The sequence below is a fragment of the Bos taurus genome, chromosome 17 (genome assembly GCF_002263795.3).
Source record: "Bos taurus isolate L1 Dominette 01449 registration number 42190680 breed Hereford chromosome 17, ARS-UCD2.0, whole genome shotgun sequence".
Taxonomy (NCBI): domain Eukaryota; kingdom Metazoa; phylum Chordata; class Mammalia; order Artiodactyla; family Bovidae; genus Bos; species Bos taurus.
This window is the reverse complement of record NC_037344.1, coordinates 71196823-71305617: the sequence shown is the minus strand read 5'-3', so window position 1 is coordinate 71305617 and position 108795 is coordinate 71196823. Positions and strand designations below refer to the sequence as shown.

The following is a 108795-nucleotide window of genomic DNA, read 5'->3' as shown; positions in this document are numbered from 1 at the left end:
GAAACGGAGAAGAGGGAAGAAACAGCGGGGCGGGCCTCCTGGCAAGGCAGGTTTCGTGGAGTCACATCACTGAGCAGACTGTAGGAGACCCGATTTCACTGCGTCAGCATGCCCCAGCCAGAGACGCCCTATCACCGAGCAAACCCGTACTCAGTGTTGGAAGAAGAGTGTATTTACGCACACGATAGAGGAGGGAAGAATGGTCAGGGAAAGGGGAGCGGGCAGGTCGGACACCCGAGCCTAGAGCCCGGTTGTGGAGCAGGGAGGGTCGTCATGGGTTGCTTGCACGTGTAGTTGGAAGTCTGACCACAGAGCCCTTTCTGGCGCCTAGAGATCTAACCACCTTGACTTCCTCTGCCTGTGGTAGACTCATCTTTGGGTTAAGGAGGGGAAAGAGGAAGGGACAAGATGCCCAGTAGGAATTACAAGGAAGGGATGCCGATGGGAGGAAAGGGGAGAGAGCACCATGAAATCCATTCTGGTGAGAACTAGGCACTGGTTTTAAGAGAAGTCCATGTCCTGACACCCAGTCCCATTTTGCGGCTTCTGAGTGAGGTGGACCAAGTTAAGACTAGGGGCTCCGGACGAGAAGACTTTAGGTAATTCTTGGCAACAGAGACTTCACATGGGACCCACCCGCCCACCGTCTTGTTGATGCTTTGTTCATTCTTTGCCCGGATACCTTGAGGTCCCAGCTCATTTCCCTCAGGGAGGACCTTGGTGGTCTTTTGATAGAACCTGCTGTGACCTGAGGTGAACGGCCCCTGTGGGCAAAGGGGGGAACACACGTTACCACTGATGACTCCAGGGAACATCACAGATTGAGTTCCCCAAAGTTTTCTGAGGCCGCCTTGTCATCTGTAAAACAATTACAGCTCTCCCCTCTCCAGAGGTGGTTATATATAGAGACCTAGTGAGACCCTGCAAGTGCTTTTAGAGGGTGTGGGCCCTCTAATGCAAGGATGAGTTACTTGAAAGGCCAGTCCCTGTGGCTTGTGGAGCCACTGCGGGAAGGAAGGGGATGGAGCCCGCTGCCACCACTGGCTAGCCGGGCCAGGTCAGCTTGATGTGTGGACCCTCATGTACCCCCATTCCCCCTGGCCCTGCTCTGGGCCCAGAGACCTGGATTTAAATCCTGGACCTGTCACTTACTAGCTGAGTGATCTTGGGCAAGACATTTTGGCTTTCCTGCTTAAGTAGGACAAAGCTGGCCTGTGAATGAAACCATAGAAACCAAGGCACTTCTGGTTCCAGAAGGAGGCTGCTGTGGTTGGGGAGGGGCCCTGGCCAGGAACCTGTTAGAGACAGTTATTTTGTCACCGACTGGAATGGCCTTGGGACAGAGCACCGCTGTCTACCTCCCCCTGCCTGTCACGCTGTCTTTCTCAACCCTGTCACCCCCGTCAGCCTTAACGTTGGCCTTCCCCTCAGTTTCCTGCTGTGTTGGCCTGGGGATGGGGATTCCTGCAGAAACCAGTAAGCGTACGATGAGGAAGCTCTCAGGTCACATTACAGTTCACGCGCATAGGCGAGGGTGTTCAGTCCTGAAGAGCAGCCGGTTCCCCAGCATGAGAACAGAGCCCTGAACAGCCCACGGGGAGCCAGTGAGAGTCCCACCTGTGAGCACCGGGGAAAGTTAAGTCTTGAGTGAAGAGTTGGTTGGAAAAGGAAGCTGAACAGAAAAACTGGGTCGTCAACACACTCAAGATGATAAACAACCTTTACATAAATAAATACATATATGTGTATAAAGCAATTATCTAGATTGAGAAGTTACAAATTTTAAAAATGAGGACCACAGACATCACAAACTCAAGCAAAATACCCTGACATTTTTCTTAACTGGCAGACATACCTTCTCCTTTCAAATACTCCTTCTTCCCCCTATATTTTTTGACTGAAGACTCTTTGATTCACCTTTCATTTTGACCATGATTTTATGTTTCCTGCAGGGAACAGGGGATTCCCCCACCTCTCCTTTGGCAGTAAGCGTGTCCCCAAAAACCATTTATGCACCAAAGCAGCAGACACAGGAGTGACTTCTAAGCTCGTGGACATATTCCACTCCACCCATACATTAGTGATCCACCGCCTTTACCTTCCCCGTAGCCACACCCCAAATGCCCATGACTCCCACGGGGGATGTGTGACAGAAGGGAACGGCTCTGAGCCATGGCAGCTGTTGGCAGGGGCAGAATTCAAGGGAAGATGGGCGGGCACCTTTGAGCACTGCCAAGCCACCAGTTCACTCTAATTTTGCCTCGTTCGTTTGGTGGGGTCGCACCAGGTCCTTCTCCTGCCCCCCGACTCCCGCCGCCGTCCTCCAGCACACACAGCAGGGAGGTTCCTGGGTTTGTGGGCGCCCCCCCACAAAGCCCTCCTCTGGACAAGGGGAGGGTCCTTGGCCCTGAGCAGAGTTCTCCTGGGGGCCCTCCCCGCCCTGTCCACACGTAGCCTTGGTCAAGCTGATCCTTGTGCCGCAGGCCGCTTCCTGAGGACAGAAGGGTGGGAGGACTCATTCAGGTCCCACCTCTCTGTCCACTGCGGGGGGCGGGTGGGGGGATGGGGGGGAGGGGGCTGGGGGAGGGATATGGGAGGGGAAGTGTAGAAGAAGAAAACTGGGAAGAAAAGCGAGTGGGCCTTGGCTGGGGCGGGGGTGGGGGGAGGGCCGGGGGGTGAGAAGAGGCACCGGTCCTCTCGCTGACTTGCTGTGTGACATGGGGGAGGCCGCCTACGTTACCTCTCTGGGCCTCAGTTTCCCCTTGAAAGTAAGGCCGCTAGTCCCTCCCTCACAGGGTTGTTGTGAGGATAACACGAGGTAGCGTCCGGGGGAAATTGCTTGGGAAATTGGGAAAGGCCACTCACGCTGCGGAGCCTCTGGCTAAGGGGGACAGGAGCCCGGAGGGCCTCAGACACAGGCCCCGGGGGCCTTGCCTGGGAGGGGAAGCCGCTCGGGCCTTTACTCAAAGCTGAGCCTGCCTTAGGCGGAGCAGCAGCTGTGCTGCCCACCAGAGCCCTGGCCCGAGCTCGGGGGCGGGGGGGCAGCACCCCAGGCTGCGGGAAAAGCCTGGAAAACAGAGGGGCTGCTGTAGTGGCATAGCTCCGGGGGCTGCAGAGGCTGGGGCCCGACAGTCGGCACAGCGGTGATCGGGCAGCTGTGGGGCCCGACCGGGCCGTGAGGAGCAGGGGCCACCTCCACAGGGGGCTGCGGGGCAGGGCTGGTGGACCCCAGTGGGGTGGGCACAGGGCCGGCTTGCTGCCCACCCCCATGGATGGTCTTCCTGCACCTGGTACCTGGCGCTAGCCCCTCTGATCCTGCCCTGCTCCCTGTCGCCTCTGCGATCTGAACACACTCGCCTCTGTCGGTGTGCACAGAGAGACCCCTTTAAGAAACCAAACAAGCTGACTTGAAGTGAGAGTTTAGGGTTCATCTCCAGCAGAGAAAACGGGTCACAACGGGTTGAGTGGGCAACAGTGGTCAGAGGGGCGGTACAGCATGGAGGAGGAGGAGGAAGCCAGGGGGTGGGGGGGCATGGCGAGGCGGCGGGAGGACCGGTCAGCAGCCGGCCTGGGGCCTGGGGCACTTGCCAGAGACCCTCACCTGCCGGGCAGTTTGCTCCGCTTCAGCCCCAACGGGAGCAAGGAGGGCCGCGGGCACCTGCGTGGCAGGGCGGGCCAGGTCCCCAGAGAGGCTGAGGGAGCCGGACGGATGGAAGCTGCCCACTCTGTCCTCCCAAGTTCATGGGTCAGCGATACAGCTGCTGCTCCCCGAGCAGAGTGGCGGGCGGATGTGATGCGAGGGCAGGGGCCACCGGGCGCCTCAGCCGTTTCCCAGGGGTGGGGGCAGGCCCCAAATCTACTCGTCCCCCTATGCGGGCCGCGGGCGGCTTATAGAGCCTCCCACATCAGCCACCTCACGATGGGCCGGAACCCACATCAGTGAACTCTCAGGACACCTTGGACCCCAGACCCGGAACTCTCTCCCTGCCCTTTCCCATCCTGAATTAGGTCCAACCTCAGAGTCCAAATTTGGCTCAGAGGTTCTGCAAGGAGACGAAACAACAGAGATGCTCCCATTAAAGGGTCAGCCTGGAAACAGACCTTCTGTCCTGAATTTCCTAGGGTGAAATGCAAATCAAAAAATTAAATTGCTTTGCCCTTTTAGGTTAAAGTTCAAAGAAAGAAAAATGGAAAATCGAAGGTCAGGGGGATTAAGGCCCAAAGCCTTTCCCAGGGAGCCTGGTGGCCGAGTGCTCCTCGTCCAGGGACTGTGCTGTGCAGCCACCTGCAGGGCTCCCGGGCTGTCTCCACTCCTCGGCACGGTCCCAGCCTGTCGCGTGTGCCCCGCCTGCCACCCGCCGGCCTGCGGGCTGCTCGTGGCCTCAGAATCCGCTGTGCTGAGCCCCGTGTGGACCCCTCTTCCTGCTGGCTCAAGGTCTGGCTGGAAATGGACAGAAAGTGGGCAGGAAGGAGCATGCCGGCCCAGCCCCACCCCTGGGGGTCCTGCCCCAGCAGAGGGTGAGCTCAGCCCCGCGGGCACGCACGGGGCCAGGCCCGGAGCCTCTTTGCCTTCAGCCTCCTCTGAGTCCATTCGAGCCACTCCTGCCTGCTCATAACCCTACCCTGTGGGTGGCCCAGCCTTTGGAGCTCATTTGTGATAACTTCCTCCTTCCAAGATTTTCGGAGCCTTGTACTTGCCGTTTCCCTCCAGCCACCCCTGACTGAGCTCCGCCCAGTGTCCATCGCCCACCCGGAGCGGATTCCTCTGCTGAGGGCAGGGCACATGGGGGCCGTCGTCCAGCGGGCACACCTGGCCGGCTCCTCACCGCACAGAGGCCGGCCGCTCTTATTGGATTCCAGGGACTTCCCTCCTCCTGGCCTTTCTTGTGGCTTCCTGGCCCAAACATTTAAGCACTTCTGACATATTCCTCTAGATGTTGTCCCCTGGGCTCTCCTAGGCAAGAGAAAGAAACACTGCTGAGGCCAGCGTGGTCACAGCATCCGCCGCTGAGACAGCCCCAGGGCTCCACCCCAGAACCGGGCCAGCCCCTCCCACTGGCCTCCAGCCGGGCCTGCCCGAGGCCTCACGCCTGTGTTGGGACCCCTCCCCTAGTCTTGCCAGCCCATCCCGTGCACCCAGAGCTTCTCAGTGCTGCTTGCCCATCTCCTGTCGAGGAGCTTGCCCAGCTTGCCCGGCTCCTCCCCAGCCTCTCTCACAGAGACCCTGCCCACCGGCGTACTGCGCCGCCCAGCTCCAGGGGGCCGGCCGCGTCCCCAGCCTCGGCCCTGGGTTCCCCCACCTCAGGGAGCACCGCTGACCCGGGTGCTCTGTGGGCCTGGCTGCTCGCTGCCTTGCGTCTCTGCCCAGCCTGTCTCTGACTGTCCCAGCCTGTCCTCATGGTCCTTTGAGGACACCCCTCTTTCTCCTTCTTCCGCTGCTCCTGTTTTGAGCGTGAGACCAGGGCGGGCTTTTCAAACCGCTCTGTCCCCCCGCCCGCTGGCTCCCGTGCGCCCCTCTGCTTGCTGTGCCAGCCTCTGGTGGGCAATGACCTCCTGAATTGTTTTTCTGTCTCAGCCCCTCTTCTCTGCCGGTGATGTTGCTGTGAGTTCACAACCCCATACCTCCCACTGGCGGGCCGGCTGGGCTCCCAGCTCCAGGGGCCAGACCTCACCTGGGAATGTTCTGGAAGGTGTAGGCGGGCCCTCCATGGTCCCTCTTCTGACGGCAAACTTGGGGGGCCAGCACCTCCTTGTAAACTGACCCTGGAGAACCCCACCCCCACCCAGAAGCTCTCTGGAGCCCCAGCGAGGCCTCTGACGGCTCACAAACCCACCCACCCATGAGGACCCTGCTGCGTGGCTGGTGGAGCGCCCCCCCATCAAAGACCTCACAGCCTGGGCATCAGCTAGGGCACTGCCAAGGTGTGGCTCGCACCCAGTCCCCGAGGCCCCTGGCATCCATTCCCACAGCCTCAGACCTCACCTGGGCTCCTGTGTGGGGTCCACTGGGGTCTGCTCAAAGCTTGACGCCAGTGTGCAAGACGGTGGGCTCGAGGAGCCTGCGTAGACCACTGCTTTCTTCCAATTCCATTTTGGGGGACTTCAGCCATATTGTGGGGGTCCCAGCACGTGCCACAAGGCGGGCTGAGCACATGGAGCCCAGAGGGTCACGCCGGCAGGTGGAGGGGGGTGGTGGGGGGGTGCTGTGGGATAGACGCACCCCACAGGGACCACGCCCCACCTCCGCAGGCCCGCAGCGGCTGGGCGCTCAGGGAGGCCAGAGCTAGGCTTGGGAGGAGGCAGCTGGGGGACAGACCTCGTCAGGCAAGGCCTCCGAGGGGTAGGGGCCGGGGGGCCCACACGCACGGCACGTGGCGGTCTTCCTGGCCTTCCCTGACTTCCTTTCTGTGTATGTGTGGGGGGTGGCCACACACACCACATACATACACACAGAAAAATGCGTAGAACTTGAACAAGTGCAACGCAGACACTCGTAACAAGAGTGAGAGACGAGGTCTCCACAGCCCCGCTCCACCGCGGTCACCGCCAGCCTCACCGTGGCGGGCTGTCCCGCTGTCCCCTGGGAGAGGAAGCCTGGCCCGGCCTTCCTCAGGGTCCGAGCGCCTCGGCAGGGCTCTGAACAAGCTGGTTGCGGCTCGCTGGCTGGGACCTGTAAGCGCCCGAAAGGGCCGGGCCCACGGTGGCGCGTGTCCCTGCGGCTTGCCCACGGCGCTGCCCGGCCGTACATGTTGGGTGCCAGGAATGTGTCACGCTTTATTTATCCATTCCCTTCTCGATGGCTGTTGGGTGGTCTCCAGGTTTCTATGGGGTCGGCACCTGGGCGGGGAGCTGCAGTGGCTTCATTACCGCCGACGGGACGGGTAGGAGTGGCAGCTTGTGGTGCCTTAACTGCCTTTCCCTCATCTTTAAGCCGAACATCTTTGCCACTGGCTATTCCATTTGTGAAGAGGCTTATTAAGTCCTTTGCTAATTTTTTGTTGGTTAGTCTGTCACAAATTTATAAAAGAGTTTTTTGTGTTGTTTTTGATATCTGAATGTGAGCCTCTCACCGCACGTCTTTTGACCCGTCGTGGTATCTGACTAATCAGATCAAACGTGTCCAGCTCTCCTTAGTCATCTGTGCTTTCTGCACCTCACTGAAGCAGTCGTGAAGGTGATACGCTCTTCTGTGACCTGTGTGTCTTTAATTCGCTGTTTTATTTTTTTTTTTTGGCGTGCGGAGGCCCTGGCGGCTCGCTGACCTGGGCTTCCCGCACACGGATTTTGTTCCCCTCTGCCTGATCCTGCATCGGGCCCACAGGTGTGTGCAGGTTTCTGCCCTGCGCTGATTCACTTCGCCTCACTTACGGCGCTTGATAAGAAATCTTGACATCGAAGCAGGTCCCCCGCCTTGAAAATGTTTTGGCTCCTCCTGACCCTTTGGATTCTCACAAACGTTAGAATTTGGTGATCAAATCCCACCCCAAGTGTGTGGGAATATCTCCTGGGGCTGTGTGGAATCGTGGGGCAGACTGGGGGAAGTGAAGACACTATGGGGCCCTTCAGTGGCCCCCCGGGTGGGTCTTCGTTTTCTCTGTGGAGTTCAGCGCATCTCTGCTTCCTTCCCGGATGCGAGCGGTGAGCTCAGCAATTGCTGCTTGTCTCCCTCGTCGCCACCTCTCGTCTCGCCTCTTCCACGTGTTTGAAGCCACGTTCGGCGTGGTGTCTGTGAAGTCACAGCCTGTTCTGGAAAGTGTCTGTTTCTGCGCCAACATTCACTATACCTCAGCGTTCTTTATTTTGCTTGTCTGGTAAACATGGGTTGTTGACGTAACAGGACAAGGGCTGTGACCGCCGTTCGTGTCCTTCTTTACCCCCCCACGATCACCAGGCCCCTCACCCTTGTCTACACGCGGGATGGCGGTAGAACCTGCACTTGCCTGTCGGCTTCGTCGCTGCGTTTTGTTCTGACTGGCAGCCAGCCACTCAGCGAGGAATCAGCCCTTTGCTACTGGACGGCCTGCTTCCTGGGGGGCAGGGCCGCCTGGGCAGCCCCACCCCAAACGCTGGTGCTGGCTGCAGGGTCACTTGTGTTCTTCTCTGAAGCCATGCGCCTCCCTGGAGGGCGTCGGTACCTGCCCCTTCCCCTCAGACCCACTTCTGGAGCAGAAGACTGGGGGCTCACTAGAACTTTATAGGCTTGAAACCCAAAGGGTCTTTCCACTTCTGCCTGAACAAAGACAATATGGGCTTATTTTAGAATCAAGAAAAGTATCCTCCAAATTATCAGAGAGCAAAGGAGGAGAGGCTCACTCCCTGAAGCTGGGCTTCTCCTGGGGAAGCACTGGCAGACCCCGGCAGAGTCCACGCGCTTTTCTCGTGGGTGGCAGTCCTGTTGCCTCATTGCCTACTAGGGATCGACCCTCGGCCCCCGCCCCCGTGTTGGAAGTGCAGAGTCTTAACCACTGACCACCAGGGAAGTCCCCGTCACAGTGCTTTTTGACCAGCCAGGTCTACTTTTCAGCAAAGCCACAGCGAACTTCATACCACCTTTGAAGGTCATGAGTTAAAGTAACAATTCAGGCAGGCATCGCCCTGCCATCCCCCACTGAGCTAGCAGTGGTGGGAAGAAGCTCTTTGGGGAGGATGGGGGCGGGGGCCTGGCTGCCACCAGACGCCCTAACTTACAAGCTAAGTTGATAGTTGTGGACTTTGGGGAGACACCTCTCCACTGCTGGCAGCATCACTGTGGCCCGAGAGGGCTTCATCCCCGTGGTGCTCTGGCCGGCCGAGGTCCGGGCCCAAGCTGGGGAAAACATTTGCAACTCCCAGCAAAGAGTTAGCTTCTCTGATACACAAAGAGCTTGAACACAACAAACCACTCAGTGGGGAAACGGGCTGGAGGAGTGGACTTGCTTTCCCGAAAAGGTACCAGGAATGGCACAGGTGGGGAGGCCCCGGGCTCCAGACGCCCCCTCTAGGGGGGACTTCTGGTCACTGCACCGATTTTGACCTACTCACCGTGCTAGGGACCTATCCTCCAGATACACCTCCACACGCGTGGCCACCAACAGCATGCGGCTGAGGGCTGAGGGATGGACCGAGCCCAAGCCGTCCTGACCGGGGCTGCTTAAGCAACTGATCTAGACTTAAAAAAAAAAAGCAAAGTCAAACTAGCGTTAGAAGAGGCTACCACTTGTGGGCGACAAAAGTTGGGGGAGGGGTGTTATGTGTGTGTAAAGATGCCTCTGGGGGTTTCTGTGGAGCGGGTGGCCGCAGGGAGCTTTCTCTTGGGGGATCTTTGGAATACTCTGAATTTGAGCCCCAGACATATGTCCCCTGCTAAAACGAGAGCAGAATTAGGCAAGAAATCCGGTCATGGGGTCGCACTCACGAGACTTCCCATTTGTAGCTTTGGGATTGGGAGCCCTGTCTGGGGGGTGGACCCGCGAGAGTACCCTGCTGTCCCTGGATGGCAGCCAAGGCTCCAGGAGCGAGGGGACACAGCCAGCTTATGAAAACTGGCCTCTTTTTTTTCCCTCTTACGTGGGCTTCAAACACAGAAAGGGAGACGCACTCACTCAACCAGGAGGGTGAGTCTGGCAGAAGCGGCTCATGGAGCCTTACTATGCACCCACCTTTCCAGCTCATTCTGTAATTCTTGCTGTGAGGCCTGCAGGGCTGGAAGCTGGCTTGGCTCAACTGGGAAGAAGGGCTGAGTGGCAGGAGAGCCTCACGAAGCCCCATCCTGGGGGCCAGCACCGGGTGTGGAGTGGGGAAAAGCATCAAGGAGGAGCTCACTGGCCCAGAAACGCTGGCATCGTCCTGAGCTCTGGGGTCCACGGAGCCCCCCAGATAATATTAAGACCCTAGTGCAGGCGCAGACCCTGCTGACACTTTCAGCATCCCCGGCAATCGCTGTGCCCATGCTGCTGAGGCTGACAGGGATGGGTCCGCGGTTAGGGAACATGGAGGAAAGACGTTTGGGGAACCCCTTCATTTCATCGATGGGGAAAACTGAGGCCCAGAAGGGGAGCCACAAGCACTTGCCTCCAGAGCCCCTTGGGTCAGGCTCCCAGGGGAAGCAGGCCTTCGGGCAGGGGTCTCAGGCTGGGGGAGAGGGCAGTGGGACAAGCCTGGAGGGGACGAGAGAGGCCTGGAGGGACCTAGGCTGCTAGGCTGTCCAGAGTGGACATGCCCCGAGTGGCCTCCAGGCTGCTGGCCCCAAAGAACACGGAGCTTGGTGCAGCTGCCCAGAAGCTGCTGGGGACACGGGACCAGGAGGAGCGGTGTTCAGGGCCTAGGCTGATGCAGAGGGGCCTTCCTTGGCGTCAGGGCCTCAGGGAGTGCGTCCTAGAAGGCGCTGTGTGGGGCTCCCGGGAGTGAGGAAGGGAGGGCATTCAGTGCACAAGCAACGGAGGCACCAGGCTGCAAACTGGGGCTGAGGGCGGCCGGTCCCCCTGGAGGCCGGGGGTCTTCACTGCAGACGACCGGTAGCACTGGAGTGATGGCGGAGAGCAGGTGGCAGCCGGCGCCCCCACCCCCGTCTGGCCCACCTCTGTGTGAAGTGTTCCTTGGAAATGAGTTTCTGCTGCTGGTTCCAAGGGTGCTGGCACCCCTGTGGGCAGGGCAGCTGCTGGCTCCGGGGGCAATAAGCCCGTGCTTTGGAGCTCACGGGGTGAGGCAGGGAGTGAGGTAAGGGAGACGGGATGGCCTGAGCGGGGCACAGCAGTAATAGTGGTTCGCTTTGGAGAACCCTGGGGTGCAGTAGGCGTGGCCACGAATGTGGGCCCTGACCCGCAGGTGCCCACAGTCTCCTCGGATTCCAAGGAGCCTTTGCCATGCAACACTGCAGCTGACCAGAGCCTCCGGCGGCAAGCCACGCTCCGCTCTCCCAAGCCCCTCCACCCTCCCTGAGACAGCAGGCGCTAAGCCTGGGCTCTCAGACGCCTGCAGCTGGAGAGCCCCCCATAGCTCCCATGGGGCCACAGTGAGAGTCCTAGCTGGGGCATTGGGGGGCGGAGACGTGAGGTGGGACCCTGGGAGGAGGCAGCCCGAGTCGACACCCCAGAGACCAGAACCAGGTCCTTAGCTGTGAAATGAGGAAGCTGGACGAGATGCTCCGAGACCCAGACCCCTACTCTCCCTATCACGGGTGCTGGGCCAGGCTGGCAGGAGTTCATACCCAAGAGGGGGACGCTAAGCCAGGCCACAACATGCCTGCCCCAGCCTGGAGACCCTGAGACTCCTGTTGCCTCACCGGTGACAGAACGAGACCGAGGGGAGCTTGAAGACATCTGTGGGGGGGAGAATGACCCCCCCAGACAGGCCACACCCTCCAGACTCCTCCTTTCTAAGGTCATGACTGTCCCCTGTCCTGGAAGCTAAACCCTCCATAGCCAGGAAGCAGACTTGGGGCTGGGGGATGGAGTGCTTCCCGCCTCCCCAGCTTCAGCCTGGACTTAAGGAGAGCAGCCCTCAGGCGTATCCAGGGGAGCAAGCTGGCCCTGGCAGGCTGCCCCAGTGGAAAGTGCCAGTGAACTGGGTTGTTCTGACCCGTCCTCAACTACTGGCCTGGACTAGGTACCTGGAGCTTCCTGCCCCTGCCTGCGGGAAGCCACATGGGCAGGGCCACTGGCAGCTGCCCAAGAAGGGCCTGGGGTGGCCACACGCATAAAGGGGCCCTTGTCACTGTGGCTCAAAGGCAGGCCTGCTCCTCACTCCCAGCACCAGAGGCCTGCCCAGGCAGTAGAACCCTTTCCCCCAGTGTCTCAGCTTCCAAAACCAAATTCACTTCAATTCCGTGGAATTTTAAGTCACCTCTCTCTGGGTGTTCTTGTCTGTCTTAGGGGCTGAGGTTCAGGGCTAGCACGAGTCCATAGGGGAGGCCCCAGAACCCGGGCTGATGAGGCAGGGGGAGGCCATCTCCGTGCCAACAACTGAGTGACTGCACTTTTTCTTATTTGGAAGGAGCTGCCGCCAGGTGGGGCCCAAAGGCAACTGGCCTGGCCACAAGGGAGCGAGCCCCTGCACTTGGAGAAGGGATCCTACCTAGGCCAGGAGACCCCAAGTACACTGGTGTTCCCGACTGTCCCCTCGGCACCGAGACCTTCCTATCCTACAGGGGCTAACAGCCACCTGGAGGATCTGACAGCTGCTGTACCCTGAGACTTGAATGGCACCCAAACCACGAGTTTGTTCTCGCAGGAAACTGCTGTGCCCCAGGGCCCGGGGTGGACAGGGCGGATCATCAGGAACTCCACCTTCCAGGCACCTCCCCCACCACCACACTGGAAAACGGTTTCCAAGCTCCAGAACAGGGGGATTTCCCAAATCACGACCCTGAGGCGGGCATCGGGGCAGTGACCCCGACCGAGTCCAGGTTTCTCTCTCCTCCCCGCCCCTCCTCGGCTCTACTGGGATTCTGACCCCTCCCCCAGTTCCTCAGCCAGCCCCGACCCACGTGGTGGCTGGGCCTCTGCAGGAGGTCGGAGTGGGGAGAGGGAACGGAGGGTTCCGGATCTGAGTTGGATGCCTGGATCTGGGTGCAGGCAGGATGCCAACCAAGTGTGGGCCCTCTACTGGGGGCTGAGGCGTGGAAAGGCTAGGCTGCAGACTCCGGGGATAACCCTTCCCGGCCTCGGTTCCACATTCACCGGCCCCGCCCTGCATCGATTCCTCCGCAAGCCAAGAAAAAACGAGGCAGCCCGCGTCTCCACACCGTTTATTGCTCCTTCCAGGGAGGTGGGGTCGGTGTTGGGGGGGGGGGGGGCGGGGCGGGCGGGAAATCTGTGCGCGCCAGGGCTGCGGGCCCTGGGAACCCGAGGCCCGGCCCTCAGGCGAAGGTGGAGCCGTTCCAGCCCACGTTGGCCGCGTTCATGTCGCAGAAGTTGATGTAGATCCTGCGAGGGAGGAAGCGAGGCTGAGCCGGCCGTGCGGGTGCCGCCGAGGCCGCGCGCCCCCCGCCCACCGGCGCCCACGCACCTGTCCGGGCTAATGCGCAGGCGCTCGGTCAGCAGGCCGCACAGCAGCTTGCTGTAGGAGCGGTTCTGCGCGCCGCCGATCTTGCCGATGCTGTGCAGGCTGCAGAGCGCGCAGGGCTCGCTGGAGCCCCCGAAGGTCATGAGCTGGTCTGGGACCACGTGCACCGCGATGTACTGCGGACGAGGGGCCGCGGTCAGCCGGCTTGCACGCCCCCGCCGCTCCCGGCCCGGAGCCCCATCCCGTAGCCGCCCACACTCCCGGCCCGGAGCCCCATCCCGGAGACGCGCTCCCCGCCCGGCCCTCCCCGCAGACCTGTGCCGGCTTGCCCGTGGCCTGCGCCAGCTGCTGCGTGAGCTCGGAGAGGAGCCCGTCCGGCACGGAGGCGCGGGGCACGTTGGTGTTCACCACGAACATCGGCATGATGGCGAGGGGCGGCGGGGACCGGCACGCACGACTCGACCGACGCGCGCGCTAAGGCAGCCCGGGAACCTGAGCTACGTGACCGCCGCCCGGCGCCCCGCCCCGACGTGGGCCCGCCTCCCGCGACGTCACCGCCGGTCCCGCCCCCGGGCGGTGGCGCGCTCCCGGCCGGTGACGTCACCGCCTCTGGCCCTGCGCGCCCTGTCCTGAGCCGTTCTCCGCTGGGCGGCCGGAAGTGTCAGTCCTTTCACTTGGTCCCAGCGATGTCTGTGTGCTGGGAACAGCGGTTAGCGGGACAGATGACCCCTGGCCCTCGAGGAGGGCGCAGGCGGAGTCCCAGTTCATTCTACGGAGTCCTTGTGTGTCCGCAGTCTCCCGGGCCGCAGTCGCGCTCACGCCTCTGTATGTGTGTGCGTGTGAGTGATGGAGAGCGGTGGTCATTGCTGCATGTGGGCAGCGCTTGCCGCAGCGCGTCGCCATCCAGGGACCTTCCTGCACCCAGCTCTTGGAGTGGGTGCGATTGCCCGGAGGTGCCCAGGGGAGGGGCTGGGGACACACGGAGCCCAGAGGCAGTCCGCAAAGCTTCAGTCCACCGGGCTACCTCTCTGCAGCGCTGAAAATGCCAGCTCCTCAGGGAAGCCCACCCCATCAGGTCCTCTGGGGGTGCCGTCTCTCAGAGCCCTGGGGGGGAAGTCTCTGTCTGCCACTGCTGGTCAGCTCGGGGCGCACATCGTAGGTGCCAGGCATATGAGAGACGTGGACTAAATACTGGCTGAATGAAGGAGTGAATGAACTTAGCCCTGACAGGGCAGGAAGAGGGCAGGGCCAGGGCTGAGCCTGTAGGCCCTGCCGTCCCTGAGCAGAAAGGCTGCCCAACTCCTGCTCTGAGGAGACCCTGGTCACGGGGCTGTGCTGGGGAGCGGAGCTCTGCTGGGCACTTGAGGCGGCATGCTGGTTGGGCCCAGTCTCAGATCTGTCCAGAGAGGTCCTGTCCTTGGTCTCTGGCAGGTATGGTTTGGTTAAGGGGGACCCTGCACATGCTGGCCTGGACATGGGCCCCCATGCCCATGGGACCAGGCGTACTCAGGCAGGAGGTCCCGTGGCCCAGCTGGGCAGATGCTCTGTAAAAGGCCCCTTCTGTCCCTGCTCTTACCCCAGCAGGCCACCTGTGCCGAGGTCTCTGTTAACCACGGATGCCCTCCACGCCCGTCTCCAGCTCGGGGGCTCCCCCAAGCCCCAGCAGGCAAGCCCGCACAGCCTGTTCTCTATGTCCAAATCCAGGTGCTTGCCTTTCGCCCGTCCCTGATCGCCTGCCAGTGAAATGGACCTCCCTCCACTGTGCTTGGGTCCTCACCCCTCCCGCCCACCCCGCCTAGTCTCTGTGAGCTGCCTGGGGCAGCAGATCCATATGATCATGTGACTTGCCCAGTGATACATGAAGAGAAGTGACCCAAATGACTCCAAGCAGAAGATTTAGTAGCCAGTGCCCGCTTGGCGGTTCTCTGATAGTGGAAGTGGGTGACACGGTGAAGCCCCCACCTCCGGCAGAGACACTTGCACCGATGATGCGTAGGTGAGCCCTGTGGCCCTCAGGCTGTTACTGTGGCACCGGGAGCCTTCCCTGGTCAGCACCGCCTCTGTTCACCCCTGACCTTCCCAGGAGTGTCAGTACTTTGTCTGTAGAAGGGCATCGGAGGAGGTGGCAGCCTCCCGGTCCCACTTCTTCCTAGCGTGGGCACCTGGCTCACCTCTCTGAGCCTGTTTCCCCATGCGTAATTCGGGCATGACGGTAGAGCCCCCTTTACAGAGGGCCGTGGTAGGGATCGAGTAGCCTAACTTCTGGCGATGGTCCGTCTGATCCTCGGGGCAGTGCTGTCACAGTGCCCCGGCTGGCCTGGTCCCCACCCTGCGGCTCACACCGCCCTCCTCGGCGGTGAATCTTGTGTGCTGCCCCGCGATGCTGTGCTCCCAGCCCCTGGCTTGGGCCTTGCTCTTGGAACGCTCATCCGCCTCGGGCTCCGTTCCTCGGGAAAGCCCTCTCCTTCAAGGCCGCCACCCTGTTTCCATCTGAGCTACCACACTGCTTCCTTGCTAGGCTCCATGCGGTGGGGCACTGTCTTTTTTGGGCTCATGACTTCTGGGCCACATGACTCGGTGGCAGGCAGAGGGCCTCCAAAGACGACCTCGCCCTGATCTCTGGAACCTGTGAAGATGTTAAATTTTGCGGCAAAAGGGACTTCGCAGATGTAATTAGGGTTACAGACTTTACAGTAGGGAGATGATCGTGGATTATCTGGGTGGGGCCGATGTAATCACATGAGCCCTTAAAAGTAGAGAATTCTCTCCAGCTCAAGTCGCAGATGAGACGGAAGGGGCATTCAGAAAGCCTCAAAGCAGAAGGACTCAGAAGTGCTGTAAATAAATGGCTTTGTAGATGAAGGGGCCTCAGTCATCCGGAGCTGAATTCTGCCAACACTGAATTCTGCCAGCATCCCGAATGACCTCAGAAGTGGGCTCCTCCCTAGTTGATCCTGAGATGCCTTGACTTGCCTGAAGCGGAAGGCCAGTCACTTTGTACTCAACGGATGACTTGCAGAAACTGTGAGATAATAAACGTGTGTTGTTTCAAGCTGCTCAATTTGTGGTAATTTGTTCTAGGAGCAATAGAACAGCATCACCCCTGCGTCCCCAGGGGCTCTGTAATTAGCTACCGAACAATAACCGGCCCTGCGCGCCAGGAGGCCTTGGACCCCCCTACCATCCTCTCCCTCCTCACCGGCAGCATCTGTTTGCTTAGAACCTTCACCACCAGAGCCACTGGCAACCGGGCACTGTCACCGCCCCCCACCCCCGGGCAGCTGTGTCCACGTGATGTGCAGACTCCGCAGGGAGCAGCTGCCTGCAGATGGGGCCGCCTCCCCGAGCCCTTCCTCCTGCCCTGCTTGGAACCTGGACCGGACTGCCCGATGGGCAGTCAGATGGGACCACCAGGAGCCGTGCCCCACAGGTGAGGGCTGCAGGCAGAGACCAGGAGGGGAGGAAACCTCAGGATGTGGAGGACAGCTCTGGGGGACCCAGCATGCCCAGAGGGCTGGCAGCTGGGCCCAGGTCTGAACATCTCCAAGAGCAGGGCCTGAGTCAGCCAGGCTGTGAGGGGTGCCCGGGGAGGGCGACTCTGTCCTCCAGTCCTCGTCCATGGGTGGCCCACTGCCCAGCGGCTCCCAGGGCGCCTTTGCCAGCCTCCTTCCCTGGTGTCCCTCCCCCAGCACTCACGGTTCATCTCTCGCGGAAGGATCCAGCTGGGCAGAGCCTTCAGCAAGCCCCTGTGCTCTTGTTTGCTGAGTGTGGTGAAAGGTGCGGCAAAGACCAGCCAAGTCAACCCCCTCCCCTCTAGTCATAGCAGAAGGAGAAGTGGGGGCCACCATCCCAGCTGAAGGGACAGGGTTTTAAGAGGGGTGTCCGCCAGGAGACCACCATGCTACCAAAGCAGGGCCGGGACACGGTTCAGAGGGGGCGAGCTGGGCTGAACCTTGTGAACGAACTCTCTGAGTCTCAGCCGGAAAAGTTCAAAATAGGGGAATTCCTCTCCCGCAGACGTGGGTGAAGATGGGAGAGATTAAAGTACCAGCACAAAGCACCTGCATGCAGGAGGTGCTCAGCAAACGCTCCCCGACCTTACTGCGTTGTCACCACGTGTCCTGGAGCAGCAAACGGACTAACGGGCCTGACCCTGATGGTGGCCTTGGGCTTTCCCTCCCCGGCGGCCTGGTCCCTTCCCCACCCCCGCCCCCATCCCATCAAAGCCAAGGCCAGGCCAGGTCCCGTCCACCTCCCCTGGCACAGCCTCTCCTATCTGCGGGGTCCCATCCCTGCCTCCTTACCCCGCTGGGGGCGTTCCCTGGGCAACAAGGACTCCCAACACCCAGCCCACACTTTTACAGCCAATTTAGCTGGGTGGGTGGCAAGCGGGACATGGCCCAAGGGCTGGGCCTGGGCTGGGCCTGGGCTGGGTGTATCTCTGCGGCCCATGCCGGGGAGCAGCGTGCTGAAGTGTGACCGATGCAGTCCCAGACCCGAGACACAGCCGGACGCCTGCGCTGCTCCTAGCCTGTACACCTCGGGATCGCAAGGTCAGTAGTGCCCCCTGGAGCCCAAGGAGGATCCGGGGAGGCCGGTCAGCAGAGGCAAAGTTGGGCCAGATGGATGGCAGAGAGAAGCTGGGAGACCCCACGGAGGGCTCCCGCAGTGCCGACTCCTGCCTTCCAGAAAACACTACAGTGACTGGACCCAGAGGCCCTCATTCCCATCCTCCAACACTCCTGCCTCCAAGGGAGCCCCAGCGGGGCCTGTCCGCAGGAAGCCAGCCCCAGGTGACCTCTCCACAAGACCTCCCCTGAGCCCGGCTCAGAGAGTTCTCACTCCCTGAAGAGCCCACTGCCCGCCGCTTCTGCTAACCTGGCGGTCACTGCTCCCTGTGGAAGCCAACAAGGTCTTCATGACACAACAGTGGCCGGCTGGCTTTTGTGCCTAGGTGCCAAGGTAATCCAACGGGGAAAGTGGTCTTTTCAGTGAACGATGCCGGCACCACTGCACCTCCATTACCAGTAAATGAATAATCGAGTTCCCTAGAGGCCCAGTGGTTGGGGCCTGGCCCTTTTCACTGCCAAGAGCCCGGGGTTCAACCCCTGGTTGGGGAGCTGAGATCCTCCAAGCTGTGGGGCGCAGCTGAAAACACTGGTGGACGCTAGGAGAAAATCTAGACGACTATGGATTTGGTGACGATTTTTAGATACCACACGACCCATGAAAGAATTGATGAGCTCAACTTTTTTAAAATTAAAAACGTCTGCTCTGCGGAAGGCACTGTCAAGAAGACGAAAGGGCAAGCCACAGACTGGGAGAAAATATTTGCAAAAGATGCATCTGATTGAAGGCTATTATCCAAAATATACAAAGAAGTCTTAAAGCTCAACAATAAGAAAGCAAACAACTTGATTTTTTAAAATTGACCAAACAGGGGCTTCCCTGGTGGCTCACTGGTTAAAAAAAAAAAAAAAAAAAATTACGTCAAAGCAGAAGACACAGGTTTGATCCCTGGTCCAGGAAGATCCCACATGCTGCTGAGCACCTAAACCCGTGAGCCAGAACTACTGAGCCTGTGCTCCAGGGCGGGGGGAGCACAACTACTGAGCCCACACACCCCAACTACTGAACGCTGCTCGCCCTGGAGCCCAAGCCCCACAACCAGAGAAGCCGCTGTGGTGAGGAGCCCACGCACCGCAACTCGAGAAAAGCCCATGCCGCAACAAAGACCCAGCACAGCCAAAAATAAATAATTTTTTTTAAAAAGAAAATACTTAAAAAATTGGTCACTTTAAAGGGATACTCACCAAAGAAGGTATATACAGATGGAAAATTAGCGTATGAAAAGACGCTCCAGGTGTGAACTCAGGGAAGTGCAAACCACAGCAGAATGCCACCCGCACCGTTATTAACAAACAGAACGGCCGGGATCCGGAACACTGACAACTCCGAATGTTGATGAGGGTGTGGCGCAACGCTCCCCTCGCTGCTGATGGGGATTAGAACGCATGGCCACTTCAGAAGAGCATTTAGCGGGTTCTTACGAAGCTCAAGAGACTCTTGCTCTATGACCCAGCAATCATGCTTCTTCGTATTGACCCAAAGGATCAAAATGTATGTCCACACAGAAACCTGCGCATGGATGCGTGTAGCTACTTCACTCATAATTTCCAAAAGCAACCAAAAATGAACTGTGGGACATCCGGACAGTGGAATTTTACTCAGTGCAAAAAGAAACGAACTTTTAAAAGCTATAAAAAGACAGGAAAGAAACTTAAATGCACATTACTAAGGGAAGGAACCCAATCTGCAAAGGCCGCATAACTGCAGGATTCCAACTATTTGACGTTCTGGAGACCACTGTAGACTGTAAAAAGATCAGTGATCGACGGGGTGCGCAGCGCAGGAAAGGGGTGACCACACAGAGCAGAGAGTGGATGCACGTCACCATACACCTGTGTAGACCCACAGCATGTACAGCAGAGGAAATCAGCATGGAAAATATTAGCATGGAAAAGTAGCTAAAAATTAGCATGCAAAATGCTGAGGAGAAAACCCCAGTGTAAACCGTGGACTTTGGATAATAATGAGGCGGCAACATAGGGTTGTGCGTTGCAACAGACATCCGCTCTGGTGGGGAACACTGATGAGAGGGGCTGTGCATGTGTGGGGGCCGGGGGCACACGGGAAATGCCTGTACTTTCCTCTCCATTTTGCTGTCAAATTAAAACTGCTCAAAAAAATATTTTTTTTGTTTTAAATAATGGACAAAAGATTTGAACAGATTCTTCACCAAAGGAGATCTGTGAATGGCGTGCGATTTGTATTAGTACATAAAAAGATGCTCACCACGAGGTGCCACTACAGTCAGTGGGATGGCTGGATTGAAGGGACTGAAGATGCCAAGTGCTGAGGAGGACTTGGAGACTCGAGAAGTCTCGTGGACGGCTGGTGGGAATGTAAAACGGTATCATCACCCTGGAAAAGTTTCTTCTACAGGTAAGCATGCATTCATTATTAAACTCAGCAATTCATTTACCCAAAAGAAATGAAGGCACATGTCTACACAACTTGTGCACGAATGTTCACAGCAGGTTTATTCATCGTGGCCAACAATGAAAAACAATCCAAAAGTCCACAAACAGGGAAATGGGTTACCAAATTATGGTACATCCATACAGCGAGATGCTACTCAGCCACACAAAGGGGTATGTGCGAATACACGCAACAACATGCGTGAACCTCAAAGCCTTTATCTGGAGCAAGACCAAACACAGACGCATACACACGGCGTGGAGTTTTATCAAACTGTCTGAAAAGGAACAGCCAGTGACAGAAGGCAGGTCCGAGGTTGGGGTGGGGGGTACTGATCACAAAGAGGCAGGAGGGATGGGTGAGCAGTCTCCCTTGGTCGTGGTCGTGGTTCGCAGGTATGCACACCTGTCAAAACTCACCGGATGTACACTTACTGTGGATTCACTTTATTGTATGTAAATTACACCTCAAAAAACTTGATTAAAAAAAAATCAACTCCTCAGAAAATCCTTTCGTGGCCACGCCCCTCTCAAAGGCTTCACAAGCTGTATTTTCTTCGCCTGCGTTTCTCTGAGTTTGTCATTGCTGGTTTCCTGCCGACAGCCTCCAGACACGGGGCGCCGAGAGGCCCCCGAAACCGTCTCTTTGAGGCTGAGCACCTGGCCTGCACACCGAGGGCTCCACAGGAGGGGGAGGGCCCGGGGCCGGCCCGCGGTGCTGGCCGAGCTACAGCTCCGTGGACCGGACGACCTCGGGGCCAGCCCACACCGGGCCTCGGCTCCTCCCGGGGAAGTTGAGTCTGTGCAGCTCCTCCGATATCTCCATGAAGCTCTTGCCTCTGGTCTCGGGGAGGAAGATGCCCGAGTACACAGCCGCGCAGACGCAGACACAGAGGAACGGCACGTAGATGAAGTGCGACAAGCCCTCCTGGGGGTTGCAAGAGACCCGAGGCCTGCTGTGGCCCACGGAGCCCCCGCCGCACCGGAGGCCCCAGCACAGGCCCTGTGAGGGCCTCCGCCCTCTTGGCTCAGGTGAGCCCCATCCCCATTCAGGGTCACACTCCCTGGAAGGATGGAGCCTCCCCGGGGCGGGGGGTTCTCACACTGACAGGGACAAAACAAAGGCAGGCCGCCCCCCGCTCCCGGGGGGGCAGGGGCAGGCAGGCCTACCATGATGAAGGGGAACACCAGCCCCACCAGGAAGAGCATGGTCCACATGAGCGCCCCACAGACCATGTAGGCAGCAGGCCGGGCCATCTGGTCAAACAGCTCCGTGGCCAGGATCCCCGTCACTCCGGCTGGAAGAGGGAGTATGGACGGGGGGCTGCCAGTCAGGGCTCCCTGGCCTGCCTACCCCCACCTTGGCCCCCCCCCACCCGCCCCCGACAAGAAAGTGGGCCCCCCCAGCCTTCCTCCAGCCACGCCCTCCCAGAAGCCTGTACCAGGCAGGGGTGAGGGAGTCAGGGTTAGGCACACCCACCCATCCTTCACCCAGACACCTCTGGTCCTTCAGCCAGGCCCAGAGGAGGGAGCCCCCGGGGCCCCAACTCACCAGGGCCGATGCCAAAGCTGAGGATGAAGGCGAAGATGCAGGCCATGGCCAGGTAGGCCATCCAGGAGAAGGAGCCCTGCGGGAGGGGCAGGGGGAGGGGTGAAGGGAAAGTGGGCGGGGCCCAGCCTCCCCCACCCCCACCCCCACGCCCTCACCCGCCATGCCAAAGGGCCCAGCTACCTGGAGGCAAAGGGCCACCGTGAAGACGCTCCCCCAGCAGGTCATCAGGCCGTAGCCCCCTGTCAGCAGCACCCGCCGGCCCGCCCTCTCAATCACCAGGCACTGCGAAGGGAAGGAGCCCTGGCTGACTCACCGCTGCAGCCCCGGTTAAGGTCCCCTAGGCCTCCGGCCCGCAGTGGGCAGGGGCATCATGCAGAAGCTGGGGAAGGTGGTGGGCGCGGCTTGCCACTTGGTGGATTAAGACATTATTAATTTCGCAGAGGGTCGCGATCACTCAATACCCATTGGGTTTCTCCATCTCAAAATGGCGGTGTGAGCAACTGGCAAACAGTAGGTGTTCAATAAATGCTCGCTTGCTCCCTGCATTTTAACACAGAAACCTGAAGTGGAAGTGCCTTAGCTTGGAGGCCTGTGGTGCCTGGAGCCTTAGCTCCCCGAGGGTCTCCACCCCGACAGGATGCACCCCCAAGGTGAGCACCCCGACGGTCGGCATCCCCAAGGTGAGCACCCCGAGAGTCTGCCGCAGGGCTAGGCGCTGGGGGTCAGCCCCAGCAGACTCACGCTGAGCAGCGTCGCCAGCAGCTCGCAGCCCCCGGTCCCGATGGCCGCGTACTGGATCTTGTCCTGCGGGATCCCTGCCTGGCTGAACACGGCCGACGCGTAGGCGTAAATCTGCGAGGAGAGGGGCCGCTGCGCGCCGGCTCCCATCACGCCCGGCCGCAGCTGCCCCGGCTCCCCGCCTTCCCCGCCCGCTCGCATTCCCCGGCCCCGCGCGGCCGTCTCACCGCGTCGTTCCCGCACAGCTCCATGGCTCCGCCCAGCACCACCAGGCTGGCCACCTGCCGCCGCAGCGCGCGCTCCCGGAACAGCTCCCACGGGCGCCGCGCGCGCCCGCCCCGGCAGACGGCACGCTCCTGCTCCAGCTCGGCCAGCTCCCCGGCCAGGTCCGCGGGGCCCCGCAGCCGCTGCAGCGCTGGGAGGGAGAGGGGAGGGGAGGGGAAGGATGGGGTAGGGGAGGGACCGGGGAGGAGGAGGGGCAGAGGGCACTGGGCTGAGTTCCCAGCGTCTAGATGGCCCCCATAGTGAGCTCCCCAAACCCCGCTCCGGGTCACTTCACAGCCCCACGGACTAGGAAGGCTTTAAGAACCCGGGTGGTCTGCGGGTGCCTCACACAGGACACAGTTGTGGCCGGTTGCCACTGCCGCCCCCGGCTCTCCAGGGGTCCCCGTGCCCACGCAGCCCCTGGGGTTGCGGGATTTGGCAGCTGCTCCCACCAAGTGGGCATGTGTGCGCCGCCCCTTGGCTCTACCCCCTGACTCGCTCAAGGCCGCAGGGTTAGCCCAGCTGGGACGGTCCGAGATCAGCCGATGCCCCGCTGACCTTCGACAGTGACCAAGATGAGCAAAACTGCCAGCAAAAGCAGGCTGGACTGGCTGGTCCCCCGCTGACCCTGAAATCAGCAGGGTCCTGCAGCCCAGCTCAACAAGTGAATGAGTAGAGGAGGCCGTCGTAAAGGATTGCTGTTTTAAGCTGGAGGTTTGGGGATTGTTCCTTGGGCATGCTTACTGTGGCCTTGGCTAGCAGGTGAGCCCACCAGTCTAGCTGGCATTAGGCCCTTGAGCCCTTGCTCGGGGTTTCATCATCTTGCCTGTGGGGGGGTGGCGGGCTCTTTCTTCACACCCCGCTGGGGTTTCCCAGATGGCAGGGGCTGGGTCTGTTCCCTCCCACTGCCCTGCCACTCAGGACAGGCCCCTGATAAAGAGCATCGAAGGGACGGATGGATCATGAAATTAAGGCGCAGAGAGAGCAACAGCTTTTCCTACGTGAGAAAGGAGGACCCACATGCTCTGGCCACATGTGCCCCATGGCCAAGCGTGGTCCGGGGGCCCAAGCCAGAGGCTCACCTGCCCGACAGGCTGCAGGGTCTCCACAGTCAATGAGCAGGTAGCGCGGGCTTTCGGGGAGCAGGGGCAGGGAGGCCAGCTGGAGCACCCCGGGCACCAGGCAGCTGGCCAGCAGCAGGGGCCAGGCCTGCGGGCCACCCAGGAGCTCCCTGGGGAGACAGGAGAGGCTGGGCCAGCGCCGCCTGGCCAGAGCCCTGTTGCCTCCCGCGCCCGAGGGCAGCGTCCCCGTTCCCCTGTGCCTCCTCCTAGCCAGCTCTGGGTCGGACACCCAGCTAGGGACTCATGGCAGGGAAGGGCCATGGCCTCCCTTTATCCCTGGCGACTCCTCTCTCCAGGGCCCTCCCCAGGGCACCAGGTTCTGCCCTTGCCTCTCTTTTCTGGGACAAACAGCACACGCTCCCTTTCAAAGCCCAAACTTGCCCCGTCCTCTGTCTAGACTTGTCCCTGCTGCCTGGTCCTTCGGGGCTGGAAGAGGCTGACAGGCAGCACGCTGGCCAGAAGCCCATGGACGGCTTTCAACGCCTTCGTTCAAGGAAGCCGTGTCTGAACCTACTTGGGGGTGGGGGGAGGTTTAGGCTGCCCCTTAACCACTCAGTGTGTGGGGGGGCGTGTACCTGAGTCCGACCACCTGACCCATCACGAGCCCCAGGGCGGTGAAGATGGCAGAGGTCATGGCCACGGCCCCTCGGAGCTCCTTGGGGGCGCTCTCCCCCAGGTACATGGGCTGGATGTTCATGCCTACACCTGGCCGTGCAGGGTGACAGTCAGTGGCGGGGCGGGCTCCCCCGCCCCCGTTGGCGCCCTGGCTTCCCATCCACGGCCCGAGTGCTGCTCCCTCAGCCTGAGCCCTGTGGGGCTTCCCCCCCCCGCCCCTCCCTGCTGTCGGGCAGGCAAGACTCCAGTCCTCCCACAGTACTCCTGGAAGAGAAGCCCTGGTCACCCTTGGGGAGTGGGAGGGGCAGGAGGGAGCCGGCACCCATCAGCTGTAGGCTGTCCCCCTCCCACCTGCCCCAGGGAGGCATCTGGTGCCCAAGCACCCTGTAGGGCACTGGGACGGGCAGGCGCTGCCCCCCCACCACCTGCCGCCCACCCCAGAGGGCGACAGCTGGCTGTGCCCAGGCACCATTCATCTGCCCAGGGAACACGGAACAGGGCTGGAGCGCTCCTGCAGGGTTCTTGCAGCCCCTCCCTGCCCTCAGGTCGGGGAAACAGGCCGTGACAAGGCCCTGCCTCTCTGAGCACTGGCTGGGGGAGCCGAGAGGAGCAGGGTTGCGCTGATGGCCAGAAATTCTCAGAGGTACCCTCGCTCTTCCTGCAGACACTGAGGGAGGGGTTCCTTCTGTGCTAGGAACTTGGGGCACAAAGGCACCGTCTGACCTGGCCCCTCTGTCCCTGAGGTCCCTGAGTGTGGGCTGTTGTTAGTGACTCGCTTTGTGGCAAAGCGGATGGTGTGTGACTCCTGAGATCAGGCCATAAGCCTCCCGGGACTCGCTCCTCACGGGCCCACACACAGGTGGGCGCGCGCGCACGCGCGCACACACACACACAGACATGCACACACACAGGCGTGTGCGCACACCACACACACACACACACACACACACACACACAGGCTCTCTGTCACCCATCACTTCCCCTGGAGGAAGCCAGCTGCCATGCTGTGCGGACACTCAGCAGCCCTGCTGGGAGACCCGCGCAGGCTGGGAGCGCAGCTCCCGGGAAACAGCACACAGGGGGACAGCATCTCAGCAGCAGGCCCAGCAGCCACGGCCAAACCTCAGCTCACCACAGCCCCGCCTGGCACGTCACAGCCTCCCGAGCAGCCCCAAGCCGGGACCCCCCAGCTAAGACACTCTGGGTTCCTCACCCCTAGAAACCGTGAGTGAATCAGTGTTGCTGGCTTTAAGCCATTGAATTGTGGAGCGCTTTGTGTCACAGGAACAGACGCCTAGTAAGGACATCGGCACCCGGCTGTATACACAGTAGGGTGTCAAGGGGACTGATGATGGCGCCCCTAAAAGCCCAGGTGGACACGCTCAAGATTCTGCTCCACCCCCCACCCCTGCAGGAGCCCCAGGTCCCTGGCAGGCTCCTCGGCTTCTGTAGGGATGACCAGAGGTCTCCTCTTACATGCCTCTCCACTTTGACCGCCAGGAAGCCCCCGGCTTAGCCTTCTGGGGATGTCTGTCCTCCCAGCCCTGCAGAGTGTTTCCATTTTTTCTAGATCCACTTCAGCTGTCTAGTTATATGAGCCTTTTAAGATAAATCATGACTAAGTGAAGCACGCCTGGAAAAGAGATCAATGAGTGAAAGGAATAAGGAGCAACGGGAAGGAAAGGGGACCCCCAGGCCCACTCCGTACCTGCACTGATGCCCACGAGCAGTCTTCCCAGCATGATCATCTCGAAGGAGCCTGCTCTGCGGCTGAAGCCAAACAGTGCTGCGGCGGCCAGCACGAAGACGTTGTTCACCAGCAGGGACTTCTTCCTTGGGGAAGCGGAACACAGGCGAGGCAGGCTCAGGTTCAGTGCCAAGGATGACCCCCCCCCGCCCAGGGACCCTTCCCCGCATCCACATCCAGCCCTGATCACGCCCGTGTGTGTGTGTGTATGTGTGTGTGTGTGTGTGTGTGTGTGTGGAGTGTGAGTTGCCTGCACAGAAGTGACGCCGGCCACTGCAGCTGGGGTCGCCCATGGGATGCCCCCAGGGGCCAACCCCCACCCCCCAGCCCCAGTGGTGCCTGCTAAGTTGCTTCAGTCGTGTCTGACTCTTTGCAACCCCGTGGATTGTGGCCCGCCAGGCCCCTCTGTCCATGGGATTCTTTAGGCAAGAGTACTGGAGTGGGTTGCCATGCCCTCCTCCAGGGCATTTTCCCAACCCAGGGATTGAACCCTAGTCTTCCGCGCTGCAGGCAGATTCTTCCATCTGAGCTACCAGGGAAGCCCCACGTCTCCAGTATACCCCTAGATTACTGTCCTTTCTGCCTCCACCACAGCTTGAATGGACAGAACTCATATTTTATGGGTTTATCCCTACAAACTGAGCACCGCTCTCCTCAAAGTCCTTTGTAAAGCCAAGTGCCTAATACCTGATTCCTCAGACCCAGTGAAACCCTGGCAAGGAAAGGAAGGGAAGCCAGGTAACCTCCCGTGTCCTCCATTCATTACAGTCACTGCCCAGAACAGGACATCTGGACGGCCCCTGCCCAGCTGGTTCGGCAGGACAGACTGCCAAACTGGGCAGGGGGCACTGGGCACGGCGGCGGCTCCTCTGACAGGAGGCCTCAGCTCTGGGCTCCTGACGCTGCGCTCGGAGGCGCCATCCTGAGGTCACCAGGAGAGCTGGCAGGAGATCCTGCAGCTCAGGTCCTGATTGGGGAAACGGCCAGAGGCGGCTTGTAATTCAAAAAAAAGAAAAGGATGGGAAAATCTCTTCTTTCCAGTTTGGAGGCAGCCTGTTCCACGGTGAGTGTTGTGATCTGACACCTACCCCGGGTGATCTGCAAACCTGGGTGATCTGCAAACCTGGGTCCTGTGAGGGGAGTGTTTTCTACTGGGTCCAGACCAACTGCCAGATGCTCTGCCCTTTGACCCTTTAGACTGGGAAGACTGTAGTGCTGAGAGTGCCTCCAGAGAATCAGAATGCAAGACCTTGGACTTTGGAGCAAAGCCACAACTTCAGTGAATTATCTTCTGCTGCTGCTAAGTCGCTTCAGTCGTGTCCGACTCTGTGCGACCCCATAGACGGCAGCCCACCAGGCTCCCCCGTCCCTGGGATTCTCCAGGCAAGAACACTGGAGTGGGTTGCCATTTCCTTCTCCAATGCGTGAAAGTGAAAAGTGAAAGGGAAGTCGCTCAGTCGTGTCCGACTCTTCGAGACCCCATGGACTGCAGCCCACCAGGCTCCTCCGTCCATGGGACTTTCCAGGCAAGAGCATTATCTTCTTAACCTGAAATAACTCCTGACTGGTCGCCTTGCCCTGGTAGCGGAGAAACATCAGACTGGGGGTGTGGCTGTTGTTTTAGCCAGCTGAGTCCTGGTTTTCTGTTGCTTGCAGTTGATGCTTCTGTTAAATACACGCCGTCCTGTGCACTTCTGCTTCTGACAGTGGAGGCTACCTCAGTAACGGCGGATGAGAGCCCACGGCACCCGGCGTCATCTCAGGAGCCTTGTGGTGCAGAAGCTGGTGTCCTCAGAGGGTAGAGCCTGCTAAAGGACCCAGGCCTGCAGGACTGTGGCATCCACTCAGCGCAAAGACTGGGGTCACCCTGGTGGGCAAAGAGCTGCAGCCCCTGGAAGCACTGACCCGATACCGGACTGGGAGACCGAAGCATGGACGTCAGCGAGGCGGGCGACAGCGTGAGCGGCTCCAAAACCCCGGAGCAGAGCCCTCCCTTGTTTCCAAGGCTCGGGGTCCTGTGCTCTAAACTAAGTTCACCCGTTAGCTTCCTTTCCCTCGATTAGTCTGTCTGTTCTCTTTCTTGGTCTCTCTTGCCGTGAGAGGTCTTGAGGGCAGTTAAGTTTACCGTCAGCGTGTAGATGGCAGGATATTGAGAGGGCTGCAGGGCTGGCACGCTGGCTGCCTCGTGGAAACCCCGCATGCGGGCAGCTCCGCTCGGTTGTGTCGGCGCTGGTGGCTGTGGCGAGGCAGTGCCCTGGGCGGGCTCAGGAAGGGCGGGACTGGGTACCGTGAGGCGGCACACGTGGGGAGCCGAAGATACAGGAGACTGGTGCTGACGGGTGCTGGGCGGCCAGCCAAGGAGGGGATGGTGGGAGCCTGGCCTGCCTTCTCTCCCGCCGTCTCGGCCAGTAACAAGCTGTCTCCCAGGACTCTGAGCCCGAGTGCAGACGCTGCAGTCGGAGTGTGGCTGGAGCTGATGCGCTCAAGGTGACCCCCGCCCCAACCCCTCCAGGAGAGCCCAGGCTGCAGGCCCGCCCTCCCCAGGCCAGGCTTCTGAGCACCTCCTTCCGTCCGGTGAGCTGCCTCAGGGCCCTCTGTGCTCTCACAGTGTTCCATTCCTCAGTCAGTCTCCTGCTTTCGACCCAAGAACTGCCTCAGGTGGCTACAAAGGGGGCCTCGGGGAGAAAGCACCTGTTCATGGTCACGTCTAGTCAAACCCGTGGTCTTTCCACGAGTCATGTGTGGACATGAGAGTTGGACCATGAGGAAGGCTGGGCGCCGAGGAATCGATGCTTTTGAACTGTGGTGTTGGAGAAGACTCAGTCTTCAGAGTCCCTTGGACTGCAAGGAGATCCAACCAGTCCATCCTAAAGGAGATCAGTCCTGGGTGTTCTTTGGAAGGACTGATGCTGAAGCTGAAACTCCAATACTTTGGCCACCTGATGCGAAGAGTTGACTCATTGGGAAAGACCCTGATGCTGGGAAAAGTTGAAGGCGAGAGGAGAAGGGGGCGACAGAGGATGAGATGGTTGGACGGCATCACTGACTCGATGGACATGAGTTTGCACAGATGCCGGGAGTTGGTGATGGGCAGAGAGGCCTGGACCCTGCTGAGCGTTGCGCTGCGCTGCGCTGCGTTCCGCTGTCAGACGTGGGTCCTCTCTCCCTCCCAGCACGGACTCTTCCCTCTACCACGTCCCCGGGAAATGTGGGCTTCTCGGTGACACGGCAGGCAGAGCCGGGGGCCGGTGCAGAGCTGACCCGGGCCTGGGCCTGCTGGGTGACCTGCCCCCACCCCTCAGCCCATGGACTGGGCTGCCCCTTGTTGAGAGGCACTTGGGGGTCCGTGGGAAGCACTCACCTTCCCAGCGTGACGGCCAGGGGCCCGGCGAGCAGCGCTCCCAGGAGGCCCCCGAGGGGATACAGGGACACGATGAGGGACCACACAAGCAGGACCAGGTGGTCAGGCATCGGCTGGCCGGTTCGCGTCCGCCACGTCTCATTGGTGAATTCCTGAACGTACTGTGGATGCAGATGCTGGTCAGCACCCCCACCACAGGCCTTCTTTCCCAGGCCCTGCCTCCGCAGGGCAGGAAGCCTCCCCAGCCACCCTGCCCGTTGTTGGGGGACGGAACTCCCCTGAGTGCGGGGCGCTGTGCCGTCTTTGCTGCAGTGTGCCATCCTGGAGCTCAGAGCCGGCCAGTGTCGATGTGGCCCCTCCGAGCCCAGGATCAGCCCCGTCTCTCCCCCAATCCCACCTGGCCCACATCAGCGGGCTCCCCCATGGGCCAGCTTTCTGATCGACTTGGCCGTCGGCGAGCATCATCAGCAGGGTATCAGAGGAGGCCGGAGGGGCGTTTGTCCCCCGGGCTCCATTCCTGGATGGGAAGTGAGTCCGCTGACAGCTGCTCTCTTGCACCCTAACCCTAACCTCAAAGGGATGGGAGGGCACCAGTTCCGTCCTGGGACCTTTTTTCCTACAGCCCCAGCTGTGTGACAGGACACATGACCTTCTCAGTCAGGTGGGTTAGAGGCGGCTTCTATCACTGGGGCTGAGAGATGCTGCCTTTCCACAGGCACTCGCTGAGCATGGGCACAGGTCTGGCGAGCTTGCTGGGGACTCAGAGACAATGGGACCCTGAGAGGGGACCAGCAGAAGGCTTAGTCCAGCTGGGAGCTTGCTGAAGGAAGGCTTCAGGCAGGTGATGGCATCTGGGTGGCTCTTGAGGGGCTTCTGCAGGAGGGGCAGGGAGGGCTTGGCCCACGGGGGTGGGGGGTGGGGTCTGTGTTTAACTGCTCTGGGCACAGAGTTGGGGGAATCAAGGCGGGAGACAGGTGGACAAGTTCGGACCCCAGGGGCCCTTGGACTTCAGGTAGATGTGTGTGTGTGTGTGTGTGTGTGTATTAGTTTCTCAGTCATGTCTGACTCTTTGAGACCACATGGACTGTAGCCCGCCAGGCTCCTCTGTCCATGGAATTCTCCAGCTAAGAAGACTGGAGCGTGTTGGCATTCCCCTCTCCGGGAGATCTTCCTGACTCAGGGATTGAACCTGGGTCTCCCGTAGTGCAGACAGATTCTTTATCATCTGAACCCCCAGGGAAGCCCTCAGGTAGATGAGTCTGTCCTTACTCCTATGGGCACTGGGAGTCCCAGAAGGTTTCTGAGCAGGGCAGTGCTTTGATCAGACTTGAGAGGACCTACAAGGGGAGAGGCTGAAGGCAGGGAGGCCAGTGGGGAGGCGGGGCTAGTGATCCCGGCAGGAAAGATGGGTCTGAACTAGGATCATGGCAGACACCCAAGGAAAAATGGCTGGAAGCCAGAGATAGTCAGGAAGGACTTTGTGTTTTTCCAGGAGGGAGGGCAGAGTCAGGGTGGACCTCCTCCCTGGGGGCACAGGGGGAATTGTCTGCTGACATCAGAGACACGGGAGCACATGTGAGTTTCAGGGGAGAGTGCAGAGCTGGATTTGAACTCGCAGGGCCTGGGGAACAGCCCAGTGGAGGTGGAGGCGTGGGAGGAAGCTCCACCAAGCGGATGGCGGCCTGAAGATGTGACGTGGGCCGCTGTTGACGCTGGGGTGGTGACAGTGGGCACTCAGGGTACGTACCAAGGTCGGGGCATTGATAATGGAGAGGTTGTAGCCGAACTGGAAAGTTCCACCAATACCAGCCGCACAGATGGTCAGGAGCAGGACCCTGCCCTGAGCCTGAGGAGCAAGAAGAGGACCCAGTGGCCGACGGCAGCCCCCACCTCCCTCCGCGGGGCTGCAGCCCACCAGTCCCAACATGGCGATCTGTCTGAAGCTGGCGGTGGTGACGTCCCCACTTTGCAGATGAAGAAACGGAGGCAGAGAAAAGTTGCCTCCGTCACACAGCGTGGAGCAGGTAGCAGAGGTGTCCCCCGCCTTCTGTTCTGAGCCCGGGATCCCACTGCCCCTCAGCCCTGATGGCATTTTCCTGAGACGGACAGCCATTCCCAGTTCCCTACCCCTACCCTTGCCCAGCTGCCCCCCGGGCACGCCTGCTGTGGCTCAGGGGACAACACCCTGAGCTGGGGCCCCGGGGGGTGAAGCTCTGTGAAGCTTCTCCACAGACTGGCCGGGCACCCCCCTCTGTTAAGAGAAGGGGCCATGTGGACCTACATGTGTGGGGACCTGGAGGCACCTTGAGCCGCAGAGAGCAGCCGGAGCCCCGCTGATGCTGGTGGCGACCTCCAGGCTGAGGGCAGCCGGCGCACACACAGCTGGTACAACAAGAGGGCATCTTCTCGTCCTGGAGCAGCACCCCTAGACGGGCGGGCGACTCCCCAGGGCACCCCCAGGAGGCTCAGAGCCCTGACGCCCCGTCGTTAGGTTGGTAAGCTTTCCTAGGGGTTCACCATCTATTTAGAGTTTGCCTCTTATATATAAATTTTTTTTAAGATTTTTTTTTACACTTTTTAAAATTTATTTTTAATTGGAGAATAATTGCCTTACAATGTTGTGTTGGTTTCTGCTGCATAACAGCGTGCATCAGCTCTAAGTATACCTATATCCCCTTCCTCTTGAGTCTCCCTCCCACCCCCCACTTAAAGATTTTTTTGGTGTGGGTCATTTCTTTAAAGTGTTTATTAAATTTGTTACAACATTGCTTCTGTTTTATGTTTTTGTTTTTTTTTTTTTTCGGCTGAGAGGCATGTGGATCTTAGCTCCCAGGACCAGGGATCAAACCAGCACCTCCTGCGTTGGAAGGTGAAGTCTTAACCGCTGGGCCACCAGGGACATCCCTGTCTTGTCCCTTTTGATTACAAAAGAGTATGTTCATTAAGGGGCTTCCCTGCTGGCGCAGCGGTAAAGAATTCGCATGTACTGCAGGAGATGCAGGAGACCTGGGTTCGATCCCTGGGTCAGGAAAATTCCTTGGAGGAGGGCATGGCAACCCACTCCAGTATTCTTGCCTGGAGAATCCCATGGACAGAGGAGCCTGGTGAGCCACAGTCTGTGGGGTTGCACAGAGTCGGATACGCCTGAAGCAACTTAGCATGCACACACACACACACATGCTCATTAAATCTTTTGAAAGCTCAGTACACACTGAAGGTTCTCCACTCTCCCAGAGAGCAGTGACCTGCTTCCCTCAGATGTTTGACGAGACACTCACAAAGCGTTAACTGTACAAAAATCGGATTGTTGATCTTTTCCCAATAACTCTATACTACCTTTCATGTTCTGGAAAATTGTCGCCCAGCTATAAAGTACTGTGTCATATTTATTACTTTTTTAATATTTAAATACAAGTTTCATGGCAGAAGGATGTTTGGCTCAGGACTTTGTGAAAAATTTCCAGAACCTGAAGGCTACTTACTCATTCATCTGTGGAATACCGAGTGCCTGATCCAGCCAGGAACTGAGCTGGGGGGCAGATACGGGGGGCGGGTAGGGGCGATGGAGGGCTGGAAACAGATCTGCTTCCACCAGATGGTGAGAAACTGCGCTGGGGTGGGGAGGTGGGGGAATAGGCTCCCAGGGCAGGACCCTGCTGAAGATGTTGCCACCAGTCTGCGGGCAGCTCTGTGCCGGGCACCCTGGCCGGTCGCCAAGTTCCTATAAGGCTAAGTGACTTCCTCCCAAGCGGGAAGTCACAGAGGGAAGCCAGGTGGGAACCCGGGAGTCCGATCCCGATGGAGTCACGAGGAAGCTCCCTAATGGGCTGCCTGCCCGTGAGAGTCCCAGTGGGTGCGCAGATCCGCAGGAAGCGGCAAGTCACCCGGTGAGAACTGAGCCCATGTGGCAGGGAGGAGGCCGGCAGGTCGCCAAGGCAGCATAAATTACTTAATTCCCCAAGACCGTGCATGGAGACCACCTAGGCCTGCGGCGAACTGGTCATGAAAGCCTTCAAACATTAGCTATGGTAGCGAGGAGTCATTCAGTGAGTAAAGATGGCTTGCCTTCCCATTCTGGGCAATAAATCTACGGTTCTAGGTGCTGGGGATACAGCAGTGAACCAAAGAGACGAAACCTGGGATCTCACGGAACTTTTCTTCCAGCGGGAGAGTGACAGGCAGTAACAAATGAGCAAGGAGAACAGGTAGAGTGTCAGCTGCTGCAGACACTCAGAGAGAGAAGGGGGAAGGGGAGGGGCCGGGGTCTGGGGTGTGCTCAGGGAAGGCGCCCGGAGTTGAGGGGGGCGCCCGCATGAAGACCAAGGAGATGAGGGGAGGCGCCGTGCAGGGGTGTGAAGGGACTCCGCGGGGGGTTGGCCCTGGCGGGGAGCCCCCAGGGATGGGGTGGTGGGCGTTGTGGACCTGCGCTTCGGGTGCCTGGCTCCCTGGGTGAAGCAGGAGGTGAATGGAGACGGAGTTTAGGGGGAGCGTGGAGGAGACGAAGGTGGGAAACAGGCCCCGGAAAGGAAGAGGAGCGGGCGCAGTGGCCAGGGGCTGCTGAGTCTGGGTGCGCTGTCCGGCCCGCACGAGAACCTAAGTGATGCTAGTGGGGGACAGGTCCAGCACCCTGCGCCCCAGCCAGACCTTCGCCCGAAGCAGACCCGAGGGGAAGGTGAGACGAATGTGCGGTGGGCGCTTGAGAAGGCTGGGGCAAGGCGCACCTTAACGCGCGCGCAGGCGCACAGGGAGTGAGGGGTGGGGGGGCCCGCGAGCTGGTCTCCAGGGTCCGAGGCTATATTGGGGATGAGGCGGCTCGCGCGCATCCTCCATCCCCCCGTTTCTGCAGCTCCGAAGACCAGCCCGGGCCCACCTCTGCAGACCGGAAGGGAGCTCCGATCCGGGGACTTCTCGCCCAACAAAGCCTGCCTCCACCCCCCGCAGGTCTTGGCAGGCGGCTCTGATCAACGAGCTCGGACTCGCCCGAAATCCCGGCCCTGGTTCCCCGTGCATTGCTCCGCTGCGGCCTTCGGACCGACTTTCTGCCGGTCCCTGCCGCACCCTTCTTTGGATCTCCGCCGCCGCCCCTTCCGGCCCCTCTTCGGGGCCGCCTCTCACCTCCATCTGGCGCCCCCGCCCTCTGTCAGGTTCCGGGAGACCGCTGTCCCCGGGAGGGCCCCGTCCCCGGGCACTCTGAGGCCGAGCCCTTGATTCTGCGCGGACATCCCCACGCTCCTCCAGCCCAGGTGTCTCCGCCCTTCCCCCGGAGGAGGGGCAGGATTCGGAGGGATGAAAGGCCGACCCACCAGTCTCCGGAGCGCTCTCATCTGTCCGTCTCCCGCAGAGCCGCGGAGTAGGAACCCGGATGGGAGAGCGGGTCTCGGGTTGCAGCCCAAGCATACATTGTGTGCGAGGCCGCGCTGGCCCCGGAAACAAGATGAGTCCAGTCCAGCGGACTTTGTGAGGTGAGCAACTAGCGGATCCACTGGGCCGGATTAATCTTTCATTTCTTAGGGCTTCTCAGGTCCTGCGTGAATCCAGGAGGTCAATTAAGGTCAAATCGAAACCAGACCTGCCAAAGATGCTATTTGTGGTCATGGAAACATAGACCCGAAAGTCACCCTAGGAAGTCATCTGAGCGACGACGGCGACAGGACACAGACCGCAAGGGACGATGCAGCATTCCTCTTGCTCCTGCTTGGGTTTTATTTTCGTTGCTCTGAACTTTTGAAGCGTCATGTATTTTTAAGGAAAAATACGCAAGATAAAATATTAGCAGTTGCCAAGTGCTCGCCTTTCTGCATCTCTTGAGATGATCCACTGCTGTAGTAGCACCCACTCCGCCTTCCTCCCCCCGCCCCCTGTGCCGCCTGGACACCTTGCTGGAGTCAGCTCCCCCCCCTCCCCTCAGTGCGTGGGCTCCCCAGACACTAATTATTATCCTTGAGCAAGGAAGCTTGAGATTTCTCTTCGGCAAACATTAACCGGGAGTTTAACCTTCAGCATGTGCAAGTCAAGGTTGTGGGTGTTTGATGACGAATCCTCTCAACACCCCACACGCGGTGGCTTCAGCCTCCCTTGCGGAGGAGTCCCTGAGGCGCCACAAGGTGGAGCTCGCACCCTGTGCCCCGCGGTCGTGCTGGGAGTCCGGGCTGGGCTGTCAGATCTCAAGCGCGGCGCCGCGGACCCTGCGCGACGGGGCCGCCAAACCACGCCCGAGTCGGGGGAGCGTGGACAGCCGCCTCCCCCGCGGGCCTTCCCGCGTGGAGTCCCACCCATTCTCGGTTTCCCGGGTGGGAAGGCGGAGAAGGCAGCAGGGGAGGAGGGGCGGCCTGCCCGTAGCTACCGTGCTCAGGACCTCCGCGCCCGCGGCCAGCGTGGGTGGTGGCGCCCCTCCCCAGGCCTGGGAGCCAGGCCCGCTCTCGCTCCTACACGCCCGAGCCTCTTATTCTGCAGATCGGGAAACTGAGACCCAGAGCGGCGGGGAGGGCGGAGGCCGGGGAGGCCCGCGCCCAGCCTTCAACCGGAGGCGGGAGCAGCAACGGCTCGCACCGCAGGCGATCGATACCGCAAAGCCGCCTGGAGGGCTCCACCGGGTCCGCGCCCCTAAAAGCCGCTGGCTACTCCTAGCCCCGCAGAAGCGGCGGGGCCGCCTGGTCGACCGGAGCCCGCCGCCCCCCGCCCCCCCCCCAAGATGAGGCCTCCATCACTACCCGGGCTCGAGGCCTTCCCCAGAGATGCGGCCTCCAGACCCGCGGGTGACCCGTCCAGCCCGCCCCGGGCGCTAGCTCCTAGGGACCCGCCCGCGCCGCGGAGACCCGCTCCGGCTGCGAGGGGCCGACAAAGCCCGCGCTGCCGGCGTCGGCGCGGCGGGACCTTCTGGGGCTCCGCGGGCGGAGACAAAGAGGCTTGAGCCGGCGCCCCGCCAGGCGCGGGCCCCTCCAGCAGGAGCTGCCTCCGCGGCTCCTGGCCGAGTTTGGGCATCCTCGGTTCCGCGATCCCCGGGTGATTTCGCTTCCTCTGTCCTGCGCGCCCAGCCCGCGCCCGGCCCTTGAGCCAGGGCCTTGGAGGGGGCTTGGGAGGTCTGCTACCCAGCCCACCCTGCCTCTGTCTCGCTGCGTGCCTTCCCTCTCTGATCCATGAAGTCGTGGGACAGGAGTCTGGGCAGAGGCCTAAGGCCTGGAACCAGGGCCCAGGCTGGACCCCAGAGGCCCCAGTCTGTCCTTCCGCCTGTCAGCTGGGTGCCCATCTTCCGGTGGAGTGGTGGCTGGGCCCCTACTGCCCCTGACCACCGGTGGGCCGAACGCCTTTGACCTGACTGCCCCCTCTCTGACCTCAGTGTCCTTCTCGGTCAGTGGTGCCTTCCCTAAAGGGCTCAGAAGCTGTTCCAGGCTGCTCGAAGGCTCCTCCTCCTTGTAGCCTTCCCACTTGGGCTGGCATCTCTACTCCACACCAGGAGCCTCCAGAGTGGGCACTGGGCGGAGCTCAGAGGCCAGCTGACCTTGGCCACCAGGCTGCCAAGGTGGGCAGTGAGCCACCACCAAGCTCAGCAGGCCGGCGACGGGCCTGGTTATGGTGGATCCCGACGGAGCCCCTACGATCCCAGCACTTACTTCCCGTCTCCCAGCCTCTGTCTGCTCACCTGTGAAATGGGGACATCATAACAACCGGCCTGCCCCCGACACAGGCGCTGCATCCTCAGGCCCCACGTGTATCTACTGACTGCCTGCACCCAGCATCCTGAGGGCAGCTACCCCGTCCTCTCTTTATCTCCAGACACACCTGGCCCACCTGTGGACCTGGCCAGCCAGAGGCAGACTCTACCCCAAGACCCAGCTCCGCCCTCCTCCCCGCCCCCTCCCCTCTGAGCTGGCGTCCACTCCAGTTCTGGGACACATTTCCAACTTAATTCAGAAGAAAGAAAGAAAGAAAACCACAAGCAACCCCCGGGTGAGCAACCCTCCTGACCACCCTCTGATATTCGAGGACTGAGCAGTGGAGCCAAGTGCAATTGTGGGACCAGAGATTTAAAGCCATTTTAATTAGAAGGAAAGAATGTCCTTGTGGTTGGCTGTTCTAAAACTACAGCTGTGCCCACATCTGGAGGCAAGGGTCGGGGTGGGGTTGTGGGGCGGTGGGGATGGCAGTTAGAGCGTCTGTAGCGCTGACACCCGCATTCCTTGCTGAGGGAGGCCCCCTCCCAGCAGGGCCCGTGGAGCGGGGGAGGGGGAGAACACCAAAGCAGCCAGTCCCCTGTGGCCGGGCCACCTGGGCAGGTCTGGGACGGAGCTGAACAGGGAGCCCACCCCTTCCTGGGCCCATCCGCCCCCAGTGCCTTCCCCACACCCCAGCCTGTTTCCCTGGGGGCCTGGTTACTGGGGCCTCTCTCTCACCAGCCCCGGCTCGACCTGGGCGCGGCTTCTGACCAGGGAGGGGATTCTGTCCGGCTGTGACATGAAGTGCTATTTATTACCTTTAACGAGCTTGTCGCTGGTTTTGTTTATCCATACTAAGCCAACGAGGTACTTTCATACCTAATCTTAGATCTGTAATTTTGCTTTTTTTTTTTTTAAAGAGGCCGTGATACCTCACACAAGTGAAGGGCAGGCGAGGCTGGGAGAAGGTCTTGAGTAAACTGGCGGCAGGTCTTGCGGTGGTGTCTCCAGGGGGCCCGAGGGCACGGGGTTCCTGTTCCCGCACCCGGCCTGGGGCTCCCTTTCCCGGGTGTGGGAGCAGGGCTGTCTGGGGACAAGCCAGGAGGGAGGTGTGGTGCCCCGGGCCTCTCCCAGCCTCTCTGAGCGCTGAGTCACTGGTTCTCCCAGAGTGGTGGCCCTGGCCTTCCAGGTCGCTGCCAGACCACAGGCCGGAACTGTCTGATGACCTGGCTGGCCAGCAACGGCTAAGGAAGGCCATGGGACAGCATGGTCTTAGGTTTCATTTGGACCAGATCCCACATGCAGCCCAGTGGGCGGGGGGGGCGGGGCAGACCCACGCGGGGACACACGTGTCTCCAGGAACTCGCATCCCCAGCCCTGCCACTTGGCTGACTTGGCCAAGCAGATAATCTTCTTCCAAAACATGGCCCCGCAGCCACACTGAACCCGAACATAGCCCTGGGCGGAGAGGGGGAGGCCCCACCAGCTGCTCCGGGTGCCAGCTGGAGGCGGCGGTCACAGTGGTGAGCAGGAGCGCGGGGCACTTGCCGAGGGTCGTGACAGCCAGGCACTGAGGGTCAGGCTGGCCCGGCAGCTGGGGAGGGACCACTTCATCCAGCCAACCGAGGGCCAGGTGGGGAGCCCCAGGCCACACTGCTCATCCAGGGAGCAGGCTGGGCGCAGAGCCGCTTGTCAGGACTCCGTGATAGGAGCCAGTCTCTGAACTGGGCCTGGCCCTCCCCGGCTCAGCTCCCTCACCGGGCCAGGTGCTTACTGAGGTCTGTGCCTCCTGCCTCCTGGACCTTCCACCCTCTCTGCCTAGTGCCCATCACTGCAGGCTGTGGCTATCTTCTCCTCTGATCCTCTGCTCCCTCCAAAGAGCCAGCCGCCATCTGACCTCATCCCACTGAGGCGCCTCGCTGCCCGCAGAACAGAGAACACAGCCTGCAGGGCCTGGTGGGCCAGCCTCTCAGCACGTGCAGCCCCCCTCCCTGCCCCCCGCCTCTGTTCCTCCGGCCGCCTCAGGACCTTTGCACGAGCTCTCTGTCCTCCTCCTCCACCCTGACAGCCCCCCTGCCTTCCCCAGCCCACTCGGAGACCCTCAGACTCCTGGAAGGTCGAGTCTGCTACGAGGCTCGGAAGGCCCCGGTCGCCCCCTCTGCTGGGTAGCCCTGAGGCAGCCCACCTGGACTGTGTGTCCGTCTTACCTTCCTGCCACGAGCAGCTGCTGCACAGTGAGTTCCGGAATCAGTGCTAAAAATATCCCGTGACCCAGAGAGGAAGGGCCACCGGGGACCCAGCTGCTCCTGGGGGCGCGGGCTGGAGCTGCAGTGAGGCCCATCCACAGCAGTGGGGGTGGAGGGAAGGCCCCGTGAGGGCACCCCGTCATCCACAGGAAGACTCCGCAGCCCCAGCACTTACCGTGTCTCTGCTTCGGGCCTGTGCTGCGTTCAGAATAAACTAACATTTAAAAATTGAGTGCACAGGGCCCTAAGAGAAGGTAGGTGAGCTCTGGTCCCTTCAGGGAGGCTTCCTGGAGTGGGGGGCATTTCCAAGCACCCTCCCTCTATCTCTTTTAACAGAACACTGAGGATGGTAGGGAAAGAAGTGAGTGAACGGAGGAGTCAGATCTGGGCCGTCACAGGAGAGGAATGCTGACTAAGGGGTGGGGGAAGGGCTGGAGGGTTCCCTGTGGGAGGGGATGTGGGCAGGGATGGCCCCCGGTTTTGGGGTTGTTGCTGGGGGCTCACGAGGGTCTCTCCTGGTGTGAGCCCTGAGAGGAAGGCGGGCACTGTGGGCAGGCAGAGGGTGCTGTCCCGCCTGTAGGACAGGGGAGGAAGCTGGGGGTCTCCATACCTGGGCACCCCAAGCTCCTTGCTCGGCAGCAGGCAGGAGCCCCAGGCCAGCAAGGGACCACAGGCCCCTTCCCCACAGTCCTCAGCCCAGGAGAGAGGAGGCGGCCCTGCTGCTCAGGACAGACAGACAGAGTAGAAGCCGTCAGCATCCAGCACACCACCTTCCTGGGTCAGCCTGGCTCCCGGGAACGAGTGGAGCCCGGGACCTCTTTATGTAATGAACCGTCTGGAGGTGCTGGGGGTGGGAGCCGCGGATCCGGTGCCTCCAGAGCGGCCTGTCCTGGGCCTGATTCTGGGCGGGAAAGCCCGGACACGCGGCGATGGCCTGCCCCAGGCCCTGCTCTGCCTCCTACGGGGCGTGAGTCCCCACCTGGGGACCCCCCGGACTCTCTGGGAGAGGACCCTCCAGGCAGGACGGAAGGTCTGCAGTAGAACCTGCGCTGTCCCTGGCACGTCCTGCCCCCACCCGGGGCTCCCAGCCTCCCAGGAGTGTGCTTCCTCAGCCCCAAACCAGGCTCCTGCCTGACCGGCCCCGTCAAAGGGGAGAGACAGGCTCTATCCCATCATGGCCCTTCCATTAGCCCCAGCCTGACCCCTGCAGAGGGCCAGCCAGCACCTGCTGCTGATGGCTGGCAGGCTGGAATGCCTCCCCTTCCCCACGCACACAGGAACCTCGACCCCTCTCGCTGGCTCCTTCAAGCCTGGCGGACGCCCGCCAGGGTGTCTGAGGCCCTGGATCCCTGGCCTGCAGCCGCACCTTCAGCTGGGTGGGCTCTGCTCCTCCGGGTTCACCTCCAGCCTGACCTAGCTCTGGTCACCTGGGAAACAGAGGCTGCCTGAGGGAGGGGTTTTTCAGCCTGCTCCCACCGCCTAGCCTCCCATCTCCTTGATCCGACTCCTGCTGTATCAGACTGACCTCTCCTCATGCCTGAACCAAATGCACAGTCCCCCTTCATCCACGCCTCTCTCTCCCCACCTCCCTTCCCAAGTGGACCTCCAAGAGCACGCCCCAGGGGCTCCTCTTAGCCCTCCCGTGATCCATCGGAGATAACCGTCTTGGCTGGTTGTCTCCACTCTGGTCTCCTTGGGGGCACTCAGGGCCCCACCCAGGGCTTCCCTCACCCGTCACACTTGAGTCCGAGGTTGAGCTCCCGTTTGGTAAAGGTCTGAACACTTCCTCTCCCTTGTGGCCACTGTTATCCAGGGCCCTTGGCGCGGCTGCGCATCTCAGAGACTTCCCAGGCCTCGTGTCCCAGGGCCTCCCACCGCCTGGCCCCTGCAGCCCTGTCCTGGCTCTGTTGCAGCCTCCCTGCTTGTCCACCTTCTCTCTCTAACTCATGAAGGTCGAGCTGGCTGGGCCTGGCCTCGCGCCTCGGGCCTCTCGCGTGGGCCCAAGGCTACAAAGGCCATTGGTCTTCTTAAGACTGGTACCCACACTTGAGCCACCTGCCTGGCCTCCAAATCCATGCGGATGTCACATAGATCACCCAGACTCAGTGAGGCCAGAACAGGACGCTCCATCCGCTTGCCCTCCCCCCAGGCGTTCTCCAGCTCAGGAAAGGCCACTGCCTTCCATCTCCCCTATGGCTCAGTCCCTGAAGTCACCCTTGACTCCTGTCTCACAGCTCCATCTAGTCTGCTGGCAAAACCCCCATCCCGTCCTTCCTGGTCCTCCAGGTTCTGCCCTGCCCAAGCCACCAGCATCCCTGGCATCCTCCACCTGCCCCCGGATTTCTCTGGCCTTCTGCTGTCCTCACAGCAGCCACAGGCATCTTTTTAAAGTGACAATCAAGCATCACTTCTTCACGGAGCCTTCCCAGATCATCGCATCTGGCAAGGGGCCCGCTACCCAACCCTCCAGCCTCCACTTGGCTCTTATCTCCATCAGCGCACTGTCCTGCAAACACTAGTTCTCATCTTAGCAGAAGCCCCTGACCCCCCGGTCTCCTTGGCTGCACCAGGACAGACAGCATCTTTTGTTGGCCACCGTGTCTCCAAGCATCCACAACAGTGCCTGGCACACAGTCCATGCTCAATAAACTATGGACCGTGTTCATTAGAAGAATACATGGAGTTTCTCTTTTCCACCCAAGTAAGGAGGCTCTCTCTAGCCCGTCCCCTTGCACCAGCCGGTCTCGGCACCCTCTCTTCACACAAGTGCTGCAGGTCCCCAGTCTGCCCCTCCTCTGGCGGCCCTCGTTGGGGCTTCCCAAAGGAACCGGCAGTTTCAGCGGGGCCTGGGCTTGCAGGGAGATTTGGACACGCAGCCGCCGAGCGTTTCCTTTGCTGCTCTGGTTCTCAGAGAGAAGGACAGCCTGGGACCCCAGCCAGCCCAGGTGGGTTGGCTGAGCAGGGCGGTCCAACTCCAGGCTCCGCCCCGCCCATGCCCCACCCACGCTGCGTGGGTGGAGGCCAGGAAGCGGCGAGACCTGGGGTGGGGGGCTGGGCGGGAGGCTGCAAGGCCGCACCCCTCAGTCTCTCGGGGGCGGGGAGGCCCCCTTTAACAAGTGCTCGTAGCCTCAGCCTCGCCCGCAGGGTGGGCCAAGGTGTCCCCGCTACCGGCCGCCCCTAAGTCCCCTAAGGGTTCAGTTCCTCATTGGCCACACCTTCTCCCGCGCCGCCGCCTAGGGCACCACAACACGCGCCACGTGCTCCATCGTGGGGCCTGCTCATTGGCCCCGAGTCACGGCCCGCCCACGCCCCGTCCCGCCCTCCGGCCCTCCGCTGTCTCTTCCTATTGGCTATCTTCCCCAGGGCCCCTCCCTCCAGCTGCGGGCGCGCTCCACCGCAGATGCGGATTGGCTGAAGGTGGATGGGCGGGGCTTGGAGGCGTGTTAAGAGAGCGCGGCAGTGCGACCACGATGCCTAGGAAGCGTCCATGGCGTGGCAGGGGCTGGCGACCGAATTCCTGCAGGTGCCGGCGGTGACGCGGACGTACACCGCGGCCTGCGTCCTCACCACCGCCGCCGTGGTAACCGCCCCCGGGGGTTGCCAAGGTTACGATTGGACCCTCCCCGCCCCGACCCTGCTCCCCTAGGGTGGGTGGGTCGGGGGGCAGTTTCTAAGATCTCCTGGTTCCGCAGCAGCTGGAACTCCTCAGTCCCTTCCAGCTCTACTTCAACCCGCACCTCGTGTTCCGGAAGTTCCAGGTGAGGCCGCCCCGCCCCTTGCACTTGCTGGCCCAACCCCTCCCGCCCAGCGCTGGCCTGACCGCCCCCCACCCCGCCGCACCCCACGCAGGTTTGGAGGCTCATCACCAACTTCCTCTTCTTCGGGCCCCTGGGATTCAGCTTCTTCTTCAACATGCTCTTCGTGTATCCTGCGCCGTGGTGGAAGCGGGAGGAGGGCGGGGCGGGGGACCGGGCGGGAGGCAGCGGGCCCCGGGAAGCTGAGACCCTCCAAGGGGCACGCTTCCTATACCAAAGCCGCAGGTTCCGCTACTGCCGCATGCTGGAGGAGGGCTCCTTCCGCGGCCGCACGGCCGACTTCGTCTTCATGTTTCTCTTCGGGGGCGTCCTGATGACTGTATCCTTCCCGGGCTCGGGGACCTATGGGTCCGGGCCTCTGCTGGCCCTGAGGCCCTGCTTGAGCGCATGCCACAGAGGGAGAGTTGCGACCCCGAGCTGAGGGTGTTTTTGAGCGTACATCACGTGCTCAGCTGCAGGTGCCCCTGTCGAACTCCAGGGCTACACCCAAAATACCACAGGGCAGGGTGCCCAGGGGCTGAGTCCTGAATGCAGGTAGCCAGGAGGATCTAGGGCTGGGCCCGGGGGCTGGGGTGAAGTGGAGAGGCAGGGCCGATCAGGGGGCCCCTGGAGGCCACCGTTTGGTCTTAGAGTGGGAAGCGAAACCAACCTGCTTGAGGGTTTCAGGGGTTTAGGAAGTCAGAGGGGCCCTGGGCAGGGCACAAGACCTTGACTCTGGCCCAGCTACTGGGGCTCCTGGGTAGCCTCTTCTTCCTGGGCCAGGCCCTCACGGCCATGCTGGTGTACGTGTGGAGCCGCCGCAGCCCTGGGGTGAGGGTCAACTTCTTTGGCCTCCTCACCTTCCAGGCGCCGTTCCTGCCCTGGGCGCTCATGGGCTTTTCAATGCTGCTGGGCAACTCCATCCTGGTGGACCTGCTGGGTGAGCCTGCTGTCCAGGGAGCCTGCCCCAAGCTGGGTGTGCTGGGCCAGAGCCCTGGTCCTCTCCCCGCCCCCACCCCTCTTCCCCACTCCTGGCGCCCCCATCCTTCCAGCCCCTCCAACAAGTCAGCCTATAGGTTTTACTTATTCGAGCCTGACCCATTTGCTGACGCTTGTGTGGGGCCCGACCCGGTAGGGATGGGTGGCTCAGGGTGCCTGCTCACAGCTCCACTTCTTCTGACGTCCTCAGGCCTGACCTCCTCCCAGGTTCTGCCTACTCTGGGCCAAGCCTGGCCCCACGCTGGGCTGGCTGGCCGTGCAGGGCATCAGACCCCCATGCTTTGGGGGCTTCAGGGCTGTGGAGGGTGGCCTCGGCATTGGCGCCTCTCCCACAGGGATTGCGGTGGGCCACGTCTACTACTTCCTGGAGGACGTCTTCCCCAACCAGCCTGGAGGCAAGAGGCTGCTGCTGACCCCCAGCTTCCTGTGAGTGCTGACAGCCTTCCCCACCCCCTTCCCCAGATGGCTCTCTACCCCATGAGGGGGGGGACCCTGCCAGCTGCCGCTCAGCGTGGGCTCCTCCCCACAGGAAACTGCTACTGGATGCCCCAGAGGAGGACCCCAATTACCTGCCCCTCCCCGAGGAGCAGCCAGGACCCCTGCAGCAGTGAGGACGACCTCACCCAGAGCCGGGTCCCCCACCCCCACCCCTGGCCTGCAACGCAGCTCCCTGTCCTGGAGGCCGGGCCTGGGCCCAGGGCCCCCGCCCTGAATAAACAAGTGACCTGCAGCCTGTTCGCCACAGCACTGGCTCTCCTGCCGCGGCCAGCCTCTCCACGCGGGGCAGGTGCTGCTGGCCGAGAGCCAGGGCCACCAAGCCTGACGTGCTCTCCGACCCAGAACATTGGCACAGCTGGAGGCCCAGAGAGGGTCCAGAACCTGCCCACTCGCCAGCAGAACTCTGAGCACAGAGGGCAGCCCTGCTGGGGTTCTCATCCCTGCCCTGCCTGTGCCGTAATTCAGCTTCCACTGATGGGGCTCACATCTCAGGGGCGGGGCTGGGACTGGGATGCTGGGTTGTGCTGAGCTTTGGCCGTGGGGGCCCTCCTGTCCCGAACTAGCAACCCCCAAGGGGACCTCTGCTTCATTTCCCAGCCAGGCCACTGAAGGACGGGCCAGGTGCAGAAGAGGGCCAGGCCCTTTCTGTGACTCCGAAGCCTCAAGTGTCAGTGTTTGCAGAGTCCAGTGGCTGAGGCAGAGGCCTCTGGAAGCTCTGCCCCTGCCGTTTGCAGCTGAGGCCGGCAGGAGCCTCACCTGGTCCCCAGCTCACGGGCATTGGAGGACCAGTCCGCACAGTGGTTTACTCCTGGGTCGGCACCAGCCGCCGCCGGCTGTCCCTTTCACAGAGGATAAAAGTACTCGCTCTGGAGTTGGACTTTAATGTTGTCATGAAACCTCTGGCCCAGCAGCGGGCTCCGCAGTGGGTGGCAGGTGAAGGCCCCTCCCCGGGCCTCTCCAGGCAGGTGCCGCCTGGCCAGCAGGGAAGGCAGGCAGTGTCATCCCCCACTGGCTCTGGGGCTCAGGCTACCTCCTGCTGTGGCCGGAACATCTCCCCCAGTGGTGGAGCCCAGTGTCCGTGAGGCCAGCTGGGCCTGAAACCTTCCTCTCTGAAGCCCCGCTGTCCCCTTGCCCTGTATGGAGGGCAGAGGCTGGAGCGCAAGTTCCTAGGATGTGCTTGCGAGACCCCCGAGCCCAGGGGCGAGGCCCATCTCAGCCCACCCCCGAACTGGAAACCCTTGGAGCTCTGCCCCTCGTGGTGTGAGGCCCCTGCTATGCGACCCTCAGCCCTGCCAGCAACGGAAGGTGCAGGGCCCGGGCCCACGGGCTTAACGCAACTGGGCCTGGGTCACCTGCGGGGCCTGGTCCCAGGAGGAAGACCCAGGTGCCACCCTCCTGGGTGCCACGTCCAGGTCACGTGGGGACCCGTCCATGTCACAGAAGATGCAGGGTCACCCGGTGAGCTGGCGCCGGGCCCTGGCGGAGCACCAGCCGCGGGTGGAGGTGGGCCCCAGCTCTCCTGTCGGGCACGTGGTGCTGGGAGGTGCGGCCGGAGCAGTGCCCACCAGCTGCAGCAGGACAGGTGGGCACAGGCCCACCAGCAGTGCCCGCACGGGATGGGCCCCTGCAAGGGCCAGAGAAGCCACGCTCCTGGCTGGGGGCTGGGCTGGGACTGACAGGTGGCCCTGCCCTCTGCGCCCCACCACTTCCCAGCCACCCGGGACTCCAAGGACTTGCTGAGCTGGGCAGGTGGGACGCCGAGGGGAGTCAAACTGCTCGTGGGGGCAGGAGGGGCGGTCCACAGGGCTGAGCCCTGAGCTGAACCCTGGCCCTGCTCGTGGTTGTGGGGGTGGGGGGGTCCAGTGGCGCCCTAGCCCTGCTGAGGCCCAGCTGGGACGTGCGCGCCGGAGGGCGAGGGGCCAGCCCATGCCATGCTGTCCCCCGTTCTCAGCTCCATGCTACCACTTTGAAGAAACAGAACCTGTTGCCTTTTTATTTAGAAAGTGTTGCTTGCCCTGCCGGGGGCTTCTATACAAAAAACAAACACAGCTCAACGTGGCCTCTCCTGACCAGAGACGGGCGGTGGGGACTGGGGCTCAGCAGACGGAATGTGTCCCCGGCGGCGGGGGACCAGGAGGCCCCTGGCCCGCTCCTCAGGACGGCCGGGCTGCCCCCACCTGGTCCCCTCCGAGCCAGAAGATGGAGGAGAGGTGGGCCGATCTCCAGATGCTCCCTGGGAGCCAAGCGCCACGGGGTGGTCACCAGGCCGGGGCCGTGTTGGCCAGACGCCTCATCCGCCTGTGGGAGGGGGAGGGCAGCAACCCCCGGATCTCTCAGGCAACCGAGTGAGGAGGCAGGAGCCCCCAGCCCCTCCCTCGGCCACTCTGCTGCGTGGGGCCCTGAAGTCGTCCTCTGTCTCGCCCCCCTCCCCAGGGAGAGTGAGCCTGTTCTGGGCTGTGGTCAGACCTGCCCGAGGGCCAGCCTCGCCCGGGGCCCTGTCCTGCCTGGAAGGGGCTGGGGCAGCACCTTGTGTTCCGGTCCTGGTCCCGGATCTTCTTCTCCATCTCTGCATCCGTCAGGGTCTCCAGCAGCGGGCACCACTGGTCAGCGTCGCCTGTGTTCCGGATGGCAATCTCCACCGTGGGCAGGGGGTTCTCACTGTGGAGGACGAGAGAGGTAGACGGCTCACAGAGCAGCTGCAGGAGAGGCCCCTAGAAAGCAGTGTCCACCCCCCTGCGGGCAGACAGGACATGGAGCCTGGTTTCTGCACCCGGCTCCCGACACAGGGCGGCCGGGCACGCTGCCAACATGGCATCTCCGGGTCTGCATGTGGGGAGGGGTCCACAGGACAGTGCTGCAGGTCCAGCCATTCCCAGTGGACTTGCTGGGAGGAGGAGGGCCGTCCGCCCCGCTCAGTGTCCAGGAGAAAGGAGAGCAAAGGAGTCCATCCACCCAGGAGTGGAGTCCCAGGGCCCCTGCCCTGACCAGCCTGCAGGGGGCCCCTCGGCCCACGTCACAGGGGCCCAGAATCCATAAGCCCTGACTGCTCCACCCCGGGGCCCCTCAAAGACGCGCCTAGACTCCGTCCGAGGGCCACCTGCACACCCTCTGGCGAAGTGGACTCAGGGCTGGGGGTCAGCCTCGGTGAGGCCGCAAAGGCTGGGGACTCCTGGCCGAGCTGCTGCCTCTGCCAGGAGCCAGGCCCAGCCTGCCGGCGAGCCTCAGCCACGCCCTCACCCACCCTGCCCGCGGCGCCACGCTGGCCTCCGGGTCCTCTCCTCTGGCCTCCTGCTGGGCCACTGGTGCTCAGCCCCAGCAGTCGGCCTGCCAGGAGCCCTGCAGAGTCAGCCCCCAGAGGGAGGAGGGGGCCCGGGGGAACAGCACAGGAACAAACAGACCCCTGGCCTTAGTTTTAGCTCCTCATCTGGAAAATGGGGACAGTGTCCTTGCTGCGAGGGGTTTCAGAGGACCACTGCCATGCAACACCCAGCACACACCCACTGCGTGGGGGCTCGGGCCCGAGCCGGTGCCCCCGAGTCCCAGGCTGGTGGCTGGGCCGCCCCAGCCACCCTGCCGACAGCTGCTTCCCAGCCGGGCGGTGCTGCGGCAGTCCAGAAGCCAGCACTGCAGACCCAAATGTCACTCCTCACGTTGCGGGCTCCCAGCTGCCTTCCTTGGGGGCAGCAGACACGAAAGTCACCAAGCCCACGCCGACGGGAGCAAACACGTCTTCCTCTTAAACAAGTGCGGGTCCCGGAGGCCCTGTGTTTACCTCCCTGTGGCTCCGGGAAGATTGCATCCCAGGGGGTTGTTCTAAACCAAGGGCTGCTCGGGCCAGGCCTGGAAGGAGGGGCCTGGAGCCAGGAGCCCACCCTTACGGGCATTCGGCTTCCTGGGCCTCAAGGCCGGCTGGGACCCTGCATTCCCACCACCCGCCAGGTGCAAGCAGGGAGGCCGTGTCGGAGGAGGCAGAGGGCCTGGAGGGTCGTCTTCGACGTGACCTCACTTTTACAACCTCACAGGTGCGGCAGGCCAGCTGGGAGGCATGGCTGTGCCCTCCTGGTAGATGAGAACAAGACTGCAGGGAGTGATCCCCCTGAACTTCCCCAACCAGGAGGAGACAAAACTCGGTGTCGCCCTCCTGCTTAAGATCAACTGACTCTGGACAAGGGGCCCAGCCCACCCGATGGGGAAAGGGCAGTCCTTCCAACAAGCGGTGCTGGGACGGGACCCGGCAGGCCATGGTTTCTCAGCTATGACACCAGCAGCACACGCACCCCGAGAAAAACAGCTAAGCTGGGCACTGTCACACAAGTGAACTCCAAACCCAAGAAAACCACAAAAAGCCTGCGGATCTTCAGATATGTGGGAAGGGACCTGTATCTGGAATGTATAACGAACTCCTGAAAAGTGAAAGTGTTAGTCACTCAGTCTGTTCAGCTCTTTGCAACCCCATGGACGGTAGCCTGCCAGGCTCCTCTGCCCATGGGATTCTCTAGGCAAGAATACTGGAGTGGGTTGCCATGCCTTCCTCCAGGGGATCTTCCCAACCCAGGGATTGAACCTGTGTCTCTCTTGCACTGGCAGGCGGGTTCTTTACCAGTAGCGCCACCTGAGTAGAAACACTCCAGGTGCCCTGAGTGTCAGAGCAGGAGGGACTCGGCCCAGGCCTGTGAGGGGACCCTCTCCGAGTCCCCTGCTGCACAGCAGTGAGAGGTGCGTTCTGAGTCAGCCTCCAGGGATGAGGGACTTGGTGTCGACATCACTCCCAGGACCTCAGGATCTGCTCTGGGAAGCGAGGCTCCCCAGGCTGGCCCCAGGCCCGCTGGCCTCAGCTCGTGAGCCGTGCGTGGACAGGTGCCGTGAGCAGGCCTCCCACGGGACTCGGGGCGCGGCCTGGACCCCGGGGCTGCCAGTGGTCGCGGGGGGCCCCGTGTGGCGGCTGTTCCCTCTCTTGCTCCGAGTCCTAGGAACATGGTGGGCGCTGCCTCCTGGGGTTTCTGGAGAAGCAGCTGAGATGCAAACAGCCCCACGCGCTCCCTCAGCTGTTCCCTGTCACGGGTGGCCCCTTGGTGACGGCCTCCATGCAGGGACGGTGACAGCTCGAGCAGCCGCGTAAAACCACACGGGGACGGTGGCAGCTCGAGCAGCCGCGTAAAGCCTGACATCCAATTTGGAAGCCTCCCGCAGTGGAAGAGGGGCCCGGGGACGGGGCTGCCCGGGGCGAGCTCCACCGGGTCGGGGGTCACGAGGAGCCCACCCGCGTCCCCGCCACCAGCACCTGGGACCAGATCCCCTCCCCGCTCTGAGGGCGGCCTGAACGCCGCCCCCTCCCACGGGGGCGCCCACCGCCTGCTCGTGGACTGAACAAGAGGCGGCAGTGGCCTCCAGACCCCCTCGGGGGAGGGCAGACCTGTCCGAGACTGAGCACAAGTCCAGGGAATGAGCAAGGGTCTCAGTAATGTCCCCACCGGGACGGGACGGGAGGAGGCGACAGAGGCCGCTGAGGTGCGGGGCAGCCCTCAGTAGCTGGCATCAAGGCCCCAGGCAGTCCCGGGGCATCCCCGCAGGGGGCGGGGGCGACCACCGGCCCGAGCCCAGGCAGTCCCGGGGCATCCCTGCAGCGGGCGGGGGCGACCACCGGCCCGAGCCCTACCTGAAGGCGTAGGTCTTCTGATGCCAGCTCAGCTGTCCCCGGATGCTGTAGGCGATGGTGGTGACGAACTCCCCGCCCAGCCCCAGCTCGGAGCACAGCTTCAGAGCGAACTTCTCGGGCGAGTTCTCCTTCTCCGACATGTCCCACTCGAACTGGTCCACCAAGGAGATGTTCCCCACGTGGATGTTCAGCTGGCCCGGGAGCACAGACATGAGCCAGAGCGGCCCCCTCTGGGGCCAGGCCGCACCCTCACCACCCCTTCTCCCCGGAACATCCCCGCCTCGTTCTTGGCCGCGCCCCTGTGCTGCTACTTGGGGTAAGGAAAACAACCCCCATCTCTCTGAAAAGGGTTAACTAGCGAGGAAGACGCGCTGGTAACTGGAAAACTCCCTACAAAGAAAGCTTGGATCTGATGGCTTCACTGGTGAATTCCACCAAACATTTCAAGCACTAACACCAATCCTTATCAAATCCTGCCAAAAAACTGAAAAGGAAGGAACACATCATAACTCCCTGCCTTGATACCAAAGCCAGACAAAGATACTACGAGAAAGGAAAGGTGCAGACCGGCACTTACTGTGGACATTGATGTGAAACCTCAGCAGACACGAGCAAAACTACATTCACCAGCACGTCAGAAGAATCACACACCGTTATAAATGATGGGATGATGACACAAACACATTATAAACGGTGGGGCTTACTCTGGCGATGTAAGGACGGCTCAGTAAGAAAACCGGTCAATGCCATGAACCACTTGAACAGAGTGAAGGACAAAAACCACACAGTCATCTTGATAATTGGAGGAAAATCATTAGATAAACTTCAACGTGCTTTCACGATAAAAGCACTCAGTAAACTAAGATCAGATGGAAACCACATCAACAAGATTAATTCAGTCAAAAAATTCACTGCAAGTATCACCCACAATGGCAGAAGACTGGTAACTTTTCCTCTAAGATCAGGAACGAGCCAAAGATACCCAGTCTTGCCACTTTTGTTCAATATAGCGTTGGAATTTCTACTCAGTGCAGTGCAGTTCAGTCGCTCAGTCGTGTCCGACTCTTTTCGACCCCATGGATCACAGCACGCCAGGCCTCCCTGTCCATCACCAACTCCCGGAGTTCACCCAAACTCATGTGCATTGAGTCAGTGATGCCATCCAGCCATCTCATCCTCTGTCGTCCCCTTCTCCTCCTGCCTCCAATCCCTTCCAGCAGTTAGGCAAGAAAAATAAATCAAAGGTATCCACCTGGAATGGAAGAAGTAAAACTATCTCTGGTCCGAGATGTTACACTCTTATATGCAGAGTTTAAGATGCTAACAAAATACTATTAGAACTAATGAATGAATTCAGCAAGGTACCAGGATACAAAGTCAACGTGCAAAAATCAGCCGCATTTCTACATGCTAACACTGCACAATCTGAAGAAAGGATGAACAAATTACAATAACATAAAAAAGAATAAAATCCTTAGAAATTAACTTAATCAAAGAGATGTACAATGAACAATATAAAACATACTGAAAGAAATTAAAGATATAAATAAATGGAAAAACATCCTATGTCCATGGATTGGAAGACTTAAAATTATTAAGTTGTCAAGGCTATGGTTTTTCCAGTGGTCATGTATGGATGTGAGAGTTGGACTATAAAGAAAGCTGAGCACCGAAGAAGTGATGCTTTTGAACTGTGGTGTTGGAGAAGACTCTTGAGAGGTCCTTGGACTGCAAGGAGATCCAACCAGTCCATCCTAAAGGAGATCAGTCCTGGGTGTTCATTGGAAGGACTGATGTTAAAGCTGAAACTCCAATACTTTGGCCACCTGATGCGAAGAGCTGACTCATTTGAAAAGACCCTGATGCTGGGTAAGATTGAGGGCGGGAGGGGAAGGGGACAACAGAGGATGAGATGGTTGGATGGCATCACCGACTCAATGGACATGGGTTTGGGTGGACTCTGGAAGTTGGTGATGGACAGGGAGGCCTGGCGTGCTGCGGTTCATGGGGTTGTGAGGAGTCGGACACGACTGAGCGACTGAACTGAACTGAACATGAATACCCAAAGCAATCTACAAAGCCAAATGTAATCCCTATCAAAATCCCAATAGCATTTCTGCAGAAACAGGAAAAAAAATCTTAAAATTCATATGGAATCTAAGGAAAAGCAAAGGATGTCTGGTCAAAACAATGACAAAAAGAACAACAAAGCTGGAAGACTCACACTTCCTGATTTCAGAACTTACTGCAAAGATACAATAATGAAAACACTGTGGGACTAACGTAAAAGCAGACACGTGGGCCAACGGGACAGCCCAGAAATAAACTCTCAAATAAGCAGTCAAATGATTTTCAACAGAGATGCCAAGACCACTCAGTGAAGGAAAGTGTTTGCAACCAATGGTTTTGGGAAAAAAGAACCCACATGCGAAAGAATGAAGTGGGACCCTTACCCAGCCCCATCTACAGAAATCAACTCAAAACAGACAGAACATATGGCTCAAGCCATAAAACGCTCAGAAAAACAGAGCAAAGCTTTATGATGTTGGATTTGGCGGTGATTTCTCAGATATGACGTCAAAGGCATAGGTGATAAGCGAAAAAATAAACTGGACTTCACCAAAATACAACACTTCTATGCATCCAAGGACACTACCGACAGCATAACAAGGCAGCCCAGGGAAAGGAGGAAACATCCGCAAATCACAGCATCTGGGAACAGACCGCTGCCTGTGAGATACAGGGAACCGATAAAAACAAGAAAACAGCAAAACCCGGACTCAAAAATGGGAAGGACTCCAGCAGACACAGGAGACAGACAAGCCGCCAGCAGGTCACTAATCAGCAAGCAAGGCCCGCAAAGGCCCGTATCCAAGGCTGTGGTTTTTCCAGTGGTCATGTAGGAAAGAGAGCTGGATCGTAAGAAAGCTGAGCGCCGAAGAATTGATTGAACTGTGGTGTTGGAGAAGACTCTTGAGAGTCCCTTGGACTGCAAGATCAAACCAGTCCATTCTGAAGGAGATCAGTCCCGAATAGTCACTGAAGGACTGATGCTGTAGCTCCAATACTTTGGCCACCTGATTCGAAGAACTGACTCATTGGCAAAGACCCTGATGCTGGGAAAGATTGAAGGCAGGAGGAGAAGGGGACGACAGAGGATGAGATGGTTGGATGGCATCACTGACTCCATGGACATGAGCTTGGGCAAGCTCCGGGAGAGAGTGAAGGACAGGGAAGCCTGGCGTGCTGCAGCCCGTGGGTCCCAAATCTTTGGACCAAGCGACTGAACAATAACAAATCAACAGGGAAATGCAAATCAAAACCACAGTGAGATACTGTCCACCACCAGGCAGGCGTTCTTCAGCGGGGTTCGGGGCAGGTGGTGCCCTCTTCTCTCGTAACGCCCCCAGGACCGCGGGGGCTGCTGAGACAGCATGGGGTGTGCTTGGCCTAGCCTGCCCATGACAAGAGTGGCAGTGTGCTCGCCTCACTGCGCCCTTCCCTGCTCTGCCCACCAGCTGGGCCACCCCTGGGACCACCCAGCTTCCGCTCCGTGGACGGCAAGGCCGCAGCAGCGCCCGGACACGCCCAGAACGTGGTGCCCTCCTCAGAAGTCGGCCTGTGCCCTTCCTGGGACAAGCCGCCCAAGAGACAGTCTTCCAGAGCCCTGCCCCACAACACGGACCCCAGACAGGCTCCTGTGGAGGCCTCCACGCACCTCCGCACCTCGCAAGCCCCGAGGACAAGGCAGGCCCGCTGCGGGTGAGGAGCCGCCTACCTTGATAATGACGCGCTGGTCTGACTGGTCTTCCAGGATGCTGTCCGTGGGGTAGGACTCGATCTGCTGTCTGATGGCAGAGGCAATGGCTGGCACGAACGTCAGTGGGTTCAGATCCAGGTCGTCACAGAGAATCTCTGAGAACATCTCCGGGGTCATCAGCTTCTCTGAAACGATGACGGAGCGGGGGAACCCCCAGTGGACCACAGGGCCTACGGTCAGCGTGCTCAGCCCCGGCCTCCCCCAGCCTTGCCTCCTCTGCCACCGCCCCCCCGGGTGACAACAGGACCCCCTGGCAGCACGCAGACAGAGCTGAGTGCACGCCAGCCAGGGTGGCGGACGGACCATTCATGTTCCAGGTAAAGGCATCCCGCAGCTTCTGCCCGTCAATCTCCATGTCCAGTCGGATGGGGACCAGCACCTCGGGCTGGGACGCGTTCTCGTGGATCACGGCTGGGTCGTGGTCGTCGAAGCTGGAAGGGGAGCGGCCGCGTGCTCAGCAAAGCGGGCTGGGCCCCTGTGCCCAGGGCCTCCCTCTCTGCACCACTGGTCGCTGAGACCTGCCCAGAGAGGACCTGTCCACTACGGGCCGGGCCGGCAGAAACAGGGCTGGCGGGGGTCCACGCGGGGCGGGAGGGGAGCTGCCGACTCGGCAGCGGGACAAGCTCAGAGGTTCCCTGCAGGAAGAGAGGTTTAAGCCCCAGAGCAGGCAGGATTCTCCCAGCAGCTGTGGGGAAGAAAGGGTATGTCCAGAAGAAGAAACCCTGGAACAAAGGCCGAGGGGCAGGAGGGTTGAGGAGCTGCTTGGAGAGCAGTGAAGGGGGGCTGGGCGGCTGGGGGGTGCTGGGGAGCCTCGGTGGCCAAGCACCCAGGGCTCCCCACCTGCAGCCTGGACCCCGAGGGAGCCCCAGAGGACGGAGAGCAAGGCAGCTCCGCACTCACACCTGCCCTTTAGGATGGGGAAGAGGGAAGAGACGGGGGCTGCGGGGGGCAAGGAAACCAGGCACGCCCCGCTTAGACCCGGGGGCGAGAACCACTTTCCAAGAACGCAGGGGCGCCAATGATGAACAATGGGCAGCAGCCCGCAGGCGGGAGGCCCGGTGGCCGAGGCCCCTCACCAGAGCGGGAAGGTCCGCTTCTTGTCGCGGCCCATGCGGTTCCTGTTGATGGTGGTGGAGCAGGGCACGGCGTCCAGGTGGTGCGAGCTGTTGGGCAGGGTGGGCACCCACTGGCTGTTCCTCTTGGCCTTCTGTTCCCTGGGAGACACAGACGCCCGTCCGCTCAGCCTATGGGCCAAAAGCCGCCCCCCAGCCGCCAGGTTGTGGCCAGTGGACGCCCGCCATGCCCCTCTGGGCCCAGGCCCCCATGGGGACCTCTGTGCGCCCAGCTCCGCGGTGGTTATTCCCCAGGCTCCAAGCGGCACCTGCTCGGGGTCACCAGTTTTAGGGGAGGAGGAGAGGGCAGGGGCCCCAGCCCAGTCTGTGAGCTGTCACCCCCAGGCTCCAAGCGGCACCTGCTCGGGGTCACCAGTTTTAGGGGAGGAGGAGAGGGCAGGGGCCCCAGCCCAGTCTGTGAGCTGTCACCCCCAGGCTCCAAGCGGCACCTGCTCGGGGTCACCAGTTTTAGGGGAGGAGGAGAGGGCAGGGGCCCCAGCCCAGTCTGTGAGCTGTCACCCCCAGGCTCCAAGCGGCACCTGCTCGGGGTCACCAGTTTTAGGGGAGGAGGAGAGGGCAGGGGCCCCAGCCCAGTCTGTGAGCTGTCACCCGTGCTATGTGCTGGGCTGGGCACTCAGGAAAGAGGGTCAGGGTTCACGGGGGGGTGGCGCGCAGATTTCCAGGAGAGCCCCGAGGGCAGCAGAGAGGAGGCTCAGGTCAATGGTTGGGCAGGGGGCCAGGGCTGGAGACACAGAGAGGGTCCCGACTCGGGGGGGTGCCCTCAGCAGGTGGCTGGGAGTCCCTGGGGGTTTGCACACTTTCGATCAGGCTGTTATTTCAGACGCTTGGTCCAGCCTGAGACAGGTAATGCCTCTGGCCTCCGGGCCTTCAGGGATGGAAAGATACTCTAGAAAGCGGGACTCAAAGTAACTCAAGGAACTCGCGTCCCACAGTGGGGAGCCCTTCTCTCCAATTTACATGGGGCGTTTACTACGAGGAAAATACCGAAGGCCGTTTTGAGCTGAGGCTCCCGGGCCGGGCTGTCCGTTTGTGAGACTGCTCGTCACCCCTGGGCCACATCCCTGGTGGCCAAGGGGGCAATCAGTGCGGTGACTGCACGACACACCTCTGCAGCCCTGCCCCACAGCTGTCACCATCAGTGACGTCCACCCCCTGGAGAACCTGACCACTGCCCGGTTTCCCGCTAAAACAGCGCCCTTCCAGGATGGGGGGCAGAGGGAGAGGCCTTGGCCTTTTCACTCCTCTTCTGCAGCGGGGGCCCCTCGCACCCCAGTGCCTGGGCCCAGGAGCGCCCCTTGGGGTGGGGCAGGGAGGGATCCACACACCAAGGGGAGCCAGGACCCCCCCAAATCTGCTGCCCTGCCCTGATACCCGAGACCTGGGGAAACGGGGGACTGGGGCTGATGCGGGCAGGACCAAGAACTGAGGCGGTGAGACGGGGTCCCCACCACAGGCCATCTGGCTGGCAGTTTCTACTCCGGGCCTGCAGGCCAAGAGGGAAAAGGTGCCCCACTCAGATCAGGCGCCTCCCGTCCCCAGGGAGGGCCTACAAGGTCAGATCCTTTGTAACTTCCACGGGCAAAACTGGCTTGCTGGGCCTGTGCGGGCCGCATGGGCGTGGACCACCACACCTTTCCCCACTGAGTCTCCAGCCGGAGCTGTCACCCAGGTCCCCCCAGGCCAGCCCCACCCCGCCACCTTGCAGTAGCCTCTCGTATCCAGGCCGAGGCTGCCCGGTCGACCCCTCCTGCCTGATGGCCTCAAGTGGACAATGCGAGTCACGTTGCAGCACGTGAGTGGGACGGGCAGCGCCACGCGGGGTCCGGGCATCCGAGTCCCACCACTCAGCCTCCCTTCCGCTGCAGAGAGGTCTGTCCAAGAGCCCTGGGGGCCATCCAGCCCCTGTCCGACCTGGCCGGTGTGGGAGAGGGGGTGTGCCACCCCTCCTGGGGGGCTGGCTGGGCGCTGGGCAGGCGCCTCCTAAGAGTGGAGCCCACTGGTGGCTTTCCTGCAGCCCCACCTCCACACAGCAGTTCTCACTGCCCAGTAACAGGAGGCTACTGGCCTAGCTCTCTCCCTCGTGTGATGGACTCAACCAGGAGCGTTCACGGCCCCACACAGGGTTCTCGGCTGCTGCATGAGGATCTCAAAGCCCCATCCACGTGCATGTAATCTCCTCCGGTGACTTCTCTAGGGAAGCCCGGCTATCCTGCCATCCTCACCGCACCACCAGGGCGAGAAAAGCCATCTCCAGCGCTCACATCCACAATGGGCCAGGCCGTGAGCACACCACCTTCTTCGGGAGGTTGTGGGGGCGGGGGGGTGGGGGGGTGGCTAGAAAAACAATCCGATGGTGCAGTTGGGAGAAAACCTGGAAGGGGACTGTCCACACGGCCGCCCCCTCCCCCTCCTCCCCCACCACCAGTGCCCCAGGTCTCGTGCCCAGAGAGCTGAAGATGCCAGCAGGCCCGCTGCCTGCCTCGCTCGCGTGGCCCGGGCTCGCTGCCGGTCTGCCTGCCCAGCACACAGATGCAGCCCCAGCTCTCGCTGCCACCCGCCTCCCCCAGGCAGGACTCTCCCACAACACCAAGGGCGTCTCTGGGTTCAGGATGGCCCTCGTTGAGGTGTAAAGTGCTTCCCGGGGCTGAGACGAATGGGCCGGAGATCCAAACGAGGCCAAGGCCGCCACGGCGCCTGGCGCAGGGCACCCATGGTGCAGAGCGGCCCAGCTCCCTCCCTCCCTCCCTCCCTCCCTGCTTCTTTATGCTCCCGGCTATGTCTATTTTTACTCTGCAATTTAGAAATGATACCGAAGGACAAACACCGTTCCCCCTGTGTGTCTGCTCTAAACCCTTTATCTACTTATCTATTAGCGTGTCCAAGTTTTGCTGCTAAGTGAATGAAGGAACACTACCCACAAGCAGCAACGTCCCCACGACCCTCGCCTGTTCAACTGGGAATGTAAATGTGCTTTCAAAGGACCTAAGTTTCTATGTTCAAAACCGTTGTGTGTTTCTTTTGGGAGTGAACCTAGGCCACTCGTTGTTCTGCCTTTCAAAGCATTCTTAACAACTCTCCAGAACCCAGGGCTTGGCTTACGTTTCCAGAAATTCCAAAGACAGACACTTGGAAACCTGATGAAGAAGGCCTGTGAGCACAGCAGGGGCCGGGGTACCTGAGGTAGGTGGGGGGCTCGGTGCTGATGGACACGGCCTTGTACTTCTCATCGTTGCCGTCCAGGATCTCCTCCACCTCGGAGGCTTTCAGCAGGGTCACGCTGGTGGCCAGGGTCGTGTATCCATGATCTGCAACCAGAGACGGGGCTGCGGTCAGCCCGCGGGCGGGCGGCAGGCAGGAGCAGCCAGGAGACGCAGCACACCGAGGTCCTCACATGCAGGAGGTGGGGGAAGCGGCTGTGGACCTCACGACTGCCCGATGTGGGCCTCTTCCAAAGGGCCGGCCTGGACCCTGGCTTTCTCCAGAGGCCCTGCTGGGCCGTCCGCACAGGCTCCAGCCACAGGGCCTCTTGGGACAGGAGGGCTCCAGAGTGAGCCGGCCGGCGGGAAGAGGTCTGACACCGCTGCAGTCCACAACACGAAGCGAGGTGGAGATGGGATGAGGGATGAGAAACACTTTTCTTTTAAAACAAGAGCCCAGAGAGTTGGAAAGAGCTGCTGCACACGCAACATGAACTCCTGGCCCCGGTGCCAGCGGCGCTGGGAGCCCGAGTTCTCGGCAATCCGACCACAGCTTGCCTAGGGAGCCGGGTGGAGACGGAGGGTTAGGGGAAGGCGGCTCCCCAGGGAGCGCGAGGCCCGGGGTCGCCAAGGCTCGCCAGGGGCAAGCGCAGCTAGGGGCGCAGGGTTAGTGACCGGCACTGCACCCGGCGCAGGAGGGCCAGGGAGGGGCTGAAAGGTCACAGCAGTGCGTGGACAAGAGGCTCCGGCTCCTGCGTTAAAAGAACGCGGTGGACAGACCACGACAGCGCCACGGACACACTCATACCGGACGGACTGCGGAGTGCACGCGCGCGCGCGCACACACACACACACACACACACAGTGCACGCGCGCACACACACACACACACAGTGCACACACACACACACACACAGTGCACACGCGCGCGCGCACACACACACACACAGTGCACACACACACACACACACAGTGCGCGCGCACACACACACACACACACACACACGGCCCGGCTCGGGCCGGTTCCACCAGGGCGCCTGGAGGCGGCGCCCCGGCCCGGAGGCGGCGCCCGGTGGCCCCAGGCGCACACAGCACGGAGCAAACATGCACAGAGCACAGAGCGAGCGCTAGCGGACCGGCTGCCAGACCAGGTGCCACGCGATGGATTGGGGGCGGGGACGGGGAGGGGCGGGAGCGAAGCGGTGAAGCCCGGAGCGGGGTGGGGCCGGGCCGCCCCACCGCCCGGGCGCATGGAGGGTGAGGATGGCGCACGCCCGCGGATGGCACAGCATCACAGCAATCCTAAAACGTTTTCAGACCGGTGCATCTTCACCGCGCGCGCGCCCCGCCCGGCCCTCCTCCCGCCCTGACCGCGGACCCCCACCCGCACCGGGGAGCCCACCCCCACCCCGGGGACGCTCCGCCACGCTAAGGTCAGGACTGCCGTGAAGACGCGCCGGGGTGAAAACGTTTTATCTTCATGACATAAGCGAGTGGTTTTGAAACAGGTTTACAAACCCTCGTGAAGACGCACCCTTAGCGTTAGGTTTTGTTTTTTTACCATGTGACGATGCAACTATTTTCTTCCTCTCTTCCACAGTGGCTAGTCGCCTCCAGAGCGAGGGGTATCTCTTGTACAGAGAACCTCGGAACATACGGAGGTAGTTTCCCACCTAGGGGTAAAGCGAGAAGGCTCATTACGAGGGCCGGGGCTCCTCGGGGAAGGGCAGGGCCCTGGCGCAGAGGCTCTGCCACCTCAGTGACACGCAGACCACGCGCGGCCTGCAGGCGCCGGGCTCTGAAAGCAGGCAAAGCCCGATCTGCTGACATCAGGGGTTCCGCAGCAGCGAAGGTCTGGCCCGCACCTGGCCCACTGGCAGGGGGTAAGCTCTGCCTCCCGACGACAGCACCAAGTTCAGGAAGGGCCACGCAGACACTGGTGAGACACGGCCCCCCCGGAGCTGCCCGAGAAGCTCTGACTTTGCACTAAAGATCTCTGGCGCGGTCCAAAAATGTAAGGCCTCTCTTCCTTTTATCTTAAGACTTTGATATTTTTACGATGTAATAAATACCAAGAAGGGCTTTTAATTTCAGACAGATGTAGGATAATTTCCCCCGTAGCCCTTGCTGCTTTGTTTAGTAACGAAACTCAAACCAGAAATACCAAAGGAATTTTCCAAAGAGTTTCAAAAGCGCTTATCAGCAATCACTAGACTGCTGCATACATCATCACTGCCCCAAACAATAGCCTGCCTGTGCCAGTTACTCAAAGTACTACTTACTTGACGAAAACAAATCTAGTCCTAACGTTTTTACAAAGAAACTCCACTCTTCCGCCAACTTTTCAGAAACAACCACTCGATCACGTGGCAGGGGACCGTGGCTGGACTGGGTGCTGGCTCCTTCTGTGACCAGGCAACACTGCCCCCTTCTCGGCCTCCCTACGCCTCTTGACAAATGTTCATCAGCTGTAAAGTTCACCCCACGAGGGACCCACTTCTGCTATTTCCCACGTACCTACCCCATTATAGGAGTTTTCTTTGTGACAGTTTCTGCATTTTTCATGGATTTAGAGGTTTACATAATCAGGGCTGCTGAACAGCATGAGAGACGTGGCCACAAGGTCCCTCCTGCACCTTGCCGCAGGGGCAGGGCGAGTTATCTGGCTTGAGCGTGGTTACCATCAGGGGGTAAACACAGTTTCCAAGACGTTTTTGACAAGACACTGACCCGGATGCCCCCACTACCACCGTGCAGGTCCTGCAGGCCTCCCAGCCTCCCAGGCCCTTCCCGAGGTCCCTTCGGAACTTAGGGGACTCGGTCTGCCCCCCTGGGTTTTCCCTGCACCAGCTTTTGCCCCCTCTGGACCCAGGTTTCCCAAATGGAAAACGAAGGTGTGGGTATGGAAGCTCCCTGGGCTCCTCTCAGCTGTGCCTCTGCATGGTGATGACGGCTGCCCATCGGGGGGGGCAGGACTGGGGCAGCTGCGGACATCCTCCCAAGGCTGCTACCCCCGAGTGGTGTGGGGCGCTGTGGGCACGCTCTGCTCAGCGCACCTCCTGGAAACCAGCGCCTGCCGTCTGCCCGGGGCAACCGGCCCGGGAGCCAAGCACCACTGCCGTCAGAGGAGCTGCTGGCTGTGAGTGGACGCCAGTCTAGCTCTGAACCCTGCCCAGGCCTCCTGAGGTCTGAACATTGTAAAATCAGGCCCCGGACGGCAACTGCCTCTCCCTCCTGCCGTCTGGTCTCCATAAACTGCATCTCAGGACAAATCTTCTCACTCACCAGGGCTGAAACAGAAGACTGCAGCTATCTTTCTCAAATCTAAGGTGTGCTACAGGGCAAGTCGCAGAAACTGTCTGGCCTAAGCATCTCATCAGATGCCTGAGACAAGAGCTGTGGACGCCAAGCTGGAGCCAGAGCTCCTCGCGTTCTGCCCACCTGGCACCGCGTTCCACCCAGTAAACGCAGGCTTGATTTTCAAAAGTACCACCGACTCAGAGCCAATGCTAAACCGACCACTTTTCCTGCCCATTAGATTGGGTGAAGGTTTCTTTAATCAATCTGCCAGTCACCACATGCCGCCTCTGTGCCCACAGGCTGGCGAAGACCTTTCTGAGCTACGGCATGTGGCAGGCAGCGGCACCTCTCTTCAGTACGGCCAGCTGTCAAGGGGAGCGTTTCTGTGATGATGTGAAAATACATTGCATCCGGCCCCGTGTTTCATGAACACGGGTGAGGAAAGGAAACACACAAAGTTCTGATGCGACTGACAGCACGGGTCTCATAACTCAATACAAGTCAGACAAACCACAGGGAGTCACAGGGAATCCCAATAGCCTCATCTAGTGTGACCATCATGAGGCTTAATTTATTCAGTGTATTCAATCATAAAGAGGGGGAAAAATTGTAAAAAAAAAAAAAAAGAAAGAAAGAGTGAAATGTGTAATACTGAAAACTGTTGCTAGGAGAAGCAAGCATTGGCGTTTGTAACTGCTTTGACTCCCCAAGACCCACACTCGCCTCGCTACAAAAGGGAGGCACTGCTGCTCAGTACTTGCACACCCGAACTGCGGATTTGTAATTTAAAAATGTGTGTGTGGACACAGCACAAGCCAGAGACTGCCAAAGGTTGAGGGACACTGGAAGAACTTAATATACTTGGTGCATGCTGCCAGTGACAGTCAGTCACCAGCTGATTCAATAGAGTGCCGAAAGGTCACCTTTTAGGTAAGGATGAAGGGGTTCTGGGCTCGTTTACTTGCACTAACTCAGAGTTAGTCCGAGATATCCGAAGTGCCAGGTGCCTCCCATTTGCTGATGGATCTAGCTCAGGGACGGCTGGGCCCTAGCCATCCAAAAATCAAGCATTGTTCTCCCAACCTGTCTTCTCGCTGATAATGGAAGGTCAGAACGCCCACCCGCCCACCTCAAAGTCAAAGAACACCAAGCGGGTGAGTCCCCACTAAGCTCGGTGTTTCCAATCAGCGGTTTCAGGATTCCAGCTGGGGCAATGAGGGAGGGAGCGTGCGAGGGATCCAACACCTCGCCCCGTGCGCAGCAAGGGATAACCCAACACCCCGTTTCTGTACGTCCGGCTGGAGTTGTGGAACTCAGCGCGGACCCGGGGCCACCGCGACCCCCGGGACCCTGGCCGCGCGGCGCATCCCCGCTGCCGGGACACGGGTAAGCGTCCCCAAACTGCCGGACGCGGGGCGGGGCCTTCTCCGCCACGCCCCGATAGGCCACGCCCAAGGACAAGGATGGTCGTGCCCAGACGGCCGGGGCGGGGGCTGCTCGGCCACGCCCCAACAGGCCACGCCCCCGGTGCTCCCCGGCCGCGCACGCGCACGCAGGCCCTCCGCGATGAATGGAGACGCGCGTTCCCGGCGCGCAGACCCGCCCCGAGGCTCCCGCGGGAACCGGGCCGGCCGGGAGGCCCGGAAGGCAAGGACGCGCCGCGGGCTACCTCAGAGCCGATCATGTAGAACTCGCCGTCATCTTCCAGCTGGAACTTGACGGGCTTCTGCCCGAAGGTCTTGCTCAGCGCCATCATCATCATTGCGGCGGCAGAAGCGGGCGGCCACGGCCGGGCTGCGAGGATCGGAAGGGCCGAGGCGGGGCCGGGGACGCTCCTAGCCCGGGGAAGCCGACTCGGGAGGCGAAGGGCGGGCCGGGCCGGGGTCGCTCGCGCCGCCGCTGGGCTTCGCCGCCGCCGCCGCCGCCGCCGCCGCCGCCGCAGACGACAAGCAGGCCGCCCTCAGTGCGCAGGCGCGGGCGTTGACGCTGACGCGCGCGCCGCCGCCGCCGCCACCCGGACAAAAGGGCCGGGCGCGCCCCCACGGGCCCCTTAAAGGAGCCTCGGCCCGTTTCTCGGCCTTCCCGGCCGCCTCTCAAGTGGAGGTACCAGGGAAGGCCGCTCACCGGCAGAAATAACAGCCGCGGCCCTGACTCGAACGGCGCCCTTCTCCGTCTCACAGCCGGGGCTGGAATACTGCCCTGGTGAGGAGGAACGAGGCGAGGCCCGGAAGGCGGGGAGGAAGCCGGAGGCGCCCGTGCCTCAGTTTCCCCGCCCGGAGGACGCTGTGCGGCCGAGCACATGGGCGGGCCCAGGGACCAGTATCCCAGCTCCGGGCCACCCCCCAGCTCCCGTTCCTGTGGCTCTGGGGATGGGGCGAGCATGGGCAGAGACTACCGGGTTTGGCAGGATTCCTAGCGTTTGTTTTGCCTGCTGCATCCGCTGAGAGCTGGGGAGGAGCTAACGTCCCCATCCCCTCCTTAACTCTGTGCCCTGTGCCTCCCGACAGCCCTGCCCTTGGGCGCTGACAGCCGAGTGGGCCCGACACACAGGAAGGCACCCGTGTATCCGGTGGAACAAGGCAGTGGGTCAGAAATGGCCCCCTGCTGATGGCTGCCCATGCCAACACCTGATACATGGCAGCTATGAGGTGCCGCTATGAGCATCCACGTAGGGCTCTGTGTGTGTGACTTGCTCAGTCGTGTCTCTTTGCACCCTATGGGCTGTAGGCCTCCAGGCTCCTTTGTCCATGGGATTCCCCAATCAAGAATACTGAAGCAGGTTGTCATTCCCTTCTCCAGGGGATCTTCCCCACCCAGAGACTGAACCTAGGTCTCCTGCATTGCCTGGTGGCTCAGACAGTAAAGAGTCTGCCTGCTATGCGGGAGACCAGGGTTGGGAAGATCCCCTGGAGAAGGAAATGGCAACCCACTCCAGCACTCTTGCCTGAAAAATCCCATAGACAGAGGAGCCTGGTAGGCTACAGTCCTATGGGGTTGCAAAGAGTCGGACTCGGCTGAGCGACTTCACTCACTCCTGCATCACAGGCGGATCCTTGGCTCTCTGAGGGTGGCAGGCAAGTAGACCCCAGAGAGTGAGGAGTCAGCCACAGTAACCTTGAGTTCGGTTCTGTGTCCTGACAGTGGCTGGATCGGAAAACGTGAGCAGCACTTGGTGGACGACGGTCTGAGAGGCCGCTGGGGAGATGGGGAGCAGACTGTGAAGCCACTGTAGGCATTCAAGCAGGATGAGATGGAGCAGGGGGAGCCCTGAACCAACACCCAGCCCTGAGGACCAGGGGACTGAGCGGGTCCCCAGCCAAGCCTCCCAACTCCCTGGTCCAGTTCCACCCTATACTGGCCTTGCACTCACAGAGACACCCCAGCAGGCAGGTAGAAAACGACCGTGTTTAATGACAGTCGGTTAAAAAATGAAAAACAAAACAGCTTTATACACACTGTACACATTTACATGGCTTTGGAGGATCTGACCCGTGATAGGACTGAGGTATGCTGGGGCCCCCAGGGTGCAGGGTCTCTGGCAGGAAGCACCCCCACCAGCTGACCTGGCCTTTTGGCCAGGATCTTGGGGAATAGGTCTCCAGAACCACCAAACTGGAAGGCAGCACCTACGCAGAGCCAACCCCTGTGGGAGGCAGGAGGCGCAGGACCCTGACACCCACGTGCCAGCCCCCTATGGGACCCCACAGCGAGGACGGTGAGGGCTCCAGCTCCCCCAGCCCTGCTGAGGCCCGACCCTGAGGGGTGTGGATGGAGACCATGGGCAGCTGGGTTCCATGTGACCTGCACAGGCTGCGTGGAGCCAGCCCAAGACCACCCTCAGCCTCCATGCCAGAGCCCCCCTGCCCAGTCTCAGACAGTCGCTGGCAGTGGCCACGACCCGCGTGGCCCTCCCTGCAGTCCTGGTGGCAGCGCCCTGCCTTGCCCCCATAGCAGCCGCGACTCCGTGCCCTGCCTGGTACCTACAGCCACAGGCACGGCCACGGTCTCCTGTGTGGAGGTGTCAGGGCCTGAGGACAGCCAGGCGGTGATCAGCGGAAAGTGTTGGCAGCCTCAGTACAGCTGAAGAAGTCGGGGCCCACAAGCCGGGGGAAGCCCTCCAGGGCTTTCACCTTCACGGGGTCAAACTTCCAGTAGAGGCGGCCACGCAGGAAGTAGGCGAAGCCTGAGGAGACAGGAGGGTCAGGGCCTGGTAAGTGGACAGAGGGATGGGCACAGGCCTTGGCCACTGCTGGGTTCCTTGAAACCTGAGGACCTCAGGTGGCCCTTAAGACAGTGAAGTCGCTCCATTGTGTCTGACTCTTCGCGACCCCATGGAGCTTCCAGGCTGCTCTGTCCATGGAATTTTCCAGGCAACAGTACCGGAGGGCATTGCCATTTCCTTCTCCAGGGGATCTCCCTGACCCAGGGATCGAATCCAGGTCTCCCGCATTGCAGGCAGACGCTTTACTGTCTGAGCCACCAAGGAAGCCCCAGGGTCTTTCTACCCTTGGGCGAGCCCTTCTGCCTGCCCTCAGGGTCTGGTCTGAGCTGCCACCCAGCCTGACAGAGGCTGGAGCCTCGGACTGATTTCACTAGCCACATCCAAGGGACCTGGGCACGGGCCTCAGTCTCCATGCCGTGCCTGGTGCCCACAGCCACAAAGATGGAGCACAGGGAGTTAGCACAGTCCTTGGCAGGAGGAGGGGCGGAATGGGAGGGGGCCGGGCAGAGGCCTGCCCCCTGCACACCTTCAGCATCCTGGAAGGCCGCGTCGATCTCCGAGGGCACCCCTCGCCAGTCGGTGACCCGGCGCGGCACAGGGCTGTCCACGCGGCGGGCGCTGGGCTGGAAGCGCCAGTAGTCCCCACTTCGGAAGAAGTAGATCTTGTTCTTCTCGGAGCCCCACACCAGGGCGGCATGGATCGGGGACCCCTGCAGGCCCAGCTCGGAGAGGGGCGCGGGGCCCAGGACCGGCTTCTCACCGTCATACACCCAGTACTGAGCTCCTGTTGGAGAAACGGTGGGTGGGGGGTGTGTGCTGCAACAGGGCTGCCCAGCGGCCACCTTCCGCCACCAACACCACCTCGGACCTTCCCAGCCTCAGTTTCGTTGTCCATAAAACACAAAAGGCCAGTAATAATGCCTGCTTGGTACTCCTGCCCCCAAGAAGGACACTGGGCAATGCCAGCGGCGCTGGGAGGTATACATGGGAAAGGTCGTTCTGAGCAGCAAAGAGGCCACCTGGGCGCCCGCTCCATCCCTGCACTTGGCTGCCCACCCCAGTGCCAGCTCTCAGGCAGCAGGCCCTGCCCCTTGGCATGCTCCAGGCTCCCATCTCTGGCACACTGAGCTCACATCCCTCCCGACATTCTCCAAGCTGTGCCCTCATGTGGGTCACTTCACCACCTCTGAGCCCCAGAGCCTTGTCTCTAGGGGCAAGGATCACACGTGCTTCATGGGGTGCAATACCTTTTATCCTACTCCCGCTTCGAGAACCGCCTCCTCCAGGAAGCCTCCCAGCTGTGCCCAGAGGAGTGAGTCACGCTCTTCCTGGGCCCCAAAACTCCGGGACCCCCTCCGTCTGTCCATCTGCTCATCACGTCTGTCTGTCCCTACCCTTGGCCATGACGTTCCTGGCTCCCTGCAGTCTCCTGAGTGTGACCCGGCTCCCACTCACCTTGGAAGAACCAGATGTGGCCCTGGGCGTCCTCGAAGGCTGCATCCACAGGGCTGGGCAGCCCCTGCCAGTGGCGAGAGGCCAGCGCAGGGTAGCCAGGCTGCAGCCGGCCCCCGCGCAGCCGCCACACAAAGCCTGCCTTGAAGAAGAAGAGCTCGCCACGGATGGTGGCGGCTGCGTCAAAGGAGACCTGGCAGGCATCCGGTGGGGCGTCCGGCTGGGGTGAGAGCGAAGGGTTAGGAGGAGCCCATGTTGGAGCTGCAGAGGCAGCCGTGGGCAGGGGGAGCAGGGCCTCACCTCCAGCGGCGCGATCTCGTTGGTGTCCGCCCCGGTGCCAGGGCCCAGGTCCGGAGGCCTGGACGTGGGAGCTAGCTGAGGCCGGCCGTACAGCTGCTGGATGCCCCTGCGGTCGTCTGGGCTGAGGCTCAGTGGGTAGCGGAAGGTGTAGAAGGGGGACATCAGGGCCTTCGCAGCTGTCGTGTGCTGCAGCCCGAGCACGTGGCCAAACTCGTGTGCCGCCACCTGCAGGAGATCCGTGCCTGGAAGAGGGAGACAGCCCGGCAATGCGCGAGCTCCCCAGCGGACGCAGAGCCCGGGCCCGGCTCCGGGGCCTCGACAGGGCCCCTCCGGAAAGTGGGGCCCCAGCCCCTACCCTGGTTGTCCCCGATGGTCCAGGTCTCATCATAGTCGAAGTGGACATCCCCTTCTCGGTGGGTCTTGGGGAAGAAGGCGTGGGCCAGGATGCCCCCAGGTCCATCAAAGGGCAGATTGTCCCCGTGCCAGTACCTGTCGGGGGGTGGGTAGGGGCAGAGTCAGTGGCTGCCGGCAGATGGGTTTCCTTCCCAGGGTGGGGGTGCCCTCAGGCCCCCGCTCACCTGGTGAAGTCGATCACGATGTCGGCGCGGCCCTCGTGCACCTCGGTGAAGGTGAGCGGTGTGACATCGCTCCACACCTGGAGGGCCTCCGCCACCGTCTGCCGCACCTGTTCCCGCAGCAGCTGCCATGGGAACCGGAGGATCCTGGGGAGGACAGGGGCGGTGAGGGGGGCCTGGGTCTGGCTCACGGGGTAGCGTCAGCCCCGCTGGCTGTCGGGGCCAGGAGTTTCCCCGGATGCACAGTGAGGGGGCAGGCGTGCGTGATGTGGGCCCAGTGTGCTCTGAGGGTGCGCACCACTCCCCACACTGCATGGGCACAGCTTTGTGTGGTCTGTGTGCCCTTAGGTGGCCGCGAGGGTCTGCACTGGGCGGAAAGGACCCAAGAGCCCCGAGGCCCCCTCCCAGACCTGACCGTGGGGAGGCCTTGGACCCCAAGACCTGCCCTTCCTGCTCCCCAGGCTCCCCGCCCAGGACACTTCCGAGGCCCCAGGAGTCCCCGCTGCAACGACGTGGGACACCACACCCATCTTCGCCGCCCACTGCAGGAAGTGTAGTCTCAGCGCCAGGGGCCGAGGTCACCCGAGCCGTCACCTGGCCTGCCCCAGTGGGTCCCTCCCTGTGAGGGTCCCGAGTGCGGTGCTAGAGCTGAACCGGGCGTGGGGAGCACCTCGCTCCCCCGGAGGAGGGGCCGTGTCTGCCTCCCTCACTGAGAGTCCCAGGGCCTGGCCCGCAGCACGGTGCCCGCAGAGGTTGCGTGGGTGACTAACGGCCGTGCCCCACGGGTGTGTGGGGTGGCCAGGTGGGTGTGGAGACCGTGCTCCCAAGGGAGGGCATGGGAGTGCATCTAAGTGTGGGTTTGGGGTGTTGAGCAGTGGGCACGGGAGTTGGGGGACACTCCAGCCTGTTGGCCATAGGGATCTGCCCTCCCCCCAGCTCCAGCGTGTCTCAGACAGCAGGTGGAGATCAAAGGCCAGCTCGTGGCCACTGGCCCTACCTGTAGGTGAGGTCCGTCTTCTCCCAGCGCCCGCCCGACAGCACGAACCGCTTCTGTCGGTTGCGGGCACTCGGCCCATCGGGCAGGTCAGGCACGCCGCAGCGGGGAGGTCTGGGGCGGCCAGCAAGCGGGAGGGCCTCCTGGGTGGCCAGGGCGGGGGCGTCACTGTCGGGAGGGGCGTCGGGCCAGGGCTGTGGCCCTCTGCTCACGGGGTGGCGGCGGGGGGCATCCTGAGCGGGAGAGAGGCCCGGGTCAGCGGTGTGGGCGTCAGCGCAGCCTCACTCCAGCGGAGGCCGTCGGGGAGCATGGCGCTCTGGCGCGGGCTGACTGGCGTCCAGATGCTGATCCCAAGGCCTCCCGCCCCCTCCTGGAGGGCCCCAGGTGCCCAGGGTCACTTACTCCCGCCGTTTGGGCCGGGGACGGGTAGGTGGGGCTGCAGGCCCGCCTGCCCTCTTCACGCACAGCCTTGAAGGGACCCCCACCCCCGGCAGACACCTCTCCCCCTGCGTTTCTTCCTGGGCGCCCCCAGCCCCCCAGGTCTGTCCTCTCCAGCTCCGTGAGCTGGCTCCTGCCCAGGACACCCACCACGGCCACCCACCAGCATGGAGGGGCTGCCGCCCTCCCCCCCTGCATCTGCTCACCTGACTAGTAGGGGTGATCCCACCCTTTAGTGTGGATCTGGGGGTGAACCAACCAGGCCATGCTCAGCACAGGGCCGGCACCACTCAGGGCACCGGGAACTGGGGTCCGATCACTGGGGCACACTTGTTTTTTTAAGTAACGATCTTTAAAACTTTTATTATTTAGTTATTTATGTTTGGCCGCGGCTGGGTGTTCTCCAGTTGCTGCAGCGGAGGCACAGCCTCCGTGTGGTCTGTATGTCCCCTCTGCATGGGTGGGGGTGGCTGGCAGTTCCCAGATGCTCGGTCCCCACCCTGCCAGGGCCCCTGGACCACGCTCTCCCGGTGGAGGGGTGATTCTGACCTGGCGCATACACCCTCCCCGCGTCCCAGCCTGGAGGTCGTGGTTCCCCTGCCTGGAAAAGGCGGAAGCTCAGAGAGGCAGGGAGAGCCCGTGGGATCAGCCTGCAAAGACACGGCAGAACCAAGCGGGGGCCCTGGCACCCCGGGCCGCAGGTGAGGGTCACAGCGGAGCTGGGGGAGAGGCCGGGAGCCTCAGCGCCCGTCTGGCCCGGCCTGTCTGCTCAGTGCCGCTGTGGCCTTCCCGAGCCATATTTGGGGCAGGAGCCGGGCCGCCAGGGCCCCACCCTCGGCCTCAGCCTCTGGCAACTCTCCCAGGCCCTGGGCACCCCAGAGCTCAGACGAGCACCCCAGCCGCTCCCCACCAGCTGCCGACTCCAGAGCCACCAGGAATGACCAGCAGGCAGAGCAGGAGGCTCTCTGCGCTCCCAGCACACCCCTGACCCCAGCTCTGCTCTGTTCTTCAGGCTGGGGTCCCCCTTCCCCAGGGGAGGGACTGTCCCCACCAGGGCAAACGAAGAGGAGGAAGGGGAAATGACCAAGTACCCGCTGTCTTCCAGACAATTTGGGGGCAGGGTTCACTGGATCCCCCCCGGCCCCCACCCCCCACCCCCAGCGTCAGGTGGGAGGACACACGTCCAGGTCTCACACTGAGGATGTGGGCCCCGGGCCTGCCCCTGCTCCTCCCCATGTCGGCTCCGTGACCTCCAGGAGGAACAGAAATCCTTTCCTCAACCCTGGTGGAGGTCCAAGGACCCTCCTCAGAAAGACCAGGGCTGCATTGTTCCCCCGGAGCCCCAGAGAGCCCAGGGCCTAGCCTGCCAGCGAGTGAAATCTCCCCTCTCCTCTGCCCCCAGGAAGGCCTGAGCAACAAGCCACGGTGGGGTGGAGGGTGACAGGCAGGCCCAGCGTGCCTTCCTCTCTTGCCCCCACGAGGCGCTAGGTCCAGGCCCAGACCCCTGCATCCTGGCGTGCTCAGTGCAGCAGCGAGATCCCCGGCCTGAGACTCAGCAGGCCCAGTTCCATGCCACGGAGACCCTGGGCAAGTCACAGCCTTCTCTCAGCCTCCACTTTCCCATCTGTTCAATGGGAACGGGGCCATGGCGAAGGGGTAACCGACCTCTCTCTATAACGCCCTTTGGGGCAGCAGGCATGGAGAGAGTCCCCTCCATGGGCTGGCTTCTCCCACTCTGGGACGCTGCTCTGCCAAATTCCTGCCCTCCCCCACCTGGCAGTCAGCCCCCACCTGCCCCCCAGGCCTCCAGACTTGACATTAGAACACAGGAGCGGCAGCTGGAAGGAAGCTCTCAGGGCCAGAGAGGAAGAGTGACTCGCGCCGGGTCCACCTGCAAGCCGGGGCCTCCGGTTCCCTGCCCACGTCATGGTCACCGCTCCTGGAGGCTCTAGGATCCGGGCCCCAGGCAGCGAGGTCCTTTCCTGGAGCACATCGTCCACAGGCTCTTGGCCTCAGTTTCCCCACCGCTGGCCCCTGCTCTGCCGCCCTCCTGCATTCTGTCTCCCCGTGTCCTTTCTGGCCTGGGGCTGGGGGGCCCTCCCTAGCTCCAAGGCCTGATCCTCACCTGGGTGCGCCAGTCCCCACCACCCCCCCCGCCCGGGGCTGCTGGAAGGCAGTGAGGTGGGGATGAGCACACACCTCGTCTGCCTCATCCACAGCCCTGGGGGATTGGGGAGCAGGCATCGCCCCACCTCCCAGGGGAAGAGACGGGGCCCAGAGAGGTCCAGGTCTTGGCCCAGGGTCACACGGCGAGGGAGCCCAGAGCTGGACCTAGACCTGGGGATCAGGCCTCCCCACCCATGGCCCCCCCACCCCCCCAGCTGTGGCTTGTCTCCAAAACCCACATTCCTGAGATGGCTGCTCGTCCTCCTTGCAGGCCTGCCTGCTCGTCAGCCAGCATCTCCCTGGGCCTGCCCTGGGCGGAGGTGCCCAGTCCGCTCACCCCACCTCTCCCGGATAGGCACCACACCACAGCCTCACACATCCTTGAGGAATTGCTTGGGGAATTCAGTCTCCCAGCTGAGCCAGAGGCTCCGGTCAGCCTCGGGGCCAACCTGCAATCGGGAAAATGGGAGGCAGCCAGCGGCTGGGAGTGGCGGGGGCCCCTGGACTGGGAAGTGCTGGGCACGGCTGAGCCGGGCATGCCCTCTCCGGCCTGCCTGCCATTGGCCCAGGTCCCCATAGCCACCCCCTCTGCGGTGGGCAGGAGGCGACCCCGAGGGGAGGACACTGGTCAGGCTGGGAGGAAGGCAGAGAGCATCCGCACACCATCCCGGGCCCTCCCTGAGGCTCAGAGAGGTCAAGTGACCTGCCAGAGTCACACCGCCTGCTCCTGGGCAGGCAGGTCCATCTCCCCCACCCCCTCACCCCGCTGGCTCCAGAAGGGAAGGCGGGGTCCCCCACAGTGGGCGGGCGGCGGGGCTTTCATCAACCCTGAAAGCTGTGAGCTGGGATGGATAAATATTTACAGAGCCTTCCCGGCCCTGCCAACAGCCGTCCAGGGATAAGCATGTCCGAGGCGACCCCGAGTGCCCCCTGCATATCTGTGGCGTGACAGATGACAGCCCGGCTCAGACCCCGCCTGACCCCGCACAAGTGGCACAGTGGCAGCTCCAGGTGATGGAACGTGTCCGTGTGCCCAGCTCTCCTGGCCTCCCTGCAGACGCTGTTCAGCCCAGCAGTGGGCACTGTCGCCTCCCACCCGCCCACCTGGACAAGGCTGGGGGTGAGGGCTACCGAGGCGCCGGAGGGCTCACCTAGGGCCACGTGGTTCAAAAGCCCAGGTCCCTCCGGTTCCTAAACCCGCGGATTCAGCAGCTCCCCAGGGTGACCCCTAGACTCTGCCCCTAGGCCTAGGGGGCCGGGCGGGGCTGGGGAGGAGGCAGGGCCCCCAGACTGAGGTACCCGCTCCCCCTTCCATCCCCAGCGCTGCCAGGGGGCAAGACTGGCCAGGGCAGAGCTGGCGTGGCTGGACAGAAGGGGCCCAGGCTTGCCAGACCTCCCTTGTCACCGGAGCTGTGCCCAGAGAGTCTGCCTGGGCGTCTGCCCCCAACCCCGCTAACGACCCCATCCCTGCCCCCCACCCCTGCCCCGACAGGCTGGAGGCTCAGCGGCACACCCGCGTGGGCCGGGCTCCCGGGGAGCTGTGCGCCTGCAGTAGCCTAGGCTGTGACTGGTCCCCCGAAGCCCCAGCAGTGGGGGAGGGCGCAGCCTTTAGGGCACACGCAGGCTGGCACACACAGGGGCGTCCCCCCCCTACCACCCCCGCCAGGCCACACCGGAGCTCTCACGCTTAGGCTGCCTCCTGATTCCATAGCCTCCCAATCCCGCCACTCACAGGTCCCAGGCGGTAGCATCCGTCTCTTCCAGGCTCAGACCCCGCATGCCCTCCCCACAGCGCTTCCCTCAACCCTCCCGCCTGGAGGTGTGCTCACCGAGGCCACACACCTGGCGGCTGACGCCAGCTGGGGACCCGCGGGTCTTTGTCCCTGCGGTGAGTCGGGAGCCCTGTAGCCACTCCCGCTGTCCCTCCCCTGCAACACACACACACACCCGGGATCGCGGCCGGGCGGGCGCGGAGTGGGCAGGTCTGGGAGCTGGGGGGCTGGCGGCGTGCGTCTAGCGCCCGACCGAGTCCCGCCCGCTCACCAGCCAGCCCGAGCGATCCCGGCGCCGGCTTCACTTGCATACTTCCAGGGACGGGAAGCTCACTATCCACCACGCCCCCGGGGCACCCAGACAGCGTTTCGGGGTAACGGGCCGCGCCGGGCCACTCCCGGGCACCCCCTTGGATCCAGCTCTGCGAGCCGGCGCCCCTCGGCGTGGAGGGCGGGGCGGGGCGGGGGGTGCTGGAGGACGGCGGGCACTCACCGGCGGCCGCGGGGCCCGGGCCAGCAGCAGCGGCGGCGGCGGGAGCAGCAGCAGCAGCAGCAGCGGGAGCAGGAGGGCGCGCGAGGCCGCGCCGCGGAGCCCGGCGGCCCGAGCCATCCGCCCCGGGGCTGCAGGGCCTGCTGGGCTGCCGCCGGCCGCCGCCCCTTATAGCCTCCGCCCCGCCCCCGCCCCGGCCCCGCCCCCCGCTTTTGTTCTGCACTCGCCCCGCGCCCGCGGCCAGGGAAGGGGGGTGGCCCGGCCCGCAGATCCGGTCCTTCCCGGGGCGGGCCGGGCTGCGGTCTCGGAGGCCCGGAGGGACGGGGCGGGGCGGGAGAATGACCCTGGCCAGGAGGGTGCCGCTGCTCCGGGCCTCAGCGTCCCCAATGCGATGGGCCGTCTGAGAGGAGTCGGGTTTCCCTGCTCGCCCCCGCCTCCTGACAGGCCAACTTGGGAAGGTGCATCCCGAGCAGGGACATTCAGCTGTGTCCCGGGGGACACTGGCCACGGGGAGGCGGCTGGCCAGGACGTCAGCTTGGCAGAATCCGCCAGTTCACAGAGGGGGAAACTGAGGCCCCGAGAAGGAGGGGCCAGATGAGGCTTTCTCCAAACCACCGGGCAGGATGAGGGGTCAGGAGGCCTTCTTGGCAGGTAAGCTGTTGGGAGGAGGTGGTCAGAAGGCAGTGTCTGTGCGGGGCGCTGGGGACCCCACGCCGCCCCTTGGCCTGGGATGAGCAGCCTCCTGAGGCGAGGGCGCGTCTCTGAGAATCAGAGGGAGGGTGGTGAGCACACTGGGAAACGGTCATACAATCCTTGTGATGACCCGGGGTGCAGGCAATCTGTTTTATCTCCGGGGAGCCGAAACACGGGCAGTGGCCCGCAGGGTGAGGCTGCGCCTAAAAAGGGCGCCCAGCTTGTGCCTAAAAAGGGAGGAGACGGGCAGCGAGGGGAGGGCCACCGGCTGACTCAACCCCCCCTCCCCCTCCAGTCCCCGGAGCCGCCGCGGCCTCTCCAGGGAGGCTCCACAGAGACCCCTAGAGGGCGAGAAGAGGGAAGACAGCCGTGATTTCTCACTCCCTAGGCCGAATGGCACCCCACTCCAGTACTCTTGCCTGGAAAATCCCATGGATGGAGGACCCTGGTAGGCTGCAGTCCATTGGGTCACTAAGAGTCGGACACGACTGAGCAATTTCACTTTAACTTTTCACTTTCATGCATTGGAGAAGGAAATGGCAACCCACTCCAGTGTTCTTGCCTGGAGAATCCCAGGGACGGGGGAGCCTGGTGGGCTGCCGTCTATGCGGTCACACAGAGTCGGACACAACTGAAGCGACTTAGCAGCAGCAGCAGCAGGCTGAAGGCAATGGCACCCCACTCCAGTGTTCTTGCCTGGAGAATCCCAGGGACGGGGGAGCCTGGTGGGCTGCCGTCTATGGGGTCGCACAGAGTTGGACACGACTGAAGCGATTTAGCAGCAGTAGCAGTAGCAGGCCGTTTGCCTGGAGAAGGCAATGGCACCCCACTCCAGTACTCTTGCCTGGAAAATCCCATGGACGGAGGAGTCTGGTAGGCTGCAGTCCATGGGGTTGCTAAGAGTCGCACACGACTGAGCGACTTCACTTTCCCTTTTCCCTTTCATGCACTGGAGAAGGAAATGGCAACCCACTCCAGTGTTCTTGCCTGGAGAATCCCAGGGACGGGGGAGCCATCTTTTTCTTCCTTTTTAAAATTTTCAGGGATCGAACCCATGCCCCCAGCACTGGAAGCATGGACTGTTAACCACCGGACCACCAGGGAAGCCTGCCATCTGTTTCTTCAGAGTGATTCAGTTTTTTAAAAATGGAAATGCCTATTTCAGCCTCATCTTAGCAATATTGGTCAAGAAATCATGGATTTGATGAACTGATGATACATTTTTTTTCTTTCTGATACACATGAAAATGCATAAAGTAAAAATGTTTAACTACCTTAAATGGTCTCGAGGGCCTCCAGGGATGCGTGGCCTTGTTCTGGGGACCGGCAATCCACCAGTCATGGGAGTTTTAAGTAACAGCCTCCCACGTTGCAGGTCACAGTGGAAAGCCACAGTTACAGCAAGCTGGGCTTGTCCCAGAGGGCTTCCTGCAGGAGGGGGGCCCTGATCAGCCCAGGAGGGGCCGGTGTGGCAAACAGGAGCAGGTCAGCAGGGGCTGCAGGAGCAAAGGGGTGGAGGCTGGCCCAGGCCTGGCATGTCTGCCAGAAGAGAGTGGCCACCTTTACATGCTCCCCTCTCCTGGAGGCAAACAGTCACCCCATTGCAGGGAGGAGAAAACTGAAGCCCAGGCCCAGATGGGGGTCAGGGGAGGGCCCTGCTTCTCGGGCTGGCTGAGAGGACTGTGTGGTCGGGACGTAGTCGTGACATCACCCAGCTTGCCAGGCACTGCCGGTGCCCCTGTTCCCTCCTCGCTTGCCGTTCCTCCTCACAGAGGGGCCTCCTCTGCCCACCTGAGCCCCCTACCCCATGCTTCTGCTCCTGACTTCATCCTCCCTGCAGTCCCTGGGCCAAGAGGCCTCTCTTGGGGGTTGGGGACAGTGATGTGAAGATAGGAAAGTCAGGAGCCCTCCCTGCCAAGGGCACCAATATGACCACTCAGAACTCACTCAGAAAGGACCATGAAAACCTGCCATTCCTGAAGGGCTGGGAAGCATCCTGAATCCGGATGGCCCTGCCCTGGACCTGGAACTAAGGCGTAAAATTCAAGGCCACAGGATTCAAACCCGCACCAATGCCCCTAGGCCCGCAGGGGACAGCCATTGGAAAGGACACACGGGGTAAACGCGGTCGGTGTCTGGCGCTGCATCCAGCCAGTCCATCCTAAAGGAAATCAGTCCTGAGTGTTCATTGGAAGGACTGATGCTGAAGCTGAAACTCCAATACTCTGACCACCTGATGTGAAGAACTGGCTCATAAGAAAAGACCCTGATGCTGGGAAAGATTGAAAGTGGGAGGAGAAGGGGACAACAGAGGATGAGACGGTTGGATGGCATCACTGACTCAATAGATGAGTTTGAGTAAACTCCGGGAGTTGGTGATGGACAGGGAAGCTTGGGGTGCTGCAGTCCATGGGGTCGCAAAGAGTTGGACACGACTGAGCAACTGAACTGAGCCGAGGGGGGAACCGGATGCCTCCTGGCGGGTGCTCTGTGAGAGTCCTGGGAGGCTTTCTGGGGGCGGGACGGGGGTGAGTGCTTTGTACCCGCCCCAGTCCACCCGCGACCCTGGGGCCACGCGGGAGGGGGGAGCAGGGCTCGGCCGATCGCCAGACCGCCCTCGGTTCGGCTTGCCGCGCTCCGCCGCGGCCTTTGAAGGTCCGTCCCGTGGCCCTTGCGCGCGCCCTCCGCGTGCTGCCACAGCGGCTCCGATTCTCCAGGGCGCACACAGCTCGGGCCGGCGGCCCGGAGGGCGCAGGCTCACCGACCCCCGGAGCTGCCGAAGGAGAAGCCAGGGACCCGCGGGGGTGCCGCGTGACCGGGCCCCGGGCCTCCCGCCGGGGGCGTGTCTCCGCAGTCCCGCCCCGGCCCCGCCCCGCCGGCGGGGACCGGCGCCGCCGCCGCCGTCCCTGAGCCACAGCCAGCGCCGCGGTCGCCGTCTCCGACTCGGCTCGTCCGGCCCCGCCGCGCCGCCGCCGCCGCCGCCATGCCCCGGGGGAGCCGCAGCGTGGCCTCGCGGCCAGCCAGGTAGGAGCCGGCACGGGCGCCGGGGGCGGGCGCGGGGGAAGCGCGGCCCCGCAAGGACGCGGCGGCGTGACCTTGGTGACGGCCGCGCCATCTTGGCGGGGAGGGGGGGCGGGGCGGGGGCTGCCGCCGCGCGTCTAGGACGGTGGTCGCCCGGCCTGGGGTCCGGCCGGGAATGACCCCGCCTCTCCCCGCATCCCGCAGCCGCCCCGCCGCGCCCTCTGCCGCGCACCCGCCTGCGCACCCGCCGCCCTCGGCCGCGGCCCCGGCCCCCGCCCCGTCGGGCCAGCCCGGCCTGATGGCGCAGATGGCGACCACCGCCGCCGGAGTGGCCGTGGGCTCGGCTGTGGGCCACGTCGTGGGCAGCGCTCTGACCGGAGCCTTCAGTGGGGGGAGCTCAGAGCCCGCCCAGCCTGCGGCCCAGCAGGTGAGCAAGGGCTCAGGGGAAACTGAGGCCCGACACAGAGCCGCAGCAAGAAGGATCCTACTGGTCACTCGGCTGTTGGCCTGGGGTCATCACAGGCGGGCTCTCCCAACCCATCCCCTGAGGCCAAGGTCCCTAGAACCCCGTGGGCAGACACCAACCAGCCCTTTAAATATGGGGAAACCAAGGTGCTTAGGGGTCAGAGATAGCCCTAGGTCGCCCAACCCTAGTAGAAGGGAGGGCTGTTGGAGTTCCTGAGTGCCCGCTCTCCCACCCCCCGGGAGGCCCCTTCCTGAGCCCAAGGGTGACTGGTAGTCAGTGACTTTGGGCCTGCCGACCTGTACCCCACTGGGCACCCCACCAGTCCTGAGCCACATTTGGGCTTAGTGACGGGGTCAGGGATCATGAGGATCAGTGTGGCTGAGCCAGGAAGGTGTTAGAACCTGTCGGCCTGGAGTTCATACCAGCACTGCCCTGGGCTTTTCTAGACCCATGTCCCGCCTCCTGCCCCACCTGCCCCTGTTCCCGCACCCCACCAGCAGCGGCAGGGGCTTCAAGAGGGCTGTGGGCTCACCCTATTTCAGGGATGGAGCCGCTAAGACCTGGGGCACACTGCCCGCTAGGGACCCCTGAGGCACCAGGGCCGGGGGCTCTGCGGAGGGGCAGCTGCCACCCCCAGCTTTGGAGTCCTCTCCCGGGTGCCCAGCCCGAGCTGATCCGGCTGCCTCCCACGCTGTGCCCCAGGCCCCGGAGCGCGCCGCCCCGCAGCCCCTGCAGATGGGGCCCTGTGCCTATGAGATCAGGCAGTTCCTGGACTGCTCCACCACCCAGAGCGACCTGACCCTGTGTGAGGGCTTCAGCGAGGCCCTGAAGCAGTGCAAGTACAACCACGGTGAGCGGCTGCTGCCCGACTGGCGCCAGGGTGGGAAGGGCGGTCCACGGCTCCCACTCCTTCGGGGTGCTCCCGCTATTCCCAGGTGCTCCTGCACTTCCCATGTGCTCCCGATTCTCCCTGGTGCTCCCTCTCCTCCTGGCTGCTCCTTTGCCTCCCAGGTGCTCCCACTTCTCCCTGGTGCTCCTGCTCCTCCCGGCGGCTCCTGTACCTTCGGCCTGACCTCCTCCCTCTACAGGTCTGAGCTCCCTGCCCTAAGAGACCAGAGCAGATTGGGTGGCCAGCCCTGCACCCACCTGCACCCCCCTCCCACCGACAGCCGGACCATGACGTCAGATTGTACCCACCGAGCTGGGACCCAGAGTGAGGAGGGGGTCCCTCACCCCACAGATGACCTGAGATGAAAACGTGCAATTAAAAGCCTTTATTTTAGCCGAACCTGCTGTGTTTCCTCTTGTTGGACTGTCTGCGGGGGGCGGGGGGGAGGGAGATGGAAGTCCCACTGCGGGGTGGGGTGCCACCCCTTCAGCTGCTGCCCCCTGTGGGGAGGGTGACCTTGTCATCCTGCGTAATCCGACGGGCAGCGCAGACCGGATGGTGAGGCACTAACTGCTGACCTCAAGCCTCAAGGGCGTCCGACTCCGGCCAGCTGGAGACCCTGGAGGAGCGTGCCGCCTCCTTCTCGTCTCTGGGGGCCCCTCGGTGGCCTCACGCTCTGTCGGTCACCTTGCCCCTCTTGCTGATGCAATTTCCCCGTAATTGCAGATTCAGCAGGAGGAATGCTTTGGGCCTTTGCACCTGACCGCATGAGCAGAGGTCACGGCCAGCCCCCTTGGATCTCAGTCCAGCTCGGCCGCTTGGCCGTGACGTTCCAGGTCACAGGGCCTGCCGGCACAGAGGAGCAGGCCCTTCAGTGCCGTCGAGCACTCGGAGCTGCTGCCTCCGCTGAGTTCACTGTGTCTACGCACAGAGCGCCCACTGTGTACCAGGCCCTATTCCACGTTCCCCAGTCACCGAGCCCCCAGGGCTGGTGGGGACCTGCCCTCGGGTACACTGTGTCCCGTCACGTGGCTTTACGTGTGTCTCTGAGGGAGGCTGGCATTGCGGTCCACCTCTCAGCACAAACATCTGTCCCCTGGGAAGGGGGTCCCATTTCTGGGTGCGAGCAGCCCCCTGGGGTCCGTGTCTCCTCCTTACCTGGCTCAAGGCCCCGGCTCCTGGGTCCTGGACAGCAGGGAGCCCACCCCTCGGGGCTGTGGAGGGGGACCTTGCTTCTGGAGGCCACGCCGAGGGCCCAGGCGCCGCCTCCGGCCGTCGCCCTGAGGGAGCAGGCCCGACGCCAGCGCGGCTCCTCTGTGAGGCCCGGGAAACCCTGCCTGAGGGTGCGGGTGGGCAGGTGCCCCTGCCCCCAGGCTCTCCTGTGTGAGTGACACTCACCGGCCAGCTCTGGATGCCACCCATCCGGGTTCTCCAGGAGGCACTCATAGCGGGTGGGGTCCCCTCCCTCCCCCTCTGTGGAGGGAGGGAGTCTGATCACTGGGAGGCTGGTGGTCCGTACCCGCCCCCCCGACTCTGGACGTGTTTACTACCCCCGCCTGGACTCAGGACAGGGCATTGGATGGGAAGGACAGGGCTGGGTCCTGGCCAGGCTGGGGGCTCTGCAGGGCATGGGTGCCCCTGTCTCTTCTTATATTCCAACGTCACTGCAGGGGGGCGCAAATCTTGGACCCCACTTACTGATGATCTGCATCAGGACATAGGTCCCCCCTCCTGCAGCGGGGGGCTGGCCACGGAGGGCGCTGGGGAAGGCCCCTCCTCCAGCCCCTCGGCGAGGCTCACCAGGTGCCCATCCTCAGCCAGCAGGGCGACGCTCGCTGGGAGAGCGGAGAGGGAGGCAGGGCAGGGCTGGTACAACCCCCGCTGGGGCGGGGGGGCCCTCAGCCGGTCCTCCAGCACCCTTGCTGCCCCCCCTCACCGTCAGGGGGCACCTGGCCGCTCTGCCTCAGGTGGGCGGTGAGGGTCCCAAGGCCACACCAGGTGTTCACCAGCTCCCAGCAGCTGGCTGTGGGAGAGGGGCAGAGGTGGGCGCATGGCACCCGCCTTCCCCCCAGACCAGGATGCTCTGCCTCCCTCCCGCCCATCTCCCCAGACATCTGAAGGACTCTTGCCTCCACCATGCAGCCCCGCCTCCACCAGAAGCTCAGGTTCCCCGCCCCCCCCTCCCCGAAGCTGCAGGACCCCTGACCAGCGAAGAGATGGGACAGTTGGAACACACGCTCCCCCAGCAGCGGCACAGCAGCTGTGTGGCCCAGAAGAGCCGGCCTGTTTCGCCCAGGACCCAGCTTGGGGGCGGGGTTTCCCTCAAGCAACTCCCCATGGGTGTCATCCCATGGACACCCCCTTCCCCACACCGCCTCCTCGTTCTCCCCCTCCAAGGCAGAGGGAACGCACCCCCACCTGTCTGCTAGGACAGGGGACCCCACTTACCTCCGAACATCACCTTGATAAACATGGCCGTGGTGGGGACAGATCCCTCCGACCCCCAACTTCCGACCTGGGGAAGGAGCTGGGGTGGAGCTCGACTGCAGGGTGGGGCCCTGTGGGAGGTGTACGGGTGGAGGGGGTGATGGGTGGGTGGGCTCAAGCGGAGCTCCTTGCTCAGTCCAGGCGGTCCCTGCAGCTAGTCCAGGATCCTCAGCCTTCTCCCGCTCACTGGATCAGGGAAGACTGAGGTTCCCTCCCCTGCCCCCCCACCCAGCTTCCAAGCTGGTCTCTGTGGCAGTGGGAGCTGCCAAGAGGTCTGAGCGGCCAGTATCCGGGTAACGGGGTTTGTGGAGGGTCCGGGCATTCCCGGTGCAGGGCTCTAGTGGGGGCTGGAGCCTCAGGCCCAGAGCTGTCCAGAGACCAGTGCCCTCCCACCGCCGCCGCCCGCAAGGAGAGACAGAGCTCCCAGGCGGGGAGTCGGAGGTTCCTGGAGGGGGAGCATCCTCAACTCTGCAGGCCCCCTTCCCAGGCGCACTCCCGGCCTCCCCGTCTTCTGTCCCCTGCTCTTGTTGAAGTATGATTGGCATACAGTTCACAGCCACTCTTCGGAGTGTTCTCCACACTAAGGATACAGAACATGTCCCTCGTCCCCCCAAACTCCCAGCCAGGCTGTCACGAAGAGGGAGGCGGCCGACGGGGCAGGGCCTTGCACTCCTGCGTGTGGGGTCCACCGGGGTCGTCCCCGTGTCGGTGGCCCCTTCCTCTCACGCCAGGAGGGTCCCCTTGCCTGGAGGTGCCGTGGATCCGCTCTCTGCCTGCTCTTTGGGTTGTTTCCCGCATGGGGTGATGATGAAGAGGCCAGTACAGACACTCGCCAGCAGGTCTCTGGGTGAACAGGCATTTATTTCTCTTTCCTGAGGGCAGATCCTGGGAGTGGGGTGCCGGACCGTCCGGGGAGAGTATGCTTCTGTTTCTAAGAAGCTGCCGTGTTCTCCAGTGTGCTGCACCATGTCACGGCCCCTCTGTGCGTCTGGACTCAGGAGACCTCCTTCTCAGCGGCCCTCCCCCCAAGGTGGTCAGGCCATCTGTGCCCTTCTGGGGGCAGAGCTCAGCGCCGGAGGCGGGAGGAGGCCCAGATCCCAGCGCAGCCCACCAGCGTTGCTCTGCTTCCCTCGGCATTCATAGCTGGAGAAAGGGCAAGGAGCACCGGCTGAAGCCCCACCTGGAGGACGCACTTCGATGGCAGCAGGTGCTCAGAGGTGGCCCCGGGCAGCATTCCCCAGACGCACAGGCCAGTGCTTTCTCCCCAGGACACCACTGTGTCTGGGGACCCGAGTCCTGCAGCACGGTCGGGAGCGGCTGTGCCCAGATTCCGGCCTGCACCCTTGGCTCCAGCCACCACCCCTGTTTGTCAAGGGGTTTTTGTCTTTCGAGCCGCCGAGGAGGGAGTCTTTTGTCTGCAGTGTCACAGAAGTGCCATAAAGAGGGGCCCACTGTGGGAGCTTTATAACATTGGTGCGGAGGGCTGTAACAGGTCAGGGAGGCACTTGAGGGAGCCTTCTAGGGCGATGGAGATGTTCTAAAATTTGGTCTGGGTACAGGCTACAGAGATGTGTGTGTGTGTGTGTGTGTGTGTGTGTGTGTGTGTGTGTGTGTGTAAAACCCTCGAGCCACACGTGTGAGGTCTGTGCATGTGACCGTACACAGGAGACCTCGGTGGAAAGCAGCCACCTGCTCTGACTGCACCTGTGGATTTCCAGCTCCTGCCCTCAGGCGGCCCTGCGGGGCCCACTGGCTGACGGGGAGACGGCACCGCCCTCCCCCGCTGTCAGGGTGGGGGGGCTGACGATTTGCATGTCGTGTCAGGGTCCAGCGGCCTCCCTTGTGTGGAGGTCCCGAAGCACCTGGAGCGCCACCCGCAGAACAGCGGACTCCTGCCTGCCTCCCTGCCTCTGGCCATGGCCTGCCCGCCTCTGGCCCTCTTTCTGCTCGGGGCCCTCCTGGCAGGTGAGCCCTCCCAAGGCCTGGCTCACCTAGGGGTGTGTAAGACAGCACGGGGCTCTAGAAGTAAATCGCGGGGAAGTAAATCGTAGTGGGCAGGGGGGATGGTTTCCGAAGGGGCCCTGAGGGGGACAGGAGACCTGGCCTCAGTTTCCCCACTGGTGAGTGACCAGATAGCCAGGGTACCTTTGGACTCTGACTCTGGGGGGCTCTCAGAGACTGGTCTCCTACTCAGTTTTTCAGAGGGGAAGCTGGTGTGGCCTTGTCACTGCCCTGCAGGGCCTCAGGGACAAGCTATCCCTGAGGAGGTCTCCAGCAGTCAGTGGCCGGAGGCTGAGCCGATGGATATAGTAACAGCCCAGGCGGCCTCTTGGGGGTGGTCAGCCTGTAGCCAGGTTTTGGACGAGCCGAAGTGACCTAAGTGATGGGGGTCTGCAGGGAAAGGGATGAGGGTGGGCAGCAGGAGGACCCAGAGCCCACCAGCCCACCCTCTTTATTCTGGACCCTTAGCTGCATGTGGCTCCTTGGGAAGACGGGGCTTAAGGGTTGCCCGCTCTGTGGCCCACACAGTGCTGATTCCACAGCACTGGCTGTGAGCTTTTGGGAGCAGATTCTCCCGGGGAGTCTGACCCAGGCTTTGTGGGGCAGGGGCTGGAGGGAAGGGGCCCAGGCCAGACCTGAGTGTGTGTCTCTCAGCCTCCCAGCCAGCCCTGACCAAGCCAGAAGCACTGCTGGTCTTCCCAGGACAAGTGGCCCAACTGTCCTGCACGATCAGCCCCCATTACGCCATCGTCGGGGACCTCGGCGTATCCTGGTATCAGCAGCGAGCAGGCAGCGCCCCCCGCCTGCTCCTCTACTACCGCTCAGAGGAGCACCAACACCGGGCCCCCGGCATTCCGGACCGCTTCTCCGCAGCTGCGGATGCAGCCCACAACACCTGCATCCTGACCATCAGCCCCGTGCAGCCCGAAGATGACGCCGATTATTACTGCTTTGTGGGTGACTTATTCTAGGGGTGTGGGATGAGTGTCTTCCGTCTGCCTGCCACTTCTACTCCTGACCTTGGGACCCTCTCTCTGAGCCTCAGTTTTCCTCCTCTGTGAAATGGGTTAATAACACTCACCATGTCAACAATAACTGCTCTGAGGGTCATGAGATCCCTGTGGCTCGGGGTGTGGGGGTAGGGATGGTCCTGGGGATTACTGCAGAAGAGGAAGCACCTGAGACCCTTGGCGAGGGGCCCAGCCTCCCCACCAGCCCCCAGGGGCCCAGACTGGTGGCTCTTGCCTTCCTGTGACGGGAGGAGCTGGAGTGAGAGAAAAAGGAACCAGCCTTTGCTGGTCCCGGCTCTGCATGGCTGGTTGGGTTCCAACACTCAACGAGGGGACTGGACCAGGTCTTCGGGAGCCCCTGCCTACTCCTGGGTGGGGCAAGGGGGCAGGTGTGAGTGTGTGTGTGGGGTGCAGACACTCAGAGGCACCTGAAGGCAGGTGGGCAGAGGGCAGGGGAGGCATGGGCAGCAGCCCTCCTGGGGTAGAGAGGCAGGCTTGCCACCAGAAGCAGAACTTAGCCCTGGGAGGGGGGTGGGGGGGTTGAAGAACACAGCTCTCTTCTCTCCCGGTTCCTCTAAGAAGCGCCACATGAACAGGGGGACTACCCATCAGATGCATGAGAGGGTCCCGCCCAGGCGCCAAGCCATCTCCTGGGCTCTCATCGGTCTTTGAGGGGACGAGATGGGCAGGCGGGTCCCGGGCTCCCCACGAAGGCGGCGGGTGGAAAATCCCAACAGGCGTGATGGGCACGCCTGCCCTTCTCCCGGGGACCCCAGCGCCCCCTCGGCCTCTGGCCGGCCCCATCCGCAGGACAGGTACCCAGCCCGCCCAGCCGGCCGGGACGCGCTCGGGGACCGCCCCGAGAGCCGCGCGCCCATGGGACGGCCCCCCCCCCGCTACCCCAAGTCCGGCATCCAGGGGCCTGGCGTGCAGGCGGCGGGACCAGCGAGACGCGGGCCTCCGCGCGGCCTAGAGCGGCCCCGGAAGTGCCGCGGGCGGGGGCGGGGCCGCGGGCTTCGCGTCAGCAGCCGCCAGCGAGCGAGGCCACGGCCGCGGGGCTGGAGGCGCTGAGCTGCGGCCCCGCCCCGCCCGGGAGAGCGGCCCCGCCCCGGCCCGGGAGAGCGGCCACCTGTCCCTCTGGGGGCGCAGGTGTGGGCGGCCCCCGGCGCTGGGAGCAGGTGCGGGGCCGCGGCCGCTCGTGAGCCTCCAGCCCGGAGGACGGGCCCCGGGGGCCGGCCCGGTGCCCAGGCCCTGGGAGCCCCGGAGGACAGAGTGACAGAGGCCGGAGGAGCCGGGAAGGCCCGAGAGAGGTGGGAAGCACGGGGTTCCAGACCTAGGACATTTCAGCCCCAAAGCATCGGTGAAAACATTGCTGGGCACAGATAAAAGCGTCGCCAACTTTTTCAACACGGCGGAGACTTTAGCGGGTAGCTGGCACCTAGGGGGAATGGAAAAACCAGGATTTAGCAGGTGGGTGGAGGTCACAACTGCCCAGATCCTGAGAAAGAGGGGTCAGTGGGGCGGGAAGATTAGTGGGGAGAGGAGCTTTCAGAAACCAAGGGAATGAAACGAGGCTTGAGGTTGGTTATCCAGCAGCCGCCCCCTGCCCCGTGAGTGAGCGAAGGCTGGGCCCCTTATTGTCACATCTTCCAGCTCTTCGCTAGAAAACCTAGAGTTTTAAATACTGTGGCAGCTGAGTCAAACAATAAGGAAAAGCCCGACTCTTTGAGAGCCAGGCACAAGGCGTCTGTGACAGGGTCTCCAGGCTGCCCATTTGCAGTCTCTGAAACGGAGGGTTTTTCGAGAAGGAGGTCTTGGGGTGCCTGCCAGAATTGGAGGGGGGGCGCGGGAAGTGAGGACCCAGAAGAGAGGGCTTGGCCCGCTGCAAGGAGGTCACTGGACACTGGAGCTGAAGCGCCAGCCGAAACTGGAAACTCGAAATCTGTCTCCGTGCCAGCCACAAGGCCTATGATTTTCCTTGGCGACGTTCAGCATCTTAGGAGGAGCTGGCGGGGGAGGCGGGTAGTTCGTGGGCGGTTGCAGCAGGGCAGGAAGGTGAGGAACCTGAGGCTGGTCAGAGAGCTGGTTGGAGTGATGCCCATCGGTGGACCCGCTGGAGAAGGCCTGAGTAGAGAAGGTCTAAGCTTAACGGGGAAGGGGTGGGCCAGGGTGGAAATGGGGTGGGAAGTTTGAGGAGGGGGAGCAGTGGAGATGGGGGTTGTGAGGAATGGGAGTGAGCTTAGACATCTTGAGGATACTGCAGTTCTGTGCTTTTTTTCACACCTGGCTGAAAATTCACTGAAAACAAAACAACCCTTGCTCTGTGACAGCCTAGAGGGGTGGGAGGGAGGCTTAAGAGGGAGGGGACGTGCGTGTGCCTATGGGCGATTCATGTGGGGGTACGGCAGAAAGCAACACGGTATGTAATTACCCTCCAATTAAAGATCAAGTACAACTTAAAAACCCCAAACACAACATTGTAAGTCAGCTAGACTCCAGTAAACATTTCAGTAAGAAGATTCAACTGGGAATGAGTTCCGCCGTGACTATCCTGATGAATTTCCCGTGTCTTCTTGAGGCCATTCCTCTTTGAACTTCCATGTTTGGGGAAGCGTGCCTTTGTATGGAGTCCTGAGGAATAAATGAGACGGGCTTGTAGAAGGCCTAGTAGTGCCTTGCACGCGGCAGATGCTCAATAACCTCGAGTTGTCACCATTATGGTACCTCAAGAGTCTCCTTGGAGCTTGCACGGTTTCTGAATGGGGTCCTGCGGGGCTCCCTTGGGGCTCCCACATGGGGTTGGGGGGCTGAGTGGGGTGTCCCCGCTCCTTGCTTGTCCCCTGTGGAACACCCCCTTCCACCCGAGCAGCTCTGCTTTTGTCTCTTGTGTTTGTTTATATCTCCTAGATTGTTGTTCAGTCGCTCAGTCGTGTCCAACTCTCCGACCCCATGGACTGCAGCACACCAGGCCTTCTGCCTTCACCATCTCCCGGAGCTTGCTCAAACTCCTGTCCATTGAGTTGCTGATGCCGTCCAACCATCTCGTCCTCTGTCGTCCCCTTCTCCTTTTGACCTCAGTCTTTCCCAGCATCAGAGTCTTTTCCAATGAGTCAGCTCTTTGACTCAGGTGGCCAAGTATTGGAGCTTCAGCTTCATTATCAGTCCTTCCAATGAATATTCAGGGTTGATTTCTTTTAGGATTGAGTGACTTGATCTCCTTGCAGTCCAAGGGACTCTCAAGAGTCTTCAACACCACAGTTCAAAAGCATCAGTTCTTCGGCACTCAGCCTTCTTTATGATCCAACGCCCACATCCGTACATGACTACTGGAAAAACTTTGGCTCAGAGATAATTGACTTGATTGAATACAAAGTTCTTTGGCAAAAAATAAAAGTGTGGCAAGCAGTACTGACACAAAAGCAAGTGGCTTTTCCTCCGTTGAGTCATTTATTTATTCAGTGGGTGTGTGCGTGTAGAGACAGAGTGGCTGTGCTGGGAGCTGGGGCTTCCACTTCAGAGGAGCCCCGGACCTGCCCTCGGGGAGTTCACAGGCAGTGCTGCAGGGGGTCCTGCCAGGACGCCTGCCCTGCGAGTGCCCAGTGCTGTGATGGATGCGTGTCCCGCATCTTCGGCCACTGGGGCCACGTGCCCGAGATTGTCCGGGTCTGAGGGTGCAGAGAAGAGGAGGCATTTGGACTGAGTCTGGAAAAATGAGCATGTGGCCACGTGAGAAGCCAGTGGTGAGGGGACCAGTCAGGCAGAGGAAAGAGCGGCTCATACGAGTTGTGGAGCTGGAAGCATGAGGGTGTGTGGAAGCAGAGGCCGGGGACAGGGCCGCAGGGCCGGCCATGGAGGGCGTGGGCTGCTGCAGGCTCCTGAGAAGGGGGACGCCGCCATCAGGACCGGGTTTAGGTGTTTGACCCTGGTGTCCACGTAGAGAACAGATGTGTGGGGGGGGAGCTGGAGATGGGCATCCATCGGGAGTCAGCCTGGAGAGAGGCAGAGACCCCGTCAGTGGGCCCTCAGGACGTGGATGGGGCGGGTGTTGGGAAGATCTGACTCCTGGGTTCCGGCTGGGGCTCCGGGCTGGAGGGGTGCCGCCCACCGAGCACAGGAGGCAAACAGATGCCCTCTCCCAGCAAGATCCTAGCCCCAGCAGCCTCCGGGGCCGGACTCCGCCCCTCTTCCAGAAAGGCTCCCCTGATGTCCTCGCCCCGCTTTCCGGTGCCCTGAGCCTTTCGGGTCTGGATCCCCTTGATGTCCTCGCCCCGCTTTCCGGTGCCCTGAGCCTTTCGGGTCTGGATCCCCTTGATGTCCTCGCCCCGCTTTCCGGTGCCCTGAGCCTTTCGGGTCTGGACACCAGCGTCCGCCTTGCACTTGTTTCTGGGGAGTCTCTGGCTTGTCTCTGACTCACCCAGGACTGGCTTCGAGGGCAAGGTTGTGTCCTTGGTTCCATCTGCTTTGGGCTCCGGCTCCTCGCTGCTTGACCTGCTGACGTGACAGTGTCTCTTGTTTTCTTTTCAGAATCCGAGAGCAGCTGTGTGTGTCCCAGACAGACCCAGCCGCTGGGATGACGGGCCCCTCTGTGGAGATCCCCCCGGCCGCCAAGCTGGGTGAGGCTTTCGTGTTTGCCGGCGGGCTGGACATGCAGGCAGACCTGTTCGCGGAGGAGGACCTGGGGGCCCCCTTTCTTCAGGGGAGGGCTCTGGAGCAGATGGCCGTCATCTACAAGGAGATCCCTCTCGGGGAGCAAGGCGGGGAGCAGGACGATTACCGGGGGGACTTCGATCTGTGCTCCAGCCCCGTTCCGCCTCAGAGCATCCCCCCGGGAGACAGGGCCCAGGACGATGAGCTGTTCGGCCCGACCTTCCTCCAGAAATCAGACCCGACTGCGTACCGGATCACGGGCAGCGGGGAAGCTGCCGATGCGCCTGCCAGGGAGGCGGTGGGCAGGGGTGACTTGGGGCTGCAGGGGCCGCCCAGGACCGCGCAGCCCGCCAAGCCCTACGCGTGTCGGGAGTGCGGCAAGGCCTTCAGCCAGAGCTCGCACCTGCTCCGGCACCTGGTGATTCACACCGGGGAGAAGCCGTATGAGTGCGGCGAGTGCGGCAAGGCCTTCAGCCAGAGCTCGCACCTGCTCCGGCACCAGGCCATCCACACCGGGGAGAAGCCGTACGAGTGCGGCGAGTGCGGCAAGGCCTTCCGGCAGAGCTCGGCCCTGGCGCAGCACGCGAAGACGCACAGCGGGAGGCGGCCGTACGCCTGCCGCGAGTGCGGCAAGGACTTCAGCCGCAGCTCCAGCCTGCGCAAGCACGAGCGCATCCACACCGGGGAGAAGCCCTACGCGTGCCAGGAGTGCGGCAAGGCCTTCAACCAGAGCTCGGGCCTGAGCCAGCACCGCAAGATCCACTCGCTGCAGAGGCCGCACGCCTGCGAGCTGTGCGGGAAGGCCTTCTGCCACCGCTCGCACCTGCTGCGGCACCAGCGCGTCCACACGGGCAAGAAGCCGTACGCCTGCGCGGACTGCGGCAAGGCCTTCAGCCAGAGCTCCAACCTCATCGAGCACCGCAAGACGCACACGGGCGAGAGGCCCTACCGGTGCCACAAGTGCGGCAAGGCCTTCAGCCAGAGCTCGGCGCTCATCGAGCACCAGCGCACCCACACGGGCGAGAGGCCTTACGAGTGCGGCCAGTGCGGCAAGGCCTTCCGCCACAGCTCGGCGCTCATCCAGCACCAGCGCACGCACACGGGCCGCAAGCCCTACGTGTGCAACGAGTGCGGCAAGGCCTTCCGCCACCGCTCGGCGCTCATCGAGCACTACAAGACGCACACGCGCGAGCGGCCCTACGAGTGCAACCGCTGCGGCAAGGCCTTCCGGGGCAGCTCGCACCTCCTCCGCCACCAGAAGGTCCACGCGGCGGACAAGCTCTAGGGTCCGCCCGGGGCGAGGGCACGCCGGCCCTGGCGCCCCCGGCCCAGCGGGTGGACCTGGGGGGCCAGCCGGACGGCGGAATCCCGGCCGGCTCTTCTCTGCTGTGACCCCGGGGGGTTGGTTTTGCCCTCCATTCGCTTTTTCTAAAGTGCAGACGAATACACGTCAGAGGGACGAAGTGGGGTTAAGCCCCCGGGAGACGTCCGGCGAGCGCTAACCTCAGACACTTGCAGAAGTGAAGCGGACTCGCAGCCCGTACAGCCCGGGGAAGATGAGTCCAAAGTCGAGGGTCACCTTGGACACTGCAGGGTCGCTCGGCGGTGGGGCGGAGCGGGTGCAGGAGGGCTCCTCCTGGGCTTGGGGTGGCAGGCGAGGACCCCGCGCCTCTCAGCCCTCGGCCTGGGTTGGCTGAGGGCGGGCCTGGCTGTAGGCCCTCCAGCGGAGGTGGAGGCGCTGCCCGGCTCAGCCAGGCACAGGACCCTGCCACGAGGAGTAGCCCTCCGCCAGACCCAGGGTCCAGGCTGGGGCGCCTGCGGGGCCTCCGTTCTGTGCCTGGGCAGCCTGCGCCCTGTCCAGGGATGAAGGGGTTCCGGTCTGAAGGGCTGGGTTCAGGGTCCAGCTCTGGCCCCTCCTGCCTTGGTGTCCTGGAGGAAGCCCCAAGGCTCCGTTTCCCTCTCCAGGAGGTGGGGACGTTGGGAATGCCACATTCCCCTGGGGGGTGTGTGTGTGTGTTCAAGGCTCCCATTCAGACTGGGACTGGGCACTCACGAGCTTTGGCAACTGGCAACTGAGGACGGAGACCCAGGGTGACACCCCACCTCCTGCTGCGGCCCCCCCGGCAGGGGAGACACAGGCCCGTCTGGTTCCCAAGATGGCAGGGCCCCTCCCCCTCCAGCTTGTGCCCTGGGTGTGGTGCCTGGGGCTACAGCGACCCTTTCCGGTTCCCCGGGCCAGTTCAGCTGGGCATCCTCAGGGCGGGGCTCTGAGGGTGCCATGTTTCCAGAGCTCCTCCTCCTCCCACCAGTAGCAGGCGGGCGGCCAGCTCCCAGGCAGCCCCCTGGCATCGCCTAGGTACACACCTGCCCGCTGTGACCCAGCAAGGCTTGAAGGTGGCCATCCCAGTTAAGTCCCCTGCCCCTGGCCCAGGAATGGGCTCGGGCAGGGCCGCATCTGGCTGCCCCAGAAGCGTCTGTCCCTGGCCTCTGGGAGTTGGCGGTGGTCTCTGGTACTGTCCCTCGCAGGGCCCCTTAGCACTGCTCGGGGAGGAGGTGGGCTGAACTGATTTTGAAGTTTTACATGTCTGCGGCCGCAGTCCTACGAGCCCGTCAGGGTCATGCTGGTTATTTCAGCAGATGGGGCTTGGCTCGGCAGCTAGGATGGTCCTGAATAAAAATGGGAAGGCCAGAGCTGTTCCTCCATCAGCAGGCTTGGCAGCTGGGGACGTTGAAAGGACAGGTCTGCTGGTCTGGGGAGACCAGCTCTGTGCAGCCCCTGCTGTCCGTGGGGGTACTAAACCAGCCCCTGTGTGCGCCCATCTGAGTGGCAGCCCGCCTGGAGGATCGCCCATCACTTGTGAGAATTGAGAGAATGCTGACACCCCCGCTTGGTGCAGGGGGACAGGGCCCCCTAAGATCTACCTCCTTGCCCCACCCCCGGGACCCCCTCAGCCTTGGCCAGGACTGTCCTTACTGGGCAGGGCAGTCATCCACTTCCAACCTTTGCCGTCTCCTCCGCGCGCTGTGCTCCCAGCCAAATTGTTTTATTTTTTTCCAAGCATCACTTTGCACACGTCACCACTCTCCTTAAAACCACCCTTCCGGAGTCTCCTGCTCGTAAATCGCCGGTTTCAGCCAACCTGGGTCGCCCCCCAAGCCCAGCAAGCCTGCCGAGCCCCGCGCCTCCCAGCTACTTCACGCTCGCCTCAAGCTTCTAAACGCGGACCTTCTCCCCCCCACCCCCATCCCTTTCTTTTCTGATTTATGTAACACGGCAGGTAAGACTCCTCTCCTGAAGGGTTGACAGACTCACACAAAACCGTGGTCAGACCAGGCAAGTGCTTTTTTTCAGAAGTGTGAGCGGAACCTAGTCTTCAGCTCATGCTCTTTCCTTGTTTTCTTATGTGTTCTAAGTCCTTTGACTTGGGCTCCCAGACAGCGACGTTGTAAGAGGCCGTCCTGGTAGCATTTGAATTGTCCTCGAGTTTCGTTGTCGGATTTTGTTTTATTGTCTTAGTTTTCCCTTCTTTTAGCAGACGTTGTTGACTGTCGTAAAGCTCCAGTTCTTGGTTCTGTTTACTAATCGAATTGTTTTGTCAAAGTACATGTATTCTGCTCTTTTCTTTATCTTTTTTGTTGCTTAATATTAACACTTTACATTTCTAAGATTAATTATTTAGGTAATTAATAATTTTTAACATTTCTAGTAAACGTGGGTACTTGGGTCTGTGTTTGTTTTCTTGTAGTTACAGCTTTTTCTGCTCTATACTGTTGACGTCTGGGTTTTTTTTTGCTCTTAGGAATTTCCCTTTGACCCCATTATTATTATCTTAATTAGTATTTTTTAATAATTAAAAATTAGTGTTTTTAAATTAACCCTAATCCTAACCCCAGTGATGACTGCTTCAGTCATTGCTGTTACTTATTATGTGCTGGTGTCAGGATTTTTAAGTGTCCATAGACATTCTCTGAGCCTGAATATATTATCAGTTTTATACAGCATTTGTGTACTCTCAAGAAACGTGTTTTCACTCTGTCAGTTCGGTTTGTTACCTCAGTCTTTATGTTATTTTGCTCCAGTCTGCACTTGCTCTAACTTGTCTTCCCTTCGAGGTGTGAGGACGCCTGGCAGCCGGTGAGCATGCCGGGGTCCGGGGTCGTGGGCCCAGGCGCCCAGCAAAGCCCTGTGGGTGTGTGCACGGCTGGGCTGCTCCGGGAGGAAGCCTGTGGCCCCACGGTAGTTAGGAGCGCTGGTTTACCTGGTCACACCACGGTCTGGTTTTGTGTGCTTTTCCCTGACGTGTTTCTGTTTTGCCTTGGTTTCTATTCTGTTTTATGAGTGCCATTACGCTTTGTTAGTCATGCCGTTATCTCGATAGACAGGGTGTACGTGATCAAGTGATTACCGTATTTGGAGCAGATGTCTATTTAACAGAGATGAACTGAGAACCTGTGCCTTTGCATGCCCTCTTTGCCTCTTTTAATGCTTCTAGCTTCAACTTCTCTTTTCCAAACATTATAATGGAAACCCCTTGCTTTTTTTTTTTTTTAATTTGCATTTGCATGAGAGTTTATTTAGCTCGGCATTTTATTTTTAAAATTTGTGTATATATTTTTGCTATATATCTGTAACTTATAAACAGCAAATTATTGGATTTTGCTTTCTGATTCTTTCTGTAATTCTTCTTACATAAGAAGTTCTCCTATGAGTAACATTGCTGTTTAGAGTGAGGCATGATTTATTTCCAGCTTAGTATGTATTGGGTCGGTTAACCCCCAAAGGTCATGCTCATCCCCGCCCCATCTCTGTGAGTTATTGTCTGAGTGTGGAGCGCCCTGTCTAGGCCGACGAGAGACCCACCATCGGGCACACCTGCCCCTCCTGGTCTGGTCAGTGCCGGGCTCTGTCCTGAGTCCACTCCTGACGTCACAGGCTGGTGCTTCAGCGACCTCGGCTGTGACACGGAGGGTGTGATGGCACTGCCCAGCCCCGTGGGGCTTGGAGGACTAAAGGATGCACACCTGCCTGGCAGACTGAGGGCACAGGTGTTTCTCACACTGTCAGCGTTTTGAAATATTCCTTTGATTTTCTACCCTAACTCCCAAAGGCCGTTCAACATAAGCTAGAATGCTACGTGGTGCTTGATTACATTTTAGAAAAGTTTCAGCAAATACCACGAGATGCAGCAAAGAACTAGACCTCACAGATCAGGCCGCCTGCATAAGGGAGCCCACACAGTCGTGGGAGACGGGGACCCTCTCCCACGTCCTGTCTGTCCCAGGATGGTCCCCTCACCTGCCCCCTCTCTCCCCTCGCCCTCCTGTGGTGGGGGCCGGCCACCATCACAGCTGCAGAGCCTCAAGAAGGGGGTCGCCCTGGCCGCTCCCGTGGCAGGAGGGACGCGAGGGCAGGAGCTTACCGCGGGTGCAGTGGTCTCGGATCAGCTCAGCTGGCTGCTGCGGGGTCGGGGGGACAGTTCAGTGGGAGGCAGGAGCCCCCACTACAGCTGCCGGGACTTCTCAGAGGTGACAAGGGGGTTCAGTCACCTCAGCCCAGGTGGAAACCAAATGGCCTCTTGTGCGGCTCCTGGGGCCACGCGGAGGTTCGCTGGGATCACAGGTATCTGGATGTGTGCGCCATGGACATGCACCACCTTCGGGGGGTAAGGGGTGGGGAAAGGCAGCCCCTTTCTTTTGGGGGACCCCCTCTTCAGTGTCTGATAACCAGGAAACCAAATCAGAAGGTGGTCTGGGGGTGCTGAGCAGGGTGTCTCCGACACCACAGGCCACACACTCACACAGCCTCCAGGACTCCAGTGGGGCTGAGCGCTGGAGACTCACCCACGTTTGCTACCCCCCCACCCAAGGCCATCCCACAACAGCTGCCTGCGTCCTCACGGCTGGCCCCTCCCCTCTGGTCTAACCCGGTGTGGGTGGGCCGGCCTGGGGTCTCCACCTGCCTCCTGCTGTTCCCTGGGCTGCTGGCTGTCTGCAGGTGCGGGGCCCTGGCCCGGAGAAGCCCCATCAGAGCCCAGAGGACGGGAGTGGAGCGGGGAGGTGAGCCCCGGAGTCTCGAGGGGCCAGAGGCAAAATACTGGGCTGTGTCCCTGGAAGGCAGTTTCCCATGAAACCTTCAATATAGGCCGCCCCAGACGATCAGCCTCATCTGCTACGTGGATTCCTCCCCGTAGCGAATGGTGATTGGGTTCTACATGGACCCGGGACTTCTGTTTGAATTATAATCTTTCCCCCACTGCCCCTCCAGGGATCTGGAAAACGGAGGCCTGGGCTAGACGGAAGCTTCCTCCAAGATTGCTTATTGAAGGGATTCAAAGAGAAACAGGTGGTCAGTAATCTGTGGGGGATGGAGGGGTGAGCGCTACGTGTAACGGTTTTACTGTTGCTACGGGACCAGTTTTGATGTCTTTCCTCTTCAAGAAGCAGACCCAAACACCGAGATGCTGAGGTTAGCAGCACAGAGCGGGTTCATCCACAAGGCAACCAGGCAGGGAGACCAGAGAACGCTCTGGAATCTGCCTCCCTGTGGGCACGGGCTGGGTGCTCACGGATGAAGACCGAGCAGCAGGTGGCGTGGGGCGTGGGGAGCCTGCGGAAAGCGATGGACAAGGTGCGGGACCGCGGTCCGCGCGGTGGACCCAAGCTCCGCCTCTGCGCTGCAGCGCGAGCTGGGGGCGGAGCTTCCAGGGACCCGCGACCACGCCCAGTGGGAGGGTCCGCGGTCCACCCAGTCCTAACAGCTCAGCTCCAGCTAGACGCCGCTGAGTCCGGCTTTCTAGAGAGCAATCCCGGCGAGTATTTTATTGTTTTGGCTTCGTGACTGTAGGACCCCCAAGTCTTTTTTAACACTTGGTTAAATCTAATCAAGGGCCTTGATTAGTGCAGGCAGGCGGAATGGATTTGACTGATCACGACCCGCAGTTTCACCATCTCAGGGGCCGCCCTCACCCCCACCTATCCTGCCAAAGGGGGGGCCTCGGTGCTGAGATCGGGGCCACACGTGCACTAGACGGTCGGTCAGCGCTGCTGCTGAGCGGACCCGGGGCCATCCTCACACCGCCACTGGCCCCTGTGCTCAATAAAAGGAAGGAAAGCGGGAAAAGCGCTTTCTGGCCGCGGTGGCCTCGCGCGTTCCTCCATCGCCATCTGCTGGCAGAGCCCGGCATGGCACCCGCTGCACAGAAACCTCGGTGTCCGTTTGGGTGCCCCATCCTTGACCCCGAGAGAGCACCCTCCGTCCAAAATGAAAAACAGCTGCTCCCAAGAGTCATTATAATCACAGCCAATTGTGTTAATTCGTCCTCGGATCCACTCACAGTTCCACGGAACATTCTGCTAACCTCTGACAACTCCTACATAAAGCAATACTGAGAAGAAAAGAACGTGGTTGATAAATACAAAGGCATACAACAATAAGGAGCAAAGAAAAAAGACAGTCCTCGCAGTTCTGTTTTGTTCATCTCTCATGAGTAGGATGGCAGATAAAACACAGAATGCCCAGTGAATAATTTTAGTCTAAGTATGTCCCCAATACTGCCTAATCTTCAAATCTAACCTTATTTTAAAATATATATTTTTTGCTGGTCACTCATTAGTTCATGCACCAAAGGCTTTGTTTCTTGACTCCTAACTTTTTGACCCCTCTGGGGTGAGGAGCACCCCTAACCTCGAGAGCCCATCACACAGTCCCCTTGGGACTAGACCCTTCTTTGCCCATCACAGCTGACCGGAAGGGCCAGCCCATGGCCAGCGCTCGCGCCCCCTGGCGGACAGACTCTGCGCGGCAGCCCCGGGAGCCCAGGTGCGACCCCGCGGTCTCTGGCGCCCTCTAGTGTGGAAAGATCTCCTCCTGGTGTTCCCAGTCATTGGGCTGTATTTTATTAGAGAAGATGCTCGCGTGACGATGATGATGGTCCTTTACCGGGAGGCACGTTTGGAGCGCGTCGGCTCAGGGGCCGAGCTATTAGCCTGCATCGCGCCCACAGGCATCGCGTCCCCCTGAGCCGGGTCAGCTGTGGGCTGTCCTGACACGGGTTTCCCCCAGTCTCTGGCCCGCTGTCCCTCCCAGGTCAGTGTCCAGCGTTGCCCTTCTGGTTGTGGACTTGTGCAGCGGTCTCAGCAGATGGAGGAGCGACCCTAAAGGATGTATTGAGGCATCTCAGCACTGTCCTCCGCCCAGGTTTGCTGGTCAGCAGTGAAGTGACCGGGAAAAGGGGCTGTCTTGGGGTCCTTTCAGAGGCCTGGGTTAGACCAAAGTTTTCTAGAAGATTCACCATTGCAGGGAGTCAAAGACAAAACTAGGGTGGTCAGCAATCTGTGGGGGATTCGGCGGTGAGGGAATTCTGAATGCTACATGTAATGGTTTTACTATTGTTAGGGAACATTTTTCCCCCCTACAAACAGCAGGCCAAAATACTGAGATGTCAGGTTTGCATCAAAGAGCGGGTTCATCCACAAGGCAACCAGAGAACGCTCTGGAATCTGCCTCCCTGCGGGCACAGGCTGGGTGCTCACGGATGAAGACCAAGCAGCAGGTGGCGTGGGGAGTGGGGAGCCTGGGGAAAGCGATGGACAAGGTGCGAGGACCTCCGGCGCGAGCTGGAGGCGGAGCTTCCAGGGACACGCGGCCACGCCCAGTGGGAGGGTCAGCGGTCCATCCAGTCCTAACAGCTCAGCTCCAACTAGACGCTGCTGAGTCTGGCTTTCTAGAGAACACTCCGGGCGGGTATTTTATTGTTTTGGCTTCGTGACTGGAGGACGTTCAAGTCTTAAAACACCCTTGATTAGTGCGGGGAGGCGGAATGGATTTGACTGATCACGACCCGCAGTTTCACCATCTCAGGGGCCGCCCTCACCCCCTCCTACCCTACCAAAGGTGGGGGCATCGGTGCTCAGATCTGGGGTGACACATAAAATCAGGTGAAGTCTTAGGACAGGGGGCCGATTCCAGGTCCTAGGGTGCAGAAAAAACCTACCTGGCCCCGGGCTAGACAGCGTGGAGGGCGTGGCCCGGGCTGGTGCACAGAAGTGGCCCCCAACTGGTCAGAAGGTGTGGGAGCCCAGGGCTGGTCTACTGCAGAAGGGGTCGCCTGGTGGACAGAGTGGGGCATGAGTGCCTGCTGAACTGGTCCGTCAGGGCTGCTGAGCAGACACGGGCCATCATCACTGGCTCCTGTGCTCGATAGAAGGGAGGGAAACCAGGAAAGCAAAGGCGCTTTATGGCCGCTTTTGTGTTTCGCGTTCCTCTAGCACCGTCTGCCGGCAGAACGCGGCATTACATCCGCTGGCCAAACCTCGGGGTCCGGCTTGGATGTCCCCATCCTTGTCTCGGAGATCTCACCTCTCAGCAGTTCCCCTGGGGACAATGTCGAGAAGATGCGACCTTGACCCGGAGCTCGGTGGAGAGGGTGCCCTGGGTTCTTTCCGCAGTTGCTTGGAGTGGAGGTGCCTCATGTTGGGCTGGGAACGGGAGGAAGGAAACAGGTCATGATTGAGATGCTCTAGACAGACTGTCCCTGCTCTTGCCAAATTTCAGAAGATTGTCTTTAATAAATATTCCATTTTTTGTATGCCCTTAGGTCTATTTCCAGACACTTTAAATATATTGAAAGACTTTAAATATTTATATAAAAATATTATTTATAGACTGTATAAAAGGAACAGTTAGAACTGGACTTGGAACAACAGACTGGTTCCAAATAGGAAAAGGAGTACGTCAAGGCTGTATATTGTCACCCTGCTTATTTAACTTATATGCAGAGTACATCATGAGAAATGCTGGGCTGGAAGAAACACAAGCTGGAATCAAGATTGCCGGGAGAAATACCAATAACCTCAGATATGCAGATGACACCACCCTTATGGCAGAAAGTGAAGAGGAACTAAAAAGCCTCTTGATGAAGGTGAAAGAGGAGAGCGAAAAAGTTGGCTTAAAGCTCAACATTTAGAAAACGAAGATCATGGCATCTGGTCCCATCACTTCATGGAAATAGATGGGGAAACAGTTGAGACAGTGTCAGACTTTATTTTTTTGGGCTCCAAAATCACTGCAGATGGTGACTGCAGCCATGAAATTAAAAGACGCTTACTTCTTGGAAGGAAAGTTATGACCAACCTAGACAGCATATTAAAAAGCAGAGACACTACTTTGCCAGCAAAGGTCCGTCTAGTCAAGGCTATGGTTTTTCCAGTGGTCATGTATGGATGTGAGAGTTGGACTGTGAAGAAGACTGAGCACCAAAGAAGTGATGCTTTTGAACTGTGGTGTTGGAGAAGACTCTTGAGAGTCCCTTGGACTGCAAGGAGATCCAACCAGTCCATCCTAAAGGAGATCAGTCCTGGGTGTTCATTGGAAGGACTGATGTTGAAGCTGAAACTCCAGTACTTTGGCTACCTAATGCGAAGAGCTGACTCATTGGAAAAGACCCTGATGCTGGGAAAGATTGAAGGTGGGAGGAGAAGGGGACAACAGAGGATGAGATGGCTGGATTGCATCACTGACTCGATGGACGTGAGTCTGAGTGAAGTCTGGGAGTTGGTGATGGACAGGGAGGCCTGGCGTGCTGCGGTTCATGGGGTCGCAAAGAGTCGGACATGACTGAGTGACTGAACTGAACTGATACAGAAATTTAAAATTAATATATAAAACAAATACATGCAGACAATTATAAGCATATAGTATAAATGCATAATTATAAGCAAGTATATGTTATATTTATAATAGTTTATAATGTATTTATAAGCAAGTATATATTATTATAAGCATAATTGTAAGTAGAAGTAACTTTGGGCTTTCCTGGTGGCTCAGACAGTAAAGAATCTGCCTGCAGTACAGGAGACCGGGTTCGATCCCTGGTTTGGGGAAATTCCCTGGAGAAGGGAATGGCAACCAACTCCAACATGTTTGCCTGGAGAATTCCATGGACAGAGGAGCCCGGAAGGTTGCAGTCCATGGGGTTGCAAAGAGCTGGATACAACAGAGTGACTAACACATGTATATAAATAAATTTACCTATATATTGTATATATATTTATAAACATATTCAGATATTATAAATAATTAGAAACATATTATACATGTATTTAAATACTGTTATAAACATAAATTTAAAAAATAATTTTCAGCCCTTTGGCTTGGGGGTGTGTTTGTGGACGTCTTTGTGCTACTGTTCCTGAAGTGGAGCTCTCCCCTCCCAAACCAGCTTTTGAAATGACTGGGAAAGCAATGGAATACATAAGCATCAGGAAGATAGCAACAGAGCTGTCATTCTTCACAGAGGGTGTGCTTGAGTGTGTAGCAAGTCCCGCAGAATGTAGACAGATTAATATAGTCTATTAAAAATAGTGTAGCAAATTTACGAGGTGCGATTTCAAGTATAAAGACTTACTGGGTCTCTCAGTTCAGTTCAGTCGCTTGGTTGTGTCCGACTCTTTTTGACCCCATGGACCGCAGCACGCCAGGCCTCCCTGTCCATCACCAACTCCTGGAGTTCACTCAAACTCATGTCCATCGAGTCGGTGATGCCATCCAACCATCTCATCCTCTGGCGTCCCCTTCTCCTCCCACCTTCAATCTTTCCCAGCATCAGGGTCTTTCCCAGTGAGTCAGTTCTTTGCATCAGGTGGCCAGAGTAGTGGAGTTTCAGCTTCAGCATCGGTCCTTCCAATGAATATTCTGGACTGATTTCCTTTAGGATTGACTGGTTGGATCTCCTTGCAGTTCAAGGGACTCTCAAGAGTCTTCTCCAACAGCACAGTCTATGAATAGAATAGCAAATGAATAGAGAATAACATTTACGAGGATATATTTTACCATTGCATAAAATATATCAGCTTGTAGAGAACAGACTTGTTCCCAGGGGAGAGGGTGGGTAGGGATGGAGTGGGAGTTTGGGATCAGCAGAAGCGAGCTGTTATATAGAAGATGGATAAAAAGGATACACAACAATGTCCTACTGTGTGGCACCGGGACCTATATTCAGTAGCTTGTGAGAAACCATAATCGACAAGACTGAGGAAAAGTATATATATATGTATGTACTTGAGTTGCTTTGCTGTACAGAAGAAATTAACACAACATTGTAAATCGATATTTCAATAGAATCCACCCCCCCAAATATATAAGTTTCCTGGAGATGGAGACGGCAACCCACTCCATTTCTTGCACCCAATATTCTTGCCTGGAGGATCCCATGGATAGAGGATCGCAAAGACTCGGACATAAGCCAGCGACTAACACTTTCCCTTTCAAATGTGTAGGTTTACTAGCGTGAATCTACAGAGATGCCCAAGACATTCGTTTATGAGGAAAACTCCACACGCAGCTTCACTGAGAATTATTAAACCTATTAAAGGGAGAGAGCGCCAGGATATTCATGGATTGAAAGATTCGATGTGGTCAAGTTGCCAGTTTTCCCCAAACTGATTGGTAAATTCCCCAGGAGCTGGCTCAAGGCGCAAAATTCCCTTTACCTTTTTTTAAGAGATGAAGCCAAGGAGCCGATTCTGGTTGAGAGACGCTCAGGTCCTCCTGCGGGAGAGCAGCCCTCTTCCTCCCGGTCGCCTGGGCAGTTTCGAGGCCACGACCAGAAGGACTTGGCTCCCTGTGTCGCGCACTCAGAAGTCTCCCTCTCCGTCCCAAGGACTCAGAAGCTGGGCGTCCTGCCCGCAGCAGAGGAGGCAGCCTGGAGGGGCCCCGCGGGCACAGCGGTCCGGGTTTCAGCCGAGTTGCCCGCCCCGCCCCTCTACCTGGGCGCTGCCGCCCGGCTCCGGGGCCGGCCGTGCCCTCCGTGGCCGCAAGGCGTCGCTGTCCCCCCGCTGGAAGTGCTGACCCGGAGGAAGGGGCCCAGACGGAGGGACTCGGAGCCTCCGAGTGACACCCTGGGACTCCGAGCGCTGGAGCCTGGCGTCACCCCAGGCAGGGGCAGTAGGGGCCCGGGGCGGGGTCAGGGGCCTCCCCCGGTTCTCATTTGACACCGCGGGGGTGCGCTGGGCACAGTGTCCAGGGGCCACGTTCCGAGCAGGGGCGCGATGCAGGCCCGGGCTCGGCCTGTCCCGGGCGTGAGTCCAGCTGCTTTGCAGAGGTGGCGGCAGGTCGCAGTGACCCTCACAGAGACGCCCCACTCTGCGGCTCCAGGTGGGCCTGTGCCCCCCAGAAGTGCTGACCTGTGCACCGAGAAGGCACAGGGCCCCCCAGCCATGTCTGGGATGGAAGAGTCGGAACCGCGCCATGTCCGTCCTCGCTGACCGGCAGGCACCCGCCGTGTGTCCACACGCTGAGCCATCTGGTTCCCCTTGCTTGACATACACCCAGGACCTGAGTGTGCAGGAAGTTAGAAGGGGCAGGTGTGGTGACACGATGCCATCCAGCATCACCTGAGAACCTGGACAAACCTCAGGGGCTCAGCCTGCTCTGTGAGGCCCCGAGGGCCGGCCCCTCCCCGGACCCCTGCCTTGAATCCGGCCACACTGCCCGCCTTCCTGCTCCTGCGGCTTGTCAGACACGCCTGAGCCCAGGGCCTGTGCATTCGCTGTCCCTTCTGCCAGGACTGCTCCTCCCCAGGCTCTTGCTGGGGCTCCCCTTCTTCATTCGGGGGTGGCCTCTCTTGTTCAGTGGCTCAGCTGTGCCCAGTCTTTGCAACCCCATGGACTGCAGCACGCCAGGCTTCCCTGTCCTTCACTAGCTCCTGGAGTTTGCTCAAACTCATGTCCATTGAGTCAGTGATGCTATCCAACCATCTCATCCTTTGCTGCCCACTTCTTCTCCTGCTCTCAATCTTTCCCAGCATCAGGGTCTTTTCCAATGAGTTAGCTCTCTGCATCAGGAGGCCAAAGTATTGGAGCTTCAGCATCAGTCCTTCCAGTGAATATGCGGGGTTGATTTCCCTTAGAATTGACTGGTTGGATCTCCTTCCTGTCCAGAGAACTCTCAAGAGTCTTCTCCACACCACAGTTGGAGAGCATCAGTTCTTCAGTGCTCAGGTTTCTTTATAGCCCAGCTCTCACATCGGTACATGACTATTGGAAAACCCATAGCTTTGATTAGATGGACCTTCATTGGCAAAGTGATGGGCCTTCATTGGCCCTGCTTTTTAATACACCATCTAGGTTTGTCGTAGCTTTCCTTCCAAAGAGCAAACATCTTTTAATTTCCTGGCTGCAGTAACCATCCATAGTGATTTTGGAGCCCAAGAAAATAAAATCTGCCACTGTTTCCACTTTTTCCCCTTCTATTTGCTATGAAGTGAGGGGACTGGATGCCATGATCTTAGTTTAAACCAGCAGTTGTCACCCCAACCGCTTCCTTTCCTAAAGAGCTCATCACACCTCCCGTTAGAATGTAATGTGTTGCTTGTCCGCCTGCTTCACCTCCTGGGACTTTGCTGCAGGTCTTGGTCTCTGAGGCCCCTGCCGTATCCCCAGGGCCCAGAGCAGTGCTGGGCTTCGAGTCCGATCAGGGACTATGTGTGTGGACTGGATGGTGCTTGCTTCTTCTGGGGAACGAGAGACCTGGGCCTGGGGAACAAGGGGACCTGGTGTGACCGGATCTCCTCCCTCGGGAGAGGAGCCAAGCGAGTGGACACAGGTCAGTGTGTCTTGCTCCTGTGTGGCAGGTGTCCCGTCTGTGTCCGTCATCTTGGCATTTCGGTGTTTCTGTGAACCCAGCCCCTCCCCTCCTGATACCCCATCCCATCAGCACAGAGGAGACTGGGCTTGGGGACTCTCTGGTCCTGAGATTCCTCTCCGCATGTGACTCCCCCCTCCTGGGGGGAGCAGGCACTGTGTGTGAGGAGGGTGGAAGCTTTTCAAGACCCCCAGCTTTTCTGTCCCAGGGGGCTCTGGCAGGGCCTTGGGAGCTGGAATGAGCTGGAATCTGGGCCAGTGGGGGTTTCCCTGGTGGTAAAGAACCCGCCTGCCCATGCACGAGGCATAAGAGACGCGGGTTCGATCACTGGGTCGGGAAGATCCCCTACAGGAGGGCATGGCAACCCACTCCAGTATTCTTTCCTGAAGAATCCCTTGGACAAAGGAGCCTGGTGGGCTACAGTCTCTGGGGTGGCAAGGAGTCGGACACGACTGAAGCGACTTACCATGCACGCACGCGGGGTCAGGGGTCAGGGCCGCGCTGCTTACCTGCTGTGTGACCTTAGCCAGGTCACACCCTCCAGGCTGTGAAAGAGAACAGTCTTCCCAGACTCGGGCATCCAGGTCTTTACAGACGTGCCTGTGAGCTTTGTGACTCTGGCTCTGTGGCCGCTAGAGGGCGCTGTCCGCCGGGCCCTATGTGCGTGCACGCATGTGAGCATGTTCGCATACGTGTGTGCATCTGTCGGGGGCGCACGGTGCGGGGACACGGGCACGCGGTCAGGAACGCAGCCGGGACACCTCCACGTGGCCCGCGAGTACCGTCAGGTGGGGGCTGTGGCTCCGCTGTGTGGGTGACCCGCCCTCCCCCCGCGAACGTGGTGCATAGGGACCGCCTGGCTGGGCTCCTGAGCTCAGCCATCCTGCCCCCCGGGTCAGCTCCCGACAGGCCCAGCTCTAGGCCCCAGGCGTGGACCGAGGCCCCCAGGCCCCGGCCTGTGAGATGGGACCTCCGTCTGGGGGGCTCATTCTGCTCCAGGAGGCCTGGCAGGCCCCTCCTCTTTGGCATTGCATACCCTCGCATTGGGGTGGGTAAGCACAGTACCCCATGCCTGTGGCCCCGTGGGAGCGGCCTGCTCAGGGAGGCCGGAGCCTCAGCTACAGGGCTGTCACACCGGGCTGCAGAGGAAGAAGACGGGAGCGAGGCCTACAGGAACCTAGCCAGGCCCTGGCCCACTGAGCCGACAGGAGCCTGGCCAGAGGCCTGCACAGGACGGGGTGGCGGGGCGGGTGGGGTGGGGTGCTGGGCCCCGTGGCCTTGACTGCAGACCCCGAGGGCTCCTCAGCTTAGAACGGCCAAGCCTGAGTCTTGGGGGTGCAGGTCAGGGGGCTTGACCCTGTCCGAGTTGAGGGGGCCCTCAGGGCCATCATGGGTGGGGGACAGCCCTGGGCCTTGAGTCCAGCAGCTGGGCTCACAGTGTGACCCTGGCGAGTCCCTTGCGCCCTGTGGGCCTCCGTTTCTCCTGTGAAAGCTGGGTGGTGGCCCCCGATCTCTAAGCCCCCTTTCCTGGTCCCTCAGTAACCCCCACCTCCCCCACTGACTTCTGAGTCAGCCAGAGAGAGTAGCCAGGACCCCCGATGGACCTGCCGAGCCCAGACTCTGAGATCAGGGCCCGGTGGGTTGGGGAACCAGGTCCCGCTCCTGGAGGTCCTGGGGCTGGGGGCCTCCCCTCCAATCCCCCCCTACCAAGCCCAGACTGGGGTCCCCGGCCTCAGAAGCTGAGGAACCAGAGGGGCCCGAACCCCTTCCTTTGGCCCTGACTCTTGGGACCACTGACCAGGCCTCCTGTGTCCTGGCACAGCTCTACCCGTGCGGACCTCGCAGAGCCCGACCAACAGCCCACTGACCTCGAGGTGCTTTCACAGCCCCGACCCCCAGCACTCATGGCCTCCCAGCAACCCCCACCCCCCACACTGCCAGAGCAGCCAGGGGCCAAGATCACAGCCTGGAGCTGTCTCTTCTCACTGGGGCTCCCTGCTGCCAGGAGACAGAGCAACCGGAGGTGGAGGGGAGTGGTCTGGGGACACCTTGAGGAGGGGGCTTCTGGCCTGGTTCAGGCCCAGTGGGTGCTCCCAAGAACTGGGAAGAGGCCTCAGGGCCCCTCTCTGCGCCCCGCCTCAGAGCAGAGCAGGAGTGAGGTGGGACAGGTTGGGGGCAGCGTCCTGGGGCCGCTCCCCGTCCAGGCCGTGCGGTCCCTTCCCTAGGACTCAGGGGTCCTCCTGGGCTCTGCGGGGTAGGCGGTTGTGCGCTGTCTTCCCAGAAGTAGGTCTGTAACTTGCTCTCAAGGCCTTAGACAGCACGACCTTCCTGCGGGGAGGGTCCACCCCAGTCGGTGGTGGGATTCCTGCCTGGGGATGGAGCCGGGAGTCTGCTGTGTGGGACGCTGGGGCTGGAGGGACCCAGCTGGTGTTGTGAGAGCAGCAGGTTCACAAGTATGACAGCCGGCTCACCACACCCATGTGGGTGTGTGGTCAGTGACAAAGGATGGTGTCTTCCGTCCGTCTGTCCCCTCGCTCGGTGTCTTAGCGTCTGTCTATCCATCATCTGTCTGTATATCTCTCTGTCTACTGTTTGTCACCGACCTATCCCCCATCTACCCAGCCTTCTGGGTAGATCTCGCAGCCTTCTGATGTCTGCGTGAAATGTGAGGTCCAGCCTGGAAGGACACCCCAGGTGCACCCGGCGTGATCTCCAGGCTGTGCTGGGAACTTCCATTCTTTATACTTTTCCCCTGTTTTATTTGTGGAGAACCTGTGTACTTCTTTTTATAATCAGGGAAATATTACGCTGCCTCCACTTTTGAAAACAAAACCAGTAGGAACAGTGGACAGTGACCGGCCCTGGAGAGGCCCCTGCCTTGTCCCCAGTGCCGGGGGCCCCACTCTGGGCGGGCAGGTCTGCTCGGCAGTGACCGGCCGGCACGCAGCTGTGGGGCAGGGGGCCTCCCGTCCACGGGGAATGCAGCGCTGGGCAGTGTGGGTGGGGTCAGACGCAGTGTTGAGAGAAGGAAGACACACACAGCCTAAACTTAAAAAATGTGTTTTTCTTTCATGTTGCAGCACAGTGGATTAGCACTGTGTTAGCTTCAGGTATGGGGGGTCGTTGGAAGGACTGATGCTGAAGCTGAAACTCCAATACTCTGGCCACCTGGTGTGAAGAACTGACTCATTTGAAAAGACCCTGATGCTGGAAAAGATTGAAGGCGGGAGGAGAAGGGGACGACAGAGGATGAGACGGTTGGACGGCATCACCGAGTCGACGGACATGTGTTTGAGTGAACTCCAGGAGTTGGTGATGGGCAGGGAAGCCTGCGTGCTGCAGTCCGTGGGGTCGCAGGGTCGGACACGACTGAGCGGCTGCACTCGAGTTTCAGGTGTACACCAAAGTGATTCAGTTATGCATGTACAAGTGTCTGCTCTTTTTTCAAATTCTTTCCATTTAGATTATTACAGAATACTGAGCAAAGTTTCCTGAAACACAGCCTAACTTTATTATAAAGTCCAAAATCAGATGAGGTTGAAACATGGTGGGTTTAAGGGCAGAAACAGAAGCCATAAAACTCTAAGGAAAAGTAAAGGACCAGTGGACTCGGGCTTCCTGAGGGCCTGGCTGCATCTGAGCCTGTGAAGTGCATCAATGGGAAATTCACGTCACCTAAAACTCACCATTTACAAAAAATTCTTTTTGGCCACTCCATACAGCATGTGGGATCTTAGTTCCCCAACCAGGGATCAAACCCACGGCTCCTGCAATGGAAGCAAAATCTCACCCACTGGACCACCAGGGGAGTCCCTAGAATTTACCGTTTTGAAACGAGCGTTCACGGTGTGGCACAGCCATCGCCACCGCCATGCTTACTTTTTAAACTTCACAGAGACCTTTAATTTATTTATGATGTGGTTTTTACAGTTTACAATGAAAACAGGGTTAAAATAGAAGGCAACCCGTCAAAGTGTTAGAGGCGGCTCTTCCGGGTGAAATGCCCGGGCTGCGTTGTTTTCCTCCTGTTTGTTTTTTTTCACGTTGTTTACGGAGAACAGTTGTTATTTTAAAACCAAAGACCAGGACCCATAAAGGCTATTTTAAGAGAAACTCAGAAAACAAACAAGGTGATCCTCCCTGACGTGGGGCTCACAGCAGAGTCCTTGCAGCTCAGCCCCACCCTGTAGCCCCCAGCCGGGTCTGGAGCTCGGGGGGTCTCGGAGGGCCCTGCACTGCTCTGCCAGGACGGCCCTCAGACAGGACACCAGTCTGTCATGGGCTTGGCAGGTCCCTTCCTGGATTATCTCCTCCACATCACGCCCGTGTTTGATGAACTCAGCTTCCCTCTGTCTGGGCCTCTCGTTGGGTTGATTTTTGTTAGCACAGCTCATGAACCAGAGCGCTGCAGGTCCCCTGGGAGCGTGGGTGCGGTGTTTTGCCACCAGTCACTGCCTCTTCCTGTCTCAACTTGAAGCTAAGTCGATTCAGTCGTGTGCGACCCCGTGGACTGTAGCCCGCCAGCCTCCTCTGTCCGTGAGGCTTTCCAGGCAAGAATACTGGAGTGGGTTGCCATTTCCTTCTCCAGGGGAATCCTCCTGAACCAGGGATCTAACCCACATCTCTTATGTCTCCTAAAACCAGCCGGCGGGTTCTTCACCGCAAGTGCCGCCTGGGAAGTCCCTTTCAACTTTTAAGTTACTGGTAAAGTCCGCTTGTAACAGCCTTGAGAGACAGATTTAAAAAGTAAGTTGAAATTCCTCACAATCCTACTGCTGAATCCGACAGGGTCTCCAGTGGTCCTTCGGCCGAGCCCT

General features: G+C 60.8%; 9 protein-coding genes and 1 long non-coding RNA gene across 22 annotated transcripts; 4 read left to right on the top strand and 6 right to left on the bottom strand.

Annotated features, from left to right (window-relative positions):
* Positions 1 to 12708: 12708 nt before the first annotated feature.
* On the bottom strand, positions 12709 to 13501 carry MIF (macrophage migration inhibitory factor). Its single transcript, NM_001033608.1, is given in 3 exon segments — positions 12709 to 12902; positions 12985 to 13157; positions 13297 to 13501. Coding segments are annotated over 3 exon segments (348 nt in total). The 5' UTR covers positions 13405 to 13501; the 3' UTR covers positions 12709 to 12835.
* Positions 13502 to 20058: 6557 nt separating this feature from the next.
* SLC2A11 (solute carrier family 2 member 11) lies at positions 20059 to 35197 on the bottom strand. Of its 9 annotated transcripts, none has more exons than XM_024977462.1 (12): positions 34535 to 35197; positions 31167 to 31265; positions 29420 to 29580; positions 26020 to 26144; positions 24272 to 24401; positions 23658 to 23806; positions 22539 to 22726; positions 22315 to 22425; positions 21754 to 21855; positions 21574 to 21649; positions 21192 to 21319; positions 20059 to 20949 (listed from the first exon to the last, which is right to left on the bottom strand). In XM_024977462.1, the coding sequence occupies exons 1-12, from the start codon at positions 34814 to 34816 to the stop codon at positions 20749 to 20751; spliced, it is 1752 nt and encodes a 583-aa protein (XP_024833230.1). In that variant the 5' UTR covers positions 34817 to 35197; the 3' UTR covers positions 20059 to 20748. The 9 variants fall into 9 exon arrangements, with proteins under 9 accessions (XP_024833230.1, XP_010812544.2, XP_005218314.2 ...); NM_001193097.2 differs by having other exon boundaries at positions 20062 to 20949; positions 34723 to 34743; XM_010814242.3 differs by having other exon boundaries at positions 20059 to 21319.
* Positions 35198 to 42759: 7562 nt separating this feature from the next.
* DERL3 (derlin 3) lies at positions 42760 to 44840 on the top strand. Of its 2 annotated transcripts, none has more exon segments than NM_001076323.2 (7): positions 42760 to 42897; positions 43010 to 43075; positions 43167 to 43240; positions 43358 to 43451; positions 43856 to 44051; positions 44446 to 44536; positions 44640 to 44840. In NM_001076323.2, coding segments are annotated over 7 exon segments (696 nt in total). In that variant the 5' UTR covers positions 42760 to 42804; the 3' UTR covers positions 44722 to 44840.
* Positions 44841 to 46573: 1733 nt separating this feature from the next.
* SMARCB1 (SWI/SNF related, matrix associated, actin dependent regulator of chromatin, subfamily b, member 1) lies at positions 46574 to 63679 on the bottom strand. 2 transcript variants are annotated; one of them, XM_005218239.2, is made up of 9 exons: positions 63384 to 63679; positions 59976 to 60087; positions 58393 to 58522; positions 55161 to 55298; positions 54388 to 54515; positions 54043 to 54209; positions 50265 to 50455; positions 47135 to 47266; positions 46574 to 46906 (listed from the first exon to the last, which is right to left on the bottom strand). In XM_005218239.2, exons 1-9 carry the CDS (start codon positions 63474 to 63476, stop codon positions 46867 to 46869), a joined length of 1131 nt encoding a protein of 376 aa, XP_005218296.1. In that variant the 5' UTR covers positions 63477 to 63679; the 3' UTR covers positions 46574 to 46866. The 2 variants fall into 2 exon arrangements, with proteins under 2 accessions (XP_005218296.1, NP_001035647.1); NM_001040557.2 differs by having other exon boundaries at positions 59949 to 60087; positions 63384 to 63673.
* A 1426-nt stretch (positions 63680 to 65105) lies between these two features.
* Positions 65106 to 74268, bottom strand: MMP11 (matrix metallopeptidase 11). Its single transcript, XM_024977850.2, has 8 exons — positions 74127 to 74268; positions 69261 to 69490; positions 68267 to 68410; positions 68044 to 68177; positions 67689 to 67930; positions 67392 to 67608; positions 66463 to 66720; positions 65106 to 65897 (listed from the first exon to the last, which is right to left on the bottom strand). The coding sequence occupies exons 1-8, from the start codon at positions 74241 to 74243 to the stop codon at positions 65764 to 65766; spliced, it is 1476 nt and encodes a 491-aa protein (XP_024833618.1). The 5' UTR covers positions 74244 to 74268; the 3' UTR covers positions 65106 to 65763.
* Positions 74269 to 77729: 3461 nt separating this feature from the next.
* On the top strand, positions 77730 to 79588 carry CHCHD10 (coiled-coil-helix-coiled-coil-helix domain containing 10). Its single transcript, NM_001083774.2, has 4 exons — positions 77730 to 77840; positions 78042 to 78264; positions 79006 to 79153; positions 79392 to 79588. The coding sequence occupies exons 1-4, from the start codon at positions 77800 to 77802 to the stop codon at positions 79409 to 79411; spliced, it is 432 nt and encodes a 143-aa protein (NP_001077243.1). The 5' UTR covers positions 77730 to 77799; the 3' UTR covers positions 79412 to 79588.
* Positions 79589 to 79970: 382 nt separating this feature from the next.
* C17H22orf15 (chromosome 17 C22orf15 homolog) lies at positions 79971 to 81481 on the bottom strand. The gene is made up of 4 exons (XM_059876213.1): positions 81129 to 81481; positions 80938 to 81027; positions 80351 to 80725; positions 79971 to 80038 (listed from the first exon to the last, which is right to left on the bottom strand). The coding sequence occupies exons 1-4, from the start codon at positions 81328 to 81330 to the stop codon at positions 79971 to 79973; spliced, it is 735 nt and encodes a 244-aa protein (XP_059732196.1). The 5' UTR covers positions 81331 to 81481.
* Positions 81482 to 83573: 2092 nt separating this feature from the next.
* On the top strand, positions 83574 to 84682 carry VPREB3 (V-set pre-B cell surrogate light chain 3). The gene is made up of 2 exons (NM_001281906.1): positions 83574 to 83644; positions 84335 to 84682. Exons 1-2 carry the CDS (start codon positions 83596 to 83598, stop codon positions 84649 to 84651), a joined length of 366 nt encoding a protein of 121 aa, NP_001268835.1. The 5' UTR covers positions 83574 to 83595; the 3' UTR covers positions 84652 to 84682.
* Positions 84683 to 85713: 1031 nt separating this feature from the next.
* On the top strand, positions 85714 to 94050 carry ZNF70 (zinc finger protein 70). Of its 2 annotated transcripts, none has more exons than XM_005218241.5 (2): positions 85714 to 86160; positions 89215 to 93992. In XM_005218241.5, the coding sequence occupies exons 1-2, from the start codon at positions 86138 to 86140 to the stop codon at positions 90620 to 90622; spliced, it is 1431 nt and encodes a 476-aa protein (XP_005218298.1). In that variant the 5' UTR covers positions 85714 to 86137; the 3' UTR covers positions 90623 to 93992. The 2 variants fall into 2 exon arrangements, with proteins under 2 accessions (XP_005218298.1, NP_001193341.1); NM_001206412.3 differs by having other exon boundaries at positions 85807 to 86000; positions 89215 to 94050.
* A 2572-nt stretch (positions 94051 to 96622) lies between these two features.
* On the bottom strand, positions 96623 to 102090 carry LOC101903757 (uncharacterized). Of its 2 annotated transcripts, XR_009491131.1 has the most exons (4): positions 101827 to 102090; positions 100743 to 101112; positions 98331 to 98814; positions 96623 to 97491 (listed from the first exon to the last, which is right to left on the bottom strand). It is a non-coding gene; the product is annotated as an uncharacterized lncRNA (long non-coding RNA). The 2 variants fall into 2 exon arrangements; XR_009491130.1 differs by having other exon boundaries at positions 96623 to 98814.
* Positions 102091 to 108795: the final 6705 nt, after the last annotated feature.

Bases quoted from the DNA above. Each gene is read 5' to 3' on its own strand.
- SLC2A11 (XM_010814242.3), bottom strand. From the start codon at position 34,816: ATGCTTGGGCTGCAACCCGAGACCCGCTCTCCCATCCGGGTTCCTACT. The intron at 22,426-22,538 runs GTGAGACGGCCG...CTCTCCTCGCAG, and splicing joins AGCTGTGCGGGAACGACGCG to ATTTACGCCTACGCGTCGGC. The intron at 21,320-21,573 runs GTGAGTTGGGGC...TCCCTCTTCCAG, and splicing joins CAGCTTTGGCATCGGCCCTG to CCGGAGTGACGGGGATCCTG.
- ZNF70 (XM_005218241.5), top strand. From the start codon at position 86,138: ATGGAAAAACCAGGATTTAGCAG. The intron at 86,161-89,214 runs GTGGGTGGAGGT...TTTTCTTTTCAG, and splicing joins GAAAAACCAGGATTTAGCAG to AATCCGAGAGCAGCTGTGTG.
- VPREB3 (NM_001281906.1), top strand. From the start codon at position 83,596: ATGGCCTGCCCGCCTCTGGCCCTCTTTCTGCTCGGGGCCCTCCTGGCA. The intron at 83,645-84,334 runs GTGAGCCCTCCC...TGTGTCTCTCAG, and splicing joins GCTCGGGGCCCTCCTGGCAG to CCTCCCAGCCAGCCCTGACC.
- C17H22orf15 (XM_059876213.1), bottom strand. From the start codon at position 81,330: ATGGTGGAGGCAAGAGTCCTTCAGATGTCTGGGGAGATGGGCGGGAGG. The intron at 80,726-80,937 runs GCCCCCCGCTGC...AAACACGTCCAG, and splicing joins CCCAGCGCCCTCCGTGGCCA to AGTCGGGGGGGCGGGTACGG. The intron at 80,039-80,350 runs GTAAGGAGGAGA...CTGTGCCGGCAG, and splicing joins GAGCCGGGGCCTTGAGCCAG to GCCCTGTGACCTGGAACGTC.
- CHCHD10 (NM_001083774.2), top strand. From the start codon at position 77,800: ATGCCCCGGGGGAGCCGCAGCGTGGCCTCGCGGCCAGCCAG. The intron at 78,265-79,005 runs GTGAGCAAGGGC...GCTGTGCCCCAG, and splicing joins CCCAGCCTGCGGCCCAGCAG to GCCCCGGAGCGCGCCGCCCC. The intron at 79,154-79,391 runs GTGAGCGGCTGC...CTCCCTCTACAG, and splicing joins GCAGTGCAAGTACAACCACG to GTCTGAGCTCCCTGCCCTAA.
- DERL3 (XM_005218250.5), top strand. From the start codon at position 42,805: ATGGCGTGGCAGGGGCTGGCGACCGAATTCCTGCAGGTGCCGGCGGTG. The intron at 43,076-43,166 runs GTGAGGCCGCCC...CACCCCACGCAG, and splicing joins TCGTGTTCCGGAAGTTCCAG to GTTTGGAGGCTCATCACCAA. The intron at 43,241-43,357 runs GTATCCTGCGCC...CCAAAGCCGCAG, and splicing joins TTCTTCAACATGCTCTTCGT to GTTCCGCTACTGCCGCATGC.
- MMP11 (XM_024977850.2), bottom strand. From the start codon at position 74,243: ATGGCTCGGGCCGCCGGGCTCCGCGGCGCGGCCTCGCGCGCCCTCCTG. The intron at 69,491-74,126 runs GTGAGTGCCCGC...TCTCCCGCTCAG, and splicing joins CCCGGGCCCCGCGGCCGCCG to GATGCCCCCCGCCGCCACCC. The intron at 67,931-68,043 runs GTAGGGGCTGGG...TCCCTCTTCCAG, and splicing joins GACCATCGGGGACAACCAGG to GCACGGATCTCCTGCAGGTG.
- SMARCB1 (NM_001040557.2), bottom strand. From the start codon at position 63,476: ATGATGATGATGGCGCTGAGCAAGACCTTCGGGCAGAAGCCCGTCAAG. The intron at 50,456-54,042 runs GTAGGCGGCTCC...CTCCCGGGCCAG, and splicing joins ACCAGCGCGTCATTATCAAG to CTGAACATCCACGTGGGGAA. The intron at 46,907-47,134 runs GTGCTGCCCCAG...CCCCTCCCACAG, and splicing joins GACCAGGACCGGAACACAAG to GCGGATGAGGCGTCTGGCCA.